We start from the raw sequence: 144179 nt of genomic DNA, 5'->3' as shown, positions 1-144179 counted from the left end.
TAATAGAGTTCTAAATTGCATGTCTCTTTCATTTCCGCGTCGTTCAGTGATATATTTCAAATATATCACTTCAAAGCTTTTTATGGTTTTAATTTTAGTTAATGGTTATGTGGTTCAGTTTTATAGAATTGAATATAATGGGAATTGGCAAAATATTTCAAACTTCGATATGTTCTTATATATAAAAGATTGACGCTTATTGGAGTGCAATGTAACAACTTCCTGCAACTATGCTATTCTGACCTGTGGCTGTCTATAGAAACTGTCTCTAGGGCAAATGTTTATGTTCAGTGGACTCGTCAGTTACTCCCACTTCTTCTCTGTCCATGAGACAGCTCTGTCTCGTGGTAAAAACCCCATACAGAAAAAGATACAGTTTCCGTATCTCCATTCTCCAAGAGACAGCTCGACTCCCTGTCTCAACTCATCTATTGCTTCCTTGTAGTAACTGTCCAAGAGACAGCTTGACTCTATCTCCAGATAAAATACAACCTGCTGCTCCCTCTTCTACACTGACCATGTTACAGTTCGACTCCCTGTCTCAAGGGAAGAGCCCATCTACCATCTACTGCTCCCGCGCGTCATCGGTTGAAAAAAATCGTAAAATATGGAAAGGTCTGCAGGGAGTCAAGGAAAATGGGGAGAAAACGTTTATAGAATGGTATTTGGATGATCAGAGTGAAGAAGGGTGGTAAATTGGATAGGTGAGAGAGAGAAAATAGTGTTGAGGGGAAAGACGAGTTGAAGGTTCTGGGGGAGAAAATAATAGGGAAGACAGCTTGGGGAAGAAAAAGCCTGAGGGCAGACAGCTTGAAGAGGGTAAAATAGCATTAAGAAACATACAACGTTTAAATTTCTGCCTGCCAAACAAGATTAGAGGAAGGGAATGGTGTTAATTTCTGTACATACCAGAAGCTAAATTATAAATCGTACATATAAGTATATCGACGCTTCGAAACAGCTGTCGTCAGAGGGGGGAAACAAATCTACAAAGACACTAGTCGAAACCAATGTAGGTGGTTTCTTGAGAGGTTCCTTGAGGTGGTTTCTTGAGAGGTTCCTTGAGGTGGTTTCTCAAGGACCACCCACCTTTCGTTCCACCTCCGACGTAGTCGAGGGCCGAGTAAGCCTCAAACATGTGCAGTAGAGACGAATAAAACACCTGCTTAGTGACTTGAAAGAGCGGAAACACGTTGAACAGATGAACACAGAAGGGACGAAAATAGTACCAAAGTAAGGAATCAAGCCCAGTGTTCCGGTTCTGAGAATTAGGAGCAAGAGAAAGCGATTGGGAAAAAGGGGGAAGGGGAGGGGGAAGAGTAGGAGTGGGGGGGAGAGGGGGATGTTTAGAGGTTAAGGGAGAGAAGGGGGAGGGGGGATTATGGAATTATTGAGGTGGAACGAAGGGAATAGAGAGGCAGGGACGAGGGGTGAAGGGAAAGTAGGCATCATAGAATAGAGTTCTGAAGGTTGCAATTTCCTGCCCCACACCTGGAAGCCTCAGCTGATGGGCGCTGTCATGCGGTTGATGAATGATCGCAGAGATAACACAGCGGAGCCTCATCATTGCCTGAAAGGAAGGAAATAATAACCAAAATAGAAGAATGAACTGAAGAAATGAATGAAAAACGAACACAAATGGTCGCTGAGGCACGGGAGTCCCAACTAAGGCGTCGATATGAAAACAGGGCTGAAAAAAACTGCAAAAATGGCCTTCGAGTGACAGAAGGAAATGAAACTCAGCCTGCAACGATGTTTCTAAATTGGCCCGAGGGTGATTTGGGGCAGCAATTACTGCTTAATGTTCCAATAACACGGCTGCTGGTCTTTACCTGAGTTTCTCAGGGAAGGGAGAGAGAGAGGGAGGGAAGGAGGGGTGAGAGTGAGAGAGAGAGAGAGAGAGAGAGAGAGAGAGAGAGAGAGAGAGAGAGAGAGAGAGAGAGAGAGAGAGGGAGGGAGGGAGGGGGTGAGAGACAAATAGGGAGGTAAGGAGAAGGTAGAAAGCAAGAGAAGTGAAGGAAAGAAATGGGTAAGAAGGAGGAGGTAGGGTAAAAGTGCACGAAGAATAGTGGGAGAGGAAGGATGGAAAAGGTGGGAGAGAGAGGAAGAGTGAAGTAGCAGGAGGAGGCAAAAGGTAGGGTGAACGTGCGTGAAGGACAGAAGAAGAGGAATGTGATAGGAGGAATGAAGGTAGCAAGGAATAGAGAGGAAGATGGGTAAAAGAGGCAAATAGGGAATAGGGAAAAACAGATATAGAGACAAGAGAAAGATAAGTAATGACAGAGTATTAAGGATTTCGAGATATGGCAGTAACTGCAGTCCCACAGAAAACATAAAAAGTACTTGTCAATCCCCCTCTTTTCCCACCCAACCCATCCCTGCCTATCCCTCACCTCCACCACCCCAGCTAACCCACACCCAGGAGCTACCAATCCCCAACCACCAGAATCCTCCCTCTCCTTGGCTACCCTTTATTTCCACAAATTTGTGTTAAACTCTTTTTTTTTAAATCCACACATGTTTTAATGCACCTCATGATCATATACCTCCCTCCTGCAGGTGTTTGGGTGAGGCAGGGTGAGACTTGCTGTAGTGAGGTGGGGTTAAACTAACAACAAAAGACCAACTGGAATCTAACTTTTAATGGATTTGCATAAACAAAACAATAATATTCCTTCGCAAGTGACCCTGATTCTTTCTCTTTCATTAAGTGGTCAGCGTGAGGAGGAAACCTTCACATGTTTAACCTCATACATGACACAGCAATGACCTAACTTTTATATCTTTCTGGAAAAGGGTTACCTGTCGTAAAAAGTGTATCCAAGCACTCTTAAAAACCACTTGCCCAAGTGGTATGAGAGAGGAAGAGATGAGGGGAAGAGATGAGGGGAAGGGAAGGAGAGTGAAGGAAGGGGAGGGAGCATAGCACCATGATCAGATAGAGGAGAGAGTGAAAGTGAGAGAGTATAGAATGGGATGGGAAGGTACCTATTATATGGAAGTGTAAACGCAATGATTACTTTTCTGTTTGGATATAGGACCTAATGGGTCCCTAGGACTGTTGCAGGCTTATGTACTCACTTATGTGTGGCATGAAGTCTACCTTCTGGTCCCTCCAGAAAGCCATGTTCTCTTGTAGGGAATTTTATTTACTGTCACCACCCTAAGTGACCTCTGCTAGAGCTCTGTGGCTTATTTGGATATAAATGTTTCATATGTAAACTTTTTCCTCGGGTCCCACCCCTTGTGTGACCCCTGGCCCCACCCCTTGTGACCCTTCGTTCTGGTCCCACTCCTTTGAGGACAGGTTGTCAACCTTGCTAATGCCCCCGACGTATCTTGCGTCTTGATCATATATCCCTTTTGGGTCGTTTTCACCCTGTAATGTGTGGTTAATCTTCCCATTTTCTCACTTTCCATTTTCTTTCGATCCAGAGACCATCCAAGTGTCTGTTCGCGTCACCTATTTGTACTCACTGATATGTGCTTGCATGGTCGTCATTGCACTCTTGGGCCAGTTGCCTTTGCATTATATGCTGTTTAATGCAATGATTCCCATCATATCTATGACATTTATATTTACTTCCGGGAGACACCTCCCGACATATGTTTTTGATCATTCACGAATCCATAAATCCTTATGAGACGCCGGATATGTCTGAGAACGCTAATGGCTCCGAAATGTCTCTGAACGTTCGTGAGATGCCCTGTTTGTGAACGATCCGGATGTTAAACTTTTAGCCGGTTCTTGAGCTTGAAAGTAAGGCAGACGACACAACCTGCTTGAGATACGTTCAGAGGACGTCACAGCTGTCCATGAATGTTCCAAATTGTAAACACAGCTGTTTTGAAACGTACTGGAGTTTGTCAAAGCGTCTAAGGAACGCTTCGAAAAAGGCCCAAATGATGGAGTAATTCTCCAAAAAAGCCATAACTTTTTGGGTACGTTCCAAGAGAGCGACAGCTGTTTTCGGACGTTTCAGGAAGGTTACAGCTGTCTGAATGCTTTCCAGAAAGGCCACAGCTGTTTGGGTACGTTCCAAGAAATCCACAGCCCTTTGGATGTGTAGCAAAAAAAAAAAAGCCACAGCTGCTTGGGTACTTTCCATGAACGTCAAAACATTCAGGGGCAGCCACAACTGTTTGAGAACGGCGAAAGGGCAGTAGGATGTTTGGCAGACGTCCCAGGAGGAGGAGGAGGAAGGAGAAGCAAGAGTGCCAGGAATGTGGCGTGAAATAGCTTACGGATCCGCGAGATGGGAACTCTCTCCCTCAGGACACTGGAGAGAACTTTTATAGTGGTGGCTGGTTGAGCAGAGCCTGGGAGACGGGGAGGGAGCGTGGGAGAGAGGGAGGGAGCGTGGGAGAGAGGGAGGGAGCGTGGGAGAGAGGGAGGTAGCGTGGGAGAGAGGGAGGGAGCGTGAGAAAGAGAGGGAGGGGTCGTAGGAAAAAAAGAGAGTGTGAAATAGGGAGAGGGATCGTGGAAGAGAGGAAAGGGTTTGGGAGAGAGGGACGGGGAGCGTGGGAGAGGAGGGATCGTGGGAGAGACAGAGATGACGGGCGTCAGATAGACGAAGGGAGTGTGGGAGAAATGGAAGAGAGCGTAGGAGTGAGGGAGGGGCCTGTGGGAAAAGGTAGGGAGAGTGGGAGAGAGGGAGGAGGAGTGTAGATCAGAAAGAGGGAACGTGGGAGAGAAAGCTAGACCGTGGAAGAGAAAGCCAGAGAATAGGTGAGTACTGCTGTTAGCGAGCCCATCGTGAGAGACAGTTGCTATAGCTTTGTGATGTAATATGAGTAAAGGAGAATGAGGCAGGGCTGTAATGGTCAGGAAATTAAAGAGATGAGTAAAGGAACATGACGGGAAGAGAACAAGGAAATGAGCAGAGGAGGTAGAGGAGAAAGAATGTCTCGCAGAAGGTACCTCCCCATTGCCTTGCCCATCTCCCCATCGTCTTACCCACCTTACCCATCGTCCTGTCCAACGCCCAGGGCAGACTTTAGCGGGATGTACCTGAGGTTCACACTCAATATACACTTCATGAATAGCAATTTATTTCCTTAGGTGGTCAGCGAAAATAAAATTGGCGAGTTTACTAGGATCTTTTCGAGGAAGGAAGTGGCTATGTTGGTCTCTGGTCGGCCAGTGGCTGGCCCGTGACTGGTTTCTGGTTGGCCAGTGACTGGCCCGTGACTGGTTTCTGGTTAGCCTGTGGCTAGCTCGTGACTGGTTCCTGGTTGCTATATCAGTGGTTTCTCGTTGCTGTATAGCTGGGATGTGACTGGTTTCTGATTACTGACTGATTGGTTTCTAGTTTATATATAGCTGTAGCTTGAATTTGACTGCTATATAGCTGGTTTCTACTTCCTATATTGCTAGTCTGTGTAAGGTTTCTGATTGCCATATGCTGGTCTATGTCTGGTTTGTAGTTGACATATAGCTGTACTATGATTGGCTCCTCACATGGCCGACATGTGGTTGGTTCATGATTGCAATACGGCTGATGTTGATATATTACGAGTAATTCGGTAGGAGTCAGGGGGGAGGAGAGTCGAAAATTCCAGTTTGGCAGCAGGGCGGTGCTTCTCGAAACTTTCCATATTAACAATACTTAATAGCTCGGTCAATAGGGCTTCGGTCTCACACGCGTGGGGTTCACGGTTCGAGTCTCCTAGAACCCAGATGGATGGAATATACAGCGAGTGTTTAGCTGGTGAGTTTAAAGCAGCCGCAACGGGACCACCATAGTCTCGTCTTTCGTAGGTCAAAGGTCAGAGCAATATTGAATGAAAAGGGAAGGGGAAGGGTACTATTAGTAGAAAGCGCCAAGCCATTTCGACAATGTAGCATTGGGAAGGGGTTAGGATAAGGATTTGAGATGGGACGGTGGTAAAAAAATGGTGCCCAACCACTTAGATGGTCGGGTATTGAACGCCGATTTGCATGAAGCGAGACCTTTGCTCTACAGCACAGTCCAAGTGGTTGGGCACCATTCCTTCTTCCCTTCCCCCCCCCCCTCTGTCCCAGCATAGATCAAATATGTTCAGCTCAACGGAAATGTTCAAATCTGCAGGCCTCAGGCTGCAAGGGTAATTCTGCATCCTGGAATGGTAAACAGATTGTCTGGGAATACATGATTGCATCCACACTACCTGGTGTATCCTGGTGTATCCTGCTGTATGAGGTAGTGGGAGTGACTAACAGTGTATGGGAAAGTGGTGGGGCGCCGCAGTTCTCACGATGGAAGTCAGTACACTGGACAACCGAAAGGCGGGGCCCAAGAGCTAATAGCTCGATCCTGCAAGCACAAATAATAAAATACAAATAGTAAATACAAACAGTAAATCCAAATACTAAATAAAATTAGTAAATACATATATACAAATTCTACTGAATATTGTTAAGAGGATGCAGTGTATAAATAAACAAGATATACATACTATGCAGATGATGAGTCACAATAACGTGGCTGAAGTATGTTGACCAGACCACAGACTAGAAAGTGAAGGGACGACGACGTTTCGGTCCATCCTGGACCATTCTCAAGTCGATTGTGAGAATGGTCCACAATCGACTTGAGAATGGTCCAGGACGGACCGAAACGTCGTCGTCCCTTCACTTTCTAGTGTGTGATCTGGTTTACAGACTGTGGTGTAACAGGAAATACACAGCACCAAGGGGTAAGAGATCAACATTGTAGAAGGGAAGTCATGATATTTACCGCCTCTCCCATACAATGTGTATTATAAAGAGAGCATTCACCTGAGCTCCAGACAAGTTAAGCACCAGGCTCAAATACGTCACAATCACCCGGTAACAATTACAGCAACAACAATCGAAGCTGGAAGGAAAAATCCCTGGAAGCCGAGGAGAGGTTTATTTTATAGGCCTCAGTACCAGTAACATTTATAACAGATACACTGTGAGGATTACAGTGCTATCCGACACCTCCTTCCCCCAACACATACACACACTATCTCTCTTCTCTCTCTCTTCTCTCTCTCTCTCTCTCTCTCTCTCTCTCTCTCTCTCTCTCTCTCTCTCTCTCTCTCTCTCTCTCTCTCTCTCTCTCTCTCTCTCTCTCTCTCTCTCTCTTTCTCTCTCTCCCTCTCTCTCTCTCTCGAGTCAAAACTGACGAAGTCCGAACATTTTTCGAACGGTGCTTCCCAGACGACCTCTGATCGAATCACAACCTGTAATTCTTCACCCACATACTTCAAACCCATTAATCGTCCAACAGAACTCAAACACCTAACCTAACATACGCCTAACTATACATAGAACTTTAATATATAATAATATTAATATATAAATGAGAACAATCCTATTTTCAATACACTATATCTTAAAATGGATCAATGCGTCTTGGGTGATGGCCGCTGCTTTAACGAGCTTGGCCGGGTTGTACGTAAAGTGCTTTTTATTCATAAACATGGAGTTTAGTGCCTGGATTAACGACCATTTGGCCATTGTTCATGAGGACGGGCTGCTGAAATTATCCCTTTTCGCTCTCAATGATTCATTATTAAAATATGGTAATATATTACAAAACACATTCAAAAATATATATATCCAATAACCTTTGATCATTACATTCGTGTAATTCACAGACAACAAACTAAAGTTTGTTAGAACCAATTTTCAATATAAAAATGACTGAACTTTTATTCCTATACCAATTCAACATAGTAACAACAATTTAAACGGCAATTAAAAAAAACTGTATAATTTATTAGAGAACAGGAGTGGCCAGTGTTATACATAAATGTCTCGTGGTTTACACAACTGGCTCCTGGTGTATAAGGTATACGTGGTATACGTATATAGCTCGAAGTCTATATAAATGGCTCAAATACACGAATTGTTCGAAAAATATATAAATGGCTCAAGGTAGACAAGAATAAGTTGAGGTATACATAATTGGCTCGAGATATACATGAACGCCTCGTGGTACATATGTATATCTCTGCGTATACATGAATAGCTCAAGCTATACATGAACAGCACATGTTAAACATATAAGCTATAATTTGAGACAGCATATTTGTATTTGTATATATTTATTATGAAACAAAAAATAGTTCCTACAGTCGTCGCTAGGTGGCGAGTGCGATATTTGTTTACACTTTCTAACGTTTGGAAGCGAAACAGTTTTAGAATTTTTGTTTTTTTGCTATATTTAGAATGTGTCCCTGGAAATTTAGCTTGTTATCGATGAGAACACCTAGACAAGTTTACATATTTTTGTTAAACCCGTCTAAAGTTTACATATTTTTGTTAAACCCGTCTAAAGTTTACATATTTTTGTTAAACTCGTCGGCCGTCAACTCCTGTCACAGCCCCGTCGCTGATACATTATAAAACTACCTTTTCTTCCTTGGTAGTATTATTTTCTGATTGTTTATGTTTACAAAGTATAGAAAATGGCAGTTATTTCCATCAAACTTTGTTTTGACCTTTGGCTTAGACACTGCAGACACCGTCCCTTCAGCTCAGGGAAAGACAGCCGTCTTGAAGGTATCTTAATTCTGCTGAACTATGGAACAAGTGTCACAGCTCTGGATAAGGAGTAGGCAACCTTCGGGCACCTTTAAGACGTCTTCCCTATGCTATCAGAGAAAGGAGGAGAAAAGCAAAGCTTGAGAAAAATAATAGCCATTTCTGTACTTTGGAGGCATAACTATGAGTTGCTGGCTGGATGAAACTGCTAGCGTATTTATTTGCTAGTTAAATTGTTACGTTTATTAATATAATTCATGAGAACAGGTCATATGTTGTTCAAACAGTCTGCATATATAAATATATAAAATAAAACACAATATTTAGGTTAAGGAATCGTTATGGCATTATTTAAACAATACGATCTATTATCTTAGTATTACTTTGATAAGACTGTCGTGTTTATCACAATATTAGTGACAACGTAAATTCTTTTGTCTCGTCCGTATTTCCACTACTCGTTCAAAACAAAATTAAGATGGAAATGCAACTCTGCAAATGTTCGCTTGCAACAATCCCAGCACAAAACCTTGCTATTCATCTTCAATTAGATAACCACTAGCCCAGGATATCAGCGAGACATTAAACTAACGAACAGCAACGATCAGGGAACGCAAAAAATAATACAGAGTAACTTTATTAAATCGAAAGTTGCCAAATGGTTGTAGGATAAGAAACTTGATGAGTATTGGGAAAAGATAAAGGGCATCAGAGGCTCATTTTGGGAGAGTTAGTGTTATAACAGGTAAGGTCGCTGCAGGTGATGCTGGTCCCAATTGGTTTTCATTGCGGCCTTTCGAGTCGCTTTGTACTGCTTGCGACAGGACGAGGACATATAAAAGTGGGTGCAATGATAATGGGTTCCCGCTACTCGGTTTCCAACTGGGGGAAAAAAACTTGTAAATATCTATTAAGCTCTTTCTCTAGACTGTTGTTTACATTAATTATATAGCCAAGTACTTCCGAAATTCTATTTTTTTTTTTAACAAGGGTGGAAAATTTGCCAGAAGATTTTGCGGAAAGTTTTGCACAGCAAAATCTTATCAGAGAAAGGAGTTTGTATCAGGAATGCGAGCGATAAGCGCCGGGGTACGCCTTTTGGGTTGAGATAACACACTAGAATATATGTTATTGAGAACATTAGTGGGCTGCGGGCTGGCGTGGGACCAGAGTGGGGGAGGTGTTTCGGAGTGGGGTGTTGGCTGAGAGAGGGAGGAATAGACTTGAGGGGTGAAAAGGTTATGTGGAGGAATAGGAATGGAGAGGGTGAAGAGGTGCGGGGAGGGATAGGACTAGAGGACAGATTCAATTTTGGTTAATTTCTTTGGTGACGCAAATACTCGGTCATTGACGCCTGGAGGTGATAGAGAAGGATGATTGGTGATGACTGGGCTGATGAGGTTTGGCGGTGTTGATGAGTTAATAAGGGAGGGAGAAATGAGGGAGCGGATGAGAGGTGGTACTTTGGGTGAAGAACTGAGGAAGGGACTGAACGTGTTCTGGGGTTACTAAGTAAGGGACTGAACGTGTTCTGAGGTTAATGAATAAGGGACTGAACGTGTGCAGGAGTTACTGTATAAGGGACTGAACGTGTGCTGGGGTTAATGAATAAGGGACTGAACGTGTGCAGGAAATACTGTATAAGGGACTGAACGTATGCTGGAGTTACTGAGGAAGGGACTGAACGTGTGCTGGGGTTACTGAGGAGGGACTGAACGTGTGCTGGAGTTACTGTATAAGGGACTGAACGTATGCTGGAGTTACTGTATGAGGGACTGAACGTGTGCTGGGGTTACTGAGGAGGGACTGAACGTGTGCTGGAGTTACTGAGGAGGGACTGAACGTGTGCTGGAGTTACTGAGGAGGGACTGAACGTGTGCTGGAGTTACTGTATAAGGGACTGAACGTGTGCTGGGGTTACTGAGGAAGGGACTGAACGTGTGCTGGGGTTACTGTATAAGGGACTGAACGTGTGCTGGAGTTACTGTATAAGGGACTGAACGTGTGCTGGAGTTACTGTATAAGGGACTGAACGTGTGCTGGAGTTACTGTATTAGGGACTGAACGTGTTCTGAGGTTACTGAATAAGGGACTGAACGTGTGCTAGGGGTGATGACGGAGAGCGAAGCAGAGGCCCCCAGCATCAATATCCAACACACTGTAAACATCAATTATTTCTAACACACAACTTACCCTAATTTCTAACATGACAAAATCCTGCCGGTAAAACTAATTACGCAAGAAAATCACGCCAAAAAATTTCGCATCCCAAATGAGTTAGAGAAGGAAGAGAGGAGGAATAATAGCAGCATAAAGAGAGGGAGAAAAGGCATTAAGACAACCAGAGTGAAAACTAAAAAATAAGACACATTCCGATAAAGAGGTGATGGCGTGTGTCGACTGAGCCTCCCAAGCGCCGGTCTACCGATGAAAGCCCTGCCAGAACCAATATATTGATGCCCGCCTCTCTTCTTTCTGCCGAGTGGATGGCGGTGGTGGATGGTGGGACGGGTCGGAACCATACCCCGTGGCTTGAGGTGCATATTGATGCTAGACTATCAGCTTTTCAGTACCGGGGGGGGCATCCATATGCTGGCCAACATCAATGACGGGTGAGCTTGTGGGGCATATTGATGCCCCCATTGATCTTGTCCTTGATGCTGTGGTGTTGTTCTTGATGCTGTGGTGTTGTCCTTGATGCTGTGGTGTTGTCCTTGATGCTGTGATCTCTTCCCTCGTGCATATGACAGAAACAAGTATGCTAAAATGAAGTAAAAGAGGAAAAAACAAAGAAAGGAAAAAAGAGAGAGAATTGGAACAAGAACGAAAAAGAAGTAAAATAAAATTCTTTGACAAATTTTCAGGTTGTTCACTTCATCCCTTGACAAATGGAAATTGATCACATTACGGAAGACGAATGGCGTAACTGGCAATTTTACACTCGTTATGGGGCGTTTGACAATTGCAAAACGTTTGACAGAAATATTGGCAATCTGTCATTGACCAATAGCAGTGATCATAAATGCATTCAAACGACTACTGATGATTGGAATTACAGACATCAATATTGGCTAATAGGGGGTGTTGGTTTTATTTGAACCTTAATATTTTTTGGCACTTTTGATTTTCGATGTAAGGTCTGTCTGTATATATATATATATATATATATATATATATATATATATATATATATATATATATATATATATATATATATATATATATATATACATATATATATATATATATATATATATATATATATATATATATATATATATATATATATATATATATATATAAAAGGGGTACCACCTCTGGTGCAAGTGTAGGGACCCATAGCCTACGAGAAGAAAATAAAGAGTACTCAGAGAAGACCTTGTGGTTCCTCACTGAATACTTTGATATTTTTTTCTCCTACCACCCCTATCCTTTATATATAATATACTTTACACTGTCTTAGAGAAGCAAAAGCTCTTCATTATTTTATTTTCATTTCTTCAGAAACAGTTGAGCAATTTCCTTGTCGAATTATAACAAACAAGAAAATGACCGGACTCTGGGAAGCAGAGATAAGATGCGGCGGCATTCCAAGCTGGATCTTGGAACTTTGAGAAAGATCATTTGGGAACACTTGTAAAAAAGTTTGTATCAAAGCAATCAATCGCGCACAAACGGGATTCAGGGAAGACTCTGGAATTCAGGGAGTTTCAAGTGGCTATTTTTTGTCTAAGGTTCTTCGTATTCACCTCTTCGGTTTCCATCTTGGGCATGATGCATCTGTCTGTTGTTGTTTTAGATTCAGCTGCTTGGAACAAAAAGTTCCAAGCAGCACGGGCTATGGTGAGCCCGTAGTTGTATCTGTCTATCTGTGTGATTGTCTAGCGTTGCAACGGAAGTGTCTAAATGCAGTCTCCCTGCATATGTACAGGTAAGCTTTTATATCATAATTGCTTAAAGCTTAAAAGTGGAATGAGTCTGACAACTATGTATGTTCCTTAATCTAAACGGTATTTTTTCGTAATCTAAACGTTTTCTACATTTTTTAATCTAAACGTTTTCTACATGTCTTAATCTGAATGTTTTTCGCTTTGTGTTTCTTGATCTAAAAGTTTTATGTGTTTCTTAATCTTAACATTTGTAATGTTAAGATTAAGAAATCTAAACGTCGCTTTGTTAGTGATTGCCAGAAAATTTCTGATATATTTCAGTGTATACAAATATTCATTGAAATTAAAAATTATCAAAATGGAATGTACGATGACTCGTCTTTAAGTATTTAAGATTTTTTTATTCTGTAACTCTATGTAACCAAAGCTACGAATAATCCTGTAACTATGTAACCAAACCCACGAACAATCCTGTAACTATGTAACCAAACCCACGAACAATCCTGTAACTATGTAACCAAACCCACGAACAATCCTGTAACTATGTAACCAAACCCAAGAACAATCCTGTAACTATGCAACCAAAGCCACGAACAATCCTGTAACTAACCAAAGCGTGTGCAGAAACAGACTTTAAAAATGCCGAAGAAAGACAATTAGATAAATATAGAACGGAAAGAGAGTTTGGTAAGGGTGTCGGAAGAGAAGGTAACGTACGGTCGGTCCTCCCAGCCTCACTCTCGGTAATTAGACCTTAAATGGTGGTCGTTCACAGCCAGCGTTCCAGAGAAAACAAGGATCTTCGAGGTGTTATTGCAGGAGTAACTAGGGAAAACAGGATATATACTTTATATATATATATATATATATATATATATATATATATATATATATATATATATATATATATATATATAAGTGCTTGTTTGTCTGCTTGAGGTTTGAGGTTAGCCACATAAGGCTATCTTCACCAATGCGGTTGGGATTGGCATAAAAGAACAGAATGCCACATGCACCGTACCAATGCGACCCCCACGATACCATTATGATTTGACTCTGAATCATTATTATTAGTATTGTTATTTTGCCATATCAGTTAAAGTTAGACACTGATCACGCCAAAACTGAAACAAAAGTCTCATCATAATTACCTTTCCTTGAATTAATTAAACTCTAAATAGACTTCGTTTTTTCGTCCTTAGACTTGTGTTGTAGGAAGGAGAGAGATAACGAAGGTAGAAACAACAACGAGGAGGAGAGAGGTTGGGGGAGAGTGACGACCAGAGCACTACCGAGTACTCCATATATAGTATAAGACATATATAGGAAAATATATAAAAGAAGCGAACCCCGGAGATATTTCTTCCGGATATTTGCTAGGTCAGCATACGAGTGGAGAGCAGCTCTAGGTCAGCTAAGAAGTAGAAGGCACCACTAGGTCAGCCAGCAAGTAGAGAGCAACAGGATATTGAGAACGCCTCAATATCAACTGCTCAATTACTCTACATTGTATACCTGAATGTTTTATGTCGACTCTTGAATGTTCCCAATTGAAACCCGCAAACCTAATTATTTCTGGAGCGATTTTTTTGTACCTGGGACAAATTGATTTTATGGCTTCTATGACGCATGTCTTTTTTTTACTGTTTTATTTAAAATTATTAGCAAGTGAGACGTCAATTAAACTTTTTTTTTATTTAGTGATCCCCAAAATTCTTTATCTGATCGCTAAAGGATGTTTCATATGCTCGCACACTTACATACACGTACATACACAAATACATACATATAAATTTGCTTAACGAGAAGACATTGTTGAAGTTATTTTTATACGTCGCCTTAAGAAACTTGAGGAATAGTTGTATAGGTGACCAGTAGCTGGACAGATGGGGCTTGGGAGCTGTAGTACTTGACCCTGCAGCTTTATCTGCGCGACACTATACTCACACACACACACATACACACACACACACACACACACACACACAACTGATCCACAGCAAAGCCTTTATAAAAATTAACATTTGCTGTTAAACGAAAATCCTATTCATCAGCTGTCCACAATATTTATAAAACGCATTACATATTTCAGTCATTCCGTCATTGTAATATTGTTTTTATTCACGGTGAAATTAATCCTCATGCTTTGATACGTGACCAGGAATGCACGGCCGTATACCCCCACTGACAATATTACTCGGTGACAGTAATTTTACCCCAAATTACCAGTATGACTGTTTATCAGACCAATATAACAGGCGATCAGCGCTTCATGAGCACATCATCAAAGGCTATGTAGTTACTGGGGAAATTATCTGTGGAGTATACAGGCTTTGATTGGTGATTTGTATGCTACTGTTTGAGTGTGTGTGTGTTTGGGTGTGGGTGTGTACTCACCTAGATGAACTCCCCAAGATGTGCTTGTAGGGTCGAGTTAGGCTCCAAGTTCCGCCTTCCGGACGTTCTTTGATTAGTGCAATGACTCATTTCTCACTCTTATTTACATTTGAAACTTCGAATCGAATTAGCTTCAGTGACTACTACGTCTAACCTGTTCGGCTTATGGACAACTTTGAAACCGAAAGAGATCTTTCTGATGTCTCTGTAACTCATTTGCGTTTCGAGTTTCCATATATGAACCCTCGTTCTGCTTTCCTCAGCTTTGAACAATGGTACGTTGTCTACTTTAGCAATTTATCTAAAAATTTTATATGTTGTTATCATATTCACCTCTCTCTTTATCCTTTTCTTCAGTGTAGTAAGATCCATTTCCCGCAGTCTATTCTCATAGCTTAAGCCTTTCAAGTCAGGAACGAATCTTGTTGGATATCTCTGGACTTTTTCTAGTTTCTCTTTGTTCTTTTTCAAGTAAGGGTTCCATGCTGAGGATGCATATTCAAGAGTGGGGTCTCACCTTTCGCTCTGTGTGTGTGTGTGTGTGTGTGTGTGTGTGTGTGTGTGTGTGTGTGTGTGTGTGTGTGTGTGTGTAGTTTGGCTTCACAAGACAGCTGCTTGAAGCTTCACAAGACACAGCTGCTTATGGCCTCAGAAGTTCTTAAAGAATTGATAAAGAATTGAGACCATAGCCATAGGGAATGTCTTAGTGACCTACAGAACCACCCAATTGAGGTTGCTTTCTTCTTCTGTAATAAAGATGTTAAGAAGGAAAGCCAATATCTCTAAAGCTTGTTTAAGATATTGTAAATCTCAGGCTGCCTGTTTTTTTGTTTTGTTTTTTAAATGAAGACTCGATGCCTCCTCGTATACTATGAATATTTTAAAGGCTGTATGCCAATATCGGTAATTCAAGCTCTTTCAATATTGCAAATAAATCGCTGAGTGATTGATGTATAATTCATTCATTTAATTTTGTTCTGATATAACGCAATAATGACGTTGGATAATAGCGTTCGCTATTTTGTGTGAGGGAGGAATGAGAGTGTGTGAGTTGTGTGTGTGAGTGTGTGTGTGTGTGTTTTTGTTTGTGTGCAGTGGGTGTGCGGTTGTGTTTATGTATGTATGGAGAGAGGGGGGAATTCTGTTTTTTTAAGTGGGTATTTTTGATTGTGTATTTGCGTATGCATTTCCGTGTGTGTGTGTGTGTGTGTGTGTGTGTGTGTGTGTGTGTGTGTGTGTGTTTGTGTTTGTGTGTGTGTGTGTGTGTGTGTGTGTGTGTGTGTGTGCAGCCCTCATGACAGACTCACACATCATTCATCGGTTTTATTGCGCAAATTGCTACAAAATGCCTACCATTGAAAGGTTCGCAGTTCAAAAGTGACATTTGCCACTATAAATTAACAATCTAATAATATGCCCATTTTCCATCAACAAATATCGTAGCAATAAATTGGGTACTTTATTAAGCAAATTGAGTACTTTTGTTTTAATTCCTATTTACCGAGAGTGAAGCGATTCGGGTTTTTTTATGGAACATCGACAGCTCCATACTTCATTCCTTCTATAACTGAGTGAAAGCTAAGTAAAAATTATAGGTGCTGAAAGAAAACTGTGATTCAAGACGAATGTGTATGAGAGCGCTTGAGACAGGAAGCTGTTTGGTCCTCTTTGGCTTTTCTAACTTGATTTAAATTTGTGGTAATGTTGGTGGGACGCGGCGAGAAGGAGGAGGCCGGGTTCTCTTACTACAGAGAGGCCCTTGTTTGAGGTCTCTTCCAGCCCTTGGGGGATGTGTGAGGGCCTTGGGGAAAAGGGTTGTCAGGGAGCGTCAACTGCCCCTTGGGGAAAAGTGTGAAATCCCCGTCACCCCCTTGAGAGACCTGTAAGAGCCTCGCTACTACTTGACAAACATCAGGAGTCGAGATTAATAAGTAAAGAGAATGTATTATTATTCGTTACTTCCAATTTTAGGGCCAATTTCGTTAATTATATCATAATTATATAAAATTATAATGAAGTTAACACTAGTCCAATTACACTGCAGATGGAATTCCAGAAACATGCAAAAATCATTATAAAATGCGAAGAAATCTCATAGATACACGTTCTGCCGCTCTCAAAGCAGAAAACAGGTCATGTGAAAGTCTTGCTCTTTTTACATAAAAAATGCCTTCTTTGTATACATACCAAAAACGCAAGTTTATTCCGCTTCCAATCCTCTAGCAGGTTCCGTTGTTGCTGTGGCTCTGGCTACAGACATCCGGCACATTTCCATGTAAATTACAGCAGGAAATTCTTGCCGGAGCCATCTAGCCTGGCTTGACCGTGGGAGACATGTCACTGGTGGGACCGTGGGAGCCAGGTCACTGGTGGGACCGTGGGAGACAGGTCACTGGTGGGACCGTGGGAGACAGGTCACTGGTGGGACCGTGGGAGCCAGGTCACTGGTGGGACCGTGTGAGACAGGTCACTGGTGGGACCGTGGGAGACAGGTCACTGGTGGGACCGTGGGAGACAGGTCACTGGTGGGACCGTGGGAGACAGGTCACTGGTGCGACCGTGGGAGATCCTCTGTATACCTGCCACTTGTCTCCAGCATCAGTTTGACGAGAGAATAGAGCTGTGGGGCTCACTCTGATGGGCTGTTGGTAGATAGGTGTTGTGTGGGGGAAGCCTGGACACATGTGTGTGTGTGAAAGGTGAAGGCATATGTGTGTGTTGGGGTCATTGGTCACGTGTTGGGTGAGCGGTTGGTCGAGAGGAGTCTTCTCCTGTTTTTCTCTTGCCTCTCACTCATTACTCTGGCGACGTGGGAAGTCAAAGTACATATATGTGTGTGTGTGGTTTATAAGCCAGGTATTATGTGGGAGCCAGACCACATGTTTGTGTGTGGAGTGATGGGGTGGACGGGCCGTAGTAAAGTTAAATAAGAATACTATTTATTTAGAAAATATTATACGTAATCGTCCTGATTGTCTTGTTGATTTTTGTTTACTTCTGTTTGATATTTTTATTGTTTACACAATATATTTCACATTTTATAGGCTCGTACCTGTGACAGAACTTTTGGTATTTTTTTTCTTGTTATTGTCAAGCTTTACGCACCAAATTTACATCTGACATTTAAGATCTAAACGTATTTACAAACAACAGTGAATTTGTTACACCAAACTTTTACAAAAGAAATATGAAGTTGAAGAATTTTACGAGTTTTACAACCAACGTTTTCGGAACGATGTGACGTTGTTTCCATGCTAGAGTGAAGATTGGTTTTAGGGCGGACTGGTAGAGGACGTCAGGGCTGTCCTTGAACGCTGGAGACAGGGGAGAAAGGATTGACTCCCGTTGAACACAAGAGGCGGACGAACGGGGTGAGGCTGAGGACGACTTTCGTTGAACGTGGGTGCTTGGGCAGAAGGAGGGAGGAAGGGAACAACTCGCGTTAAACATGGGAGCTGGGGGAACAGGCGATACCGGCTCCGCGCAGATACGCCGAGAGACATACCAGCATTGACGGGCATGTGAACCAAAAAAAAACAACGTTAAATCTCTGAAGTTGAACAAGCATTCGAGACTTTGAAACATAGTCCGCTGCGTTCGAGGCGGCGAACCTTAGCAATAACACCGGCGACCACGACTAATTGTCCCTTCTCTCTCTCTCCGATACAATGGTCCCAACACCGAGTTTCCTAACAAGGCTGCAGCCGAATGACCAGGAGATTAGCATAATGATCTAACTTCCATCTGAAATAATCCAGACCTACGCTTAAATATTTCAGGACGTATTTCTACATGTCCAGAATGTCTGAATCATTCGAAATATATTTTAGTTTATTCTCGATGAATACTAGATCGTGCAAAATGTATTTCTATCATAGTATATGGAGAATTAAGCAAGATGGTAGTCGAATACAGTAAGTTTTATTAAATATCCAGATAGTATCATTATTATTATGACAGAAATAGTATACAGGATGTTCCTGCTATGCGTGATAATTGTAAGGAAATGATGGTATAACTGGAGAATATATATATATATATATATATATATATATATATATATATATATATATATATATATATATATATATATTAAATATATATATATATATATATATATATATATATATATATATATATATTAAATATATATATATATATATATATATATATATATATATATATATATATATATATATATATATATATATATATATATATATATTTAATAGTTTTTTTATGGAGGATATAAATTGTACACATTGGACAGCCTACAAATTTGATCATATGACACGTGATCATTAGATTGAGAAGTTTCCACAGGCCGTTTTCGCACACGAATGATATAGAGTGTGCACGCAATTTCTTTATGGGTGAGTTGTTTGCGTTGAGTCACTGATATGGATAAAAAGATTTGTTAACTGACCTCTTATGCCAAATAATCAAAACTGACTTACGTGTTATGTTCAAATATATGGGTACGTATACATGTGTTATGCTTGATATATGGGTGAATATGTACGTGCACTTGGATGAGAGTATGTGCACACGTGTGTGAGTATACATGCACGTATATGCGAGAGTTCTTTAGCGTTCATTCTGACCTAATGCGAGTGAACGCAAGAAGGAAAACATTTTGTTTTATATTACAGTGTACGTAAACACACACACGAGCGGGAGCAAACATCTGTGATTGCGTGCGATCACATCTGCATGCTCTCCTGTTTGCAGGAGACCATGGAAGACAGTGCTTGCTCTGTTTTCTCAAGCAGAACAGAGCACCGACAGCCAGCAAGATTAATTCCAAGCTGTCTGCGGATGAACCTGTTCCAAGGATAGAATAAAAACCTTACTCTCTACTGAACGGGCTCTGCATTGTCTGCAGTTAAACGAAATTCCATTTTGGCCCCGCGGGTCCACCAAGGTTCAGGTCTTGAAAGGAGGAATGACCAAAAAGAAGGGGAAAGAGAAGGGGGAAAATTGTCTCGGATTGTATTGAGTTTGAGATAGTGGGTTTGTGTCTCCCCTTTGGGGGAACCGGTATCAAAGGAAATTTAGAGCAAAAGAAGAAACAGAGAAGAAGGTAAAGAGGGGGGGGGTAAGGAGGGTAATGTTGGGGGAATTACAGAGGTAGGTCTGGAAAGATTGGACTGAAGAACAAAAAATTAGACAATGGCTTTGGAAGCTTTCCCTCACGGGCTTTGTGTGTGTGTGTGTGTGTGTGTGTGTGTGTGTGTGTGTGTGTGTGTGTGTGTGTGTGTGTGTTTGTGTGTGTGTGTGTGTGTGTGTGTGTGTGTGTGTGTGTGTGTGTGTGTGTGTGTGTGTGTGTGTGTTTGTGTGTGTGTGTGTGTTTTGATACTCTGCATTGTATTCTCCCAGTGAGGAAGAATTCTAAACCTTTTGCAAGATTAGTAAGGCTCTTCAGTTGGCATGTGAAAGTTAATGCAAGAGAAAGGGTAACCGGCACACACGGGGTCGATGTCCAAGGCAGTCCTTGTCAGGATTCATCAAGCATTTATAAATACGAAACCTGTACATCTTCCTCAATTATGGCGGGTGTGGTTTAAATTTAGTTTATGAGTTTATGAGCTCCGAAGGACTACGAATATGTTTATAACAACAATAATATTTTCTTGTGAAGTTTCCCAGCTGGTAAACAGTTATTCAAAAGACGGACTGATTTACGACAAGAAGAGAGCCATTAACCACTTTTCACTCAGCTGGAGGCCAGATTCACGAAGCAGTTACTCAAGTACTTACGAACGTGTACATCTTTCCTCAATCTTTGACGGCTTTGGATTACAATTATTAAACAGTTTACGAGCGTGAAAACTTCCCAATCAACTGTTGTTATTGTTATAAACAGCCTCCTGGTGCTTCGGAGCTCATTAACTGTTTAATAATTGTAAACAAAGCCGCAAAATATTGAGAAACGATGAACAGGGTTGTAAGTGCTTGCGTAACTGCTCCGTGAATCTGGCTCCTGGTCTTCATCACACCGTAAAAAAACGCGACGTTTTGCCTTACCAGAAATGTCTGACCCCAAACAGTCACACCTGATCTATCGATTTCGATCTATCGTGAAAACTTCCCAATCAACTGTTGTTATTGTTATAAACAGCCTCCTGGTGCTTCGGAGCTCTTTAACTGTTTAATAATTGTAAACAAAGCCGCAAAAGATTGAGAAACGATGTACAGGGTTGTAAATGCTTGCCTAACTGCTTCGTGAAGCTGGCCCCCTAGTCTTCATCACACCATAAAACACGCAACATTTTGCCTTACCAGAAGTGTCTGAACCCAAACAGTCACACCTAACCTATCAATTTCGTGGTACAGAAATCGTCAACATTACAGTGCTGTAATTTTTACCAATACGACGCAATGTTGTTGACCAGACCACACACTAGAAGGTGAAGGGACAATCGACATGAGAATGGTCCAGGACGGACCGAAACGTCGTCGTCCCTTCACCTTCTAGTGTGTGGTCTGGTCAACATACTTTAGCCACGTTATTGTGACTCATCGCCTGCACGACGAAATGTTTTTTTTACGCATTTGGGCAATTTCGTAAAATATATCGAGGGTTGAGGCAAACTCTCATTAAAGCTAAGACCGTAAGAGCAGCGTCTTCAGAACAAGGCAGTTTGGAATTCACGTCTTGTCTGCCGTGATTTAACCTATTAAGAAGACCTGAGGTAACTTCTCCAATGGGGTAGTTTAACCGTGATATTAATCAACGCTTAAAAGCTCGAGAGTATATATATATATTTAACACATTATGTTAACGCAATGTTAAAATTTCCTTTTACCTCAAATAAACATTAATAACATTACCCATTATAGTTACAAAAATCCCAGACATTATCTCAATTACGAACAAAAAATGCAATTCAAAGCGATTTAAAAATACAACCAATTTTTTCGAAAATAGGATATATAATTTACTGAATATTTCTACAGTGGAACTAAGCATGTACGTGATACTTTATTAACAATGAATATCGAAATAAAGGCAACTGCAGAAGACCAATTGGGCCACGTGAGCCAACTCTTATTTATACCCACTCAACCTCTTATACATGTCTAACCTAAGCTTGAAACAATCCATTGATCCCCACGACCATTATGCCACCCAGCAATTTGTTCCATAAATCAAGAACCCTCTTTATAAACCAGTATTTACCCAGGTCTTTCCTAAACTAAACTTTTAAAATTTATATACAATTTACGCAAATAAAGAACTGTAAAATAAGAGGAAAATATAAAAAAAGGATCACGGCAGAAAACGAAAAGAGGTATTGAAAGGAAATCTAAAACTGGAAATCTAATTTTATTTTTTTAAATATACATATATATATATATATATATATATATATATATATTAGTATATTTTGGTAGCAGTCTTTCCTGTAGACATATTTTATTAAATATGACCGAAAAAGTAAGATTAATAATTCTAACACGAATTTTCTCAATCTTTCGTACATTATGCTTCACTGTTGGAGGTAAATCAAAAATCACTTCTCCAAAATTCATTTTTATTTCTAGTCTGACGCGACACGGGCGCGTTTCGTAAAACTTATTACATTTTCAAAGACTTCACAAATACACAACTGATTAGAACTTGCGTTTCCCTGATTTTATATCTACATTTGAGTGAGGTGGGAAGGGTGATGTGGCATTACATTTGAGTGAGGTGGGAAGGATGATGTGGCATTAACACAAGACAGAACACTAGAGGATATTAATAGGGTATTAAAAGTATCAACACAAGACAGAACACGAAACAATGGATATTGAATAGAAGTGTTTGTAGAAAGCCTATTGGTCCATATTTCTTGATGCTTCTATATTGGAGCGGAGTCTTGAGGTGGGTAGAATATAGTTGTGCAATAATTGGCTGTTGATTGCTGGTGTTGACTTCTTGATGTGTAGTGCCTCGCAAACGTCAAGCCGCCTGCTATCGCTGTATCTATCGATGATTTCTGTGTTGTTTACTAGGATTTCTCTGGCGATGGTTTGGTTATGGGAAGAGATTATATGTTCCTTAATGGAGCCCTGTTGTTTATGCATCGTTAAACGCCTAGAAAAGAATATAGGCGTTAAACGCCTATATATATATATATATATATATATATATATATATATATATATATATATATATATATATATATATATATATATAATACTTACATTTACGTGTATTACATCTTGGCTCCGGAAACTTACACTCGCTCCAGTCACCCTGGCAGTATGGCACCCTGTTGTATGACACCTAGTGTGACACACAGAGCATAGTACATTAGGGTGTACCATGCAACCCTAGCAAGTGTGTAAGTATGTGTGTGTGTAAAGCAAAATGGAGACCAAACACAAGGCCAGTTGACAACCTGCCACACCCTTCAGAAACACCGTCCTGGGCAGGGCTGTAGGAAGGTCACCAGACCATCAATCTCGCTCAAATCAATCACTACAGAACGGAAGGCAATAAACAAAATTTAATGATCCTTTCAGAGTCAATTCGTCGGTTTGAAGGATTAATATACATCGCCGTGGGGCTCCTATGTACCCTAGGGGGTTTCTGGATGTACTCATCTATTTGTGCTTGTCGGAGTTGAGCTTTGGCCCTTTGGTCCCGCCTCTCAACCGTGAATCAACTGTTGTACAGATTCCTGAGCCTACTGGATTCTATCATATCTGCATTTAATGCTGTGTATATAGTCAGCTTCCACCACATCATTGCCTAATGCATTCCACCTGTTAACTACTCTGATGTGTACGTGTGCGTGTGCGTGTGTGTTGTCTCTTTGATTATTGACAGTTTTACGGCACATTTGAGTTAACAAGATACTTAAGAACCCGTTTATATTACTTAACTGGTAGCCACTGTATATGTGAATGGAAATATTAAGCAACAGATTTAGAAATGCAAATTTCGATCACCCATTATATATTTAACCAACAGATACTTATTAGTAATAAAAATAATGCTCAAAAGAAATGGTAAATACCTCGCGAAGTGTGTTTATATTAGCCTAATCAGCCATCTGATCTTTAACCAAAACAACACCAACCATCATCCAAGCCAATATAACCACAACTACCACCTCCACCACCACCCAAGCCACAACAACTACCACCTCCACCACCACCCAAGCCACAACAACTACCACCTCCACCACCACCCAAGCAACAACAACTACCACCTCAAGTCTTAACAAGCGGAGAAGTTTCCCAAATCGCTGTGACAGTTTTAAGTAATTCATCTTCCCATTTTTGCCACCGGCTTTGTCGTTAAGATGCAAAATGTTACTTTTTGTGCCAGGTGAGGCAAAATGAATAGGGGAGTGTAAGATGGATAGCCCAGACGTGGCAGAGGGGGGGCGAGGGGTGGGGGGTATGGGGTGATGGAGATGCTGGGAGTGGGTAGGCGAGATGAAGGGGTAATTTCATGCTTAGCATTCTTTTATTTTTCAATGTGGTTTTCCGCATTTGTTGCAAATATATATATAATGCAAGTGATTTCCTATTAGCAACCCCAATGTCAGCAACAGGCACACGTTTCACACCGCAGATTCACCAAATTGCGAATTTCTGTGGCCCCTCCGCCTTGTTGCCCCAATCCACATCAAATATAAGTATTTTTGCTGTCAGGTGGTGGCTATTAGGTCAGCATAACCTGCTCTGTCAATAGGAGCCTCACCATAGCTGAATGTTCAGTTGCCAACCCGTCCTTAGACCAAGTCCATTCCATCTAGCGGTCGACTCCAAAGACACATTCATCGATTTTAACATGTTGTTACTTCAAAATAGGAATTGTCTCAAGTATAAATTAATATTGTTATATATTAGCATATTGTGCATATTTATTCATTGGTTAGGTTCGGTGTTTAGGCTCTGTTGGGGATTATTTGTATTTATAGTATGTGGGTGAAGCGTTTATAGCGTTGTGGTTCGAACAAAATTCGTCAGTGAAGCACTTGTTCGGGAATTGTTCGGACGTCATCAGTTGTGAGTCGCGTGTAAACAGATTTTCGTTCATAAACAGTTGGTTTGGCGGGTGCATGGAATGGAATTTGGTCTTTGTTTACAAGGACAGGCTGCAACCCGTCCTCGACTCAAGTCCATTACATCCAGCAGTCGACCTCACAGACGCATTCATAAATTTGAACATGCTGTTCATTCAAAACGGGAATTTTCTCAAGTATTAATTAATATTATAATATATTAGCATATTGTGTATATATAGGCATAGGTTAGGCTAGGTTAGGTGTTTAGGTTCTGTTGGGGATTATTTGTATTTGTAGTACGTGGGTGAAGCATTTATAGCGTTGTGATTCGAACAAAATTTGTCAGTGAAGCACTTGTTCCGGATATGTTCGAACGTCAGTAGTTGTGAGTCGTGTGTAAATCACTTTTCATTCATAAACAGGGGGTTTGGCGGGTGCGTGGAATCACTTTTGAATCTTTGGAAGACGGGCTGTTACACACGACTCACAAATGATGACGTTCGAACAGTTTCGGAACAAGTGCTTCACTGACGAATTTTGTTCGAACCACAACGCTGTAAATGCTTCACCCACGTACTACAAATACAAATAATCCCCAACAGAACCTAAACACCTAACCTAACCAATGCCTAAATATGCACAAAATGCTAATTTATTTATTTTTATTTTATTTATTTTATTTATTTATATATATATATATACAAGAAGGTACATTGGGTTTGTGAGAATACATTGGATAGTACAGTATTTACATTCTTGTAAAGCCACTAGTACGCGCAGCGTTTCGGGCAGGTCCTTAATCTAGCAGATAATTTTAATAATATATTATAATATTTATAATATTACTTTATATTTGAGAAAAATTTCTGTTTTGAGTGAACAGCATGTTAAAATTTATGAATGCGTCTGTGGGGTCGACAGCTGGATGGAATGAACTTGGTCTGAGGAAGGGTTGCATGTTCCACAACCCGGCCGCAGCAACATAGGCCAAATGCTCGTTAACGCAGCCGCCAAACTCCCCTTGTTTATGAGCAAATATGGGTTTACACACGACTTACAACTGAGGACATCTAAGTTCACCTAGAACAATAATATATAATAATATTATTTTATGAGTACCAACCTATTTTTAATACATAGTGCGTTAAAATTTATGAATATGTCTTGGCGAGACGGTCATGGCTTTAACGAGCAATGTTAGCAACTTAGGGTGAGGTTAACTTTCCAAGATGTTGAGTTCCAGTCGTGACGAACTAGACAACAGAGCAACGAAATCGTTGTAAGTGAAAGGGTGGCCCATTTCCTCGCAGTGACCTCGAATATCAGAGGATGAAGCTTGCCTAAAAGGGCAAACCAGTGAGGTAAGTTACCCATGTGTTCACAAATACGGCGTTTGAGGTTTCGTGAGGTATTTCCCCACGTATTGAACATTTAAAAACATAAAAACATCAGGAATGAGGCCAAAGGGTAAACGATCTCTTGCGTTTCAACTAGCTTCCAGTCGTGTAGTTGTTGGTAAACACGAACTGAAAACTAATTTGTAGATTAGTTTGAGACAATCGTTTAGAACATGTTTCAAAGTACGTCCCTAAGGACACATCTCGAGGGAATACTAAGATGACACGTTATACAGTGTGTAGAAAACGGCAGCAAAGGAACAGCATAGTCTGCCATATCAGTGACAGGACGCTTGTGGTGGCGTGATCCAGGTCCCACTAACCACGAAAAACGAGTAGGGTCTAGGACCTGAGAAAGTATGCACCGTCTCTACGTCATCGCTGCTATGTAAACAAACCTAACTTAACCTGACTTAAAGGAAATAATGTTTGTTTTAATACGGTGTGCCCACGAGGTGTGTGACGTCACTTTGACGTCATAATGCTCATGCCGGTACAGATATTAGATCCTACTGAGGAGGAGGATTAACCACTCCAATACCCATCCAGTTACTGGCTTGATCGAGGGGTGGTTGACCTGCTGAACGACTGATGTTCATATCATCAACTCCTCCTCTCGTCCATATATAATATATACAACCTCACACAACCAACTACAGCTTCACAAAACGGGCCTACTGTAATCAAGGTAATTAGAATTAACAACAAAAAATCCCCTTATAAATGACTTGCTAAACGCGTAAATATTTTCAGTGCAGTTTAGCTTGAGAAAGATTGGTGGTGGAAGATGATGAGGGATAATCCAGCCCAGGAGCTGTACCTCACGCTAATGCTGGCCTGGTAATCCCCTCTGATATATCGTCATGTCTCTCGCGCCAACAATAACCAGGAGCTGTAATTTGTTCAGCGATGATTTGTCTAGAAAATTATTATTTTTTGTTCCGCTCTTCCACACTACATGGAAATATTTCGATTCAAGTAAAGTCTGGGGAATTTTTTTTTTTCACACGTGTGTCTGTGTGTTTTGATATATTTTATACTGGAGGAAGGGGGTCTCCGGCGGTGCCCGGGTCTGTCTGTCTGTCTCCCCCCATCTTACTTTTCTATTTCCCCCCTATTCGCCTCTCCACTCGTCTTTCATCTTCTTCCCCTCTTTCCTTTATTTTCCCATCATTCCCACCCTCTTTGTGGGAGCCGAGCAGACAGCACCCTGGACTTGTGATCCTGGGTTCGATCCCGGGCGCCGGCGAGAAACAATAGGCAGAGTTTTTTTTTCACCCTATGCCCCTGTTACCTAGCAGTAAGATAGGTACCTGGGTGTTAGTCAGCTGTCACGGGCTGCTTCCTGGGGGTACCTCCCCACTTTTCCCCTCTTTACCCTCTCCCTCTCTTCCTCCCCCAGTATATGTGATGTTATTGTTGTTGTTATTGCTGTATATATCATGTTGTTGCACTATATATCATACTGATGTTGTTGCTGTAGGATATGTGTTTTACGCACACATAAACAAGAGCGAAACTCTCCAACAAAGGAGAAAATCGCAAGAATTCCTCGAACACTCAAGTATTAGAGGCAATAAAAGAAGCAATCAAAAGTATTGAAACTTTTCGTTCATCTCTGACGGGCTCGGATTTTCCCCCACAAGTGTGTATTCTAAGAGACAACTTTTGTGGATTTTCTCATGCCCTCACGCTCAAGGTTCATCTAAGGGGCCTGACGGCTGAGTGGACAGCGCTCGGGATTCGTAGTCCTAAGGTTCCGGATCGGAGTCGGAGGCGAAAACAAATGGGCAGAGTTTCTTTTTCCCTAATGGCCCTGTTCACCTAGCAGTAAATAGGTAGTTGGGAGTTGGACAGCTGTTACGGATTGCTTCCTGGGGATGTGAAACAAAAAATATGGAAGCCTGGTCGAGGACTGGGCCGTGGGGGCGCTAAGCCCCGAAATCATCTCAAGATACAAGAGGTTCGAGGCTTGTGCAGTATACTGGAGTGTCAGTGTGTGTGTGTGTGTGAAACACGCACATACACACACACACACACTAAGAGGAAAAGACACTACTGTAACTAAATCTTACGTGACTGAAATAAAAATTTGGGGAGACATGACATGACATACAAGATTTTCAGAGGAATTGATAGGGTAGATAAAGATAATCTATTTAACACAGGGGACACACTCGCAAGGGGGACACAGGTGTAAACTGTGTACCCAGATGAGTCATAGAGTTATATTAAAAATAATTTTTCATTGTCAGAGTAGTTAACAAATGGAATGCATTAGGAAGTGATGTGGTGGAGGCTGACTCCATACACAGTTTCAAATGTAGATATGATAGAGCCCAGTAGGCTCAAGAATATGTACACCGGTTGATTGACAGTTGAAAGACGGGACCTTCTCAACCTCCGTAAGCACAACTAGGTGAGTTCACTATCCAATCACAAGATCAAACACACGCAAGCTCACACAAGCACCCAACGTGTAAACACACTCTCTGGAAAGCACCCCCACACGCACACACGCGCGTGAGGAAGGGAAGAACATTATGTCACTGTGTACTCAAAAGTCTTAACCAATCTCCGTCGCCCCTCGAGTGAGCTTGAGTGCTCACATAAGAATAGACAGAGATTTCCTTTCCATCCAGCGTATATCATACTCTATTCCAGTCTTCTCCAACTGTATTTATCTTCTGCTTTCGGGTATATGTACCTATTTCAGCCTTACCTATTTCGTTTTTTAATAGACATACCAATTCCAGCATTCCACTAGTCTTACGTGTTTCAGCTTTCCATTAGTCTTGCCTATTATAGTCTGACAATAGACGAGCCGAATAGCCTTTATCTACCGAGATTTGAAAAGCCCTAGACGATCGTGATATATTTTTACAGGCAATGGACAAATGTAACATTTAATTATGTGTGATTAATCAGGAAATATGTTTATTTTTGTATATCGACGTAACCTGAACCCTGAAGTGCATTGGGATACAGTAAGACACAATACAAATTTAAGTAACAATTGATTTGTTAACATTTTACCATCTATGAAACAATAGATGAGGAATTGTAAGAGTGTTCCAAGAGAAGGTTAGGTTAGGTATATCTAGGAGTGAGTTCAGCTGGGTATAAATAGGAGCTGCCTGACTTCAGCTTAAAGGTCATTTAACAGCTTCCTATAAACTTATGTCTCTGTTATAATCCCATGGTTAGTGCTAAGAATCTCTGTCATGGAAGAAAAACCCTTGATATATATATACACTGTTAGATTACCTTAATAAATATCATAATTATATATGTGCCGATGTGAACCTACAGACTTCTATAATTAATATTGTTTGACACCCCCCATCATATTTATTTACAAAAATGCACTCTAAAATTGTAAGTTGTGCTGGAATTTGAACCACTGTCCATAGGGCAGGAAGTAGTCACACTGCCCACTAGACCATCGACTCTGTAAAATAAGGTAAACGCTTTCATGACAGCTTTGCTTACTGCTGTCATTATGGAGGACTATTCAGATAATGCATAAATGATTTTTATATTGAATTGAATATTATCGAGTTATATCGATAGTTACTCAGACTATCTCTTTGTATAGTCCTCTCATTTCCTCTGAATTACTCTCTCCGTCCTTTTTCTATCTTTCTATCTCTATCTCTCTCAAATATTTATGACTTGTAGTAAAGAACGACGACTCGGAGGGCAGTTGAATGTGACTTGTTCAGCTCCTCTTAAAGCTGAAGGATAGAAGACAAACTAAGTGCGTTCCTCATGGAATATGTCGTGTTGGAGCCCCAAGCCACCTATTCTGTCCAGTTTAACTGTGTCTACAGGGAGGGGATACAACCGAGACTATAACCCAAAGATTACATGAATATTGAATTTACACATTGATAATGTCCTCGTTGTTAAGTTGCCTGATATATTATTTATTGCTCAATTAATCCAGTCAAAAAGGCGATGACAAAAGCCCTCGAAATGCGTTTGGGTCGATCGCAATTTGGACGTGTTGGCGTAGGTTCAACTACTCCCCTCCCACACTCCAGTCTCTCATCCCCCCCTCCACCACTTACGCAGCAATGCGGAGTTTCCGCAAACATGACATGATAAACGGCAAATTTTGGTCCCTGTTTCCCCGGGTTCTGTAGTTATACACATCTGCTGGTGCTCTTTGGTCGAGCCGGGGAACAACAGAAGGAACTGGTGAGTAACGGAGAGGAGGAAGAAGCGAAGTCAGATGTGTGGTGTGTATCTCTCTCGGCTTTGTTTGTGAATACGTAGGTTGTCTATTGACACGACTCTGTGTATTCATACATTCTTTGACTGTCTCTCTCTCTCTCTCTCTCTCTCTCTCTCTCTCTCTCTCTCTCTCTCTCTCTCTCTCTCTCTCTCTCTCTCTCTCTCTCTCTCTCTCTCTCTCTCTACATCCTGCCCTCCTTATTGTTGGACGTGCGACACATGCTACACATTTATTGCTTGGTTGCCCTAACACCTCGGAGCATCTTTAGCACTTATTGATATTACCTACAAATAATCATTTGCGAAAGCAAAGACTTTGAGCTGGAGAGAGTGTGTGTCAGGACTACAGTGTTTGTATATGTGATCAGTATTTATTCTGGAGTAACAAGGGGGTTGTAGACGTCGCATTATTATAATCGTCTCGCCTTCGAGTTATTGTCTCGAATTTCACAAATAGGAATAGTTCAACCAGAAGGGATAGGGCTCTGTGGGGCCAACAGAACCGCAAAACCTAAGCCTGTTGGATTGAAGCCTCTTAGTCTGTCTCAAATCCTTTTCACAGAGACGATAAGTCTCAATAACGTGGCTAAAGTAAGTTGACCAGACCGCACACTAGAAGGTGAAGGGACGACGACATTTCGGTCCGTCCTGGACCATTCACAATCGACTTGAGAATGGTCCAGGACGGACCGAAACGTCGTCGTCCCTTCACCTTCTAGTGTGTGGTCTGGTCAACCTTTTCACAGAGGTTTCACAAGCTACACTGAACTGCTGTACGGGTCGTCAGAGGAAACAATCCCTCCTGCTAAGTAGTTGTTTGGTGTTAGGTTTATAACCTTGGGAAGGACTATTCAGGCCACGATAATAGCATACTGATCAACAAGCAAGTTGGTCTCGTAGTACAGTTGGCTTCGTTCTTAACTCACACTCGGGAATCACGGATTCAATTCCCCAGCCGGACAGATATTGGTTGAGCATGTTACCTTTCACCTAATGCAGCTGTTCACCTAGCGATAAATAGGTACCCGGGAGTTAGGAACTGTCGTGGGGGGGTGCATACTGGGGACGGTCAATAATTAGACATTAAGGGAACCTCGATACAAGCGTAAAGTATATATACACAGGCTTCCTGTCCCGACGAAACTAATTCAAATTAGTATTATTATTCTAAGTGTCTGTACACTTAGAATTTTCTTTGTCTTTTCTCACGATTTGGCTTAAGCTGAGCCACGAGTCATCAAAGATTTACACATCCGAAACCTGTATATCTTTCAACAATCATGGCGGCCTTGTTTACATTTATTAAACAGGTTTACGAGCTTTGAAGCTTCACACTCCAAGGTTGTTATATAACGTATATAAACAACCTCGTAGTGCTTTGCACATTATAAACTGTTAAAAGTAAAACAAACCCAAGCAACCCACCTTTCCTTTCGAACCTGTTGCATAAAAAAAGTCAATATTTAGATACCTTCAGTGCCTAAACACTAAGAACCCAAGACACACACACACACACACACACACACACACACACACACACACACACACACACACACGTAAACATACACGCCAGGGTAGTCGCATACACACTAGCCACTTCGTGTCAGTAATACGTCAAACACATCACCGCCAAGACGCAGCTTCCGGCCATGGGAATACATGCATTCAGAGCGTCAGAGACAATTACCCGGAGCTCTCGAGATAAGTGCAGAGGGCTTTATGGGCTCAGGTGTGATCAGGTGGTGGAGCCCAGGTAAGTGCTCCCTGGGCTGAACTGACACTCTCCCTGTCTCTCTCTCTCTCTGTCTCTCTTTTTCTGTCTCTCTGTCTCTTCCTGTCTCCCTCATTCTCTATATATATATCTCTCTCTCTCTCTCTCTCACTTTCTGTCTGTCTATCTCTCTGTCAATCTGTCTCTTTCTCTCTCTGTCTATCTCATTGTCTGCTTTTCTTTCTATGGTCTCTCTCTCTCTCTCTCTCCCCTCTCTCTCTCTCTCCCCTCTCTCTCTCTCTCTCTCTCTCTCTCTCTCTCTCTCTCTCTCTCTCTCTCTCTCTCTCTCTCTCTCTCCCCCCCCTCTCTCTCTCTCTCTCTCTCTCTCTCTCTCTCTCTCTCTCTCTCTCTCTCTCTCTCTCTCTCTCTCTCTCTCTCTCTCTCGTCTCTCTTTTGGCTTGGCAATGTATCACGTGAAAGCCCTCTTAAAAAAACAGCAGTGATAAATGAGACTGTGTATCTTACATGGCATGGCACTGTCTTCATGACAACATTTTTCTGCAGTGTGTAAGCCTTACATGGAGTGTGTGTGTGTGTGTGTGAGCCTTACATGGAGTGTGTGTGTGTGTGAGCCTTACATGGAGTGTGTGTGGGGGAGCCTTACATGGAGTGTGTGTGGGGGAGCCTTACATGGAGTGTGTGTGGGGAGCCTTACATGGAGTGTGTGTGGGGGAGCCTTACATGGAGTGTGTGTGGGGGAGCCTTACATGGAGTGTGTGTGGGGGAGTCTTACATGGAGTGTGTGTGGGGGAGTCTTACATGGAGTGTGTGTGGGGGAGCCTTACATGGCAACTCTGCTTTTGTGTTTGTATGCAAATATATCTTGTATGACAACGCTGAAATACCAGTGACTTACATGGCAACACTGCAACATGTGCGTATGCCATGCACGGCAAATTTGTAACGATTTGCACGTCAACGTTCTTCTGAATGCAAAAGAGTGTTTAGCATAAATTGGTTTTAAGAACGCTCCCTTCTAACCTCACTGGCAGCTGTGGTATTGAGGGTTGAAAATGGTTCACAAAGGCGTTATACAAAGGTTCCAAGTACCTGCACTCACGCGTGTTACTGTAGGCGGGCGTCACTCTTATTGTTGTGTCTTAAAATGTGGTTCTGACTCCAGTTGGACACCTGATGTCCACATTAGGTGTCCCGCCAACCAACACCAACCAAAATAGGTGTTTCATTACCCACATCAGATGTCGTTTCCACAGAACTAAATACTTGCCCAAATGCATAAAATCTTTGGTAAACCAGATTAGCCTCTAATTGGCCCGGTCTTAAAGAAAGTTTACCTAGGAAGATGCTCGGTAAATCTAAGAAGTTTACCAAGCATCTTATGGGTTGTTCGTGCCACGTTTCAGGGAATTTCAGGTATAGGCCCATCGACTAAAACTGGCCCGGAAGAGCGATCTCGCTTCTGTCATGCTCAGCGTTCGATCCTCAAGGGCCCAAATGGCTGGAGACTTGTTCCTTCATATTCAGTTATTAGTCTGTCTCTTGTCCCTTCTATAATTACCTCACCTTATCTCTAGTCCGATGTTCGTTACAATGAAGTCAGGACATGTGGTTTAGCTATGGTTAAATTATGAGCCAAATAACACTGCATCATCAGCAGCACTTCTTAACATTTAGAACATTTCTTAATATAAACACACACACACACACACACACACACACACACACACACACACACACACACACACACACACACACACACACACACACTTTTCGCAATTTTACCGAGATCTGACGAGAAAATATTCATGAACTATTATGAACAAAATATTATATGATAAAACACACACCCCAACAGGAGATCAGAAGTACACGTTAATCTCTCTTATATTCCCAGATCTCAGAGATTAAACGCCATTTTCGAGGGTATAATTTCCGAGAGCAAATCTCCTTGCCATGGCTGCAATTTCCGAAAATGATCATCACTTCTGAAGATTTCATTACCCACATCAGATGTCATTTCCAAAGGAACGACTCACAATTTCCTTGGCGAGGTATCATCTCCTTGGACAGAATTTTCTAAACGAGCAATTACTAGTTTATTCTTTGAGCAATAAGACAGAATTAGGCACAGATGTAGTGGCTAAGTAGGCTGTTGTGTGCTGTAGTGGGTAACGAGGTTGGTGTGTGATGTATGTCATCAGATTAGTCTCAGAACTTAGAGAATTGAGCTGCAAGAAAAGATTAAAGAACCTAAACATTACGTCACTAGAAGAGAGGAGAAATAGGGGGAGATACGATCACCACATACAAAATACTCAGGGGAGGGATAAACACGGCAGACAGGGTTAGGCTTTTTAACATGGGGAGTAAACGAACATGGGGGACACAAATAACTCTAAAATAGAGAAGAAATTGAATGCACAAAGAAGCGAGGTGATGGAGGAAGTGCAAATATAACAGAGCCCAATAGGCTCTGGAACCTATATAATCCAGTAGCTCAAGGGTTGAGAGACAGGATCCAAGAGCTGTAGCTCATTTCCATAACAAACACAACTAGACGAGTGCTCAACTAGGCAAGCACTCGACTCAGCCCAGCGTCACTTAACTGATGTCCTAAATTGCCCGAACCTAACGGAAACGAGGATCCACGAATAGAAAACGGAACATCTCGTCAATTTTGCGAACCGCTGTGATTATTAATACCTTTGTTTTTGGCCCTACGGGGGGGTGGGGGTGATTTATATGTCATAATGGGAAGTACTATTCAGGAGGACGGATTGCTGAAGGGTTAACCTTTAACTAAGGATTAATTATCATTCTCGCAGCCCCTAGTCTACGACACACCTATGATAAATAGAGCCCAATATGGTATGTTTCTTGTAGGTAAACCCACCTTGCATTCTCGAGGCTTTTGACTCCTCCAATACATATTCTTTTTAGTTTGGAAAATGGTCGAGCAGTGGATCCAAAGGCCACTCTGTCTGTGGGTTAAAAGGCTCTCGCTCTCTCTCTCTCTCCCCTCCATTTGAAGGCTCAAGTTAGGAACTTTTCACCTTGTGCATGACTCAATTAGTCAGCAATTTGCTTGCGGGCAGCCTTCCTCCACGCCAGAGCAACGCGGTAGGGGGTATATGGAAATATGTCATGGGAATATACGTCGTATATTCCCGTCAGCTGCTGTGGGACGGCTGACGAGTAGCAAAACAATTGCATACACACTCACACACTCACACACGCATATGGACACACTCACCCAATCCCAATATATATATATATCCACATGAAATTCCACCTTTACTATAGCACCTCTCTCTTCTCTTTGGTATCAAAAGCAAACACCATCAAAAACCACTCTCTATAAACACCACTCTCATCTTTCTCATCATTAAAAAGCAATAATTTTGACGAGACTTTCTGCCCGAGAAGATTTCATCCCGACACAAGCGCCGGAGGGAAGGTTTGAGCCGAGTTATATTGCAGTAAAATACCCATCAATATGTAGATTGCATATATCGAGGAAGCATAACAAATTTGCGCACCTGAACGGGAGCGAGCATTGAGGACCTCTGTGGTGTACTGTGAGATTCCTTTGATGGTATTTTGCCTGGTATGCGATGGGGTTTCTTTCAGGGACCCTTCATAAGTGTGAGTGTGTGTGTATTCACTTAGTTGTATTCATCTAGTTGTGTTTTGGGGGGTTGAGCTTTGCTCTTTCGGCCCGCCTCTCAACTGTCAATCAACTGTTTACTAACTACTTTTTTTCACCACACACACACACACACACACACACACACACACACACACACACACACACACACACACACACACACACACACACACACACACACACACACCCCAGGTAGCAGCCCGTGACAGCTGACTAACTCCCAGGTACCTATTTACTGTTAGGTAACAGGGGCATTCAGAGTGAAAGAAACTTTGTCCATTTGTTTCTGCCTGGTGCGGGAATCGAACCCGCGCCACAGAATTACGAGTCCTGCCCCCAACTACCAGGCTACTAGGTGTGTGTGTGTGTACTCATCTAGTTGTATTCACCTAGTTGTGCTTGCGGGGGTTGAGCTCTGGCTCTTTGGTCCCGCCTCTCAACTGTCAATCAACAGGTGTACAGGTTCCTGAGCCTATTGGGCTCTATCATATCAACACTGTGTGTGTGTGTGTGTGTGTGTGTGTGTGTGTGTGTCAGGAGAACAGAGTGACATAAACCGAGCGGATAAAATAGACAGAACACCCCCCCCCCCCCAGATAAAATGCCCAGGAGAATACCCCCAGATAAAATACCCAGATAAAATACCCAGAACCCCCCCACGGTCGCCCGCACCGCCATCTTGATGCAGGGGGGAGCAGGTTCCCCGTAAATCACGTTACTCCCTTAAGTGAGCCGCCTTACGCCTTAATGACTAATGAAGAAAAACCATAGAGGAAGGGAAGTTTGCTTGGAATGAAGATGAAGCTTTTGGAAGTTAAATATTTTAAAATTAGAGACGCAGAACTTTGTACTCTCTCTTTCCCTGTCCTCTCTCTCTCTCTCTCTCTCTCTCTCTCTCTCTCTCTCTCTCTCTCTCTCTCTCTCTCTCTCTCTCTCTCTCTCTCTCTCCCTTTTTCTATGTCAATGACTTTCATTCATCGTCTATCCCCCTATCTTCCATTATATCCTATTTATACTTCTCATTCCTCCCTTCCTCTCTCCTTCCTTTCCCCTCGTCCCTTCTTCGCTACCAATACCCTAACCTCTCTCTCTACCTCTCCTCTCTCCCGTTCTACCAGTACCTAGCTCCTTCCTATCAACCCCATACCACCTTCCCAACCTCATTCCTCTCTCTCTCTCTCTCTCCCTCCTTCCTTACCAATACCCCTCTACCCTCCATCCCTACCCATCCCACACAGCTCCCTCTCATCATCTCTATTCCCTTCAGCCCTATCCCCCCATCCTCTCTCTCTTTCCTACTCTCCCTGGCGTAAAGCGCCCACACAATAACACAAAGTCTCGCAGGATGCACACGCACAATGGTCATTTTCCACAACTTTGCCTCCTCGTGACTTGTGGACACACCAACAGCACCACAAAATGGAATAATCGCTGCTAAATGGCCAACATTGTTAGTCTAACTTAGTGAATGTGGCGCCATATGGCTCCCCCCACCCTTGGTGCCCTCTCTCTCTAGTGTGTATATGTTCTAAGGTTGCTCTAGTGTGTATATGTTCCAAGGTTGCTCAAGTGTGTTTAAGTTCCAGGGTTGTTATAGTGTGTATATGTTCCAAGGTTGCTCTAGTGTGTATATGTTCCAAGGTTGCTCTTGTGTGTATATGTTCCAAGGTTGCTCTAGTGTGTATATGTTCCAAGGTTGCTCTAGTGTGTTTATGTTCCAGGGTTGTTCTAGTGTGTATATGTTCCAAGGTTGCTCTAGTGTGTTTATGTTCCAGGGTTGTTCTAGTGTGTTTATGTTCCAGGGTTGTTCTAGTGTGTATATGTTCCAAGGTTACTATAGTGTGTTTAGTGACCTAGAGTAATCTCATGGTGCATTCACACTTGAGGGACTTGGTACGTATTCACACTAGAGCAACCTTGACACATATTCACTCAAGACCAACTTAGCACATTTTCACTCAAGAGGAACCTTGACACATGTGTTGAGTATTACCTGAGCAACAGTTTGTAGTGATACACAGTCGTCTCACAAACTTAATATTTAAATGAAATTACATCTTCCGTGAAAATCGGCAAGATGACGTCTGCCTTTCTGTGTGTTTGAGAGAGAGAGAGAGAGAGAGAGAGAGAGAGAGAGAGAGAGAGAGAGAGAGAGAGAGAGAGAGAGAGAGAGAGAGAGAGAGAGAGAACCGTTTTTCATATGGGCGAGTGAGTAAAGATTTAATTTCATGTCATTTGTTTTCAAATGACATGAACTTTCACACTAGAACAAATATTAGATAATATTTATGATATAAATAATACGTTCGAAAAATTCAATATTTCTCAGAGCTAAATCTTGCCACATCGAACACACTATTTAAAGCTTTATAATATACAAGACGCCCATCTCGTGTTCCAATTTGCGTTCTATGTTGCTCGCAGATTTTCATAATCAACAAAGATTTTTCATTTAATTAGTTTTCAAAATTATACCTGGCGGAGATTACACGTGATCAGCGCCACTTCACAGTCAGAGAAAAGTGCCAATAATAATAATTTTAAAGTGAACCATTGGGTCAGCTTCGAATCTCCTGAGTTAGTCGAGTTATAAACAAACTTTCACACTTTCACTCTCAAACAGTTACACGTTGTTAAACTAAGGTTAGAGGTCATTGGGGGCGTCAGTGAGGTTCCTAGTGAAGCTGTAAGCAAGAGCTGTTATTTTACTTTAGGTCATCTGAAGCCTGCCCCTCCTAGAGACTCATTTATTTTACAACATTATTATTGGTTTCCATTCGGAATAAACTAGCTTTAATGTTCAGTAACTGTCATGTCAGGAACAGGATGAGCCAGGAGCCAACTGTGTACCAGAGCCTTCATGTAGTTGACACACACGCAAAAACACACGCAAAAACGCACACACACACACCCTCTATTGTACTGGTAATTGGCTTTGAGAGAGAAGGAGGGAACACCTGTGCTGTAGAGGGTTAATAACGAGACAACAGGTGCATTTCTGCGTCTTTCTTATAACTCAAAAATTAGCCTCACCATCAATGCCCCCTCGTTACCCCTCTGGTGAAGAGGGGCGTGTCGGTCTGTCTAACTCAAACTAAGAATATGTGTACAATAATGTGTCGAAATATACGAATAAATCAATGTGTCTAAATATGTATGTATATGCATAGATAAGTTATACTATGTGTTATGTTTTGATAAATAAGGTTATATATATATATATATATATATATATATATATATATATATATATAAATATATATATATATATATATATATATATATATATATATAGTATATGAATACATTATTATGTCAAAATATCCACATCTATCAGGAACTATCAGAAGTGCCAAGCCAGTACGGATATATAGCAATGGGAATGGATCAGGATAAGAATTTGGGAAGGGACGGGGTGGAAGGAATGGTGCCAAACCACTTAGACAGTCGGGGATTGAACGTCGACCTGCATGAAGCGAGACCGTCGCTCTACCAACCAGCACCGCCAATTTTGAGAACTCGCTTTAATGATCCTGCTGTGATCTGCGGTCAGTATTCACACAGGACTTGCGCGCCCGCTTAAGAGATCTGTTTCTCTTATCTCGATAAATGTAAACAAAGCCAACATGCCTGAGTAAAGATGTACAGGTTTCGCAGGTGGATGCGAGCATGCTTGAATCCTTACCCCGTTTCGTAAATAACGACTAAGTCACCATGAACAGGTTAAGAATAGATCTCGTATGTTGGCACCTAACTGCTTTTTTGAAGCAAAATAAGGTGGAAGTGTCTTTTTAGTTTTTGTTTTTGCAAGAAAATTCCTGCACGGACCCTAAGCCTCTAGCTGGCCCACTAAGTGTTGCTTGTTCCGGTTTTACTTAGGCTGAGTATGAGTATTTGTGACTCGTATGGTCGCTTCAGTAAGATTTTGCCCCCATGTGTTTAACAACTTCTTCAAGTGTCGTTAACGACGTTCGTAGGTCCTCGAGGTGGGCTGGGTCCCCAGGCCGTCGAGGAGCGAAGGGCTCGCTGTGTCTTGGATAACTAGGCCCTCGAAGTGGTTGTGTGGAGCGCGGAGATAGGAGATCTAGCGGGGAAGTTCTTGGTCCTGACAGAGCGGGGGCTGGGCGCTGGGAAGTCTTTGGTGTGGATATACGATGCAAGTTTAGCGAGGAGGGTGAGCCTTCCTGATGGATCTCCAGGGATGTGTGTGTGTGTGTGTGTGTGTGTGTGTGTGTGTGTGTGTGTGTGTGTGTGTGTGTGTGTGTGTCGGGGGAAGAGGTAAAATATACGACTACTACAGCTTCAGTCCCTTGATGGATCTTCAGATTATGCATAGTAAGTCGTTAATCATAGCAGGAGGCTGCGACATCGCCAGTGTGAAAGGAGGGAGGGAAGGGGTGTCCTTGGGGTTACCCGGGGGGACCGCTTTCTGTAGATCAACAACAATTCCGAAAAAAAAACAGAGAGAAAGTTGCATTTAAATGAAAAATTCAATATAACATTCCTTTTGCAGCGCCTCAATGTGGCGATACAGAGAGGAAACTTAAATTGCATTCTTTGTACCTCCTATGTCATAAATACTGGAACCAATTATGTATTTTATATGCATGATTGATAACATACATATTTGCACAGAGAATTTATCCCTTGCTCAACTGCTCGCTTGTAAATCCTGAGAGTTTACAGTAAGTTTACAGTGTATGTGTAATGCTTTAGAGTTTCTGTCATGAGCACCTGGCCTCCCCCCGTCTGCGTAGCACATGAAGGGCCTTGAGTTTACTTCCACACGCCTTTGATACGCAGCCTTTGAAGTCAGTTGTGCGAACTGGTTAATAGTCTGTGCTACATCAAGGGATTATAATTCCCTCTAAGCGAAAGGGCATTACTCTGCATTATGATGCACTTGTAGAGTAACATACTTATTGTTGCATGGTAAAATGCGTGTGTATATATATATATATATATATATATATATATATATATATATATATATATATATATATATATATATATATATATATATATATATATATATATATATTATATATATATATATTATATATTATATATATATTATATATATATATATTATATATTATATATATATTATATATATATATATTATATATATATATATTATATATATATATTATATATATATATATATATAAGATATATATATAATATATATATAATATGTAATATACAGGCAAAGAAATACTATAAATCATATTAGCTCACAAACATTTACGTTTTCTTTGCAGATTTGATAGGTTAGAATAGGTTAGGGTAGATTAAGTTAGATTTGGCTAGGTTAGGTTAGGTTCGAGCGATTTATTACTACATTTTCTGTCCGTTTTTAATATTATTTGCAAAAAAACTAGTTAAAACAGAGTAAGGAAAGGATAATATGCATGGGAGAGAGAGGATATGGAGTGGGGAAACAGATGAAAGAGTACTGTAAGGAAGAAAATGGGGAAAAGAAAATGGAAGAGGAGGAGGACACGCTCAGGTGTTAATTGTTTTTTATCCCTCACAAGAGATCGTGCCCGCGATTTACCTGTCCAACTTACACAAACTCTGGAGAACTTTGAATTACATGCGACAGAGGAGAGTGTTTCAGGCCAGGGGGGGGGGAGAGTTTCAAGGCAGAGGAGAGAGTTCCATGGCAGTAAGAAGAGTTCCTGGACTTCATCTTTTTTTCAATACGGTTCTGCCCAGTGATTTTGATTGATTGTTGCCGCCGAAGGCGGCTAGTTTATTGTGCACCCCATACTCATCCTGTGAGCAGTAGCGCAAAAGCATTACAGAGGGCACAAAAGGTCTTTATCAGACCTCATCTTAGATTATTACATAAACAATTTCTTCAATCCTTCACACCTTATAAATACAATGTCAGCTAGCTACAGAGAAAGTGCTATTACAAGAGCTACATATTTACAGTAAGTTATCATACATTAATGGTAGGTCTTGTCGTTAATACATAATAAGAGTGATTTTCGATGCTTTATTATCCATTTGAGTAGTTTTTTCAGTAGCTTCAACCTCGTTTTCCTTTGCGTATATTACCTGTCAAAGGCTTTTTAGGCAGTTAAGAAATAGTCAACCTTTTCTTCCCTTTATATCTGTTATTCGTTATCCGGGTGCTCGGGATGGCTGTCCGTCGCTCAACACAAATCAATTACTCACTGGAGGTAATTGTGTTAGTCCCAAACGACCACACGACGGAAAAACAAACTACATTCAGGACAATCTATCCGCAGTTAACTTCCTTCAGTAGGATTGCTATTATAGGGAACACAGTTAAGATATACGGCATTTAATCCAGACAGTAAAAGACATCATTGGGTGATGACATGAATCATCAATGAATCCTTGGCCTTAGGAAAATTCAAGCTGAAGTCAGAGAATTTAGTTAAAGATTTTGGATTTAGAAACACGCAGATGTCTTGGGTAAGACAGTGGGTAGGCTTCTATAATTGAAGATGATGGTATAATCTTCAACACGTAGATCATACTTCCTCAAATTATACTACATTCACAAATACAGTCTAATTGTCAGCTATTCTTCAACTCCTCACTCTTCTTCAGTCTCCCTTTCTGCTTTCTTCACTCTCTCTCTTTCTCTCTTCTTCAATCTCCTTTCCGCCTCCCCACCCCCTCCCCGCCTCGACATGTAAACAAATGGGCTGGAGCCTTTTTGTCGTAATGGTTACGAGGAATCCCATCTCTTGTAGAAAGGTTTAAACCCTACGTGGAGCCGTAAGTCTGAGTTTGGCCCCATCCCAATTTTGTTCCAGCGCCCTAAAGCTGTGTTTTTCTCCCGCCAGCCCAGTGCTACTTCTCAGCCCGAAGCCAGAGTCACACTCTCCCATTTCTCACTAATCCTATATTGTACACACGACGGCAAGACTGATGAGCCGTGCTTGGCTGGTTTCGTGTAGATCTTCTCACTCATTCACTCACATATCTCCTGTTATTGTCTTCTTTTTGAGGGGGGAAGGGGAAATTTGTACTATAAGAGTTGAATAATATTTATGAAATTATGTTTTGGCTGTATCTGCTAGTGATACTGTTTCATTCCATAAGTGATACTGTAGCTCTTTGAACATATTACATAAAAGCAAATAGTGATTGACGGAAGTCCCTCCAGTCAGTCACAATAAATGTATTTTGGTCTTTTGTGTTATACTAATGATATACTAATTCTTGCGAACTTTCCCAAAGTTCGCTTGCTTTAGTTGAAATCTCATCTATCTCTCCCATTAAAGAGTACATTGCTTTGAAGCTCTCGTTCTTCTCACTTACTCTCACCCTTGATAATAATAATAATAATGTTTATTCAGGAAAAAGTACATACATTCAAAATGAGTTACAAACAGAATGTTGGATTTCTAGATAGATCTTGTACATGCTATACCTAAAACCCACTAATACGCACAGCGTTTCGGGCAAGGACGTTCATTCCATTGGTGTAGGAAGTTGTGAGCGCGGGGCTATTTGGATGTGGCTGTTGCTCTGTGAGGTAGTTAACAGGGGATTTGGAGGGTGGTGGAATGTGGGATACATGGAGCACTCGGGTCTTGCCGAAGCTTATATGGGATGGGGAGGATAGCAAAGGGATAGGTGTGTGTGTGTGTAATTACCTAAGTGTAGTTACAGGATGAGAGCTACGCTCGTGGTGTCCCGTCTTCCCTGCACTCTTTGTCATATAATGCTTTGAAATTACTGACGGTTTTGGCCTGGTGTGTGCGTGTGTGTGTGCGGGTGTGACACAACAACAAACTGTGTCAACAAAATTATTTGCACACCCTCCGTTACTATACTGATACCTGATCAATCAGGCTGTGATTCAAACGTCAGGTTGCGAGCAGCCGCGTCCAACAGCCTGGTTGACCAGTCCAACAACCAGGAGGCCTGGTCGACGACCAGGCCGCGGGGACGCTAAGCCCCGGAAGCACCTCAAGGTAACCTCAAGGTGTGTGATGGAGTGCGAAAAGATACGTGAATTCAGAGACATTTCTATAACAAATGTTTCAGAGATGTGTAAATATTTCATTCAAAATGATCTGCTACCAGAAATCTTAGCCAAATATCCCCAATTTGCTAATTGTAGGTAGTAACTAAGTGATTGTAACCTATCCACCGCTGCCCATTGGATGGGGGGCGGAGTACAGGACAAACATATCAATTGTGACACTGTGACCTTCAGTTAGCAAACTGGGGATATTTGGCTAAGATTTCTGGTAGCAGATCATTTTGGATGAAATATTTACACATCTCTGGAACATTTGTTATAGAATTGTCTCTGAATTCACATATCTTTTCGCACTCCGTCACATAGTGACGGAGGGTGAGCGAATAATTTGGTTGACTCAGTTTACATTTGGTCAGGTCTACATCGGCAGATAATGAGACTTCCTAGAGATACTTATAGTCGAGTCTAAGCCGAGCAGTAGTAACATCTAGAAGTCTGCTGATTTTATTGGATGATCCATAGATGTGTGGCTCCTCTTGCATGACAGTATGATGGTATATGGAATTACTATTGTCGATTTCACTTTGCCTCAGAGCTACAAGATTTTGTTGAAATTCTTGGTGTACTATTGCTCTCAGACTGCTTATTGACAATCCAAAGTTATACTCAATTTCACCTTTAAAGGCAGATTCTTTGGTTTAGGTGAAAAGGAAATATCTTGTATATTAAAATTGTCTTATTTAATTGAAAAAATTGTTCCACTAAATATAAATAATATGAAATATATCCCGACCTAACCTAATCACATTTTTCTTTCTGCTGAAAGCTGGAAGAGAGGCAAGGCCCCGGAGCTGAAGCTCAAGGCTCCAGTTCAAGGTTGTGGAGCTGGAGCTCAACCCTACAATCTTGACTAGCTGACAGCGCACGTGCAAATGCACGTGTACACCCCTCGAATCAACCCCTCTGTTGAAGGTCGAAGACCCTGGGGATATCATCTGATAACACTGTTCCTCCCCCGCTGCTGTTATCTTCCATATATTAATATCTCCCACGCTAACACACCCACATGCAGGGCTCAGTGGTTATTTCTGTGCACTGAGGGTGACTCTCAGGCAGAAAATAGTCAAGAAACTCCAAGAAAAGAAAGCGCTTAGAGGCTTTCCTCTCTGGGTTAATAGTTGTAGTCTGCAACGATTTGGTGACATCCTACAGTGTTAGGGAACGACAGTTAGTTAGTTTACAACCTACAGTGTAAGAGAACGACAGGAAGCAACAATCTCAAACGACGGAGCACCCCTCAACGACAGATGGAGATGAAGGTATCGTTGGCCATCACAGTAGCCGTCTCGGTCACCTTGATGCTGGCTATCATCGTCATCACTTTCGTGGGTAGGTTCTTAAGGTGTTAAGATGCTATCCTATAGCTAAATACTCATGGAAGTGGAAATATAACCGATTAGTTCTGTCCCTGACACTGGAAAACCCAAAGTATCTTACACTTATTCCGGTTTCTTCCTGGCTAACGACTGGCTATTCTGAGAATGGTCAGTAGTTAGCAAAGGGGGACATAGATCAACCTATTTAATGAATGTTTTTCCTTCAATGCAGTGACGCTGAGTCCCACTGACGGTGGCAAAGACTACAAACAGTACATTATCAACAATGTAAACACAAATAATATTCATGAATTTTTGAGGTAAGGAGAGTGTATTGAAACCATTTATTCATCTTAAATTGAATTATTGAATTCGAATTGTTTCTATTATTGACTCTAAATAACATAGATAGTCATTGAATACATTTTCTGTAATTTAGAAAACTATGTTAGAAAATGAAAATTTAAGGTAAACATATGTATATATCATTTACATATAATCTTTTTTTTTCACATAATTTTAGAATGTAACTGCAAAATCCCGTTTTTCTTGGAGTATTGCAAAATTTCTAATCCCTCTAGCACTATGTATATATGCTTATTATGTGACCAGAGTAACTCAGCCAGTCAGTCTGCGTGTGACTGATTATAAAAAATTGAGTGAAACTACCTAGTCTCTTGTTCTGATTTACTATTCACCCAGAAATAAAATAGGTATCATATGGACTTCTGGAGTACGCTATATGTACACCATCTCACCTTCCCAGCTTCCTGACCAGAGAAACACACCCTGCGGGTTCGGAAAGAGAAAAGGTTCTAGCCAACGAAATTGCGACTCGATGGAGAGCTCACGGTCTTCATCCGGTCAAGGTGCTGGAGTACAAGGTCCTCCTAGCTTCTCCTGACCCAGAGAAGCCCAATAAGGTGAGTTAAGTGTTTATATTTTAAGAAGCGAGGGCATGTTATGTTTATTACGGGCTCACTATAGACCGTGCTACATGGACATTTCGTTCTGAGTAGCTAAAGTTGATTCCTCTAAGACACGTTTCATACACTCAACAGTTCTACATCTTAGATTCTGAAAACTACGAAATCTTCGAATCGTCAAACACCCAGCCGTCCCTTGAAGACCCTCCTCCAGCAGGACAAGACCAAATCCTCTCCTTCAGCGCCTTCTCTGGGGTGGGCACAGCCGAAGTGAGTCCCGAGTCTACTCTTATTTGTTCATTTCCAGAGTGATAAGACGAATATTTTGACACATGCAGAAGAGGAGTTACCTTGACTCCTCTTCTGCATGACGTGGCTGAAATATGCTGACCAAACCACACACCAGAAAGTGAAGGGACGACGACATGTCGGTCCGTCCTGGACCATTCTGGACCACAATCGACTTGAGAATGGTCCAGGATGGAGTGAAACGTCGTCGTCCCTTCACTTTCTAGTGTGTGGTTTGGTCAACATTTTGACACATACTTCCTTATATTTGTTAAATATGCTGTCTGTTCATAGGAGGAATCATACATGAGCTGTATGATTCTTAGCAGGAATAAATAGGTGTGTTAAATTTCGCTCTCTTTGGTAAACCCTAAAATCCCAAATGATATATTCAATAGCCAACGAAGATATCTGATATAGTTTCTTGACAAATATTGCTAAAAATGCTCGACTCTCAAACTGAAAGTGACTGGACATACATCCCTGAGTAACAGAGCAAGAGTGTGGTCTACGCCAACTACGGCTCCAGCGATGACTTCCAGTACCTAGAGGACCAAAACATTGTCGTTAAGGACTCCATTGTCATCGTCCGCTACGGCCAGGTCCTACCAGGAGACAAGGTATGAGCTTTCTCTGTGATGATATATTATTGTGTTGGTACAATCTAAAAGATAACATCAAAGTTGTTTTCCCTGGTGTTGACCAATCCACACACTGGAAAATGAAGGGACGACGACATTTCGGTCCGTCCTGGACCATTCTCAAGTCGATTGTGATCGACTTGACTTGAGAATGGTCCAGGACGGACCGAAACGTCGTCGTTCCTTCATTTTCTAGTGTGTGGATTGGTCAACATACTTCAGCCACGTTATTGTGACTCTTCGCTTGTTTTCCTGGTAGTCATTTATATAGCTTTATACCAACATTCATACACTCATTCACCCGTCCATACATCCTAACTTCCATACACAATCATGACCACTCTCTTCCATACACAGCCATGACCCTTCCTCCTGCTCCTGAAGGTAATGCTTGCTGAAGCTCGCGGGGCAAAAGGAGTCATATTGTACAGCGATCCCGCGGACGTAGCGCCCTTAGGAGCCAACCTTACCTTCCCTTCCACGGTGTTTGCTCCTCCGGGTGCTACTCGGCTGGACTCCCTCAGGTTGCAAGGAGATCTCCTCACACCTGGTTACCCTGCCACAGGTAAGGTCCAGAGTACCTCGCCACAGCTAAGATGTAGAATTCCACACGCTCCCACACTGAGATATATTTATAAGTCTATACGAAAATCATTAACAATTTATTATGTAATGTTCTATCTCTTTGTAGAATGTCCTGATTTTCCGAGTGTTCGTCGCTCTCGCTTCCCTTTTGTGTCCGATTCTTTTGATATCGATCGCCTCAATGTTCTTTTGTTGGGCATTAACGCCTTCAGAATGTCCAGTGATACAGATGGTGCTGCATAATCTCCCCGGCTTGGAGCCGTCTTTTGAAAATCACACTACAACAAAAACACGCTTTTGTGTGCATAAAAGCCGAGGTGATAACTGCTAATTGTGTGTATCTGGGTTTATTTCGTCCATGTTCTGAATAGCTTTGTTTCTATTCATGTACTCAGAGGCTGCCCATCGCATACCCTTGGACAAAGCCGACCTGCCCAAGATACCCGTCCAGCCGGTAGGGTACGGAGACGCCTCAAACCTCCTCAGGTAAATCTTCCGGCTTTCATAGTCGCTAATAACAAGATTTTTGTCATTTTACTTTTGAGTATCGACTGTTTTCTGCTGCCTTGACCAGGATTGATTGATGAAGATTAAGCCACCCAAGAGGTGACATGGACATGACTAGCCCCGTAACTTGACCAGGAATTATAGTGTTATTTAGACCGATTACGTTGTTGTTTTCATATCTTAGCATAATGATTAGATGTTGGCGAGGGGGGGTTACTGATCGGTCCTACCACCCCCCCCCCCTCCTTCTTAGCTCCAACCAGTAGGACAGACTCCGAACAACCTATATTGTCCCGTATCCCAGACCATTCACCCTGCGAAGTTGGGTGAGGCTTGACCCAAGTGTCTAGCCTACAACCTCGTACAGGTAAACAAACATGTTATATATATCACTAATGATATATATAAATCATCTGACCAGGATTCGAACCCAAGGCATTCAGAATCACCCCAAAACGAACACAGTACTATGACCACCACACCAATCGATTGTGTATGGCTTGCGTGTTTGCGTGTAATGTCTTTCTCATTAAAATTCTCATTCTCATTCTTATTCTCTCTCATATAGCGAGAGAAAGAGAGATATATTAGCGTCGAAGTTAGTGGCAGATGTCTAAATAGTAGTAGGGAGCAGTTGTAGCAGCCGGAGCATAATTAAAAGTATTTAATCTAACAGACTTATGAGCGGACCAGAGGCCCCTGAGGAGTGGCAGGGAGGTCTGGATTTCCCCTACAGGCTGGGACCTGGTCTGGACAACGGGGCGAGGGTGAAGCTGGAAGTGAACAACAAGTTCACCACCAAGACTGTGCAGGATGTGGTGGGCGTCTTGAAGGGGTCCTTGGAGCCTGGTAAGTCTTCATCTTTGCTATCCTGTAATACTGCCTGAGAACTTTGCATAGCCAATTAATATATTACAGATAAATAGGTTGTGAGGCAATAGTTCTTGTTGATGGTCTCACCCATGTAATATATTTAATACAGAAGATATATAAAGGGTTAGACGATTACTGATTCATGTAAACAAGCTTAAGAGCTTTAAACCTTAACCCACCAGATATCTCTCGTATAATATTAAACAATTCTTCTGTTGCTCCTTCAGCGTCGTTCATTAACTAATACAACTATGGAAACAATTCTCTTTTGCCGCTAAAAAACACATTCCTTCATTCATCACAGACAGGTTTGTTTTGCTAGGCAACCACTACGATGCTTGGACCTACGGGGGTGTCGACCCCTCCTCGGCGACGGCCACACTCACCGAGCTCACGAGAATCTTTGGCCAGATGTACAAGGACCAGTGGAGGCCGAGGAGGTCAGGTAGAGGGGTTAGGGGGTGGACGGCAGTGGTGTAAAGAGAGGAAGGGGGAAAAGGCATGGTAATAGAAAGGTGGGAGGCGTGTGAATGGTGCTTCTGGAGAGAGAGAGAGAGAGAGAGAGAGAGAGAGAGAGAGAGAGAGAGAGAGAGAGAGAGAGAAACAAGGGGGGTTGTATACTTCTTTTTAATTATAGTAACTCATATAAATATATCTAAAGAGTTTGTAAGTGAGCCTTCTGCAAAAATATTTTCAGTGAGTTAGATCAAATCGAGAGCAATCTGCTTTGTATATGATATAATTGATCACTTAACAACAAATTTTCATGTTTTATGTTTCACTTTTTTTACACTAGCAGCCCTTGGAGCTTTTTAGATATATCAGGTGCTACGACTGTTCCTTCAACCACGATATAATCGCCCTAGGGCTATTACTATTAGGCCTAGAATGAAATAGCTGCAATGGAGAGGACCGAAGATTGGATATAGTAAATAATTTTATATATAAATAACTTAATTTACATATTTACATCACAGGCATTTTAGCTCCTAGTAAAAGGAAAACTAAACCAGAGAGATAATAATTAACATAGACAAACTAGAAGTTATAAACAAACACAGTTGCAAGAATTAGCGTAAGACCAGCTGTTGTGCCGACCTACTAACTTAAATTAAATCAAGCACTGATATTTTGAAGCAAGCAATTCAATATCTTATCCAACGCATAAGAGTTCGTACAGCAACTAGTATATCAACACTCTTTGGTACCACGAAACAATAACTACATAACAAGACGAATTAAATTCCCTTCCCCAAGCAGTAATTTAAACCGCATTGTGATAGAAACCCCTAAAAGGGGCATTTTGGAAGCCAAACATATGTTGGGTAAGCTGAGAGAGCATTATCAGCCGGTGTATATGGCTGCCTATAGGCCCAGATGCTCTGCCCATCTACGTCCCCCATGTTACACCGTGAGAATCATCACATCCCCCTCTCCGGGAATCAAACATTGACGAGCCGGTGTCCTTGGCCAACAGGACCCTGGTGTTCTGCAGCTGGGCGGCCGGCCACCCTGGAGTGATCGGCTCCACGGAGTATGCTGAGCAGTTCAGCTCTACCCTCAGAGACCGAGCGGTGGTTTATCTCAACGTTGAGACTGTGATGACAGGTGAGAGAGAGAGAGAGAGAGAGAGAGAGAGAGAGAGAGAGAGAGAGAGAGAGAGAGAGAGGGAGGGAGGGAGGGAGGGAGGGAGGGAGGGAGGGAGGGAGGGAGGGAGGGAGGGAGGGAGGGAGGGAGGGAGGGAGGGAGAGTTTTTGGGCAAGGAGGGAGAGTCTGGGGGCGAGGAGGGAGAGTTTGGGGGCGAGGAGGGAAAGTTTGGGGCCGAAGAAATTCAGAAATGTAAACAAAAATGAGGGAGAGTTAGAGAGAGGGATGAAAGTGGTGAGATTGAGTGAGGAGAAACAGATAGAGGGAGAGGTGAGAAAGAAGGGCAGAGGGAAAATAGAGAGAACGGAGAAAGTAAGAGATAGAGGACAATAAAGATGAGAGATGGTAGTAGAGTTTTGAACGTGAAGACTAGAAAGATTCTAGTCATATTCTAGAAGGTTACAGCACTACCAAATATTATCTTGATGAAAAGGAGATGTTTTTCCAGGTAATTTAACCAGTGGGATCTAAAGTCTTTGACGATCACCCCCAAGCTCTTACTTTTTCCTATGAAAACATAACATAAGTTTTAGCAAAGCACCTAAAGAGAACGCTCACTCACTGAACAAATATATAAGTACGAAAGAATTACAAAGATAAAATCTCCAAAGTCATGTCTTCAAACATGACGTGCACTAACTGTCCTAATTTGATAAAAAAAATAGGGCTAACCCCGTATTTTATCTTATCCAATTCAACTTGTACTCATTTTAATGTGTCCAGGTAACTACTCGTTCATGGCCAAGGGAGTGCCGATGCTCCACGACATCATCATGGAGCTGGCTCCTATGGTGCCTAACCCGGACCAAGAAGAAGTAGAAAAAGGTCATTCAAGCCTCTACGACACCTGGCTTGACCGCTTCCCAGACAACACCACCGGCGTCGTTCGTCCCAAGGTGGAGCCCATCGGCTCAGGCAGCGACTACCGGGCCTTCATGTTTACTCTGGGGATCTCCAGCATGGATATGTGCTTCACGGTTGCCCCGGTGAGTTAATGAATTGATTATGAGCAGAAAGCGCTAAGCCAGGAGGATTATATATAGGAATTGGGAGGAATAGGATTACAAGAAGCTGGGATATGACGACAGGCTGAAGGAACGATGCCAATACACACAGGCGAAGAAATTTGAAACCCCGACTGGGCTTCGGAGAAGCTACGGGATCCTAGTGAGAGTAGTAGCACTCTAGGTTGCAATTCTTTTAACCGTGTCGTGGCGCAGTTGACTAAGGCACAACTGGGAACATCCTGCTTGTAGATGATTAATTGATTAAGATTAAGCCACCCAAAAGGTGGCACGGGCATTAATAGCCCGTACGTTGTGGCCCTTTGGAGCCATTACCAGTATCATTAGCTGGTAATCTGTGGAGGTGCAACTGCACCCTACGGAGAGGTCGTGACCTCTGCCTGTTCGTAGGTTCGAACCCTCATCACGGCCCTTGTGGATTTATTCAACGGTCCCCCCCCCCCCCACACCTTTGTCGTCAAGACAAATTACAAATGGTAAACAGCGACAGCTCAATAAAGTGCTATCGCCACAACTCTGAAATTTATGGAATGAACAGATTCTGGCTTTTGTTGCGTGCTTTGTGATTTTATTTTTCTGACTGATCTTCGCGAAGCGAATTAACCTCCCCCTCCCCACCTTCACGGGGGGGCAACGCTGATCTAATGACGTTGATGTAACGATGAATTAACATGTAGGGAAGAAGGGAGGGGAGTGTGTACTTGTTCACGTGAATTTATTCATGTTTACACCACAGGGAGAACAAGGTCTTCCCCTCCGGCATACAGCCTACGAAACCTACACATTGAACACTCGCCTCATGGACCGTGGACTTCTCTATCATCAAGCCTCCGCTAGGTGAGTTCCCCCTCTCCAGCTGGTCGAGTGAGTCTCCATGCTGGTCGAGTGAGTCTCCCCGCTGGTCGAGTGAGTCTCCCCGCTGGTCGAGTGAGTCCCAACTTATTATAAATACCTCAGCTTAGATCTGTCCGGAACGCTACGTGTGCTAGTGACTTTGCAAGAATGTAAAACTCACACCAATATTATTTTATGGAATATTGTTTTAACAGCATTTCGTACGTGTCTTCTACAGACTGTGGGGCCTGCTAGCGCTGGAGTTCTCCACGCGTCCCCTCCTGCCGCTCGGGGTACTACCCTACGCTACCTTCATCAGCGCCTCCTGGAAAGAGTTCCTTCACTCATATGAAACTCAGTTGACCTCACTTAACATCACGACAGGTGACGGACAGAGGGGAAGGAGACGGGGGTGAGGGAGGGGAAGACATATAGGGATGAGGGAGAGCGGGAAGACACACACAGGGGAGTGGGAAACACACGAGAAAATGAGACACGGAGGAAGGTAGGTTGGGGCAGAAGAAATAGATTCGGTTATTCGTTCCAGCCGAAATGTAATAACTTTTTTTCTGCTGACTCGCCTTCAGCATTCTTGCCTTCTGTGTCAACAGCGTCAACACTGCTGGTCAGCTAACACACTTCCAAACACAGAATAGATCTGAGGATTGCAAGCCTCCACACTCGGGGACTTCAGGAGGATAAGACCCTACCTACAGAAAGTTCAACTGCAGAATGAATTACAAGGGGAAGACAATAAATGAAACGATGGCAATTCGTAATCCGGAACTATACAGAGGCCACAGAGCATTTTATCCCACGCAGGAAGTTGACGAGAAGAGTTTAGTTCAATTATTATGCACCCCATACCCATGCTGTGGGCGGTAGTAGAAAGGGCTAGAGAGATACATATAATGGTGCTGAGGGACTGAACCCTAAATTTCATTTAACTAAGCAAGTTACAATCTTGATGAGCTAGTTACAAAATTTAATGTATATTGTTACATCAACAATGGGTTCGAGACCGACCACAACTACTATCTCTAAATCAAGCAACTGACATATGTAATGAGGTAGTGTCATAATTGATATCTTTATCCTGCCCTCCCTCCCCCCCCCCTCCAATCAGTAGGTAGCGGTGGAAAGGTTACAACCACCCACATACACTATCTACAGGTAGCAGACTGAATATTTAGCTAAAATTTCTGGCAGCAGATCATTTTGAATTAAATATTTACAGATTTCTTGCACGTTTATTATAGAATTGTCTCTGAATTCACGTATCTTTTCGCACTCCATCACATAGTGACGGAGGGTGTGCCAATAATTTTGCTGACACAGTTTACATTTGGTCAGGTCTACATCATCAGGTAATACAAATTCCCAGAGATACTTATAGCCGAGTCTAAGCTGAGCAGCAGTAACATCTAGAAAGCTGCAAGCAAATCCCTGATTCAAAAGAGATGGACAAGGTCATAAAGGTACGTGAAAAGTACAAGTCACTCACAACAGAGGTCTGAGTGATCTGTACTTTTAATAGTATAGATCATATGAAAACACTGCCCGAAACGCTATGCATGTTAGTGGCTTTACAAGACTGTAAAAATACCAATATTATGTACTCTCAGAAACCCATTGTACCTTCTTGTAAATAAATAAATATAGAAGGAATCAGAGCAAATAGAAATAGAGATCAGAGGAAATGGGAGGCGCTATTTCCAGAAATTAGTATACTGGAGTCAGGAGGGAAATAGTCATTTAACATTGAAGGCCGTCAATCACCTGGAATTTTGGAAAAAGGCAAATATTTGTCCATCATTCAAGATGGAGAGCAGCACAGAGTAAGTTATAAACAATACCATTGTCACTAGCATCCATCCCTTCCAAAATTATATAAACAAAAATGATTGTCAGGAAGTGAATAATGGAACACCACTCTCTTCCCACTCCCACAACATCTGCACTCTCTCCCACACTATTATCTCCCCCACACTACTCTCTCCCACACTATTCTCTCCCACACTACTCTCTCCCCACACTACTCTCTCCCACACCACTCTCCACTTAATTATCCCATCTGTGTTTTGTTCGACTCTAAATCTTAGTTATCTGTGTTTATCTGTATTCTCTGTTATTACTGTTAAGCCACTTAACATGGCCACTTTTCCTTTTCCTAATTAATGTTGTTATGTAGATCTCTTGCGCCATCTAACTTATATCCACACGCTAAATTGCTGATCATTAATGTGTGACCTGTCACCTGCGTCACCTTGTGGACACAAATGATAGAACATTAAATATCTTAATAATTATAACTTTATATTTATAAATTAATAATTATAACTATATATAACTTTATATATAAGTTATATATAACTCCACAAACAGGACCAAAACTTGCTCAAAGTGGAATCACTGTTTCGGGCCATCCAGCGGCAACGCGGAAAAGTGTATACTCTTTTCACTGTGCTGACCTTAATTTTCGATGTACATATTTTATTTTTTACCAATGTGTTCGCAATAGAATGTTCTAGAAGAATATATGTATAAAATGTCACACAAGGATGCGTTAGACCGGCACCAAGTAAAGTAACTTCGTCGATTACACTCGTCGTGTCAACAATACAATAGTTTTACCACGAAGATACAAGACAATGCCGTTCTCTGAAATAGGCTATGTGGCCATTAAAGAAAACGTAAATGTTATGGCAAACATGTTCATACTATCCCCATGTCTCTCAGAGAAGAATTGAATTTTATACTAATATTTGTTCGTCAGACATAAAAATAGGTCACCTGCAGATTTTCAAGTGACCCCCGGCGGACACAATTTTGTGTCCGCCGGGGAGGAAAGTGTTTGGCAGATGTTCAGAATTCCTTTTATGTCAACAGAATATCTGAACGAAAGTGTTGATGCCTTGCAAGACGCTGCAGAGGAGTTTACCAACAACCTGGATTCTGAGGACCTAAGTGAGTAAGTAATTTTAGAACTCGTTCTATTCAAGAAATTTGCTCAGTATCAAAACATAGGCCAAATGCTTATTAATCCGGCCGGCAACTTCCTGTTTATGAATGAAAGAGACTTTACACGATCTTACAAGAGACGTTGGCGATCAATCTTCTTTCTGTTCGAATCGCACCTCTACAAATGTTAAAATGCTCAACCCGACCTCGTAAGCAAGTATAGTTAAAGCTTGGTTAGGCGTTAGGTTCTGTTTGCAAATTATTTGTATTTGAAGCATTAATGGAAGTGCATTTCGAACATAGGAAGTGAGCTAAAGCATTTCAATTGTTCTTGGTATCTGACTCGTTGCCCTGACCTCTCATTGTTGCTCACACTCGCTCACTCTGTATGGTAAGGTCTCTCTCTATATCTCACACTCGGGCCTTGGTCTTCGACAGCGAGCTGACCCTCCGGCGGTACAACGACGCCATGATGCTGTTGGATCGTTCTCTCTTGGCTCCTCGAGGCCTTCCCGGCAGGCCAACCCTCAAGTAAGAGCTGGTCATGTGTAGTCTGTATAACTTTAGCTTGCATACTATCAAACATATATATATATACGTATACATAATATACGTATACATCTTCCCTGCAGTCACGTGTTCCTGGCACCAAGTTCTATCAACGGATACCTGTGGGACACCTTCCCTAGCCTACGAGACCTCTTGAGAGTGGCCGAGCCCGATGTTACCCAGCTGAACGAGCAGGTCTCCGTCCTTACCCATCACTTTCAGATGGCCACCAGTGCCCTCACTCTCACCCTGTGGTAGACTAAATCGAGCCCATCACTGTCATCATCTTCACACTGTGGTAGACCAAACAAGAATATCACTGTCCTCACCCCTCACACTGCAACCTGTCCTCGGGATACCATAGTACTTGTGTCGCATAGTTTAGTTTAGTTCATTTATTATGCACCCCATACCCATCTTGTGGGAGGTAGTGGAAAGGGTTACAGAGGCACATAATGGGCTCAGGGACATAATGATCATAGTTCCTATGCTGCTAATGTTCACAGTTTCCCTGTGGTAGATTTATAGTTATTACCTATCACCAGGCACCAACCCTTCCTCGCGTACCATAGTACCTGTCCCATAGTACCCTTTCCATCGCCGTAGACACCAGAATAGTCTGTTTGATCAAATTTGAACGATAATTGTAATTTTCCATTCTCACTTCTGGTGTACTCACCTAGTTGTGTTTATGGGGGTTGCGATTTGACTGTTTGGTCCCGCCTCTCAGCTGTCAGTCAACTGGTATACGGATTCTTGAGTCTATTGGGCTCTATCATATCTACATTTGCAACTGTGTATAGTCTGCCTCCTCCACACCATTGCCTAATGCATTCGATCTATTAACTACTCTGAAACCTGTGTCCCCTTGTTTGTGTCCCACCCATGCTAAACAGTTTATCTTTATCGACCCTGTCAATTCCTCTGATAATTGTATAGAAAGTGATGACGTCTCCCCTAACTCTTATGTCTTCCAGTGTCGTGAGGTTCAGTTCCAGTAATCTTTCCTCATAGCTCATATCTCTCAGCTCGTGGACTAGCCTGTTGGCATACCTGGTTGATGGGGTTCTGGGAGTTCTTCTACTCCCCAAGCCCGGCCCGAGGCCAGACTTGACTTGTGAGAGTTTGGTCCACCAAGCTGTTGCTTGGAGCGGCCCGCAGGCCAACATACCCACCACAGCCCGGTTGGTCCGGCACTCCTTGAAGGAAACAATCTAGTTTCCTCTTAAAGATGTCCACGGTTGTTCCTGTAATATTTCTGATGCTCGCTGGTAGGACGTTGAACAACCGTGGGCCTCTGATGTTTTTTTTTTTTTTTTTTTTTGAGATATATACAAGAGTTGTTACATTCTTGTACAGCCACTAGTACGTGTAGCGTTTCGGGCAGGTCCCTGGAATACGATCCCCTGCCGCGAAGAATCGTTTTTTCATCCAAGTACACATTTTACTGTTGCGTTAAACAGAGGCTACAGTTAAGGAATTGCGCCCAGTAAATCCTCCCCGGCCAGGATACGAACCCATTACATAGCGCTCGCGGAACGCCAGGCGAGTGTCTTACCACTACACCACGGAGACTGTAAATACAGTGTATTCACTGTATGAACACCGTTCATACAGTGTTCTCTGATTGTGCCCATGGCACCTCTGCTCTTCACTGGTTCTATTCTGCATTTTCTTCCATGTCGTTCACTCCAGTACGTTGTTATTTTACTGTGTAGATTTGGGACCTGTCCCTCCAGTATTTTCTTCCTCTGAACCTATTCTAAATTTGTTTTGTGTTTGACTAGATGTGGATTCCAGGCTGGAGCCACATATTCCATTAGTATTGGTCTCACATATGAGGTGTATAAGGTTCTGAATGATTCATTACACAAGTTTCCGAAGATATTTGCGTAATATTTTCCATCCTATTCGCATATCATGGATCAGCTACATCCTATTGTAGACTCGTAGTTTACTTTTGAGAAATTTTGGTAGTTCTTAGTAAATTATAATAATTATTATATGACTTACAATCTGGAAATATTTCAATTGGCGCCAAATTATAATATGCATATATTCGAACCTCAGTAGGAAACAGACCCAACGATAGGATGGGTTAACCCAAGTATCGCGCTTCCAATAGGGTATTATTATTGCTGAAAACATCTTGATGACATATTAAACCATAATTATTTATTAGTCAGAAGAAAGACAGAGACACGATCTATATATAAAACCTCTACCAGACAAATATTTTAAGTAAAACCGAAGATATTTGTAGTTGTATAAAAGTGGCAGTTTTCATAGCTCGTCGAGCTCGAAACCCGCTGTATTCATCTCAGAACTATGCCTATTTCACGCAGAGTCCTTAATAAACGTAATAGTTTTATATGTCTCAAGAAAGGCACACATATAAGCTTCACTTTAAACACTTTACCATAGACATATTTAAAGTTCTAATGAAGATACATGTATTTTAAAAATTACGGAGCTCCGACCCCGTACAGACTGAACGACAGAGCAACGCTCTCTCAGATCAATGTTTATTTCACGTAAATTCGTTAATAAACATAAATGGTTTATATGTCTTAAGCAAGATAAAAATATGAGCTTCATTTTAAATACATTACAATAGACATATTTATAGCTCAAGTGAAGATACATATGTTTTTATAGTGGCGTTCAGTAGCTTGTCGGGCATGGAGAGTAGACGCCTACGCACTTGCCGATATATTGTGTAATTAACAAAGATACGCTAATAAAGCCTTATATGCCTCCAGAAAGACCGAGATATGAACATTATTATGATTGCACCAAATGAAATATATCATGTTGGAGGACAAAGATATATCAATTTTAAATTAAGTTTTGACTCTTGCTTGGGCCAGAGATGGGGCGACTCTCGCCCCATCTATTGGAGATTCTACCCACTAAAGACCCAAAGCTACTCAAACCCTCCTAGCATTATTTAGGTAATGAAGTAATATGGTATATTTACTCACTATAATGTGGGTGCTGAATGCAGAACATGAGAAAACATATATTTACTCCAAACTAATATAATTTCATTATGAAATAAGTGGCATCAAAGGAAGTCGACGGTCCAAGCGTCAATGTTGTGGAGCTAGCCAATAAATTGTATAATTAGTTTCCATATATTTTAATTAACCTTAAAAATCTATATGTCAGAAGAAAGGAAGATGTAGCCGTTAATGTGACAACATTTAAAAATATATATCTCTTAAGTTAAATAAATAATACCACCCTATCGCCGGTGTCCGGACTCACGAAAACTACCTAGGTATCAGTATCCAGCCAATTGATAACTTATTAAACCAAAATTATTTATTAGTCAGAAACTACAAGACTATATCTTGTATAGTCTTTTTCGTGTTGTACATTCATCATCAACATTATAATGAGTAAATATATCACATTTATTCATTACTAACGTATTGCCAGGAAGCTTTATAAAGCTTGTGTAGCTTGTGGTAATTAGACGGACCGGTCTGGGGGGGGGGGGTCGGAGCTCGGCGATCCTTAAAACACATGAATCTTCATTAGAACTTTAATTATGTCTATGGTAAAGTGTTTAAAATGAGCCTTATATTCCTATCTTTCTTGAGGCATATAAAACATATATGTTTATTAACGAATTCACGTGAATTAAACATTGTTCTGAGAGTGAGAGCTGCTCCGTCGATCGATCTGTCCGGGGTCGAAGCTCGGCTATTATAAAAGTACACTTATCTTTGCTTTAAATTTAAATATGCACATGGTAAGGTATTTAAAATGAAGTTTATATTTCTATCTTTATTGCGACATATAAAACTCTTACGTTTATTAAAGAATCTGCGTGAAATAGGCATAGTTCTGAGATGAATACAGCGGGTTTCGAGCTCGACGAGCGACGAAAACTGCCACTTTATACAACTACAAATATCTTCGGTTTTACTTAAAATATTTGTCTGGTAGAGGTTTTATATATAAGAATAAATAAATAAATAAATGTTTATTTAGGTAAGGTACATACATAAAGAGATTTTACAAAGTTTGTTGGGTTAATAGATAGAGCTAGTACATACAATGCCTAAAGCCACTATTACGCAAAGCGTTTCGGGCAGGAAAAACATTAATGACTAAAGCTTAAAACTAATGGGTAAAAAGAATAAAATGTGTTGAGAACAAATAAAAATAGAGGTAAAAGAGGGGAGAACATGGTTGAAAAAGCAGCACAGATATAGATCGCGTCTCTGTCTTTCTTTTGACTAATAACAAATTTTGGTTTAATAAGTTATCAAGATGTTTTCAACAATATTCTTTCGGCGTTCGTCTTTTCTAACATGGGTGACCCTTTTGAAAACGCGATACTTGGGTTAACCCATCCCATAGTTGGGTCAGTTTCCATTAGGTTATATTACACTACACTACCGCCCACAGGATGGGTATGGGGACCAATACCGTTCACATGATGTGTATGGGATCCACAACCCCCCCATAGAATGGAAAGAGGGACCATATAACACTCACAGAATGGGTATTGGGTTTACCACTTACGGGCTATTCATGCCCGTGCCACCTCTTGGGTGGCTTAATCTTAATCATCATCGGTATTGGGTCCAATACTACCAGCACATGGTCTCTGTACCACCACACGCACCCTGTACTTCCATATTCCATATTTTTGCCAGAAAGGCTGTACGTATTAATAGTTGCTTCAGGCATTGTATGTACTAGCTCTATCTAGAAATCCAACATTATGTTGGTAACTCATTTTCAATGTATGTACCATTACTTTATCGACTTGAGAATGATCCAGAACGGACCGAAACGTCGTCGTCCCTTCACCTTCTAGTGTGTGGTCTGGTCAAACTTTCTTTACTAAAATAGTTAAAAAAAACGTTATAATTAATCTCCATTCTGCGTCACCTAATGTTTCAACCCATGATTTAAACCACTATTCTACAGTGCATCCTGTTAAAGGTTAGCACTAATGAGAAATCTTGATGCTTCTCAGTAAATTATTATAAGCACTCATAAATTATTACATATAATAATGGTTCGTGCACCAAACATTATATACAATAGTTTAGGCTTTGAAAAACGAAGAGAATGGATTATAGAAACGTCAAAAGGATGTGACGTTGAATGTCTATGGGGTACACTGCAGCAAACAGGATGGATATTGGGTCCACTACACCTGTTGGATGGGTATGGGGTCCACTACCATCCACTGGATGGGTATGGGGCTCACTACCACCCACTGGATGGGTATGGGGTCCACTACCATCCACTGGATGGGTTTGGGGCTCACTACTACTCTCTGGATAGGTATGGGTCCACTACCGTCCACTGGGTAGGTATGGGGTCCATTACCCTCTACAGGATGGGTAAAGGGGTCCAATACCAAGTGTATGATAGGTATGGGGCCTACAACCGCCCATAGGATGAGTATGGGGTCCACTACCATCCAAAGAATTGGTATGGGGTTCACTACCGCACACAAGTGGGTGGTAGTGGACACCATACCCATCCTATGGGCGGTAATGGACTCCATACTTATCCAACAGTTGATAGTGTACACCATAAACATCCTACGGTTGTTAGTGGACCCCATACACATCGAGTGACTATAGTTGTGGACCCTATATTCATCCTGAGGATATATTGGAAGTGTTAAAGGTAGCAATTTTGAGTGTACAGGTTCCCAAGTAGGAAGATATGACAGGCAAGACCGACGAGAGGCATCAACATCAGAGGCTGGTGTCACGTGACAGACTTGACGTAGTGAGAGTCAATGTCGTGCTATGTTATCCTGTCGCTGTAGATTATCTTTAGTACCCCGAGATAGTCTTCGTTGCTTTCCTTACTGTCTGGCTGTGGTCGTTTGAGGTGGAGGTTACGATAAGACAGTTATATATAAGCTTATAAATCTCAAGGTAAACGTACAGCTCTAACAGGCAGAACTGAAGAGGTTGGAGCTGTAGATGGTGTGTAAGAAGGAGCTGGGAACCGCCTGACATCCTGACAGACTCGTCTTGAGACTTATACTCCAGGAGCTCGAGGAGTACGTTGGGGAGAAGGAGACAAGAAGAGCGAGGAAGGTGATGGGAAATCTTGTGTCAAAGACGAGAGGAGCGTCGACGACCCATCCGGCGTCACATGGTGATGGTTGAGGACGCCACTTGTGCAGAATAATATTCTGATCAATGTCATCCTGGAGGTTAATAGTTATTATAAAGCATAAATGTCGACACTTCGATAAGTTAAAATCACGCAGTTTGTCATTAACGAGCAATATCTTAAGTCAATTAAAAGCAAATATTTAACATCATCTAGTGTTGTGTCAGGAGCTTTGGGTTGTTGGGTTTCCTAGTTTGTTATTACATATACTGTATATTGTAGTTGTCGACCGGCCAATAACAGTTCTTGACTGATGAACGAGTCTATTGCAAATGTTGCTCTGTTGTGCCTGTTGTTCTGTTGCAAAATTTACAATAGAATGTTGTATTTGGATGTGAATTTGATTTAAAATTAACAACTTCAAACATTCAAGCTGGTGATCATTATTAGTTCATTAGAGATTCATTCTTATTTGGGGAAGTGCAGGAGTGGTTATAAAAGGGACGATGAGACAAAAAGCACGGCACGGGAGACATCTCCCATCACTCAGGGTGCGGTCGCACCTCCACAGACCTTCAGTATCAGCTAATGATACTGATAATGGCTCCAAAAAGCCACCACATACGAGCTATTCATGCCAGGGCCACCGTTTGGGTGGCTTAACTGGATGTACCCCCTCATGGGCCCGGCGTTTTCGGGTGACCGAGCGGCAACACTGAAAAGTGCATACTCTTTTCGCTGTCCTGACCTTAATTTTCGATGTACTGATCTCATTTTTATACCAAAGTGTTTGCAATAGAATGATCTATAAGAATATATAAGAACATATGTATATGTCACCAAAGCATGAGTTATATCTCACAAAAAGCTAAAGAATTACATCGATCTCTGAGCTCCAAACAGCGACGAAATGTTTCCACTCTTTTCAGGGTTGTCAACTCCACACTTGTCCTACAGCGTTAAATTTGGTATCACTGTAATTATAAAAAAATTCTCTACACGAACATATGCATATAAATATAGAATCATGATCGCGGCTCACACCAAGAGTGTGTGAAGTGGGCGATTACCCTCGCCGTGTCAACAATACAATAGTCTTTCCACCAAGTTACAATACAGTGCCGTTCTCTTAAATAGGCCATATGCCTATTAGAGAAAACGGAAATTTAATGGCAAACATTTTCATACTAACCCCATGTCGATCGAATTAGAATTGGATTTTATACACATTTTTTTAATCGCGCGTAAATTTACGACGCTCTGGCGCCTACTGGAGAAAATACGACTATTTATGCGTCGTTTATTTACGACCCGGGAGCGCTAAAGTGTTTCTTTATCAATCAAAAAGCACGCACAAGAGACATCTCCCATCACGCAGGGTGCAGTCGCACCTCCACAGACCTTCAGTATCAGCTAATGTTACTGGTAATGACTCCAAAAGGCCACCACATACGGGTTATTCATGCCAGTGCCACCTTTTGGGTGGCTTAATCTTCATCAATCAATCAATCAATCGAGGGAGAGGAGAGAGGTCACGACCTCTCCGTTGGGTGCATGCAGTCGCACATCCACAGATCTCCAGTATCAGCTAATGATACTGGTAATGGCTCTATTCGAACCCCAGTTGGAAACAGACCTGTAACGGTTCTATTGTTACGTAAAGTATGGTGACAAATAAACACAGATATTAAGATACTATATAATAATAATAATAATTTTATTTAGGTAAGATACATACATAAAGAGATTTTACAAAGTTTGTTGGCTTTATAGATAGAGCTAGTACATACAATGCCTAAAGCCACTATTACGCAAAGCGTTTCGGGCAGGATATATATATATATATATATATATATATATATATATATATATATATATATATATATATATATATATATATATATATATATATATATATATATATATATATATATATATATATATATATATATATATATATATATATATATATATATATATCCTATATATATATTTGGTCGAATATACAGAAGTACACAGGTGATACTTTGGTGTGAGTTGAGCGCACTGAGCGTCGGTACAGTATCTCGCAAGTGTCTGCTCTAGACCACACTTGAAAGTAGACTAGCCAATGTTCGCTACTCCGCTGCTTATATGCTCGGGCAACACCTCACCGTGTTGCCCGGGCAACGCCTCACCTTCATTCATCTCCAAAAGTTGACAGGAATATTAACAATGCATTTGGAGCGAGTATATTATTGGGATAATCTACTCGCTACAATTGATAAAGATTAAGCCACATAAGAGGTGGCACGGACATGAATAGCCCGTGTAACAGTTCTATTGTTACGTAAAGTATGGTGACAATAAATACAAACACTAAGATAATATATATATATATATTTGGTTGAATATACAGAAGTACGCAGGTGATACTTTGGTGTGAGTTGAGAGCACTGAGCGTCGGTACAGTATCTCGCAAGTGTCTGTTCTAGACCACACTTGAAAGTAGACTAGTTATTATTCGATTGATTGATGAAGATTAAGCCACCCAAAAGGTGGCACGAGCATGAATAGCCCGTAAGTGGTGGCCCTTTTGAGCCATTACCAGTATCAAGAGCTGATACTGGAGATCTGTGGAGGTGCGAATGCACCCTGCATGACGGGAGATGTCTCCTTTGTGAATGTGTTAAGATGAAGATGAAGCCACCCAAGAGGTGGCACGGGCATGAATAGCCTGTAAGTGGTGGCCCTTTTGAGCCATTACCAGTATCAAGAGCTGATACTGGAGATCTGTGGAGGTGCGACTGCACCCTGCGTGACGGGAGATGTCTCCCGTGAGTTATTATTCGCCACTCTGCTGCTTTTATGCTTGGGCAACACCTCACCGTTCTCCAAAGATTAACAGGAATAGTATGTGGAAGTTGGGAAAGGTTTGAGTTGCATAATTAGTACCAAGAAGAGCTTTGCTTCTCTCATGAGGCTAATGCCTTTGGAGTGAGTATATTATTGGGATAATCTACTTGCTACACCCATATAGGAAAGAGGTGCATGAGGAAGAGGAAGTGGGAGAGGGACTGAGGGATTGGTGGGGAAAAAAGTTGGAGAGGGAGGGGGAAGAGATACTTTGGTGGAGCCACATACTTCCCCTTTCCTAGTATTATAAATTAAGCAAATAGAAAGTCAAATAAAACACTTATTTACAATCCATTTAATAATACAGGTTTCCATAAGACTGTAATGATAGGAACAACTACAGCTGAAACTTTTAAGTTCTTTCCGGCAGTTCATTTAGGTTATCTACGTTAAACGATCTTTGAGTGAGTGGCCGATTTGTCACCAATCATATAACATGATAACAGCAGTCATCTGTTACTTTATTAATTTCAACCTCAGTATATATATGGCCAACTGCGTTTCAGTTAAGAGCAATTAAGGTAACTCAATCTGTCATCTCGCATTAAAGAACGCAGGTAGAGCTTTGTGAATTTGAATCTACTTCTGCAACTGTGCTGTTGATGAGAATAATCTGAACAATGTTATATTCTGTCAAAAGGTTAGGATAAATGGAACAAATATATGAATTATAAAGAAATTGTGTTAATGTAATAAATATACAAGTTATCCAGATAAATTTGAAATTCCATCTTCTATGATGAGGTATTTTCTCTTTTCTTTTGTTTTATTTCAGTAAGTTTCGCTCACGAAAATCAATTGAATCTGAATGGAATAATGACTTAAAAAATTACCAGCTGCTGTTGCTGGTGTCAAAATACTTCCTATTTTGTAATGACAAAACGTTGTGTTATCAACTCAGAAGGAGACAATATATCAGATAATCATAATCAAATATTGGCCTTAATGTTCATTTTGAAAATGTTCGTTTCAAGCGTCCCTTAGCATCAGGGTTCAGCATTCAGCGACGAACGCATATCAACGTGTGAACACCACTAACGACCAAAAATATAATATCTGCCTATATAAGGCGTATCTTTTCCTTTCTTTCTTTCTTTATTATGCACCCCATACCCATCCCGTGGGCAGTGGTGTAAAGGATTACAGAGGCACATAATCGGTTCAGGAACTGAACCCTATAGTTCGTTTAGCTAAGCAAATAACAATCTTTTGACGCTAGTTACAAAATTTTAATGTTTAAGGCGTATCCATGAAAGATTTTGTTTACGGTCAATTTTTTTGTAAGGTTTAATTTATTCTCTTTTAATTTACTAAGGTTCTTTACTCAAGTAAAGATATTTACTTGAATTTACCTGAAGACCACTATCTTTCTAGTAGCCTCAATGAGGACAGGAGGCTGGCGGATTGTTAAAGGTCCTCCCCACTTTGTCTTGATGATTTTATCGAGCTGGCTTTTGTGATTCAGCAGTGTTTTGGCCTTTACGTCTTCGGCGGCTAGGCGGTTCCATAGATGTATAACCATGTTCATTTTATAACCCTAACACTGCGGGGGAAAAAGCATATCCTGTTTTCTGTCCCTTCACATGATCATAGCGACAGTATGGCTAGTTGGGCTGTTAACCGTTGCTAATTGTTTTTGTTACAATTTGACTTTTTGAAGAAGTTGTCTCGACCAACATCCTCCAAACTGTTCAGTATTCTAAAAATTTCGATGAGATCAGCCCTGTCATGCTTGGCTTGCAGTGTTGTTAGCCATGTGGTCTTAAACTGTTAATGGTATGAGAGTCGACTTAGTTTTGGAATTATTTTTTTGGGACTAGTATTGAACTTTCTCCAAAGCAGATATGTCTTTCTGAAGATGATGCCTCCATGCTTGGATTCAATAATCCAAGTTGTTGGATTATTGTACCAGAGATTTATGCAGTTGAATAACTACCTTCTTTTCGTTGAAGTCAAATGGTTGCTTGACTATTCCTAGGGTTTGATTAGCATTCTTCACTGCAGCTTCCTCGACTTCAAGCTCAACAAGTTAGTAATTATCAAAAGAAGGCACCATGACGGGGAGACTTATGTATTTACAATCTTGTATTTACAAGATTGTAGCAATCAAGTTCAACAAGCCACGTGCACACTGTAGGACAGAAAACAGGATACGCATTTTCACCCATAGGTTGAAAAAATCCACATGGCACCGCCTATTCGTTGAAGCCCCAAATACCAATACATTACTGCATATCGAATTTTAGATAATAGGCCTATGACTCACTAGCGAATTTTTGCTCTGGAAGCGTTCGCTGCCGCCCACTGGGCCAATCGTTCGCTGGCTGGCGACCGATTCCCTTTGTATGTAAACATATCGCGCGGGAGGGACGCTTTTGAGAACTTCTTCATGGGAATTTCAGCCTCTTACACGTGAAGTTAATGCTTGTAATATGTCGACATACCAGGTAAGGTCGCTAGAGGAGGCAGATCAGATCATACGGGAGCACGAGAGGAAGACTAAGACCACATACGCTCTCCTCAGGTCCACCAAGAATTTCGGCTGTGTTGATGTCCCAGGTAGGACCATTTAAATGTCCTAGTGTCGTATTTCTTTTTTTTTGTAAATGTCATTGCATTCGCGATTCGGCGTTCTTAGAGCATATTTGTTTCATATGATTATTGTTTTGTAGGGTGTGAATTTGTAGCTATTTTCATTTTATTGTCCAAAATGCTGTGCTTCCTAGTGGCTGTACAAGAATGTAAGAACTCTTGTATATATCAATAAATAAATAAATCAAAATTTATATTATTCTCTCATGATTGTTATGATTTACGATTTTTCTTTGCTCTTCACTCTTGATTGCTACTGTTCACTCTTACTTACAGCTATTCCCCCTTGATTACTACTATTCACTTCTATCTACAACTATTCCCTCTTGATTACTACTATTCAATCCTACTTTCAACTGTTTACTCTTGATTGCAACTTTTCACTCTTGATTACTACTGTTCACTCCTGATTGCTAATGTTCACTCCTCATTTTAACTACAGTATTCACTTGTAGTTGTAACAATTAATGCTTAGTATTCATTTCAGCCTGTGCAAATGACGAAAACGAAGTCAGATTTGAAACGGTGGGAGTTCCTTATTGTGGCGTGCCGTTTTTTGTGGCGGGACTCAAGATTCTCCAGTGCCAGTCGTACAGAGGTCGAGGAGGAAGAAAGAAGAAGGAGATCAAAATTGAGGTGTGTTAATAGGATTACAAGAGCTGTTGTAGAGGACAAGCTGTTATTAGGAGAATATATCCTGGAGCATACGACGAGATGGGTTCTGGGAGTTCTTCTACTCCTTGACGACTTGTGATAACTTGGTCCAACTTGTCCACGTTACTGTAATTATCTTTTAATCTACAGGTGGACACGTATAGGCCTATAGTGTGTGTCTGCATGAGGGAGATATACACAGTGGAAGGGAGAAAGGAGATCACTACAACTGGATTAATTTGAGGGCCACAATCCATAGTGACGTAGCTTGGGACAGGGAGCTGGCAGCTTGTCAGAGGTCTCTCCATTATTTCCAAGGTTCTTTTTGAGAAGGATTTTAAATTTGGATTTATAGCTTTGGTGGGTATGCAGTTCTATGTTCATTGTCCAATGGGTAAAAAACACCTGATTTTGTCTGTCATACACTGTGGCTTGTTGAGCTGGAGTCTATTACTTTTTATGAATGTTATGTAACGAATGGTCTGGATGAATATTGTTAAATTTGTAAATGTATTTTATTATTTTTAAAGTCTTGCTGAGATTACCTTAGTCATTTCTAATCTGTAGTGTTGTTAATATGAGCTCCTCAGTATTTCCTGGTATGTGAGTAGACTTAATTCTGGGAGAATTTTTGTCATACAGCAAAACTATAGAGATAAGTTTTCCATATACTTCTGTCTAGTACACTGTAATGTAACATTAAGAAGCAACTTGATTCTCAGAATTGTTAGTGAATGATGCTGTCTAGTACACTGTAGTGTAACATTAAGAAGCAACTTGATATTCAGAATTGTTAGTGAATGATGCTGTTATTGATTTGCAATTATATTTTAATGTAAGTTAACTAATTGTTTAAGATAGATTTTACAAAATGTACAAAGTTAGCAATAAAAAGTTAACCTAGGTGGTAGGAGAGCTGTCTTCTACTAACTATATATGAGATTTATAAACAAAATATGATTATAGTTGTATATTAAATCTCTTAAATTCCTCCATTTTATTTTGTTCCACCATAACTTCCATCAAAATTTCCATTAGGTCTTAGTCAACATATGATCTGCTTATGAAAGAATGAAAAGTATACAGTATTCCAACATAATATTTTTAATATTTCTTAGAAATACATGCTAGTTTAATACACATCTTTCAGTAACATGGGTGTTATTTTGTAGGAAACAGTGTATTGAATCTGCAGCTATCAAACATTGCAAGACCATCAAACAAAATGAAGGAAAATTCAACATATCTACCTTTTGCTAAATATATCCTTCATAAATATATTTACTGTATCTTAATACATAATGTCAACCTTTCCTTATTGACTTCATGTTACCCTTTTCTCATTTTGCCTTTTGATAAGCAATAGTAATATTGCTATGTTGGGCTTGATTAAGATGTTACAGGCTAAATTTCATGTGATAATTTATTCAATTCTCATCATCGTGGTGTATTACTGTAGGATGGCTGTGGTGGGTATGTGGGCCTGCGGGCTGCTCCAAGCAACGGCCTGGTGGATCAAGCACTCACAAGTCCAGCCTTGCCTTGGGCTAGGCTTGGGGAGTAGAACAACTCCCAAAAGCCCATCAAGCAGGTATCAAGCAGATATGGCTTACTCTAAATTGCTGTTTCAGCTGACTGGGTCTGGAGCAGGTGTGATCGGTGAGGCAGGTGTCGGGGATGCTGGGGGGGATGATGAGGATCCCATGCACATGAAGCCAATGATCAAGAAGAAAAAGAAGGCTGGTCGAACCCATAAGGTTGGCTGTACTGCCACCATCATCATGAAGGAAGTCATATATTATCCTGAGTTCCAGGTTAGTTTAGTAGTTTTATTGCCCAGCATGAAAAAAATATACAGTATTATTTATTTAAAGCTTTTACTATGTATTTTGTTTTGGTTAGTTATATTTAACTTTTTATGGAGCATTTTGAATATTACTATTAATATTAATTAGTTTTTCTGAGCTGCATCTCCTAAAGCTCATTGTACAGTATAGGTAATAAGAGTAAAAATTTATATAACATGAATACTCTCCAAGGGTCCAGGTGTTTCCTTATACAACCTTGGAATGATGTTTAGGTTAGGTTAGCTAACACTGTTGGAGTGACCTTTCACCTCAGGTACAAAATGACCTTCTAACCAATTGTGAAACATGACTGGACATTCATGCAGTAGACTGAGCTATATTTCTATTTATACATCTCAGCTGCAATGGCACAGCAAAACAATGAATTTCCTTCTTTGCCTTGAACCCAGGAGTATCATCACAGTCACCCTCATGGCACCAATATAAACTTGTTCCTTTAGCATCATTAATTTCATTGGGATATAAAGAATCATCCTGTATTATTTCCTCAAATTTTGAAATGTATTCTTCACTATCTTCTGCAGAAGCTAACTGCTTTTCCTTGCATCTTTTCACACACTTGATACCTTGTTGAATCTTACAGCCTTGTAGCCACCAATCACTATACACATAATCCTCACATTGTGTCAGTGCTTCAAGGACTATGTACAGCTCCCCTTGTTTGGACCATGTAGTGGTACAGTACTTGGAAATCACCAGTGATAAAATGAAACTGGAATGAATAACAAATATTCAGAAGAATCTGTTCTCAAGGAAAAAATAATGAAGTCCCATGAACTGCTAAAGGGAACTCAAACTACTGTACCAGTCAAAATAAATGACCACCTGATATCTCCCCCCCCCTCCCACCAATTGGTGGCCAGCTGGGTTGGCTAAGCAAGCAATGAGCAGTAAGCTAGGCCCCCCTCCTCATTGGCAGTCACTCGTAATGCCAAGTATATGTTTGGTAGGGCCATTAGGTCTATAAATGTATAGCTGGTGGTCATACTGAACTCCATTTAGCCTCCATTCCATCCAGTGCCTCTCTAGCACATTAGTGACTTTGCAGGTACACTTTAAAAGATTTTTGTGTCTTTGGTGGCAATGCTGTTCTGCCTATATAAGTGTGAATCTGATTTTCAATAACAGTAGATTACACAATTAAATGATTCTTCTCAGAAAGCTGCTCTTTATGGTGACTTGAACCATCATTATTTTCATAAAATCCACAGATGTGGTATAGTGGGATTTCTGATTTGTATAGCTAATTCAATACATCTGATAGTAACTGGATCAGAATTCTTCCATTGCTTCCAGTCTTTCCATTGATCAAATTCCATCGGAGCAAAATCCACTATGTGGTCTTTTTATTCACATTATTTTACATAATTGAAGCATTTCTTGGGCTAAGGTGTAACTTTTAATGAAGACAACCTTGTATTAAAATACTATTTGTGATAGTTTGTAAATAATGTCATAAATGATTACTATTACAGTGTTACTATTATTCAACAGCTTTTTGAGCACTCAAAAAACAATCGCATTGCTGTCGCACGTCAACTTAAAGATGCATTGAAGTCCAAGGCTCCTGTACAGAAAGATCGAATAATCTACGTCACAGTACCTGCAATGTCTGACCATTTTGGTCACTCGGTTGGACTGGTAAGCTGAAGAATCATTAAATATCTTAATGATTGTCTTGATAATGTTGCAAATAAATTAGTGTTATATATGGAATCAATGATTTTCCAATAAATTCCTATTGTTTGTTATATATGTGAAGTTGAATGTATCAATATTGCACAATAAATTGTGAGCATATATTAAAATGTTTGACGTTTGTTGCTAATTTTGTTATTTAATTTGTTTGTATCTGGCAACAGGGCACCACAAAGGTTAGTAGCTCCCTCCTGTTTACTCAGAACTATAACTATTAACATAGTGAGAATGATTGGGGTGTAAAAATACAGCCAAATTATGCATTAAGGTTTAATCAGTATCACTCATCACTTGCTGCTTAAGCTTGTCAGTGTGCTCATACCAGTCATGCTTAAATCTTTTATGTAAAGTGTCTTAGATTCATCGTAAATATAGTGCAGCAGTAATTTATTGTGCTCGTTCTTTTTTTTTAATATTTCATCTCATTAAATACATTAAATTTGGTTACTGTATAGAAAATTCAAATAAAATACTGAAAACATTTTAACAGCTCAATATCTAAATCATTAAAGAATTTTTTTATATATATTTATGAACTACTGTGTCATGATTATTTTGTTTAATTTTTTGTGATGTTTTGAAATTATGAAAATCATTCAACATGACATAGGCATTTATTAGCTAGATTTCCTAAGTGTAGGCTAACACTGGGGTTTTCATGCACTTTATAATTTTTAAGGATTCACATATCATGATGCCTCCCAAATGTTCTGCAGTGGCAGTTTATCTGAGACTCTAGAGTGGTGATTATTCTCATCTCCGTCTGTGGATACTTTCATTTTCCTTTCGATGATTCTGAGGATCAACATCCCTGCGGCTCGGTCTCTGACCAGGCCTCCTGGTTGGTGGTCTAGTCAACCAGGCTGTTAATAATATTTGCAGCTGAGAGGTAGCAGGAGTTCTTAATTGTAATGTTCTGGTAGGTTTCGTTAGAGGGGAGTTGAGAAAAGTAGAGTTTCAAAGATCTCTGCACTGCACCTTCTTATTTCTTATACAGTATAATCTTAAATTATTGTATGTGAATTTGCTTGTGCCAAGACTTTTCTGGAATGCATCCCTCATGGAAAAAAAGGACTCACTGTTTCCACAACAAAGTACAAAGTACAAATATTGTAGAATGTGACATTAAAAATATTTGATGTATTTCCTTCCAATTTTATTTTATAAAAGATCAGTATACTCTACTGTTTTTTTAAGTACATTGTATTTGTATTGTATTTTGGACACATTGTATTTGCAATGAAATCCTTCATAATAATAAGTTTAAATCCTTTGTAATAATGTGAGGGGGTTTTGCATTTTTCAGCAAGGAGCAAAACGTCTATTTGTGAAGAATGACTTTTATGGTCACAATGAACCAGGCTCCAGCAAGCGAGTATATTATCCCGTTAAGCAAGAGAAATTAAATGTCGCACAGTTAACAAAGCGTATGAAGGTGGAAGAAGATGACACAGAAGCCAGAGCCAAGGAAGTGCGTGAAATCTTGCAAGGTATCATGGGGCTTACATACAAGGTCAGTTTTCAAATTAATTTTTTCTTTGCATTACATGAAATGCCAAAAAAAAAGTCTCCCTGGCTTGGTGCTTTCTTTTGATAATTGCTTACTAAATATTTTATGCATTTTTCACATTTCTCATGTCTCTTGTGTTAAGCATTTTAATCAAGCAAAATCTATACCATATTAATAAAGACTTTTTAATAAGAAAAAGTATTTAAGAACACAGTCCAGTTTAGTACTGTAGAGTGGCTTGTACTGACGACTGGCTCTGCTGTTGGTGGGAAATACACACACACTCCCTTCAGTACTTCATATACTGAAGGAGTACTTGCTCACATCCCTTTAACTCATGTGTATTTTGCTAATTATTTTTTGTTTTACTTCCTGTAAAATATTACTTTATTCCCACTATTTCTTTCCTACCATCCATTCCTAAGCTTGTGTAGTTAAGTAGGTTTACAATGTGATGTATGAATAGCATAGGAGTCACAATGTTATCGGTTCCCTCATGTGCAGAGATAATAATAGACACAGTGTTAACTTTGAATTACAGTATAACTTAAACAACTTACTGTTTTCTTGCTGATGTGTTAACCTTTCTGCAGCAACCTGGAACAACCGAAGCATATCGTGAACTATATAAAGACTTGATGCATGCCAAGCTCAAGTATCAGCAGACGATGGACACACTACTTGGAGGAACCCACGTTGCACAGATCCACGTGGTAGATGGCATAGTAGGACAAAACGGAGATAATCAAGGTAAGGCAAACATTTTCAGAAGCCTTCTATATTTGAACATATTTCCTAAAAAGAGATAATTTTAGTTTTCGTAGATTTTTTGTCTTCTGAATTATACCTCCTTGGTTTCTCTCAGAGCCAGTAGGATCCATCAGGACTATTTTGTCACTAGGCTTTAAACAAGTTGTTATCCTACATTGACATAGTCACTGCTTGCTATCAGACTGGCCTGGCTGGTTGCAACGTGATAATCACTTGAGTACCTTTCCCAAGTATACACCACAGCTTAGGTGAAAGTTATCCTGTTCTATTCGAGTGTGACTGTGTGGGGTAAAATGAAAAAAAATTAAGAATACAGAACTTATTAAATGGAAATTATAATAATTAATGAAGGTATAATTACTCCATTGTGTGTATTGAATAAAGTTTCAAAAAAGGATGAAAGGAATAGGGGAATTGTAGGAGCAGTTTCTTTATTTATTCTTAGTTGAAATCTTGACTGTATAAATGAAGGCATAACACTTCCAGTGCCTCCTTTCACTAAGCATTTTGCAACACCCAGCTTGACATAAGTGTACTAATGCAATACAGGTATTATTATGTATTATTGTCCCAGACATTGAGCTTCATAACTTGTACAAAAATTAATTATGCTCTGGTGTGGCTATTACAGATCCTGTTTGGTTGGTCAGTTGATGGTTGAGGTTGATAAGCATTCCAATTTGAGGATTTTATACCCATTGATTCGGTTTAGTAATTAGGTCCTTAACCTTACCTATCTGAACTCTTTTGAGGGATCTAGAAGATATGAAAGACTATTCACTTTATCTTACCATGAACTGACAGGGAATAAATTTAAATGTATTGATGTAATGTTTTTTATTATCCATAATAATTATTTATCAGAAGTTATACATGTAACAGATACACATGTAAATAAACAAAATTATATGCAAACCTATGATGAAATTCATATAAGATCTCCTACATAAATCTATAGAGCCACTTGCGCAATTTATGCCCTGTTTTTCCCAGGGTTTAAAAGGCATTCAAATATTTATATATATATTTGACCAGACTCTTAATGATGTTTCTCAAAAGCCACATAATTTTTTAGTTAATCAAAGTCTCTTGTCATGTAATAATAATAAATTAGTTTTTTTTCTTTGTCTCTATTAAAAATCTCGGCCAAGGTGATGGAAATGAGAACGCTTGGCCAGTACCAAGAACAGCTGTGGTTGTGACTACTTCTGCAGGACCCACTGCAACTCTGCCACCTGTCTCGTCTGTTACCACTACCACAACCATTGCTGCCCCTCAGGTTCAACAGAACCCTACAGTAGCTACAACAGCTACAACAGTGGCAGATGGCAATAATCAGGAAACCAGTATCTTTATTGAGGCTATGGAAGCTATTCTAAACTCACAGATATAAAGAATTTTTTTATTTGTATTTTATAAGCTAAGGGCAAAATCACTATAGGCCTTTGTCATCTATTACAAATTTGGTGTTTATCTGAGAACATTATGGATCATCATCATCATCATCATTAGTAGCAGTCATCACCACTGGGGCATCCATCATCATCAGTAGTCATCATCACCACCATTATACACTGGTACTTGGCCTTGGCCCTGTGCCTAAATATCAACATTACCTTATCTCCATCATTATCATTAGCCACAGTAGCTTCTCTGTTTTCATTTGGTGAGGAGGCATTAACCCAGAATCTATATGGAAGTGCTGTCAGACCACTGACAGCGCAGCTTGTTCTCTCAATTTGTCATTCCATAAAATATTCAAATGTTTTGCCTAACCAGGAATGTACGCCCTTACACAACCCACCTAACCTGTAGACTCCAAGGCCTAGAAAATGTCATTATTACAGTACTGTAAGTTTCACTATTATGTCCTATTTTAATGTATAAATTGTAATATGTTAGGTGAGAGGACAGGTTGGATGGAAACAGAGTGATGCATATAGTAGTTGAGCATGTCACCAGCTTCGGAATGTAACATGCCCGAGAGCACTACTCCTCACTGTTCATAGGATCTTTCCCCATGTTGACACATCTTAACTGAAATATACCTCCACCACATGATAAAGGTGATGATGATATTTAATCAGTCATTTAAAAAACTAGGGTAAAGTGTTCCATTTCCATTGTTCCATTATCTTGTCTTAATTGTTAGTTATTCCTTCTCTCATCTAAAAAATTTACCCGAATCAACCTCATTATCTTTTTACCTCTCAAATTCATTCATATACACTGCATAAAATGTTAAATATACATTCTTTTCGAATAACATTATTTTCATATCAAACTAATTTTTATTTTAAACTCCACTTCTTTTCATAATCTCGAAGGTCTGGTAATCAGTCCTTCCTACTCAATACATTTCTTTCAGCTTGTCCATCACTGTTGCTCTTTTTTGTTTTTGGTTTACTCGTCTTCCAACTTGCACAAATTCCTAATTTAGCCTATCACATTTCAAGTCTCTCAGTTAATTTGGAGATGAATATTTCTTGTCATATCTCAAACATATATTTTACGTCTCTCAATTGCTATTAATTTACTGTTAAACTATTTTTTACCACAAATCAATATAACTTTCAACTATCCAAGAGTTGCCTCTTGGATAGGTAATAGATGAATTGAATGGACCCGAGTTAGATTCTCAGGCAGGATGAGACGTTTGGGTATGTTTATATGCACTTGATGGCTCTTGTTCACCTAATAGCAAATACTTACCCGAGACTTATGTTTGTAGTTTGTAGTTTGCATCCTGTGGGAAGGTAACATAGATAAGCCCAACAGTCTTTCTGTCTCGGTGTATAATCATTCCATTCACCTGGGCTCTCGAAACTCGAACTGCGGACCCCACATGTGTGAGGCCGAAACTCAATCGACTGAGCTATTGAGTAGTCTTAATAAGGAAATGAACAAATCCACATGGGCTGTGACAAGGATTCGAACCTACGTCCAAGAGCATCCCAGACGCTGCCTTAATCGACTGAGCTACGACATGGTAAAAGAATTGCAACCAAAAGTTCTACTGAACTTACTTGAATCATGCTATTGTGATATGTGTGTGTTAGTAAGGAAAGTTATTATTGGGACCTTGAACTGTGGACCATGTGTGGTCTGCGGTTCGAGTCTCCTAGAGCCCAGGTAAATGGAGTGTTTATTTCCATGGAAGTATGGATGACATTTTATAGAGTAAAATCATAACTCTCTCATCTGGTATTTCTGGTAAGGATTTCTTTTTCACACTTTAAAAGGTATAGGAGCAGAAATATCCTGCTGGGTTCTTGGGTTTTGGATCGCCTGAGAGTGGGTGCCCTTAGTTTGTTATTGGCGCCTCACTTTCTCCTTTGATTGCCAGTCCGGTCGTGGGATTGCTACTAGAATCGGGTTTGGATTCAAATTTACAATGCTTTCACTGTAGTTTTGAATGGTTACTTTAAACTTTTCTTTATCATCTTACTCATCCTCCTGCCTCAGTCTGTCTTCACCCTAAGGCATCGCAATTTTGATGCCAATCAACCACACGGTAAAAAATCCAGTGTTCTAGTACAATTAAAAGCACTCTAGTATTAATATTCCCTTGGATTAATGAGCATTGGCCTTGATAAGTTAAGTGGATTGCCTAGATTAAAAAACTCACTAGGTTAGATAAAAACCACTTTGAATTTGATGCTGGGGCAAATTGTTTGAATGGGCTGCCTGATCAGCATATATTTATTATAATTTATCACTGATCTATTTTGGCCTCACGTTTGGGCAATATCAGTGCCTGAATACTAAACCACACACCAGAAGATGAGGAGACGACGACGTTTCGCTCCGTCCTGGCCCATTATCAAGTCGATTGTGCCCATTTTCATTTCCTGGGACTATATCCCCAATATATGCATGAAAATCTTTTTCATAATTTCTTTTTCTCACTAATTCTTTTTGCTACAAAACCTTCAAAATCTGCTAGATTGTCTTCATCAGCAAACATGCCAGATGACAACCAACATTTATCCAGTGTATTCTGAAAGGTGAATATTACTTAATTATTTTGTAATAGAATCCTGATCATCACCGAGCTGTTTGGCATTTTTGTTTTGTTTTTCTTTCAATGTTGGATCAAGGAAATCTTATTAGGAGACAGCTGTTTCTGTTGCTTATTAGCTCTTACCTGCTATTCAGAAATAAAACCACTTTGCTATCACTTGGCAGGTCAGCTGTTCCCAAGGGTTTTCATTTGTGGGACAAAATGCTGAGGAAGCTAGTTCTTGAAAATAGCTCTAGTCATCCATGCACTTTCTGGGCCATATAGATGACAGGTAGGAAAGCAAGTAGACCATGTATTTTTACTTACAAAGTTAATGATGGGAATCGGTGCTTTGGGTTTCATCATCTTTTTAGTAGAGACAAATATATGATGCAGATTCATCTCAGGAAATCAGGTATATGAGAATTTAAAGAAACAGTTTTATAAACATTTTTGATAAACTGAACAAATTTTTGATAAAGTGAGGAAGGCACCGTCACATTGATGCAAAGCTGCGTATAGAGATATTGCTCAAGCTTTTAATGTATATTGTATATATTACCATCTTATTTTAAGTATTTCACATTGTTTGCAAATCAATAATTTAAAGTCTAAAGCTTCAGGATGTGTGTGTGTGTGTGTGTGTGTTTTCCACATTCTCATGTGGGTTTATGAGGTACAGTACTGTAATAGAGGCTGCTAGAGAGCTGGGGGAATAGAAGATAATACAGTGCATTTGTAATTTTAGACATGATTGGGAAATTGCTATGTTGTCAGTCTTAAGAAAAAAAAAGGATCGTAAATCTATCTGGGTCTATCCTGTTTTTTTTAAAGTTAAATTTCAGTACAGTTCATAATTAAAAGGAACTATATTCCATTTTATAGGGTGTTAAAGAAATGTATCATGATGTTCAGTGGTCTGTGTATCAGTCACCATTCACCATTTTTTTCCCTATTTCATGAAGTCTTACAATTTTTGTTTGGCCTCAAAAAGTGCGTGCAGACGTAGAACATTTTATTTATAAAGCCAATGCAAATAAATTGTAAAAACTGTAGTGAAGTATATTACTTGGATAAATGTAAAATCTCTTATACTTCACTTGCATTAAGCATAATAAGATGCATCACAAGACTTGTATGAATGTTGTTTGCCCTATAAGTCATGCATATATGAAGTCTTATCTGCAATGTATAAGTATAGAATACTGTAGTATCTTCCCATATGTGCACATTTGTAATTTGAAGGGCAACATTGGAAATCCATGACTGTTTCTTCAGTACCATGGCTTGATGGTGACATCTTGAGTAATATTTATGGCTTTGCATTTGCAATTGACTTAAATGGTATTATTCTCCATTACAAAAATATTGAAGCCATATGAGGGGATCAAGCCCACTTTCCTGAACTCCCTAGACACACACACACACACAGGGTTGCGGGTTCGATACAATCATAAGGCTTCAATGTTTGATCATAGATATATCATTTTGTGCAAGTTGTGCATACTTCATTATTACCATATGTGGCTTAGGACATTCTTTGGGCAATTACTAGCATTTCAGATTGGGATTAAGTGCTAAGTACAATGGAATATGACCACCTAAAGATATAATTATCCTAAAAAAGAAAGAAGACTCAAGCCATGGTCCTGAGGATATAATGATTTAAAAGGCCACCTTCAAACTGTGGTCTTGGTGAAATATCATTTATCATTATTGTTGTTACTCCAATTTTTTTTTTATATACTGTAATCACCATTTGTTTTACATTAAATATATTCTGGATCCTCACATGTGAGAGAAAGGTGACACACCGAGAAATAATCAGTGGCAAGGAAACGTTTTTCGCTTATGTGGTAATCAAATATGTTGTTAGTACTGTGGTAGCTAGCATGCAAGTGGTTGGTAGGCAATACAAATTAATTCTTAAAAAAAAAAAGGTTGCCAGTCCTAGGTCACAAGCATTTTTTTCCTCTTATTGGTATAAAATCAAATTTTAAATAAATTTTAGAACAATAGACAGTATTAACTTGAGAGGTTTAGCCATCATTTGATACTACAATTAAATCAGTGGATATATATCTTTAATATACAAAATATATTGGAGGCTGAATTTTTGGCCCAATCCAAGAGATTATTGGACAGGGTGTTAAAGCTTTATTATAAAGGGATCAAGTGTCACTATAAACATGTTTATTATATTTATATTATACACACCATCCTCAATTCCTCTGTAATATCTTAAAATGTGTAACAGTGTTCATCAACATTACAACCTAATGTTATGGTCACCTGGGATAAAGGGTCAGAGGTTTTCTGGATTATAAACAGTGTCAGGTAAGAGTTACCTGAAACTATATACATACTATAAATACAGGGTATTTATGGTAACTAAAATCCTTGTAAAGATAGCCTGCTTAAAGCTCAGGAACATTATACTCCTCATAAATCACTGAAGTCAATTAATGTAATGACTGGGAACTGTTCCTCTTCTGTGCTTAAGGTTCCTTCATCTCAACATATCAGGTCCTGCCTTAATTTCTCATCATCAGCTTTATGACTGCTCATAATTTAAATCATTTTAAATTATGACATTTAAAAATTGACAGTTTTCTCTTCACTGACACTGTCAGCATGGTTGAACCAATCAATTCTTTTTTATATATCTTGCATATATGCACATACCGATGTAATTTATTTTTAATCCTAAATTATTTTTAGTTTTTATGCTACATTTTAAGCGATTGTGTTTTGTCTGGCCACAAGTGGGCGATTACATGCACTGTCAACTTGACCCTGCACCAACATGTATTAATACATAGTATCAGAAAAGCGAAGGCATCACTGTTCAAATACTCATTGCATTTTTTAATTAGCAAATTTCTGGAAATAATAAAGTTCAAAGAAAAATACATGTAATGTTTGAATTTGAATATTTTGTTTCTGAAGATGATGATAATCAACAACAGCAACGAAGACCTGCTTGTAAGTTATTGTTAAGCACTGATACACTGCATTAATTATATGTTGGACCATCACAGTTATAGACTGCATTGTAATTAAGTGTACTTCTAGATTAAGACCATTTAGGGAATATAAATACAGTGTTTAGCTATGCATTAAAATGATGGATAAGTAATGTGAAGGCAACTTGTGGGTCATGGATTGTTGCAGTGCTGTGTTAGGACGGTCACCCAGTAAACTCACTGGAGTAGACTGATGGGTTTACTGGGCTCTGAATAGGCACTGGCACTGCTGCTGTATAGTAACAAAAGCTATAGTGGATATATAAATATATATAAATTATATTATTATGAAAGGTATAATTTTTGGTGTGAAAAAGTTTTCTTTAGGCATTTACTATACCAAAATAATAAACTGCAATTTGTGTGTTTAGCATATAATTATATTTCTTCATTGAATTATTATTTTATTGGATTTTGGGGTATAGACAGGCAGGCAATGAGGGATTTTCCACATTGAATTTTTCTCATCTTATTTGGCTGGGTTATAAAATATATATTTTTTCAGTATTCAGTCTCAAACAATAATGTTAAAAAAAAAAATGAGATTTTCTAGTTAAAATATGCCTACGAAGAACAGAATTAAGCAAATGATGAATTTGTAAATATTCAGTATTTTTGCTATTGCTAGAGAAGGGGAGTCAATTTCCTCTGAAGGCCAAATGCAAGGTGAAGGGAGGCACTGGAAATTTTGACATACCGGTGTGAGCTCCCAAGTAAGTCTTGGGAGCAGAGATTTGTGTGAATTTGAGTCAATGTGTTTTCGAAGCGTGCATTTCTATGTAACGAAGAGCCAAATCGAGTGTTTATAGTAATGCATATTGCATTTAAATGTTAAAATGTGATGTTGCCCATATTATTCCTAGCATTTTATCAACCTTTAGTGTTTTTTTAAGCATGACCACTGAGCAGTGTCCCTAATTAAAAGTAGAACGATCTGTAAAAAAAATTACACATTTTGAAGTGTTTATGAAAGTACAGTTAGGGGTTGAACAGTTGTAATTTTATTTTGAAAGTTTATTACAATAACATGTAATTTTTTCTTCCTACATTGGTTACTGTACTTACTAATTGGCTAATTACTCACTTACCATTGGCTAATAGCCAGTTTTCTTATTAATAACACAAAATATTAGCTATTTGTAAATCTAGGTAACCCTATTTTCAATAAAGTTTCATTTTCTTGGGTAAGTAGTAATACTGTAGTCCATTTTTTTAATTTAAATGTACTGTATTGAAGTACAGTACTGTAAGACAAAATTGAGTTTGTAAGATATATAAAATGTCCTTATTTACTAAGCTCCACTACTCCAAATGGATCCACGACTGTCGTCAGGGGTTGATCAGTCGTGGAGCTTAGATACTAAGCACCAGGACTGATCAATCCTTATAGACGATCATTGGTGCGGTGGTTACGGTACTGTGTATGTTTAGGGGTGGTCCTGGATGGCATGGGTTCGAATAATGGCCGGGTCAAATAGAATTCTTAATGATATATATAGATAGATACACACACACATTCACTCACTCCCTTGGTACTTTAGGGGAGGAAGCAGTTCTTCCTCCTCTTCCCCAAGGTTGAACTACTGACCTGGATGCAACCTCAAAACATTGTCCTAACTCCCAGGTACCTATCTACTTCTAGGAACAGATTCATTAGGTGAAAGGAAACATGCTCAACTATTTGTCCTATCTGGAATTCAAATCCGGGATTCCTGATTGTGAGTAGAGAATGAACCTAACTACTACTGAAACCCAATATAACTCATCATTCATTCGCAGACGATGAGTCACAATAATGTGGCTGAAGAAATGATCTAACCCCAACTCAGAAGATGGAGGAGATAACATTTCGATCCATGATGGAGCAGTGTCAAGTCGATCATATGACTTGATAATGGTTCAGGATGGACCAAAACGTCATCGCTTCTCCATCTTCTGATCTGTGGTTTGGTCATCCTCCCTTCATTCATTCAAAAAGTGATACGTCACGTACTCTTCAGAATACAGATGTAAGCGCTTTGAGGTTAAGCATTTAGTCACATTACTCCATCGCAGACAGTATTTCAACACACTGTTGCCATTCCTCCTTTCACCTGCAGCCAATAGCTTAAGAAATTATATTTTATTTGTAGTCGTACAAACACAATCTGTTATTTTACGATGCATTAATGTTTATGGAAGTGAAATACCCCTCTTGAAATTTGCTTGGCTTGTGTTTTAAATGTTATGCAATATTTAATCTATATATACATAATTTTTCCTCCATGATGCAATGCCATACAAGTAAGGTTACAGAACCCAGCTTGGCCATATAGTATTGTATATACAACTCATTTTATATATATATTTTTTAATTGGTAGATATATATCTATGTATATTCAGAATCATTGTGTAAAAAGAGTACTTGCTCTCCATTTGGAGGGAAAATACCAAAATATTATGGGTTTAGTCAGTTTCTATACAAAAGAAGTTTAAGGCTTTTCACTATATTTTGGTGGGCAGTGGTTATGGAAGAGACACTAATCGTCTTGACAAATTAAGTATTCTGTGAACCCATGCATAATTAGAATAGAGAAGATTGAATGATTTAAATTTATTATATATTTTATGTTCTTAAAAGTTGTGAGAACAAAAAATATAAGCCTGACAGTATAGATTTTGAGTTTTATTTACAAAATCCTTTAAGTACACCTGGTTATAGTGGTATTCATTGGCTATAAGAAAAAGAAAACGGCGTGAATCAAATGGTGGATATTTACGTGGTACTGTATTATTTTATGTAAAAAAGCATCTGCCTACACATTAAAACAGAAAACTAATGTTGCTGTATGCTAGAGTCAAAGTACAGCTAAATTGTAGAATATGTGGACGATTATGACTTCCTCACATTGTGACTGATTATAATGTTGTTATATATGATTGATGAAGATTAAGCCACCCAAAAGATGGCACGGGCATGAATAGCCCGTAAGTGGTGGCCCTTTTGAGCCATTACCAGTATCAATAGATGATACTGGAGAAATGTGGAGGTGCGGTTGCACCCTGCGTGACGAGAGGTCTCCCGTTCTCTGTTATATATAATGACAGACTCATTAAATGCTGTTCTGTTAGCATTACAGCAATCATGGGAGATAACGAGGCCTTCAACACGTATCTGGGATCCAATAGTTAGTCTTAACGATCACATTTTAAGTCGAGTCCAGAAGCTGCATCTCTGAAAAAATACTTAAACCATAGCTTATCTACCTCACCCTGTCCCCACCCACAGAGGGACAGGGTGAGATATAAGCCATATCCCTATTTACAGGTAACGGTTTTTCCACCCTCCTATCTTACTCCTATCTTACTTACTCCTACTTACTGTAACCGTATATAAGCCAGCAATTTTAGAATAGCAAACCAGTACAGTCTCCAGTCAAGAATGTAGTACTCGGTGTAGGCAGTTCTAATCGACCCAAGACGCTACAGCTTCGACACAGAGCAGGCAGCAGACTACGACCTCATCCAGCTACAACGCTCTCCCACATAGAGCTCCGCGACTATGGCCACACTCAGCTCTGCTCCAGGATTCGTCTCAACGTCCAAGACACTGCTGTATCCAGGACTACTAAATAAATATGAAAACTCACTAAACAATGTGTATCTAATCTACCCAACAACGTAACATAATCGTACGTTACAACCTTAATTGCTCTATAATATCCTATAATTCTACTATCCATGTTGGTCACTCTATACGGGATTACACTATGTTCCTGGTGGAAAAAATTAACTGATGTGGAATACCTGCATGTTCGCCTTGGTCGACTGCCGCATTATCCGTTCTACTAATCAATCAGGTGACACTGAAATAGTAAAACAATAAAACAGATTAGTCCAATAATTACAGTACATGGATGTAAATCACTGGTACAACTTTGTCCCAAACGGATCAGAGACCCATCAAGAAGACAGGTTAATTGAATCCTGCATTCTCGACTGGAGTGGTGGGTGAAATGTTGAATCGTCAACCAAAATAATAACGTCACAAGTTAGGTAGCCAGCCCATTTTTATATAACATCTGTGTTATATCCTGCAGTATTTAATTATCACTATATTAATACTTTTAAATACTTAACATTTCACTTTTTAGATAGATTAAAGTTGAAGCAGAACGTCATAAGCAAGGATGGTGTGCTGAGTAAAGATGATTTATTAAGTGGATGGAGCCTTTAGCTGATCCCTTCCTGTGATTTGCTGTTGTGTGAATGTCAACAAAGAGTTTCTACCAATGATATGCCATCATTTTTTTTTATTATGCACCTCAAACCATCGTGTAGGCGGAGCTTGGAACCTCCTACCCGAGCACAACAACCCGCCTTATGGGTTGCTGTTTGGCTATTTATAGTGCGTTGGAAAAAAAACAGATGGCGTTAGTTGTAATTTGTAGGATGATTTGTGATAAGTGTAATTTGATGTCAACAGATGGCGTAAGCTGTATCTTATGGCTACTGTTGACCAGCTAGTTGATAGTGTTCTCTTCTGCCGACAGATGGCATCAGCTGTATTATTATTATTTTAATAAAATTATTACATTAATAATAATGTATTATTATTATTTTAAACACTGATCTATACGTCTGGTAGCTTATAATAAGGTTTTATACCATGCTGGTATTAGGTAACTAGAATTCTGCAATTACTTTTTTTTATCTACTGTTATGATATGTAAGACAAATGTAAGGTTTTGAGGCTAAGTAACGAAGATAGTTACAATAACGAGCCAGATGATGCTGAGATTGCAAAAGGGATTATGATTAGAACTTAAGCCAAAAAATCGATGCGTAAATTTATTTATTTATTTATTTATTTATTTATATATATACAAGAAGGTACATTGGGTTTGTGAGAATACATTGGATAGTACAGTATTTACAATCTTGTAAAGCCACTAGTAAGCGCAGCGTTTCGGGCAGGTCCTTAATCTAACAGATAATATTAAGTGGGTAATTTCTATCAGAATTGATAAATGATAACAAATACATTGTAAGAGAAAAATGAGATGAGAGAATTAAGTAAGTTTATTAAAGCACATTGTTATATTAAAGCTCTGATTGATTACATTGACAGCTTGATTGGTAATTTAAACAATAGACACCATACAGCAGATTGACAGCACATATAAGACAGCAATGATCACAATGGTAAAGAAGCTCAGATTGGGTACATAAAGATTGGGAGACTGGGTAGCAATAGATACAGATAAACAAGATTAATTAACACCATACAGCAGATTGGCAGCACATATAAGAAGACAGCAATGATCACAATGGTGAAGATAATCAAATTGGGAACATAAAGGTTGGGAGATTGGGTAGCAATAGATACAGTGCAATTTTAAGGCAAAAGGTGAAAAACTATGAAGATGAAATTAGGTACATTTTAGTATTGGTTTTGAATGATGTAAAAGTTGGACAGCTTTTCTATTCAATAGGGAGTGAGTTCCATAAACTGGGTCCCTTTATTTGCATAGAGTGTTTACACAGATTAAGTTTAACTCTGGGGATATCAAAAAGATATTTATTTCTGGTGTGGTGATAATGGGTCCTATTACATCTGTCCAGGAAGAGTTTCAGAGCAGGATTTGCATTTAAGAACAGGGTTTTGTAAATGTAGTTGACACAAGAGAATTTATGGAGTGAGATTATGTTTAGCATGTTTAGGGAGTTAAACAAGGGGGCTGAGTGTTGCCTGAAAGCAGAATTTGATATTATTCTGATAGCAGAGTTTTGTTGGGTGATGATGGACTTGAGGTGGTTTGCAGTGGTTGAACCCCATGCACAGATACCATAGTTCGCAATGTTGACAATGTTAAATGTTCCCAAATATGAGACTGGGATTTATTTCTCGAAAAGTTAGAGATAAAATACGCTTTTTAGTTCTTTATTTTTAAAATTAAGATCAGGGATTCTGTCTAACGAAGCTGCAAGCTAAAACACCGTTATCATATAATGTTGTTCTGTAGCTTGACCCTAAATACTCGTTTATTAAACGAATTTATTGTTAGAGTTCATTAGGAATCAACTTTGTTGAAGGCAGAGCTTCCAGAAATACCTTCCTGTGATTGGCTGTTGCGGGGAATACCAACACTCTTTTATGAATAAGATTTAAACTAAGAAATAGGTCCTTGTGCACAACAACAAGGTTGTTGTGAAAACGAACAACAATTTCTGTTTTGCACCTGACAGAAATCTCCACCTAACTGAATAATTTACTCGAATAAGAGGGCAGATCAGTGTATCATTATTTGTATCATGGCAACCAAAATAATAACGTCACAAGTTAGGTAGCCAGCCCATTTTTATATAACATCTGTGTTACATCCTGCAGTATTTAATTATCACTATATTAATACTTTTAAATTTTTAACATTTCACTTTTTAGATAGATTAAAGTTGAAGCAGAATGTCATAAGCAAGGATGGTGTGCTGAATAAAGATGATTTATTAAGTGGATGAAGCCTTTAGCTGATCCCTTCCTGTGATTTGCTGTTGTGTGAATGTCAACAAAGAGTTTCTACCAATGATATGCCATCATTTTTTTTATTATGCAACTCAAACCATCTTGTGGGCGGAGCTTGGAATCTCCTACCCGAGCACAACAACCCGCCTTATGGGTTGCTGTTTGGCTATTTATAGTGCGTTGGAAAAAAAACAGATGGCGTTAGTTGTATTTTGTTGGATGATTTGTGATAAGTGTAATTTGATGTCAACAGATGGCGTAAGCTGTATCTTATGGCTACTGTTGACTAGCTAGTTGATAGTGTTCTCTTCTGCCGACAGATGGCATCAGCTGTATTATTATTATTATAATAATATTATTACATTAATAATAATGCATTATTATTACTTTAAACACTGATCTATACGTCTGGTAGCTTATAATAAGGTTTTATACCATGCTGGTATTAGGTATCTAGAATTCTGCAATTCCTTTTTTTATCTACTGTTGAGGATATGTAACACAAATGTAAGGTTTTGAGGCTAAGTAACGAAGATAGTTACAAGATACAAGCCAGATGGTGTTGAGATTGCAAAACGGATTATGATTAGAACTTAAGCCAAAAAAATCAATGCGTAAATGTTTGCAAATATGAGACTGGGATTTTTTTCTCGAAAAGTTAGCAATAAAATACGCTTTTTAGTCTTTATTTTTTAAATTAAGACCAGGGATTCCGTCTAACGAAGCTGCAAGCTAAAACACCGTTATCATATAATGTTCGTCTGTAGCTTGACCCTAAATACACGTTTATCAAACGAATTTATTGTTAGAGTTCATTAGGAATCAGCTTTGTTGAAGGCCGAGTTTCCAACAAATACCTTCCTGTGATTGGCTGTTGCGGGGAATGCCAACGCTTATATGAATAAAATGCAAAATAAGAAATACGTCCTTTTGCTCAATAACCTTGTTGTTGTACAAAAGAACAACAATTTCTGTTTTATACAAGACAGAAATTTCCATCTAACTGAATAATGTAGACGAATAAGAGGGCGAAGGCATTGTATCGCCAATATTATTTGTGTGAGGTAACCCCCCCTAATGAAGTCACAAGTTAGGTAGCCAGCCCATGTTTCTGTAACACCCGTTACATCCTGCAGTATTTAATTATCACTATATTAATACTTTTAAATACTTAACATTTCACTTTTTAGGTAGATTAAAGTTGAAGCAGAATGTCATTAGCAAGGATGGTGTGCTGAATAAAGATGATTTATAAGTGGATGGAGCCTTTAGCTGATCCCTTCCGGTGATTGGCTGTTGTGTGAATGTCAACAAAGAATATCTACCAATGATATGCCATTGATTATGCACCCCATACCATCTTGTGGGCAGAGCTTGGAACCTCCTACCCGAGTACAACAACCTGCCTTATGGGTTGCTGTTTGACTATTTATAGTGCGTTGGAAAATAACTAGATGGCGTTAGTTGTATTTTGTATGCTTATTTGTGATAAGTGTAATTTGATGTCAACAGATGGCGTAAGCTGTATCTTATGGCCACTGTTGACCAGCCAGTTGATAGTGTTCTCTGCTGCCGACAGATGGCATCAGCTGTGTTATTATTACTTCTGAATTCCCTTTAAATACTGATCTACAAATCCCTTGGCTTATGACGAGGTTTTATACCATTTATGATAAGTATTAAATAACTGGAGTTCCGCAATTACTTTTATTTATAAACTGTTCAGGATATCATCATATAACGTCTGGTTAGGACGTACTGCTCTCGATTGATGAAGATTAAGCCACCCAAGAGGTGGCACGGGCATGAATAGCCCGTAAATACTGCTCTCGTATGCAGGCGATGAGTGACAATAACGTTGCTAAAGTATGATGATCAGACCACACACTAGAATGTGAAGGGACGACGACGTTTCGGTCCGTCCTGGACCATGAGGTGTAGGAGGTGGAATTCCTAGACTACAAGCCAGAGTGCACGAGGATATTGTGTGACACCCTAGGTGTCACCAGTGGAAGCCTAAGGAATCTTAGAGGATTCACTTGAATCCCAGGGTGCAATGCTTTTATTCCATGTGGTGTAGTGGTCTAAGGTGTTGCTTGGGAGTATCCACAGCATAGGTTCGAATCTTCTCCATGGCTCATGTTTTTCTCTGTCCCATGTCAATTATGTACTTCAAGACACTTTACTGCACTTTGCAAGCCACGGAATAGTAAAAAAAATGGTAGAGCTTTTGCCTCACGTTCGTTGGGTCGCGAGTTCCAGCCTTCTAGTTCCCAAGTGGATGAAATGAAACAATGCACAGAAGCTCCTGCAGAAGTGTTTTATAGTTGGGGCAGGTTCTGTTGTGTTGATATTGTGGTATAGCAGTAATTTTGAGTACCTCTTAAACATATCTGCTACAGTATCCATTGTTGACAACCGGCCAATTATATTACATATCGCTATAGCTTCATCCCATTAGACTCAGATTCTTGGCTCATGGGGCAAATATGCACTCGAGTTCCCGAAAGAGCTTGACTGAAAACTAAGTGAGGTAGATATGCAAGGCCTTCGAGTTTAGTATATATACACCCCTATACTCATCCTGTGTGTGGTAGTTTAAGAGATTTTGAGCGCACAAATAATCGGTTTAGGAGCTGAACCCAAATAGTCTTTGCACTAAGCCAGGCAGCTTTGTGTTACAGCATTGATTCCTTTGATGAAATGCACTCTTGTTACCATAATTAATAATTTTTTATATTTTTGTCTAGCTTCAGACATGGGCATGCTACAGTTCGGTTTAAGGAGTCGAGCACAAATAAGGATGATAAAGAATCTTTTACAATTAATGGGTCAAGTTTGGAGACATGTACGCATTTGAGTGAAAGGATATATTATTGTAAATGGTTCGGGCTGAAGGGTAAAACCCAGTCATTTATACGGACTTCCAACTCAAAATATAAGCTATCACCCATTGTCAGGACGACTGGACTTTCAACTGCCCCAGCGAGGTGGCGGAGAAAACCCTCCGTGTATGTGATTTGAGCGAGGGAATATGGAAAATAATTGTAAACATAAGTATATATGTATAAACATACATATATATATGTGGATGAACACGCAGGACACGTACGACCCTTGTTCTTATGCCCCCCAGTTGTGTGTCCCATGACTTTGACTTGAGAGAGAGCAAGGAGTGGAGCGGAAAACACTTTATCAGTCTCCAGCGTCATATCCGATCCATACAGAGAGCTAACTCAGTGACCGTCGGTCTGTCTGTCAGTCAGTTTGACGTTCGCCTCAGTCTCTTGAGCATTACGTCGGCCTCGCGGTCTTACGTCGGCCGACGTCCATCTACGATGCGGTAAGTCAAGAATGTGAAAAACTAGTTTCGTGGGAATTTTGATTTGCCCTTGAACAAGGGAGGAGGGGCTGCGTCTACAGGCAAGTTATTGGTTCGTGTTTGTAAAGAAGACACGTCGATGCTGCGAGACTGGTCGAATTTTGTAGAATATATATTTTTTGTTCTGTTGTATAGCATTAATTGTCGATTGTTCTTTGTCTTAAGCTTGGCGAATGGGTCAATTTCATCACCAAATTTAACCATACTTAATTAAGCTTGGCGAACCTTGGTCCTTCCCTTATACCTGCCTGTCTGGTGAACAACTATTAAAACCCCCCAAAAGACCCAGCGGCCCATGGGAGGGAGACTCGGGCAATCTCCTACATCACCAAACATGTTCCTGTATGTAATAATAATTCAATATAATTCTCTGTGTCGGAGGGACATAAAGCCAGAGTGTTGACCAGACCACACACTAGAAGGTGAAGGGACGACGACGTTTCGGTCCGTCCTGGACCATTCTCAAGTCGATTGTCTAGTGTGTGGTCTGGTCAACATATTTTAGCCACGTTATTGTGACTCATCGCCTGCATAAGGAAAGCCAGAGTGTGTTCATACGCGGTAGGTTTTTTTATCGAGGCCCTACCTCCTCCCTCCCAGGGTGGAATTACTGACCCCGCCCAGGATGTAACCCCACAACAAGCTGACTAACTCCTGAGTACCTACTTACTGCTAGGTGAACAAAGGCATTAGGTGAAAGGAAATGAGCCCAACTATTTCTGTCCCGCCCCCGAGACTCGAATCCGGATTTCTCCGGATTGTGCGTCGAGAACGAACCCGACTGGACTACCGGGATCCTACCGGTACAGTAGTCCCTGTACTATCGAGACCCGGGTATGTGTATCGCCTTCGCTTGAAACAACCCAGCGATCACACGTGTATTATGTTACCCATCAATTTGTTCCTTAAATCTGGAACTTTTTCCTCAAGGCCATTTACCGAGGTCATTTCTGAATCTAATGTTATCCAACTTGCGTCCATTTCTGTCTATTCCGTTTATTGTGTTTCCATATAATAGTATCCCCTTTGTTAGACTTTCATCAGTTGATATATTTGTCTTGTCACTAATTCTTCGCCTTTTCAGAAAACGCAAGTTAGATTTTTTCTTTAGTCTGTTAATGCTGGAGGTTTCTTATATCTAAACAGGTTAAGTATTCATAACGAGAATCATTTTTAAAAACATTAAAGGTGACTGCAGAAGGTCTATTGGCCCATACGAGGCAGATCCTAATTATAACCACCCAATCCCACTCACGTACATGTCCAACCCACAAACAATTTGCAATTTTTGTTAAACAATTTACACTCATTCACACCACTATGTTTCAGGCTAGTTGGAAGCACTGCAACATTGCATACCTTGACTTTAAGAAAGCTTTTGATTTTGTGCCTCATATAAGACTTACCACAACGTTACAAGCACATGGTATTGGGGAAAGGGTTATTGTAAATTGCTTTAGGAAGGGGTTATTTGAAAGGAAACAGACGGTTAGAATAAACCAGAGATATGGATTTTTTCTTCAGCTTTAACTTTAAATTTGTTGGCGTCATTTAGATAATGATGTTCAGTTTTGGCCACAGTACAGTAAAATGAATATCTGTTATTCTAAGACGTAAAGAGACCGGCTTTTGGAGTTATCGATTCACGGTTTGGATTCACGGTGCAGGCAATATCTTGGGGTCCTGTTACTACTGACCAGAACTACCCCAAATACCTGCCTGTTTCACCAGTGTAAGCCTCTATAAAACACACCGATAGCCAATTCAGCTGGACTTCACATTGTATATTGATAAACTATTCCAGTTATTGTTATTATTACTGTTATAGTTTATATTGGCGGTGTTATTAAAGTAGCCACAGTGTTCAATATCGACGTAAAGATTTAAGCTATATATTATAGCATACGCTATTGAACTATAGCATAAACTATTGGGGTATAGCATACACATTGGGGTATAACACACACTATTGGGGTGTAACATACACTATTGGATTATAACATCCACTGTTTGATTATAGCATCCACTGTTGGATTATAGCATCCACTGTTTGATTATAGCATCCACTGTTGGATTATAGCATCCACTGTTGGATTATAGCATCCACTGTTTGATTATAGCATCCACTGTTTGATTATAGCATCCACTGTTGGATTATAGCATCCACTGTTGGATTATAGCATCCACTGTTGGATTATAGCATCCACTGTTGGATTATAGCATCCAGTATTGGATTATAACATACACAAGAGTCCGGCGCTGTGGGCTCCTGACACGTCTGGTCCCAGAGGTTGAAGACATTCTGTTTAGTTATACACAAGTTAATACAGTGATGAACTGTATTCATAGAAACAGTATAAAAGCGTCAAGAAATGTCGATACGGGCTCACCATAGCCCGTGCTACTTAGAACTTTTCTTCCGATTAGCTGAATCTTAAATAACAACAGCGAAATAGTTAAGCCGGGAGGATGTGTTACTCAAAATCTACAATAATATCCCAAAGCCTACTGTATGTTGTTGTTGTTGTTGTTTTAGATTTGGCTACTCGGAACCAAAAGTTGCAAGTAGCACGGGCTATGGCGAGCCCGTAGTGGACTAACTGTACGGTACATAATTTATGTACTGCTTATATACAAGTTGTGAGTATATGTATGTCGATGGTAACTTGTATAATGACTACAAGGGTACGAGCATGTTCATGGCAACTTGTATAATGATTACAAGGGTACGAGCATGTCCATGGCAACTTGTATAATGACTACAAGGGTACGAGCATGATCATGGCAACTTGTATAATGACTACAAGGGTACGAGCGTGATCATAGCAACTTGTATAATGACTACAAGGGTACGAGCATGATCAGGGCAACTTGTATAATAACTACAAGGGTACGAGCGTGTTCATGGCAACTTGTATAATGACTACAATGGTACGAGCGTGATCATGGCAACTTGTATAACGACCACAAGGATACAAGCGTGTTCATGGCAACCCATCCTCCAAAATTTATTAGCCCATACATCAACCACACATAATGTGACCTGCTATACAAGAGAACCTACACGTTCCCTACTACTGCATTTAAAAGGACACGGGGAAAATGGTACCGACTTAACCAATAAATTCATAATGTATGCAAACTTAGAACACAAGTACTACAGTAGCCCCTATCTCAATAAAACAACATTTATTCTCTTGCTAAAGCAACAGTTTATATTTTGTATGCATTATATATATATATAATATTATATATATATTTTTAGTTATTTTACAGTCGCTACACGGGCTTTTATTTTTGTCGCCGCCCCAAAATATGCTCGAATAACGATAAATCAACAACGGATAACCGTTATCAACGTCGTTTGCCCAGGGGAGCGCCGTTGTTATTCAGGAGGAGGGGGGGGGGTTCGTACACTCTCGTTCGTACTGCATCAAACGGATGCCGATAACCCAATAGGAAAACTAGCTCGAAGTAACGAGCAAGTAACGGGGAGCCAACATTAGTAGTTGAATTATTAGCAAAACGTTACTTCAATACCATTTCATTTAGCCTTCTGGAAAGGCCCTAATTAAGTTGCGTCAGCATAACTTTGCAAAGCTTAATTGCATCATGCTTTTAAAGTGACTAATAAAAACAGGAACCAAATTCTCAATCAGTCTGTGTTAGGTCAGGTTTCGACATGCTTAGCTTATTTGCAGAAAGAAGCGAAACATTTATGTCTTGCTTATCTGACACAGGTCACTGCTGATGGATGATGACAGACTACAGAGGTTGTCAGCATATGGAGGAATCTTGTTGAAGATTCAACAAGATTCCATGAATCTGGAATGATTCATGGAATGATTCATGGATGATCCCATGGATTCATTCCATAAACCATGAATCTGGTTTAACTAATTGTTAAATTAGTTAAAAATGAGGCAAGAGCCTTGTCCCATGTCATAAACCTTGCTAGAGGGGAGAAAAAGGCTGGTGAAAAGCTGAGGAGAGTTTTAGTAATGGTGTTAGATACTATGTCGAATTAGGAAGATTTTGGAGGGGTTTCAAATCTCCAGTTTTGTATTAATCATTCTCACCTATTGGCAGGCTGAAGAGGTTGTGGGTGGTGATGGTGACCTTGGAGGCGGTGGTCGTGTGGGAGGCCGCAGCACAGGGAATCTGCAATCATGTAAACATCCAGAGGCGCCCTGATCCCTGCGCGTGGGCTGCGAATCCGGAAGAAAACAGGAACGGCTTCCTCAACTGGCTCATATTGGGCTGCAACGTTAACAGCGATAGGTAAGTTCACAGACAACAAGCACCACCACAACACTCAGACATCACACAGAACAAGCACAACCATAACTCTAGAAGCCATCTAGTGCGGCACCTCACCGCTTTATAAGATTAGGTATACAGTGGTGCTGGTGCCTGGTCATATACTTACAAAACACACTTACTGCTGCCACCTAATCTCGTTTCTCACAGCATCCCGCGTCCTGTTTATACTCTAGCCGCTCTCTCTCTCTCTCTCTATGCCTCTCTCTCACAATCATTATGTTCGGTCATCATCTTAACCTGCCTCTGCTACACTCAAATTCGCTCCAGAATAATATTTCTCTTCGCTAGTCATTATCCTTTCAGTCAACGTGACCGAGCAATCTCCGAACATGCTTCAATCTTGTTTTTTTTTCACCTTTACATATATTTCATTATATATAATGCATTATATTTCTTTTACCAACTATATCTTCAAAGTCTTAACATGTTCTAATTGTTAATTTTTGGGGGGTTAGATTTTTTATTTGCTTATAGAGGGCTTATATCACTCAGTATTTAAACTGGTGAACCCCTTCTAGCACTCTTCACACTGAAAATTCTAGCACTCTTCACACTGAAAATTTCACACACTAAATTTTCTTTTTTTTTCGCAACAACTTCTTTTTTTTGTAAGTCGATTGTGGTGTGTCCCGACTGATTGTCCCTTCACCTTCTAGTGTGTGGTCTGGTCAACATAATTTAGCCACGTTATTGTGACTCATCGCCTGCATTTCACATGACAGTTTTGGCATGCAACAATTACTCATCATACAGCCTGTCCTTCTGGAGTTTTCCAACGTCAAGAAAACGGTCAATGTTAAAGTGGTGTTACCTAACCTACCAGGGGACCCAAAACAGAAAACTGGACAGTACGTCACTTTCGCGAGCCGCTTCCATTTTCAAGTACGATAATTTTTGGATTTATGGAACGCATACGATCGAAATGCGACGTTCTTTGTAAGAGGACAGGTTGCTTCATAAACTAAGGTGACACTTCCCCCCCCCCTCTCTCTGTCTCTGTCTCTGTCTCTCTCTCTCTCTCTCTCTCTCTCTCTCTCTCTCTCTCTCTCTCTCTCTCTCTCTCTCTCTCTCTCTCTCTCTCTCTCTCTCTCTCTCTCTCTCTAATATTCTTATCACAATCTTCCTCATAATCACACCACACTCCAGCTTTAGCACTAATATGCTGGTCACTCCCATAGGAACATATACAGGTGTTCTTTCATGTTCTTCTCATACCAGCGACACCAATCACATTCCTTGTTCTCATATCCCTTCCACCCATCACATTCTTAAACGTGTTCTTTTCATCTACTTCCGATTTCATTTTGACTATAGTGTAGCAATCTATAACTTTTCATTCAACTTTCCTACTATTTTTCTTGCTGCACTTCTTATCAAAAAGCGCCTTCTGTTTTCATAATTTTTTTGTTCAAGTTTTCTATCGAACTCATTTAATCTTGTGTTTTTCTGCTTAATCCATTTTTATGCGCCTTTCACTCTCATCATTCTAGCTGTTTCCTCACCACTCTTTCATTCACTTGGTATTCACCAAATCCATCCCTCGTAATTCTGGGACGAGGCTCGTTGCAAACTTCTGAACGTTTACAAGTTTTCTTGCGTGTCTTTTGAGGTGTAAACTTCAAGGCAAAGATGCATACTCTAAGAGTGATCTCACGTAGGTGGTGACTTGTGTTCTGAATGCCTCATTGCAAAAGGTTTTTGAAGGCTGCTTTGATGTTCGTCACCTTCAGGTTTGCAAGTGTGTGTGCGCGTGTTTATACGTGTGTATTCACACGAATGCACGTGTTTTTAGTTCGCGTGTGTGTGTTTACGTTTTCCTAAATAACATCCGGATAATCTCGTCTTAGCATGTAAAGACTCACGAAGGTCTGTAGCAACAGTTTTCTCTCTATTTCTTTCCTCTCAGTGAGCTCCTACAGCGAATAGCTACGTTCCTATTTACCTAGTTTATCTGGAGTGGATTCTGGGAGATCTCCTGCGCACCAAGCCCGGCATGGGACCAAGCTTGACCTGTGGCTAGTCCATTCACTTGTTAAACAAGTCCTGTTGTCTAACGCAAAATTTAAACACATTCCACTGGATGTTAGTTACGTTATACTCTAATCTATTAGGTTATATTAATTTCCATTCCTGTAGCATCGGCTACTATATTTTGAGGCTTGGAAGGGGAGTATCAGGGGAATGCGCCAAGCCATTACGACTATATATAGCACTTGGAAAGGGGACAGGATAAGGATTTGTGATGGGACGGGGTGGAAGGAATGGTGCCCAACTACTTGAACGGTCGGGGATTGAACGCCGACCTGCATGAAGCGAGACCATTGCTCTACCGTCCAGTCCAAGTGGCTGGGATTGGAGGCTTGGAGTGGAATGATGTTAACGATCTTCAATTGTTTTCAGAGGGACTCCTACAGGATGCTTGGCAAACCCTTAGGATAAGTGTAAAGGTTCTTGCGATAAATAAATGTCAGCTACTGCTTATACCGGAAACACGTCTCGCTATACTACAGGAAGGTGAGAGATTGGACTGGCAGCTGTCGGGATGTGGTTGTTGGGGTCTGGCTGGGGTTTGCGAAATGTTTGTGGGTTGTGAAATTGCCTGTTGAATATGGGATTAGCCGAGAGTCGAGTACCATATTGTAGAATATGTTTTGTGATGAACTGTGATAAGAGTTATGAGAAAGGAATGGCGAGATTGGAATGCAATAGAGTATGGGCTTGAGGTATAGTACGAATTGTGGAACACATAATTTATTCGTGCTTTGGTTGTAAGTTTTTCGACCAACTGTGGATTGGGTTGTGGAATGACCAGTGGGTTGGGCAGTAAGTTGGGTTGTTGAATATGGTAATTGCTTTGGGTTGTTAGTCAAGATATGGGATTAGACTGAGGCAGTGGACTCTAATTACACTGGCAAAAAGGAGTAAGACGTGACATGATACAGATACACAAAATACCGAGGTATTGATGAAATAAAGACAAGTGTATAGTCAGAAAGCAAATGGAGCGAATAACAAGAGTGAAATAAAACTACTGATGTAGGTAGAATCCATTAACACAACATATTACAAGAAACTAAAGGAGCAGAAGCTATTGCACTAGAAGAGCAACAGTTGGAAAGGTGGGGTCCTGGAGCTGAATCCCTGTTATACAAAGACTGTTAGGCAAGGACGCACCTCTTGAGCCTCGCCTCACCTGACACTGGTGGCCAGACCCCTTCCCCCTCACTGCCCATTGATCTATATGATGCGTGTAGTTATGGTTCCCCATGGACAGCCCCGCTCCTGTGCCAGGTAAGTCCACTACGGGCTCACCATAGCCCGTGCTACTTGGAACTTTTGTTCCGAGTAGCTGAATTTAAAACAGCAACAACATGTAGTTCCCCTCATCCTGATCTACTGTTACTACCTCCTCTTCATCAAGACCCACCCGGAACCCCTCACTCATTTCCCCTCTACACCACACTCTACATTCGCCCTAAAAACATGCTGCTTACACCTTACAAATAGCTTTATGTATCCACATGCTCCCAGCCTACTCTCAACTCTCATGTGTTCTATCTGATGTTACATCTTTTCCCTTTCCTATGCCACATTCCACTCGTTAAATTTTCCCTCAACCAAGACCCGGATATCTCAGTCTCTCTGCTCCTTTATACCACAATACACATGCCTTCTCTCAACTCCCTGGATCTCTCCACCAACTCTTATTTCTAGCTTCAATTCTGCTATACTTTCCATCCTCGTATCTGCCACACCATCTACCCCCCCCATTCATATTTTGCACTCCCCTTTCTGCTCTAATGCCCTGTCAATCCTATCCCTATGCTCCCCCCTCAAATAATCCCATCCTTTCCCCTAATATATACCATTACCATCCTTTTCCCAAGGCATATAACCTCTTTCTAAATACTCTTAAAACCCTAAATCCCTGCCTACTCCAAAACCTACCCATACCTCGTTTTTTCCAATATTGAATACAATCCCTGCACTCTCAATAGAAATACTGAAACTCGAGCTGTATCCTGTGCCCGATAACAGCCAAGACTTCAGGCCTAAGACCGTTCTAAAGGGAGGCAGAGACTAGGTGAAAAGCCTAAAAGTCTGGTATACCAATAGAATACCAACAGGCAATAAATTGAGAAAAGAAAAGAACCTAAAATAATAGCAACAGTGTTAAACAAATCTAACCGAAATGATAAAAAATGTAATATTTGATAAGAGAGAACCACACAAAGAGAATGAACGTGGAGCGAACTATTGTCTTTCAAAACAAAAGTAACATTGGACTTCGATATACGTTTAAATCATGATGCATATGGACACAGTTTATCTGAAAATGAACCTTACCAAATTATGAGATTTTGTTAGAGTTAGAACCTTTCCTCTCCAGAGAACAAGAGACACAAGCAGGAGAATGATTAAATAACAAGACTGGTGTAAATGTTATATAGGGGTGGCAGAAACACTCAATTGACGAGTGCAAAATTGCTAACCATTGGGAACTTCAACCAAGAAGTAATAAACTTGCAAGAGAAAATCATGGATCAACAGGAAGAGGAAGAAGAGACATGGAGGCCAAACTTGGTGGGTGTAGCAATGAGGAAATCCTTGATGTAGCATATCAAACAGGAAAGAAGAATGTTAATGATTTAATTGTAACACTACAAATGTTTATAGAACAATGCATATAAAGTTATATTACATAACCATTATATACTGGGAGGGGGGGGGGTACCACTTATGGTTGTAGGAACCCTCGTCCTCGAAGAAGAGGATATGTAGCATCAAAAGGAGCCTGTGGGGCTTCCACGTAAGCTCACATACTGTCTTCTACCATCCACTATATATATATTTTGTATACACATTTTATATAAATCACACTACGCAAGCCATTACTGTGAACTAGTCTTTGGAAAGTTTAACAATGATACAAGCCACTAAGAATAGAAAATGGGGAAAACATTAGAGTGCTGGAAAGCTAGTACTAGGAATTCTAGAGTATCTCTAGAGTGTCAAACCCAGAGATGGGGAACAAGATACTTCAGCAGACAATATGACTGCCTACAAACGCACAAATTGCAAGGAAGCTGATAGAAGGTTCATACTGCCTCAAATAAATCAAGGATGAAAGCACTGTTTGGAAGAAAAGAAAAAATGCTTTGGAAAAATGCAGCTACGACCAAGCAAGGAGACTCACATTTACAAGAGAACAAGAAGTGAATATATAGAGCCCGGGACATAGAATAATATAAGATAATCCAACAAAGTTGACAAAGAATCATTGTTCAACAGGGGAAAAAAAATGGATCGAGGGGAACATTGATGGCAAGTGAAGAATCAAATGAATCACAGATAAAGTCTTTATATCTTTCACAACGTTCGAGTTTTTTAAACAGATAGAACAGGCTGAAAGGATATGTTGTCGAAGCAAATTCCATACAGAATTTCAAAAGCAAATACCATAATATAATGGACGTATTGAATCATTCACTTGGCCAATTAATTGCAAGAAAGGCGGGGCTTAGAAGCTACATGTTAACCCTGAAAGGACATCTAAGGTAGGATACACATACACATGTCCTCTTCTAAGGAAATTTCTGCATCATTATCGTTGGGTAAGAAAAAATAGGACACGTGGGAGGTGGAGAGAAGAGATCAGAGAAAAAGACTGGAAGAAGAGGCAGACTGGAGAAAAGGAGGGCGGTAGGTAAGGCAGACTAGATAAGGATATGGAAGGGTGGAAGGATGGGGCAAGGCAGACTGGAGGAGGGAAAGGTAGAATGAATAAGGCAGTGGAGGAGGGGCGGGGTATCTATCTTAAGGCTATCTTTAGATGATTTCGGGGCTTAGCGTCCCCGCGGCCAGGTCTTCGACCAGGCCTCCTTTTTGTTACACACCTCTAGGAAGCAGCCTGTAGCAGCTATCTAACTCCCAGGAACCTATTTACTGCTAGGTGAACAGGGGGTATCAGGGTGAAAGAAACATTTTGCCCATTTATCTCCGCCTCCACCGGGGATCGAACCCGGAACCTCAAGACTACAAATCCGAAGCGCTGTCCACTCAGCTGTCAGGCTCTACCTGAGGGGTGAGAGAGGACAGACTAAACAAGACCGGGGGAAGAGGGGGTGCTGGGGAGAGCATTTCACTCTCATAATGCACCTTATCACTACTCTACATTGGCATTTCCTGACAATTTATTAATTTTATACGCTTAAGGCAACGAGTTTTACATCGGTGTATTGAAACATTACATACACATGCATGTATAGATATGTCACGAATCTATATATAAACTATTCCCATAATCATATAATTAATACTAATTATTATATAAGAATATCAATTAGAGTATTGCAGTGGATTCGAACCCTCGACCAGGGTGGTTGGACCCCAGCCGTGCACCTTACTTCTGGACCACGATATGATATAAATTATACAACCTGGGATTCCACAGGACGTCTGGAGGCTCTTACAGTCCAAAGTGTACTTTTAACCCCCCATACACTCTGGTGTAGGTAGTGATGTTCTGGAGGCCACTAGGGGCCTCCAGGTGTACTGTGGCTTCAGTGACCCCAGGATCTTTAACCTATACCATGTCATGGTCCAGAACAAGGTGTGCGGCTTGGAAGTACTCAGGATGAGGGTTCGAATCCTTCGCATGCCTCCACCCTGATTTTAGCATTGATATACCACGTTAGTGTGCTAACGTGTGTGTAATTGGGTGCTAATTTCTAATGTGCCAATTTGTGTGTACATGTCATCAATTTGTTTTACCAATATTGAAAAGTTTAGATATTTATTTTTAAAAGGTTGTATATATATGTGTTGTATTGTATCGTGTTACTGTGTGTCTTCAGGTGCGGCCGTAGAGAGTCGAACCCTCACGTGGAGTATGAGGGTTACGACGGGTGGTACAACAACTTCGCCAGACCCAGCCAGGGAGCCGTGGGTGAGTTCAGCGTTGTAGTACACAATTTTCTGGCCGTTATAACGACTCTAGAGGACGGACTGGTGTAGTCACTCCTGCCTCAGACGTGTAGCCACACACACTGTCAGATACACGCGCATATTCACCCTTGTTGTCGTTTTAGATTCCGCTACTTGGAACAAAATGTTCCAAGTAGCACGGGCTATGGTGAGCCCGTAGAGGACTTATCTGACACAGGAGCGGGGCTGTAACGCTGTGGTGTTTAACCGCACGTACACCCTGCCTAGCTGGTAGTCACTTAGTTGAATCGAAATCCTCAGAATAGGCAAAATTGTAATTAATTTTGTCAATAAAGATGTTAATAATAATAACTTAGTTGTCAAGTATACGAGCATTCGCCCCCAAGTTGTCAAGTCCATAGGGACGACCGTCAAAGCTGGCAAATACAGTGACACTCACTGTTGCAGGCCTAGATTCAGCAGGCATTTAAACGACCACCTACGAAACAAGTACATCTTTCCGCAATCATGACGAGTTTGTTTACTTTTATTAAACAGTTTACGAGCTTCGAAACTTTACCATGCAAGGATATTATGGTTATAAACAACATTGTTGTGCTTCGGAGCTGAAAACACGTTCAATAAATGTAAAAACAAAGCCGCCGTGACTGAGGAAAGACGTGCAGGTCTCGCAAGTGGGTGTGTTTGACGACTCCTGATCCACGACATCCGTCCTGTGCATAGTTTCATGGAGTGTTCGTCCGCCAGGAAATGTGTTCATGTCAGGACGTCAAATATGCTTCAGGGCGTCGAGGGAAATCTCCCGGAAAGACAAACATTCAGCGTAAAAAAATAAACAATGATAAATAACATAAGCCTTGTCTAGTGAAAAAGAAATAACGTTCTTTTTTATAGTTTGAACATCAAACTTTAATTAAAACAAATAGCAAAATGTGGTATTCCTAAGTCACTTTATCCGTTAACTCATTGTTAAAAGATATAAGTTAAAATCTTCATATGATGAATAGTGACTTTGGCTCCTCTTTTAAATACTAAAAGTACTAAAGCAGTAAGTAAATGGCTTAACTAGTAAGAATAACGTCACCTTAGTCCAGGGGTGACCTTAGTCACCATCGTCCTCGTTTCGGTCCAGGACGGACCGAAAGGTCGTCGTCCCTTCACCTTCTAGTGTGTGGTCTGGTCAACATACTTCAGCCACGTTATTGTGACTCATCGCCTGCAACGTCACCTTACCTTGAGATGGTTTCGAGGCTTAGCGTCCCCGCGGCCCGGTCCTCGACCATGCCTCCCAAGTCACAGGTCCAAGTAAGGCGTCCCTCACCAGGACTAGCGGCGTCGCCGTTGCCTCTAGTGAGGTCTTCACTACAGAGCGTCCAGCCCCACTACTCCACCTCTCGTTTGTTTTGGTAGGGCGACAGACGACGTTGGGTGAGATGGTGGTTCCACTAACGATCGTTAACCCCCCAATTGCTTTAGTTATATTTAGTTAACCGCCAGGAATTTATGTAGGTTTGTTAAATATTCATACAATCTTAGTATATATAATAATATGTGTACATATCAATATAGAACAATCTTTGTCCATATAACAAGAAACTCGTAGCACTCATAGATCTCTAAGAAATAAGCATCTTACCCTAACTGTTAAGTATATATATATATATATATATATATATATATATATATATATATATATATATATATATATATATATATATATATATATATATATGTATGTATAACCTACCCTAGCCTCATGAACAAATCCACAACGACCGTAATGAGGGTTCGAACTCCTGTTTGTCCATCAATGTTCCGTTCAATTCAATTCAATCAGCCTCAGTTTGTCCATCAATGTTGTTCTTTGAGATACATGACTGCTGCCTTCCACGGCTCCTCGTACTACCGCCATCTGTGTAAATGCACTATAGTCAATAGTCCAACTCTAACAAGCCCTTTCCTCCTGCCGATGGTACAACTAAATAATCGCTATCGCCTCCGTAGACACTCCCCTTCTGCGTCTACTGCCGCCTGCCTACAAGGACGGGGTCTACGAGCCGGCCAACAGGACCACCAATCCACTTTACATCAGCAGAATGCTTATGTCTGGAAACAATGGAATGTTATCCAGAGGCGGTAGAACAGCTTTCCTCGTCTTCTTCGGTGAGATAACTTGTCGTTTCTTCGTTTTTCTTCGATACAAGATAAGAGACCGAGTAAATAAATTCGATTGGTAACATGTTCAACTGGAAGGTTTATAATTACAGAGCCGATGATAAAAAACAACGAGGTTTACATAATGACGCAATTCACAGCATGGTTGACAAGAAGGTTTATGGTTGACAGGTCAGCAGGTAGTGGAGGAGATACTGGACGCTCAAGGAGCAGGATGCCCTCCCGAATATTTCAACATTCCAGTGGAAGAAAATCACGAATATTTTACAGACAACCCCAAGCTGAAGGAACTACCTCTCCTGCGTACGCGCTACGACATGACGACCGGCTTCTCTCCGAACAACCCACGCCAGCAGGTACAAAATGGCTTTATACGTGTAGCAGAAGTTGTAATACTCCCCAAGCCCACATAGCAAGTGGGCTTGCTATGTGGCATGCTACATAGGCATGCCATATACCTACTGAGGCATGCTACTTGCCCCAGTAAGTTTGAGGCAGGTAGCATCACTTCGTCAGGAAATGAGGGCAATTCTTAAAATTAAGATTTTGCTGTAAACTCTAGCATATATATATAAAATAAAATAATAGATTAGAACCTAAAATTAGAAGCTTAGATCTCTCACTGAGTATGACAGATAGATATGATAAAGTCCCTCGATCATTCTATCATTATTAAACATTGTTATTATTATTAACACTGAAGTTATTAGAATCAACATTTCTGTATTGTTGTTACTGATAATGGTATTATTACGTTTTTAATTGTGCTTGCTCTCATTATTTGTTGTTGGCTATTGCAGCTGAACGAGATCACACCCTACATGGATGGGGGTCTGGTGTATGGCACCGCTAAAGGCTGGGCTGATGTGCTTAGAACCTTTTCCAATGGCTCCTTGGCACCCGATGGCCTCCTGGCCTGGCATGATGAGGTGAGTGAGCGGGCCGGCCTCTCAAGTTTTCAACAACGCCACAAAAATGATGTATTAAATTACCCGAACTTAAACGAAGATTTACGAATAGAAAACGTGACAGCCTGTCAATTTTGAGAGCCACTGTTATTTACACACATCATATTTTGGCCGTTGTGAATTTATACGTCAAAATGTGATTTACTATTCGAGAGGGCAGGCTGGAAGGGAAGTGATATGTGTAGATAGAGAAGATGGGAAGAGGAAGTGGAAGTGACGCATTTCCTATCACCCAATGCCCCTGTTCACCTAATAGTATGTAGGTACTTAGGAGTTAGTCAGCTTGTTGTGGGATTGCATCGTTAGCGGGGTCAGTAATTCGGCTTTGAGTGGAGGACCTTGATATAAGCCTAACGTGAATGAACACGCTGGCTGCCTGTCACCCCGACACAATTATTTATTATTTTTATATTATTTCATCCATCTAGGGTCCTGAGGCTAGATTCACGAAGCAGTTACGCAAGCACTTACGAATCTGCACATTTGTTCTCAATCTTCGGCGGTTTTGTTTACAATTATTAAAGAGTTAATGAGCTCTGAAGCACCAGGAGGCTGTTTATAGAAATAACAACAGTTGATTGACAAGTTTTCACGCTTGTAAACTGTTTAATAAATGTAACCAAAGCCGTCATAGATTGAGGACAGATGTACACATTCATAAGTCCTTGCATAACTGCTTCGTGAATCCGGGTCCTGGCCCTTGATCCTCGGAGAATCAAACCTCCATGCATACAGTGGCATACGTACAGGGGTTTAATTCTCAAACCCCTACGCGTATTTGACACGTATTAGTACACGAAGCCAAACTCGCAACCGGAAGGAGGCCGGTGACAGAACCACTCACCAAACCTGTCTCTTAAACGTGCAGAGTACCACCATAGCTGCCAAAAGCATTCCATCTCCATATCATAAAAAATAAACCTTCAAATCACGCTATCGCGGAAATAAGAAATTCATCCACTTGGACTGTCAGGGGAATCGAACCTAGAATGGGGCTTTGAATGTGTAAGAGAAGATTGAAATGTGTTAAGAAGTTGGTTGGAATGTATCTGAAGGGTGTAGGGGATTTATAGTGGGGGTTGTCTGTAGTGGTGGTGGGGGGGGGGGGGGGCCAGTGGCACAGAGGCGTCTGTAGTGGTAGGGGTGTTGGGGTAGGAGGGGTCTATGATAGTGAGGTGTCCGTTAAGGGGAGGTGTTTGTGGTGATGGAGGATGAAGGGAGGGAGGGTATCTGTTAATGTGGAATGGGGTTTATTGTGGTGAGGTGTCTGAGGGGGTGGGGGTGTCTGTGGTAATGGTTGTCTCAGTTGAGATGGATGGGGTGTGTCTAATGATAGTTGTGGCTGGATGTGTGTGTGTCTATGTCTGTGGCAGTCAGTCGAGTACAAGGTATAGCGAGTGTTTAAAGACCAGTTGACCAGACCACACACTAGAAGATGAAGGGACAACGACGTTTCGGTCCGTCCTGGACCATTCTCAAGTCAATTCCTGGTTTCAAGACCAGTATTATCATTTTCCAGCTGGGGGAAGGTTTTCCCGCCCAAAACACCCAGCGCCTGCCTATGGCCAACCCGCCCCCGCCTACCAACCACTCGGAGTTCGTCGAAAGAAGCTCAACAGCTCCAGTCGACCGGTTCTTTAGTGAGTTTCTGTTTAACATTACAGTTACAATCTGCAAGAAAGGTAGAATCAATATACATTCTATATATATATATATATATATATATATATATATATATATATATATATATATATATATATATATATATATATATATATATATATTTATCTCTCGGCCTATTAGGCAAATCGGGCCTTGCATAGTAGGCCAACAAGCGTGTTCTGGCTACTAGGTACGACATATATATATATATATATATATATATATATATATATATATATATATATATATATATATATATATATATATATATATATATATGTGTGTGTGTGTTAATATGACATAAAGGGTTAGATAAACAATTCTTATTTGGAAAGGAAGTTGAATAATGAACTCTCCAATATTCAGTTTAGCACTGCAACAGAGTTAAAAACAACTAAACAAAATGAGAGCTGGATTATTGAACTATCTGTTCATCAGGATTCTTGACTTCCTCTCACAGAGCTGGGGAATCCAAGAGGGAATGAGAACCCGTTTCTGCTAACCTTCGGAATCTTCTGGTTCCGTTGGCACAATGTGATAGCGAGGTTCCTGAGGAGAAATCATATCGACTGGTCAGGTAAGCTGAGGTCTCTACCACCTCGTTAATAACAGACCAGGTAAGCTGAGGTCTCTACCACCTCGTTAATAACATACCAGGTAAGCTGAGATCTCTATCATCTCGTTAATAACAGACCAGGTAAGCTGAGATCTCTACCATCTCGTTAATAACAGACCAGGTAAGTTGAGATCTCTACCATCTCGTTAATAACAGACCAGGTAAGCTGAGATCTCTACCATCTCGTTAATAACAGACCAGGTAAGCTGAGATCTCTACCATCTCGTTAATAACAGACCAGGTAAGCTGAGATCTCTACCATCTTGTTAATAACAGACCAGGTAAGTTGAGATCTCTACCATCTCGTTAATAACAGACCAGGTAAGCTGAGATCTCTACCATCTCGTTAATAACAGACCAGGTAAGCTGAGGTCTCTACCATCTCGTTAATAACAGACCAGGTAAGCTGAGATCTCTACTAGTTATTGGAACCTTTGTTTCACTTACGAATAGAAAAGAACATTGTATTTAAAGGATCATGGGCTGCTTACAGCTAATGCATGTGAGAGAAATACATTTACAGGTAATGTGTAACAACTTATATAAGATCAATTAAATTATTTATATTATAACCAACAATTTAACGAGGATAAGTTATTATTGCTATTATCTGAATTTTATAATTGCCCCTAATACTAAAGATATTAAAAATATACTAGAAACAGTTTACCATCATTTGGGTTTCCATAGTCCGGATCAAAAGTTTGTTAGGCGTATCGAGGTCTCCAGAGAGCAGTAACCTTTCCTGCAACCCATAACAGTTGCCTAAATCACAAGAATCTATCTACTGCTAGGAATAAAGAGGCATCAGGCTTATGGAAGCGTGCAGAAACGTCTCGCATTGGCCGGAATCTGACTTGGGGTCCAGTAGCCTGCAAACCGACTGAGCTACCTTTAAACAAGTAGTTGTACGATGCAGAATAGATTTTGCTTTGTAACCTGGGGGCCAGATTCACGAAACAATTACGCAAGCACTTACGAACCTGTACATCTTTTCTCAATCTTTGGCGGCTTTGTTTGTAATTATTAAACAGTTAATGAGTTTCGAAGCACCAGGAGGCTGTTTATAATAATAACAACAGTTGATTGGGAAGTTTTCATGCTTGTAAACTGTTTAATAAATGTAATAAAAGCCGTCAAAGATTGGGGAAAGATGTACAGGTTCGTAAGTACTTGTGTAACTACTTCGTGAATCTGGCCCCTGTACTATATGTTCTATTTTTATACGGAAAACGACGATTCTCTCTTTCAGACGAACGAGTGTTCAACGAAGCGAGGAAGTGGGTGATAGCAACGTACCAGGCTGTCGTTTTCTATGACTGGCTCCCCAAATACATGAGGGAGCCTCTTGAACGGTATCCAGGTAAGTATCTATTTGTTTTACCTGAATTTATCTAAAGATCACTATCTCTCTAATAGCCTCGACGGGGACAGGAGGACATCGGCTTTTCGAATATCCCCCCCCTCACCCTATTATTCCTGAGGATTTTTTCCCTACTGGATGTAAATCAGAAGTAATATGTTATTTAGGGCTTCGACTGGTAGGCGGTTCCATAGGTTTATAACACTAATGGCACTCGCCTATTTGTTCCAATCTATTTGAGTTTTCAGGGTCAAATTTCTGCTCATGATCATCGATTTTTCAGTGTTGATCGTATGTTGAAATGACTCCCGTCCTTTCCAGGTTATGTTATATCTGCTTTTAGAACTTTGAACGGAGTTTCAGTTATCTTAATCTTGAATATCACGTCCTTTTAACATTCTCTAACAGTTCTTTCCTCTTTAGTGAACATCTGTATCTTCTCCAGCTTTTCTCTACGTATTTCTATACAAAGTCTCTGGCCATGGGGCCGCTTGCAGTATCCGGAACACCTTTCTCTCCAGGGGGCCAGATTCACGAAGCAGTTACACAAGCACTTACGAATCTGTACATCTTTCCTCAATCTTTGACGGCCTTGGTTGCTTTTATTAAACAGTTTACATGCATGAAAACTTGCCAATCAACTGTTGTTATTGTTATAAACAGCCTCCTGGTGCTTCCGAGCTCATTAACTGTTTAATAATTGTAATCAAAGCCGTCAAAGATTGAGAAAAGATGTACAGGTTCGTAAGAGCTTGCGTAACTGCTTCGTGAATCTAGCCCCAGACTGATAAAGGTTATTCTAGTGTTTGCAGAAATTATCCTACTTACTTGCTTTTCTAGTGAAAGCTTAGGTGTTATATTATCTCTTAAGTTCCTTTTCTGTGTCGTCACTTGGAGCTACTTATGTTGCATTGACCTTCTCGTCAACCTGCTTAGATTTGTTAGCCTGGTCGAGGACCGGGCCGCGGGGACGCTAAACCCCGAAATCATCTCAAGATACCCCTCAAGATAGGTCTCAAGATGATAACATTTGAGGGAGTTAAACAGGAGTAACCATTTTTCAGACCAAATCTGCATTTTGTCAAGGTCCTCTTGTATGAATTCCCTTACTTGTTATCACCATAACTTTACCAATATAACCAATTTATCTCGTTATATTGTAACACGAGAAACCCTTCCATGCAACGCAACGTAACCCCTGGGAGGACAGAAATAGCCAAAGCTACTCTATCCCTTTGAGATGTATACTTTTATCTTCTCTCAATAAACATACTTGAACGTAACTCTTCCACAGGTTACAAGCCAACGACGGACCCTCAAGTAAGCCATGTCTTCCAGTCGGCGGCCATGAGGTTCGGGCACACCTTGGTGACCTCTGGAGTTCACCTGAGGAAGCGGAGTGACGATGACTGTACCACTGAAGGCTACACGCTGGTTCCCGGTCAAGGGCACCACGGAGGAGTCAGGACTTGTAACTCCTTCTGGCGGTCTCCGGTATGTACGTGGGTTCAGGAGAGGGAAGTGGCTTGGTTAGTGGGAGGGAAGTGGCTTGGTTAGTGGGAGGGAAGTGGTGGGAGGGAAGTGTCTTGGATAAAATGTTGAAAACCTTATTCATAGATGAAATGAAAGTCCGTTCTTATCTGAACAATATTCACTTTGTCATCACATGGTTATGAATCTCAATCTCTTAATGACACAAGCAAAAAATATGCATAAAATATTTGGCCTCACATACATTATTAAATATTAATTAGTTCAAAAAGTTACCATGACAAAACATCACTTACATCATTTGTATTTTGTACCCTTTTGGCTAATAAAAGAAAGAGAACACTAAACTGGATTTTTTGTCAAATTTCCACAGGAAATCTTCACCCAGGACAAGGGAAACTTTGAAAATTTTCTGATGGGATTGAGCAGCCAGAGCACTGAGAGAGAGGACAATATCATTGTTGAAGACCTACGGGGTAGGTGGTACACCACACTGGTGCCTCTGGGGGAGAGAGATGGGGAGTGGTGGTGGTGGGGTTTACGGTACAATCGGAATCCCATGTAAACGGTGGTACCTGGGTGCTGGTGTACCTGTGGGATGATGATAGTTTTTCTGGACGGTACTAATGTACTTGACGATACTGATATACAAGGACGATACCACTGTAACAGGACGATACTAATATATCTAGACGAAATAATAAACTTGGACGATAGTAGGATACCTGACGATACCAATATACTTGGACGACACTGGTATACATGTGTATTAACAAAGATGCATCTATTTTCCCTTCATAAATGTATAGAAAATGCAACTTTTTTGAGAGTCAATACGTGGAATTAAACACTTCCGTGTGAGACTAAAATGTATATGATTACAGTTGCTAGGTTGAACTCACGGTGAAAATAACCTGAACTACATTTTCGTTTGACAGTGAACTTTATTGTTACACCCAATAAAATATTGAATTTATATTTATTTCATTATTGAACGTAATTAACGAAGAAGGAGTAGCATCTTTGCAACAGTTTGCAAGGTATTTACATTATGTGCCGTATATTAGACTTTGCAAAGTAACCTTTTTTTCAACCCCCTCAGAACTAAAGTAACCTCAAAGTGTATACGCATTGAGGAATATAATTCCCTTCAAAGCATGTCTATTTATATGTACATGTATATGCATATGTATGTATAAGCTATCCCTCCTCACCCTCATTTTTCGTTCAATCACTATGAATGCTCTGGGATGCTTGTAGGTCGGGTGTTCGGGCCCCTGGAATTCTCGCGGCGGGACCTGATGGCAGTCAACATCCAGAGGGCTCGCGACCATGGTCTCCCAGATTACAATACCGCCAGGAAGCACTTTGGTTTCGAGACACTCAATTCACTTAATGTGGATGAGTTCAAACAGAAAACGTCAACTCATGTTCCAGATGAAGTAAGAATTGTTTCTGTATGGTTAATGTAATACTTATTTTTCCAATAAATAATTTTTGTTTCTCTTTTACGATGTAAGGACTTGTTCATAATTTGATAAAAAAATAATATATATTAATCATTAATATAAATGGAAATGTCTGTCTGTTCGAGGTTGGAGGCCAGAAGCTTGGGGCTAGGTTTACTATATTTTTCCCGGTAATTACTGTTGGGTATGTACCCATCATGGGCGGAACGGGAATAGCATACAATAAAAAAGTACCATGTGACACTGCCAAACTGATCCCCACAAAAAAATCGAGCAATATAATAATTCCTCGACTCTGAATTATCAGCATTATTATTGTCTTTTCACCAGAGTGAAACTTCGTCTAATATTCATCTACTATTAAAGTCAGCTTATATCTTGATGTTTCTCAACAATGTTAACACCTTGCGCTCTTAACCTCTCTCTCTCTCTCTCTCTCTCTCTCTCTCTCTCTCTCTCTCTCTCTCTCTCTCTCTCTCTCTCTCTCTCTCTCTCTCTCTCTCTCTCTGTCTCTCTCTCTCTCGCTCTCTCACTGTCTCTCTCTCTCTCTCTCTCTCTCTCTCTCTCTCTCTCTCTGTCTCTCTCTCTCTCTCTCTCTCTCTCTCTCTCTCTCTCTCTCTCTACATTTTTTTCGTAATACATAACTCTGAGAAAATATTTTGTATATTAATTGATTTTTTAGTTAAAAGGGATGAAGGCAACATTAGAAGTTCCGAAACATTTTATTTAGCTTTTATATAATAATTGGATGGTTATTCATAATTAACAAAACACGCACACACATACAGATACACACACAGGCACACACATACAGATACACACACAGGCACACAAACGCCCGCAGGCACACACAGGTATTGGGAGCAGGTGGCCAAACACATATTACAAGCTGGGAGAGGAAATCCTTTAGGAGTCAGTACGTGAGAAAGATCTGGTAGTTGATATCACACCGAATCTGTCCCCTGAAGCCCAAATCAAGAGGATAACATCAGCGGCGTATGCAAGGCTGGCGAACATTAGAACTGCCTTCAGAAACTTGCGTAAGGTATCATTCAGAACCTTGTATACCTCATATGTCACACCATTACTGGAGTATGCGGCTCCAGCGTGGAGTCCACATCTAGTCAAACACAAAACGAAGATAGAAAAGGTTCAGAGGTATGCCACCAGACTAGTACCCGAGCTGAGAGGAATGAGCTATGATGAAAAATTAATGGAACTGAACCTCGCGACACTGGAAGACAGAAGAATTAGGGGAGACATGATCACTCCCTACAAAATTCTCAGAGGAATTGACAGTGTATGCTAAAGTGTATAGAGCTCTGATACTCAATTTCATCAGACGCATGCTAGGTTCTTACCTACATTTTCACAACCAATGCAACAAGCCACATCTTCATCAAACTCTCCATAGACATAAATGGAGCATCATTTTAATGTTAAACTCTTGCTTTGCAGGTAATTGAAAGACTCGCAGAAGTTTACGACAACGATCCGAACAAGGTAGATATTTGGGCAGGAGGGCTGCTTGAGACGAGGAATGGTCCAGGACAGCTGTTTTCAAGGTAATCTCTTGAAGTGTGTGTGTGTGTGTGTGTGTGTGTGTGTGTGTGTGTGTGTGTGTGTGTGTGTGTGTGTGTGTGTGTGTGTGTGTGTGTGTGTGTGTGTGTTTGCATGTCTAGATGTGATTGATATGATATTGATAGATGTGTGTTAACATGCTATTTCAACGGAAACATCAGCTTTATTCCTAATAGACTATAATTTTAGCTGTTTAAAGTAAGGAGAGAGAGAGAGAGAGAGAGAGAGAGAGAGAGAGAGAGAGAGAGAGAGAGAGAGAGAGAGAGAGAGAGAGAGAGAGAGAGAGAGAGAGAGAGAGAGAGAGAGAGAGAGAAAGTCTTTGTTGTTTTCCATGTATTTTAATGTACGTATTCATCATTCCCTTAGAGTGATCTTGGACCAGTTTCGCCGTATACGGGAGGGTGATCGCTTCTGGTTTGAGAACCTCAACAATAAGTCAGTATCCATTACATATTCACATTTTCGGAGTTCACTTCTGCTTTGAATTAGTTCCATATTAATGAAATAACTTTATTCTCTACCTTCGATATTGTATTAAGTTAATACTCATATATGTAATCAATTATGTAATTTTTATGCATATAATTATATATTTACATATTTTCCTTTCTTATGCAATAATGTTTATTGTTTGTCGTTTCATATCTGTATTTTCTCTTTTCATTTCAACCAATTACAAAATGAAAGTGTTCAATTTATTAAAGTATCGAATATCCCCTAACTACTCAACTGCCTGCAGCTTGTTCACGGACGAGGAGAGGAAGCGTATAAAACAGGTGAACGTGATTGATGTGTTGTTGTCCGTGACGAACCTGGTGTCAGGGAAGGACATTCAGTTAGACCCGTTCACAGCTGTCCACCTCCCTGATAACAGTAAGTAGCACTCGTGTCACTCTAAAAGGTTTGTGGTGCGTGTCGCAGCTCCCCAGCCTCCAGCCTTAGTGAATAGTCTCTGTCTCTGTCTCTTTGTCTCTCTCTCTCTCTCTCTCTCTCTCTCTCTCTCTCTCTCTCTCTCTCTCTCTCTCTCTCTCTCTCTCTCTCTCTCTCTCTCTCTCTCTCTCTCTCTCTCGACTAAGGTCGCGGAGAGGTTAGATTGTGGTTCAGAGTCCTGCAATATTTTAGGCTTTAGGAGATGTGAGTAAGTCAGATGGACGTTGTTGCAATGTTGTATGCAGATGTTAAGGTTTGGTGGTTGTAATGGTTTAGGTCTAGGAGATGATAGGTTATATTTTTGCAATATTTTAGGCCTACGAGATGTTAAGTTAGGTTGTTGTAATTTTTTATTATTCTTTAGTATTCCAGTTGTACAAAATGTGGAGTTTTGTGAAGTTTTGCAGTGTCTGTTTTAGACATATTGCCTCAATCCTTTACAAACTAGTGGTTTATCCTACAAAGAGGAGTTCTTTATCCTACACAGAGTAGTTTCTCTTGTTCACAAAGTAGTTTTCAATTGCAGGCGATGAGTCACAATAACGTGGCTGAAGTATGTTGATTAGACCACACACTAGAAGGAAGAAAGGACGACGACGTTTCGGTCCGTCCTGGATAATTCTCAAGTCGATTGTGAGAATGACACAATCGACTTGAGAATGGTCCAGGACGGACCGAAACGTCGTCGTCTCTTCACCTTCTAATGTGTGGTCTGGTCAACATAGTTTTCAATTATACACAAAGCAGTTTTCTATCTTTTGTTACTATATCCTCTATCCTATTCTATCCTCTATTATCTTAAAAAATAAGTAGTTCTCTTCCTCCACAAAATGTTCACCGCATCACTTAACGACTTATATAAACCCACGTTTCCCCAGCTGTGAGCGGAGAGTGCTTAAACGTGCTCAGTGTACAGCAGCCTTGCCAGTTACTTCCCCGCAACACCACCTGTCGGTACTTGCCACAGGTTTCCAATGACAACACGGAGGCGTGTACCCCGCCTGGGACCTACGATTACTTCAGTGGATCTGAGGCCTCGTACGTTCTGTCCTTCACGCTGGTGTTGGCTGCCTGTGTGGGTGAGTATATTTGGCTTGTGGTGGACATTACGGGCCCACGGGAGACATCTCCTGTCCCACAGGGTGCAGTCGCACCTCCACAGATCTCCAGAATCATCTATTGATACTGGTAATGGCTCAAAAGGGCCACCACTTACGGGCTATTCATGCCCGTGCCACCTCTTGGGTGGCTTAATCCTTATCATCATCATCAGGACGAAGCTTCAGACAATCTTAACACTTGGTCCGATAGATTGGTTTTGTTTTTTAAATGGTTTTGGTTTCTAATGTTTTTTTAAGATGCATGTAAGGTGATGGAAATAACCACAGGTTATGGGAGAACAGCTTGGATGGTTCACAATGAAAAATAAGTACTACCTTGAAACGACTATAAATAACATAATAGAAATAACAAAACCAAGACTTAGAACAGAAATGCATAAAAATGGGATAGCATTATTAGCATATTATAAACATGCAAACATTAGAACAACATTCAGGAACCTGATTTTTTAGGCATTCAGATCAAATCACTACCTATGTGAGACCAATCCATGGGCATGCAGCCCTAATTTGGAGCCCTAACTTTAAAATACATATTAAGGAAACTTCAAAAGGGTACAGAGGCTTACCACGACGTTCGATCGAGAATCATGTTGAATTCAGTACGAAGAAAGAATGATAAAGCTTGACTTGTCGTCGCTAGGAGAGAGAGAGAGAGAGAGAGAGAGAGAGAGAGAGAGAGAGAGAGAGAGAGAGAGAGAGAGAGAGAGAGAGAGAGAGAGAGAGAGAGAGAGAGAGAGACATAATTTACTTTGGAGAGTAATAGGGTATAAAATTAAGAAATGTTCACAATGCATACTAATAGTACAAGCGGGCATAGTTGGAAGCTTGAAACATAGATGAGCCATAGAGATATGAAGGGAAGGGGAACTATCAGGGGGAAAGCGCGAAGCCATTACGACTATATAGCACTTGGAAGAGGTTAGGATAAGGATTTTGAATTGGATGTGGGAAAGGAATGGTACCCAACCACTTGGATGGTCGGGGATTGAACGCCGACCTGCATGAAGCGAGACTGGTACTCTACCGTGCAGCCCAAGTGGTTGGGTTTCATAGAGATTTGAGAAGAGATTAGTTTAGCATTAAATGAGTAAAAAGTGGAAAGAGTTGATCAGGACTTTTCGCTCGTATGCGCGCTATGGCCAAAAATGGACGTAAATTGAAATAAAATCGGCTCACGAAAGTGACATACTGTTTTCTGTTTGAGTCCTCCGGCTTACTTGGTTAGGTTAGGAGAGGAAACTTTCAATTAACGTTTTTCATGATGTTTTAAAAACCTTAGGAGAACTTCCTACCCTCCTAACCTACCAGAGGATCCTTAACTTGCTGTTTTGAAAAAAAATATGTCCATAATTTATTTTCAATTATTTTTAGTTTTTATATTACGTCCATTTTCGGCCATACGGGAAAACGGCCAAATTCAGACGTAATTTGTAAGAGGAAAGGTTAGTGCCAGTTCTACTCGTATTCTAAATCGTAGATCATATAACAAGTAGATTCATATAACAGATTCATAAAAGTAAGGAAGCATTGCCTAACTAGTAGCTCGAAAGGCGAGGGTTCCAAGAGCTGGAGCTCGAGCAAACAGCCACAAATAGGCGAGAAAACACTCGCACGAAGTTAACAAAGATCTCTCCTCTCTGCGAGACTCTTATCTACGCTCGAACGAGAGACAACACAACAGCCCAAGTTCTCTTATCTCTCAACAATACTTGCGTCTGGTAAACTTGCAGGTTCCTCTGTTCCAGTCTGTTTGTTGCATGCATTAGATAAATCACAGTCGGAGATCCCGGGTTCGATTCTCGGGAGGGAAAGGGGGGATGGGGAGGACAGAAATGGTTGGGCAACGTTTCCTTTCACTAATGTTTCTGTTCATCTAGTGGTAAATAGTAAGTGGCCCTGTAGTAGCGGTAAATTGCCCTGGATTTAGTCACCAGTTTTGGGAATGCATCCTTGGGAAAGGTCAGTAGTTCGCCCTAAGCGGATCTCCATACACGCCTAAAGAAAATATATACATACACAGGCTTTCTGTCCCCCGACAACGGGAATTATCCCCAGCAACTTCTGTCTCCCCGACAACGGGAATTATCCCCAGCAACTTCTGTCTCCCCGACAACGGGAATTATCCCCAGCAACAGAAGGTGTTTACATCGCCACACGGGATTGTGATCCTCCTAAGCTGATTGTTGCCATCCACAGCGCTGCTCATCCTGGTGATAGTAAAGGACCAGACTAAAGTCAAGGAGGAGACGAGGAGAGTGTTCAGCACCATTGCTGTGACAGGCAACGTCCACAAGGCTAAAGGTATTGTAAAACAGATAGATATATAGATAGATAGATAAATAGATAGATAATCAGACTGAGAAAATGATGTCAACACCGAGTGTACACAGATTAACTTAGATTAGTTTAGGTTTGGTTTTTAAGGCTATAGATTTCCAGATTTATTAGGTTCTGAAAGTATTCTGTAATCCCAGGCAGCGTGCAATATAGAAGTAAACTCTCGGAATAAATTCACTGAAAAACACATCTGCCTATACCACATACCCTACGGGGGTATACCCATTAATGTTCCACTATTCCATACCCGCCACAGAGAGAGTGGCGTCGATGGAGAGTCGCTACGTGAAGGTGGTCCTGGCCCCTACCTCAAGACACATCAAGGTTCAGGGCATGAGGGACCAGCTCCTCAGGACCATTGACCTGAGAAATGTTCATGATCTGCTCGTTAGGCATCTCCAGGACTACACCCAGATTGTGGTCACGGTGTCGCATCATTACGACCTGGTGAGTATAGGATGTCCTGTTGAGAGTGTAATGTCCAATTCAGAGAGGGTATGGAGGCCCGTATTGAGAGATCTGTAGACTATTGGGAGTTGTGGCCTATTGACAGCGAGTGATAAGTGCTTTGTAGGGTGAGTGTGGTGTCCTATGAAGGGCGAGCGTTGCGACCTCTTCATGGAGAGTCAGATTGCCGCGTCTTTGTAGGTAAACTGAATTCCTCTTCATGGTGATCTGTTGATGGTAAATGTAATGACCTTTTGACGGTGAGCATTAATAGCTTCTTGATTGTAACTGTTGTGGCTTATTGATGATTAACTCAACAGCCAGACTGGTTTATCCAATAGTGCTATTTCGCCTTCAAAACACCATCAGAAGGTAACCTTTACACAGAAATCGAATCGTTCACTTACGTTTGTCTCTCGAATATCTCATTATCATTCCTCGTTCTTCTAGATTTCAATATGTATATATCTCTCTCTCTTTTCAGTTCTTGAAGTTTGAAGACGGCTTCCATGGCGAAAGACTGTACCAGGACCTAGATAAGTTTTGTCAGGAAATTAGTGTGACGCTCAATTCCAAGCCGGAGACGAAGTCATCCATCTTGCGAGGAATTATGACAGTTTACCAGAGGGAGAAGCAGCTAGCTGAATTCTCCATGGTGGTGATGAAAAATGTAAGAGTTATGTGCACTGACAGATCTTTATCCCTCCGTGTGCATGTGATATAGGCTCACCAGTGTCTTCTGTGAGCTCGAACATCGCGGCGAGCGTTACTTGGTTGTCCAGGTCAGCGTCAACGCTATCTATTATATCCTACCAGACGGTAAAGGCAGACTAAGCTTTGAACATCAAAATGCATCACTATGGAAGGTTAACGCGGCGACATCTCGGTCTCTCTTGGATTATGATAACGGGCCAACAAGGACCGGTACATCGTGTTCTGTCCTACTCGAATATGTGTATATATAGATATATAGCGTGTGTATAGTGTGTGTGTATATGTAGCGTGTGTATAGTGTGGTGACTGTGTGGCTGCAGTGTTCTTATGCCAACTTCGATGTTGTGACCTAAATTCATTAAGTTAGTCTGCGTGCTCACTTTAAAATGTGGAGTTCGAGTCACGAATTTCCAAAAATATACTCTCAAATCCACCCCTCCTTGCACGCACAACCCACCCAGCACACACACACACACACACACACACACACACACACACACACACACACACACACACACACACACACACACACACACACACACACACACAGTATGTGAAATATATGTAGTAGGCATAATAGAGGAAAAAATAAATTGATTAGAAAGCCGGCATCCAAGAGTTAATAGCTCGATTCTGCAGATACAAATAGTAAATACAAACACATACGTACACATACACGGACGATCTCGGACATAGGTTCGAATCCTCGTCACGGCCCTTGTGGATTTGTTCACGTATACATACACATTTGTCTTTCCCAACCATCAGCATCAATTATAAAGACAGACCACAGCTGGATTATATTAACACAGCACAAATGGCAAAAAAAGATTGAATTTAGTATGCAAAACACTCAGCTGATGACCAAGTCCATTAAAATTATTAATAAACCAGAATGCAATGACCGCTGCTAAATACCTCTTGACGCAATTCACTGTTTCCATCCTCTCATTTTTTCTCGTTGAATTAATGATTATTATTTTTTACTGGCTTATTTACAAATAAATTACTAAATTAAACAAATATTAATATATGTTAAAAAACTGAAATGATTAAAGAACTAAAATTCCGACAAAAATCATTTACCAAAATAAAAAATTATTGATAAAAATATTTTACTGAAAAGAAAATAGTAATGACCATATATAAGGGAGGAGTGAGAAAGGGTGAAGGGATGGATATAGGTGATAACGGATGGATGAAAACTCTAATATACAATATCACTAATTTATATATATGAGAATGAACCTACTTTTATTTCTGCACTATTGGTTATTTTTAATGAATGCGTCTTAAGGGGGAGAGGGAGGAGGGAAAATGGCCGCCGCTTTAACGAGCCTGGCCCGAGGACAGATTGGTTTGCGGTAATGTCGGTGTTTACATTAAAATAGATTGACGGCAAACGGTTGCTAGATTAACGAGAATTTAGCTAATGTTTTGAGGATCGCTGTATAATGATCTACTACATGACTTAATCGAATTAAAATCCAAATGTTTTTGTTTAATGCCACTGGTAACGCAGATCTTTCAGTTCATTGCGATGAATTGAATTTATTCAATTGCATTGCAATTCATTGAAGAATGAATTGCATTCATTCTTCCAATCAAATTTCCAAATTATCATTCACTGAACTGCCGCTTATATATTCCTTAAATTCATAATATACAATATGCTTAATATCTCACAGCATATGATATTCATTTATTAAGATGAAATATAATAATGTAAACATCTAGTCATTACAATTGACGTCACTAGGGTCTGTCACCCTGAAACAAAGTGATTTGAAGGCTTATTAAAATCCACATTTTAATAAGTTCACGTTAATCTGCAAAGCTAACCTATTTATTTAACCTATTGTCCTATTCAGACATAGGATTCTCCGACTAAAAGTCTATTCAAATAGTGCAATTCTCCACGGACTGATATCGTACACACTCTGTTAATTAACGCACCATCAACCTAATTTTATAACCCAACAGCTTAGAAAGTCAGTTTGGAGCTTCTGTGGAACATTCAATAAACGCAAAGTTGAGCGGCCAAGCGTAGGACGGTATTTGGGTTTTTATCCCCCTCCTGTCTATTCAACAGGCGTTTGGAGACAGAAAGAAGGCAAAGGCGACGGAGAACCTGCTGTCATTGACCTCGGGCAAGATGTCCGATTACCTGACCATGGAGATTACTCAGCACGAGTTGGCCAACCAGCTGGGGATGCTGCCAGACTCAATCTTCGTCACTCAGGTGAGGCGTAAGATAAGCCGTGAGTATTGTTTCATTCTCTCATCTTCTGAAGGTGAGGGAAGCTGTGATATGAGAAGGCTTTATTGTATCTCTATTCTTTTCACCTCCCACAGGTAGGGCAAGCTGTTGCATAAGTAGGCCTACTGTTCCACCATGCTTTGAACTTTCCACAGGTGAAGAAAGTTGTGGCATGAATAGGCCTATTGTTCTTTCCTCATTCTCATTTCCCACAGATGTAATTTGTGAAGCAAATTTACCTGGTGTTTCTCCATCCCTTTCCTGTCCAGAGATTGTTTCTGGCTAATTATTTCAAATGTTGTTTGTTTTTTTGTTCATTTCTCAGGTATTTTCTTTATTCTATATCTTACAGCTGCTTTCTTGTTTACTTCTAAAAGCTGTCTGATTTGTTTATCCGAAGCAGCTATTTTCTTGTTTACTCACCAGAGATTATTTCCTGTTTACCACTTACTGGTCTCCGTTTTGTTTGGCTCTCGCAGCTGTTTCGTCTGATGGACACGGACCAGAGCGGATTCATCACCATCAAAGAGTTCTGGGATGTTATGGTGGTGTTCGCACAGGGCAAACCCGAGGAGAAGGCCTGGCTTATTTTCAGCATCTATGACATCTCCAACAATGGCTACATCTCCGCTGACGACCTGATGAGCATCGTAAAGTAATGAGGGAGTGGGAGAGAGAGAGAGAGAGAGAGAGAAAGAGAGAGAGAGAGAGAGAGAGAGTGAGAGAGATACAGAGTGCGTGTGTGTGTGCATTAGTCAAAGCCACAGTCATAGTCCGGTGAAAATTTAACAAGTATCAATAAAATTGCAGCTCACAGCATTACTGACAAAATTAATAACTTATAAATAAATATGGTATAACACTGAATTGAATGACAATCAGAGTGGACCATATATACCTGTTGGAAATCATTGTTGTACATTCAGTCAATATTCCCAATAATGTTTCTTTTGAAGCAAACTTCCTGTACAAGCCATTCACCTGGTCTATATGGACCTCGTACCGTGGACCCGACACGTGTGAGGCCAACACTCTATCGGCCCTTTTATTTTCCTGTAGATGAATAATTATTTTGATTGTTCCATTTTGAAAATAAATCTTTAATTTATTGTTGAAGTTAAATTTGTGTTCTGCACAGCTATCTGAATAAGAAACCCCAAAATGCAATACTAAAGAAAGCTTCCAACCTTCCAGATCAACACTTGGGAGCGAGGGCAAGAACAGAGATCTGGACCAAGTGGTCAAGACCATGCTGGAGTCGGTGGGTCTCCAGAACGGCCAATTCATCGACTTCGAGCAGTTCCAGCGGATCTTTGACCTTCAGGGAGACATCTTTAAAAACGTAAACATCGACATGCAGGAGCAATCCGGCGGGAACAAGGATTCGAGGTTTAGTCTTTACGGAAGCATCCCCGTCGGAGGCTTCGTTGCCGAGGCCGCTAGGAAGGAATACGAAGAGGCGAGGAAAGAGGTCCTGGCTGAAGAGGAGGATCGCGAACCTCCAGTTCTGAGCACTCTCCACCAGTACTACAAGCAGTTGGTCAATAAGTTCAAAGTGAACATCGTTTATATCTACTGGAAAGCCCTCTATACTTTAGTTATGCTGATGATCTTCGTCGAGAGGGCCTACTATTATTCGTGAGTGTTGTATTTACGCTCCTACATGTATTCGTGGCGATGTTTGTTGGCATATTTACGCTTCTTTAAGTATTAATGGCAACGTTTGTTGGCACATTTACGCTTCTTTAAGTATTAATGGCAACGCTTGTTGACACATTTATGCTTCTTCAAGTATTGATGGCAACGCTTGTTGACACATTTATGCTTCTTCAAGTATTGATAGCAATATTTGTTAGTTTGGTAATGGGCTTAAGACCTACCAACATCGTTAGGATATTTCAGGCCAGCAGAAGAGCTTACTGACCATCCAGCACGTATGGTTTCAGTGTATATATACACAAGGAAGTGGAGTGACCCTCTCTATGTATATACACCTGTGTATCTGTTTTATTATGGCTTGCCACCTGTGTTTACTATGTTAATTCAGATATAAACTGCATTGTGTTTTTATGTGAAATAAGATTACACAAATAAATGTTGTATTTGATGACCACAGAACACTTTGGTTCACAATTTTTGATTGGCGAGTGTAAAATAAACATTTCCTTACGCTAATAGAAAGAATAATACAACACACACACATACACACACTCTGTTCCCAGTTCCCTTTAACAAACTATACACCGTCGGTAGCGACCACCTCCCCCTTCCACCTACCACCACTCCCAGACGCCCACCTAATGCTCTCCTCCGTACATGTGTGGGTCTCAGTGTTGAACGAGAGCACGCTGGCCTCCGTCGCATCGCTGGCTACGGCGTCACTATCACCAGGGGAGCCGCCTCGGCTATGATGTTCACCTACTCCACCCTCCTCATCACCATGTGCCGCAACCTCTTCTCTGTCCTCAGGTGAGCGTTCGTGTCCATCTTTATCCCTTCAGGTGTGCTCTTGAGGTAAGATCTGAGACCCTCCAGTACCAGTACCAGTTGTACTGGTCGGTAGGGCGACGATCTCGCATCTTGCAGGGGTCAGAGGTCGATCCCCCAATGTGCCAAGTGGTTCGGATTTCTCCCGATAATTATTTTACCTTGAGGAAGATCTCATCAAGGCCTTACGGGTGTATAGAGGGTCTCGGTGCACAGTTGGAGTCCTTCTCGACTCACAATCAGGTATCCAGGGTTCGAATTAGGTACCTAAGAGTTTGTTATCTGGAGTGTACTTCCTTGGGAGGGTCAGTAGTTCAATCATTGGGGGGGGGAGACCTTGATATAAGCCTAACATGCATAGATACACTGGCTACCTGTCCCACGACAAAACGAATTACCTAAAATAATAATAGGAGTGTGTTCTTTTTTCTGCATCGCAGAGAAAGGTAATTAAATTTTGTGACGTGGATGATATAAAAACTAATGATATAATATGTGAGTTTTTTCACCTTGATCTTGATTGTTGTATGTTAATTCACACCATCTAAATTATGATTCACTTTGTCATGGAGAGTGAGAAAGAAAGAGAGAGAGAGAGAGAGAGAGAGAGAGAGAGAGAGAGAGAGAGAGAGAGAGAGAGAGAGAGAGAGAGAGAGAGAGAGAGAGAGAGAGAGAGAGAATCATGAGAATAAGATGCTGTTGAAGGTATAAATTCGGATCAAGCCACAGATGGGAGTTCAATCCCATTTAGTAGCCTCGGCATTTTCACATAGAAATATCAATTGTTTATAATTTCATCATGAGCACATTTTAAGCTTTTTCTGGCTTACTAGAAGGCGTAGAGTTTTTCCTTTCACACATCTCATTTTAAGCCTTACCTCTGCAAGTTTACCCTGGAACATGACAAGCAGATTGATTTATAACCAGGTCTCAATTATTGCCGGGTCAACAAGGGGCCAACAGGTAAAAATTTATTGCCCAGTCAATCTTCCCTGCCTAGGAAATGAAACTAGCAGAGGAAATTCGCCAAGCCATACCGACTATATAACACTTGGAAGGGGTCAGGATAAGGGTTTAGGATGGGACGCAGAAACCCTGCCTAGGGAATGGGAACGAACCCAGCCAAAATCGCTCCCCAGACGTGAGGAGAGCGTGTTGCTACTGAGCCACGAGGACCCATGTGTGATCTAGGGTATCAATAAATCTCTTCCCTACCTCAGCCATACGTTTAATTGTGCACCAGTCGCAGAGTCACTTTATCTAATGGTCTCTCTCTCGTCTCCCCTCTGTACGGAAAACATGAACCCAGCCATTAGTTGTAGTCTGTCACACTCAGCCTCCGAAATACTGTGAGTCCATAATACTGTGAGTCCATATTACTGTGAGTCCATAATACTGCGACTCCATTATATTGTGAGTCCATGATACTGTGAGTCCATGATACTGTGAGTCCATGATACTGTGAGTCCATAATTACTGTTAGTCCATGATACTGTGAGTCCATGATACTGTGAGTCCATGATACTGTGAGTCCATGATACTGTGAGTCCATAATACTATGAGTCCATAATACTGTGAGTCCATAATACTGTGTGTGAGTTCGTAATAAAGTGCGAGTCCATATTAGTAAAGATTTAAAACGTTAACTACGATGCTTAATACTCTTTCATGGAGGCTTTTCCGTTTGTAATTTAAATAAATGTATTGATTTCTATCCTCTTCCCCCCCCTCTCATCTCTCTCTCCCGCTCACTGTCTCTGCCTCTCTCTCTCTTTTTCTATATTCTCTCTCTCCTCCCAAAAGATCCACCGCTCTCCACCGCCTCTTCCCCTTCGACTATATGATCGACTTCCACCGCTACATCGGGGAATGGGCGCTCATTTGGACGGTGGTACACGTCATTGGCCACGCTATCAATTTCTACCATATCTCCACCCAGACGCCCTCCGACCTCACCTGTCTCTTCAGGGATTATTTCAGGAGGTGAGTGTTGTTGAGGGGAGTTTTCCTACTTTCTTTTGGCTTGAGTTTCTTATGTTACTTAAGCTTAAGTTTCTCTGCTCGAGGAGCATTTAAGAATGCTCCTCGAGGTAGGTGGGGTCCAAGCATGCGTCTTCGACCCAACCCCTAAGGTTTTTATTCCTTAGAATTGGTATAAATTTCATTTATTTAATTTTAGATTAAGTTAAATTGCGGGATATTGTTAATTTTTCTGATTATCTGTTGTATTTGTGTGTTGGCCGGATCCTAGTATGGCCATAGCCACTCTGTGGACGTTTTTGATAAATAGTCACGAGTTTACTGTGTGAAATTTTACGGTTGACAATGTTTTGTTAGACCAGGACATGTGGTATTAAACCCTCCCTACAAGTAGTATTAAACCCCCTACACGTAGTATTAAACCCTACACGTAGTAATAAACCCCTACACGTAGTATTAGACCCCCAACACGTAGTATTAAACCCCCTAGACGTAGTATTAAACCCCCTACTCGCAGTATTAACATCCCCTTCACGTAGTATTACCCCCCTATACGTAGTATTACCCCCCCTACACGTAGTATTACCCCCCTACACGTAGTATTAAACCCCCCTACACGTAATACAAAGCCCCTTACCTCAACAGAACGCACGTGCTGCCCAAGTTTCACTACTGGTGTTGGGAGACGATCACGGGTCTGACGGGTGTGTTCCTCACCTTCCACACCGCCGTCATCTACATCTTCGCCCACTTCGGCAGGAAGCACTACTTCCCTTACTTCTGGCACACGCACAACTCCTACCCGCTGTTCTACTTCCTCTTTGTCCTGCATGGCTCCGGCAGGCTGGTGCAGGTCCGTCCTCTACCTGTTGACAGTACGGGTATCTTGGTATTAGAGGCACTTGATCATTATTATAAATCCATCTAAATCATAAATAATAATTTTGATGATTAGTAGTAGGAATCCATCAGTCTCAGGAGACTTGGAGTTGCGCTCTGGTTGTCGGTCTGGAGTGGCGTCTCCAAGGCGCCAAGCCAGGGTTGGTTGATACGAGGGAGAAGCTCCTACCCATGCAGCTTTCGGCGCCCTCTCCACGGCGCCGAAAGTCTCCAATGGAAAGGCAAATGCCAATACGATTGGCGTTTGATGATTATACTATTAATATTAATACCAATTAAGATAGCTTGAAAAATAATAATAATAGAAATAATTATGATTTCAAATAAGAATTATAGATAACTGAATCATTTTATAATGGTCGTAGAGAATGATTAAACGAATAAAGTGATGAAGTGGTGATGATATGTAGTGTATGATGGGATGAATGGACGCGTGTGTGGATGGTAGGGTGAATGGACGCGTGTGGATGGTAGGGTGAATGGACGCGTGTGGATGGTAGGGTGAATGGACGCGTGTGGATGGCAGGGTGAATGGACGCGTGTGTATGGTAGGGTGAATGGACGCGTGTGTATGGTAGGGTGAATGGACGCGTGTGTATGGTAGGGTGAATGGACGCGTGTGTATGGTAGGGTGAATGGACGCGTGTGTATGGTAGGGTGAATGGACGCGTGTGTATGGTAGGGTGAATGGACGCGTGTGTATGGTAGGGTGAATGGACGCGTGTGTATGGTAGGGTGAATGGACGCGTGTGGATGGTAGGGTGAATGGACGCGTGTGGATGGTAGGGTGAATGGACGCGTGTGTATGGTAGGGTGAATGGACGCGTGTGGATGGTAGGGTGAATGGACGCATGTGTGTGCAAAATGGGATAAACAGACGCGGGTGTAAGGTAAGATGAACTACCGCATGTGTCACTTTGAAAACATTTAAAAATTTCCTCCACTCCTTTCCTAGGCGAGGCTTCCCAAGACCAAGAAAGTGGGTAATAAACTTCGCATAATTATACAGGAGACATACAGGAGAACACATTTCGCATTAATTAAACCATTCAAACTTTTTTTTGTTATTTTGGAGGCGATGTTGCTAAGTTATTTTTGGCCCAGAACCGAAATGAAAATTAGTTTACGTAGGTATTATCCGCGACCCCCTCCCTCCAAGTTAAATGGATGGATAAGGAAAATTAAGATAGTTGCAAGGAAAAATTCCTAAACCAATATTACTACATAGTACTTGAAATGGATGTGACGATAAAAGATGGGAATAGGAGGACGCAGCTTCACTGGGAACGGTTACTAGCCACCTGTACCGTCGGGGCTCGAGCAACGATCCGCAAGAAGTGAAGCCGTCACTGTACCGATTCATCCAAGTGAACGGATATTATAACTGGAGATATAATTTCAGCGTTTAATTTATTAATCGTGGATATATATATAAATCTATCCATACCAGATATGCGATATATGTTGCAGATAAAGGTGTCTAAAAATGTACATATCTGTAGGTGGTTGCAGATCTTAGACGCCAAGTGGTGATGAATTCACCAAACTCGCAAATTGGATCATGTAGTACTTGCCATTAATTTGGAACTCGTTTCCGCTCTTATCTAAACTTGTTCAACAAAGTTTAAAACATGGTCTCACATCTAGGGAGAAGGGAACTTAAAGCACCTGTCGTAGATCCAAACTTACTCTCATCTCTGATCAGTGTGAACTTTGCAAAGTTCATTGAATTATCATTATCTTAATCTTCTCTGCAACTCCCTTCAATAAAATTATACCTGTTTCCTGCGCACGAACAGACCAATTTATCGATCATATCATCTAAAATTCGCAAAATGATGTAACTCGTTTTTGCAACCGAATTGCAGCCCAAACATAGTTACTTCAGTTATTTAAACATCATGTAAATTAATTTCCTTTAATGCAATATGGTATTCAAAAAAGCATGCCAGCATTACCACATATAATTACACATAAAAGTGCATTTCTAGTTTGAATCAACAGAGTAATAAGCGACGTGTTCTAAAAAATATATATATGTTTTTTATTTGTTTTATATTTAAATTTATATATATTTTTTATTTGCGTTGTCAAGATTATTTATTATTTATTTATTTACTCCCGCTTGCAGCCTCCTTTCTTCCATTTCTTTTTCCTTGGCCCGTGTGTCCTCTTCGTCTTGGACAAGCTCGTCTCCATCTCAAGAAACAAGATCAAGATAGACGTCATTAGCGCCCAACACCTGCCCTCCAGTATGTATTAGACCGATCATATTACGCTTTAAACACCACACGAGTGATTGTGGCTATCCAGGCAAATATTTGTATACAGTACTTCAAATTAGGGTTCCTACCCTCTACGTCATTGTGCCTTTCAAGTAATAAAGTTTATGCCCTTCAAGTAAATTTTTGTTTCTACATTCACATTGTATCTTCAAAGGTTTCTACTCTCTAAATAATCGCTAAAATCCCCAACATGAGCTTTCATGTGTTTTATGTTAAGGTTGGTGCCCTTATTCAGATGTTTGAGGCCACGAACATGAGCTTCCTTGTAAGCGTTGACGTCTGAACTAAGTGTTGGTATATTTTATTAAGCGTTGGTTACTTACAGTATGCGATGCTGTCCATCAGAAAGTGTTCGTACCCCTTCAGTGGGTATTACTGCCCTGTACTAATTATGTTCCAAATTAAGTGTTGGGGACACTTCCAGGAAATACTAGTGACTTTTCAAATAAAATATTTTTTTTAGCAACATAGCACGTAAACATTGTCATTATGAGAACCAGAAATTCCGTTCGTAGCAACTTATACAAATCATAACAATTCTGGCTGTACTAAACAGGTGTATAACAATATAAACCAAACTAACATTTTAGACATAAAATGAGTGACATTTCGTTTACAAGTCGGATGGTAATATATTGTGAAAACAAAGTGAAGGTTTACCCTTAGATAAGTAAGACACTTATGTGCACAATTTATATCACAACATTAGGATAAGACAATTAGAAGTTGAACTAATATAAACTAATCATATCATGACGTTATAAACATTTTCTTACTCTCGTCATTCTACATAAATGCTCAAAATCAGACCAAACACATAGCTCATAAAACGTCAATCCGACTTCTGCTGGACTCAAAATGCCTGTTAGTAATCCATCTCTCTGTGACAATATTTACCTCATGATTCAAAATATCCTCCTGAGGGAGAGGGTTATCAAGCATTCTCTACTGGCTTGTAAGTACTGATATCCCTTAGCAAGTATTGGGATATTCTAGCACGAATTAGGACGCTATAATAAGATTTAACGTCTAGTATCTGGTTCATCCACGCTAAGAGCTATATTGTTGTCTAGTAGACGTCTTAAAACCCACCAGTAAATGTTTTTTTTCAGTAAGCATTGTTTTATTTCCGTCAAGTAAATTCAGTAAGAAGCATAATATATACCCCCCTTGTCATCAATACAACAATCAATTAGTACCAATAGAACATCAATGAGTACCACCACCACATCAATTAATATCACTGCCCTGCAGTTAGAACCATTACTCTTAAAAGAAGCCTCGAAACTCATACAAGGAAACCTATCCGTTCAGAAAGCACCTTTAATTCTACCCCTTCATGAAGCCCCTTCCATACCACTATACCAAGTACCTTCATTATTCAGGAAGGTATCAACACCCCCTCTATCACTCTTCCAGATCTAACAAACATTCATTTTTATTCTGCCAGTACCACTACTTCCCATGGCAATTTGTCTTATAATCGCCACTCTCCTTGGGCCGGTATTAAGTGTTCAGTTTACAATTTCCGGATAAAATGTAACGCTTTGTATTTGTGTCTATTTACAGGCGTGATTCGGCTTGAGATCCGACGACCACCAAATTTTAGTTTCCAATCCGGTCAATGGGTAAAGATAGCTTCCACTGGGATTGGTGAACAGGTATGACAATCTGGATTAGAAAGAGAGAGAGAGAGAGAGAGAGAGAGAGAGAGAGAGAGAGAGAGAGAGAGAGAGAGAGAGAGAGAGAGAGAGAGAGAGAGAGAGAGAGAGAGAGGGGTGAGGAGAGTGTGTGTGTATTCACCTAATTGTTCTTGGGGTTTGAGCCTCGGCTCTTTGATCCAATCTCTCAACTGTCAATCAACTGTACAGATTCCTGAGATGTTGGGCTCTATCATAGCTACATTTGATTTTTTTTATTTAGTCTGCCTCCACCACATCATTGCCTACCTTGTGCATTTCATTTAACTAGTCTGACACTAAAAAAGTTCTTTCTAATGTCTCTATGATTTATGTGTGTGTATAAGGGGGTGTGTGTTTGTTTGTTTTGTCAGTGTTTCAAAGCACCAGTGTGCGCATCTGTCATCCACTCTGCTTACGACACTATCAATTTGTCAGCATGCCAGTCAGTAAATCATCGTAGCCCTGTCTGCCAACATATCAGTCTCTCGGCACGACACCAGCTTGACAGTATCCCGTCATGCCACCATGTAGACTTTCATTGCGACTCTCAGTTATGTAATTCTCTTAGCACGAACATAAACAAAATTCCCAGGGCACGTTAGCTTCCGTATAACCCTCCTCCCGCACCTGCAGGAGTACCATCCCTTCACCCTGTCGTCTGCTCCCCACGAGGAGAACCTGACGCTTCACATCCGTGCCGTAGGCCCTTGGACCAAGAAGTTGATTCAGGTGTATCAAGACCAAGGTCCTCGCACTAAATACCCGCAGGTATGACACTACAAAACCTTTTCCAGTTTTAATAACTACTAATATTCTGAGTATTATTCTAATGTTGTTAGAGCTTCAGAAATTGGTAGAACCTTGGTAAGTACTAAAATGCCTTTAACAGCATGGGATTTGTTGATTTTGAGCGTTAAGAGAAAGCCTTAACGTTAGGGGAAAAGCCTTAGGAAGAAGTGGAATATGAATTTACAAATACAATGAAAAATAGAGTAGTCCTGCTACTAGGAAGTGTTCCCATTTGATATTTCATTTTTTTCTATTTACATCAACTGGTATATTTCGTCAGCACTCACCCAGGTGTTCTTGTGTGAGTTGAGTTCTTGGGCCTGGACACTCAATCGTCAATCGACTGGAATATGTTTTTGCCATATCTGCATTGGAACTAGAAAATTAAATCTCTCTCCACCACCTTCCTCGATAGTTCTTTCAAGTTCCCTCGTGTAACGATGAATTAACGTCGAATTAATGTACTCTTTGATATTGTGCCTACTGGGTCTTGACTACTTGACTACTCAGATACTAAAAATACTTTAACACTTCTTTGGCTCATCCAACCAATTGGGCTGGACGGTAGAGCGACGGTCTCGCTTCGACCGGGCCAGCGTTTAATCCCCAACCGTCCAAGTGGTTGGACACCATTCCTTTCCTCCCTGTCCCGTCACAAATTCTTATCCTGATCCCTTTCAAGTGCTATATAGTCGTAATGGCTTGGCTATTTCCCCCCCTTCCCTTCTTTGGCTCATTTGGGTACAAGGTTTACAATGGTGTCCCCTACGTTCGAGCCCCTATCATGATAATTATCCCCTATAATTGTTTATTTTCTGTCATAACCACATATCATATTTCTTTTCGGTTCCAGTAACCGACAGATTTAGGCCCTTTAACCGCAACCACCCCTTACGGAGATTGAGTGATTACTAATTAATCAATAACTAATCACTCATCTCTGGGTTTAGTCTAGCGAGACATCGCTGATGTCTCTTAGTCTTCGTTTTGACTTTGATTACATGTGGACTCCAGAATGTTTTTTTTTTTAATAATATCAAAGGACTGGTTAAACTAGTTAAAATTAAGAGCAACTTTTAACACCAAGATCTACATGGACGGACCGTTTGGCGAGGGTCACCAGACGTGGTGGGACTACGAGGTGGTGGTCCTTGTAGCTGGAGGCATCGGCGTCACTCCCTTCGCCTCCATCCTGAAGGACATTGCTCACAAGCTGCAGAACTCCAGGACGCTTCTCAAAACCAAGAAGGTAGGTGGGTTCTGGATCTGAGGTACTCTCAGGAGAAAGGTCTACAAAAGCTACGGGTCTATATGGAGCTTAACCTTGTCTTACAGCTCCTTATTTAACCTCCCATATATGTAAATGCACGTGCACACACACACATACACATACACATAAACACACACACACACCCACACCCACCCACACACACAGTTCCTCCAAGCTTCCCCAGTATAAAACTGTGTTAAAGGAAGAGCCAAATCGAAACAGGAAAATCCGTGAACCAATTTGTCACAAAGCGTTCTCCTACCTTACATACTCCCCCAATCCCTAATAAAACCCTCCATATACCCGTATAAAACCACGTATCCTCCCTTGGTCGCAGGTAATTTTCCTGTGGACGACGAGGAGCCAGAAGCAGTACGAGTGGATGACCGACATATTGAGGGAGGTGGAGACGCTGGACAGACACAACGTGATCAGGAACCATGTCTTTATCACCCAGTTCAAGAGCAAGTTTGACCTGCGCACCATAATGCTGGTTAGTGGGGAGGGGATGGAGGGAGGTGAAAGGAGAGAGGGGAAAAAAGGGGTAGGTGAAAGGAGAGAGAAGGGGGCGGTATGGGTGAGATAATTCTTGCTTATTCAGCACACACACATGTGGTGGGCTATAGACCTAATACGATCTTTCTCGCTTTGTTTACAGTACCTGGCAGAGAGACACTTCCAGAGGGTATCGGGAACTTCACTCTTCACGGGGCTTCGAGCCATCACTCACTTCAGCAGACCCAACTTCACTTCCATTTTCAAGTCCATCAAGAGCAAGTACAATGACGTGAGTGGGTGGGCAGGAGTGGGTTTGTGTGGGTGGTGGGGGGTAAGTGGGTTTGGGTGAGGGGGGGGGGGGAATGAACGGTGTGTGGAAAGAAACAGCAATTTGCCTGAGGAATTACCGTCTCCCTAGTCGCCTCGATGAGGACAGGAAGCCAGCGTCTTGTCATACTATTGTCCTTCTTCCCCATTGTTTCTGAGAACTTTTTTCTATCTGAATTTTGAAACTGAAGTAATGACTTGAAATTTTTATCTTCGGCGGGTAGGTGGTTCCATGTCGTTTATAACCTCCTATGGGTGAAAACGTCTAGTGTATTCTGTCCTACATTGTGACTTGTTGAGCTTAAAGCCTGTTACAGACCGCACACATACTCTGGCTGTATTTATAGTTTGGCCGGATTCAAAGTCTGGCCGGATTCAAAGTCTGGCCACATTCAGAGTCTGGCCACATTCAGAGTCTGGCCACATTCAGAGTCTGACCACATTCAGAGTCTGACCACATTCAGAGTCTGGCCACATTCAGAGTCTGGCCACATTCAGAGTCTGACCACATTCAGAGTCTGGCCACATTCAGAGTCTGGCCACATTCAGAGTCTGGCCACATTCAGAGTCTGGCCACATTCAGAGTCTGGCCACATTCAGAGTCCGGCCACATTCAGAGTCTGACCACATTCAGAGTCTGGCCATATTCAGAGTACTGGCTGTAACCTGGAATATCCAAAAGATGTACAGCTATAGCAGCATGAGAACTGGCCCCTCCTTCTCGTGCAAAACAGTAAATTGCTCTCAAAACTATGCGCTGCAGAAAAAAATGGTGAGTAACAACTGAGACATATGCAAGCCTGTGAGACACATAAGTCAGTGAGGAATATACAAGCAATTGAGCAACATGCAAGCTAGTGAGATACATACGAGCCAGTGAGGCATGCAAGCCAATGAGACACATACAAACCAACGAGGAACATACAAGCCAGTGATGTACATAAGCCTGTGAGACATATAAAATCCAATAAGCAACATACAAACCATTGAGACATATAAGCCAGTGACACACTTACAAGCCAGTGGACAGCATTCAAACCAGTGAGACACATACAAGCCTTTGAAACACATACATATCTATGAGATACACACAAGCCTATGAGACATATATAAACCAGTGTGACACATTCAAGCCTGTGAGATACACACAAGCCAATGAGACATATATAAACCAGTCTGACACATACAAGCCACTAGGGAACTGACAAACAAGTGAGGCATACATATGAAAGACCAAAGTTACGCAAGACAGAAAGTTCCTCTCAAAACAACAAGTTGCCACCCAAAACGCAATGTTGCACGCAATAAAGACACTTTCAAAGCCAAACAACTCACGTCACAGGTCAAGTAGCAGGATGTATCTCTCTCTCTCTAACCTCCTCTCCCAACCCTTTCTCTTCCTCCCCGTCCCCCTTACAGAGGAGATCTCGCTTCTACCCCACTCATTATCCACTCCAATAACTTCAAAACACTTCAACGTACCGTTACAAAAAAACACACACAAAAACACTCTCCTATCTCACTCCTTCTGTCCAATGTCTTCACTAAATGCTTCACCGCGAAATATCTACACCCTCTTCGTATTGTGTCGCAGCAGCAATATTTCCCCATCCAGAGCCCCCTTCCTGTCGTTGGCATTCACGGTGAAGAGGGTGTCCTGGGGCGGAATGGGCTGGAATACCAGAAAACACCGTAAAAATAGAGTATGAAAGTGTGGTGAATGAAAGGAGAGGTAGAGTGAAAGAGGAAGAACGGGTTCACACACACACACACACACACAGAGAAAGAGCTATTTTTAACACGGAGATGAAATAAGCAAAAATGCGAGTGGCGATGGTTGAGATGTCAAATAGAAGGGAGGGAAGAGAAGACTCAAGAGGTTGATAAAGTAGAAGAAAAGGAGGAGAATGGGAGAAGTAGAAGATAGAAAAAAAATTGAGGGAGTAAATTTTACCATAAATAACTCTCAAATTGAGATATGCTGTTATGAATAAAGTTAATGACTTATTTATATGCCAAGAACATAATTTATTATATAATGTCAATATCTCACGGTACTTTTTTGTTTTTTTGTATATATCCTTCCAGGCATCAGTTGTGGGTGTGTTCACATGCGGGAGTCCAAACTTGAGTCAGTCAGTTGAACACGGCTGCCAAGAGATCAACAAGGAAGAAGGCCCCGTCTTCAGACACTATTATGAAAACTTTTAAATGTAGTCTTTACGCACTACTTACATTCGCAGCTGCGACTACTGCGACTGCTACCTTCCTCTTTTATAACTACTGCCATTGTTTGCAATACCTTCCATCCCTACATTCAACATTAGAGAGAGAGAGAGAGAGAGAGAGAGAGAGAGAGAGAGAGAGAGAGAGAGAGAGAGAGAGAGAGAGAGAGAGAGAGAGAGAGATCATGTAGGAAAGGGCACGTCAACACGAAAACTTTGTTGGATTCTGTCAACAGAAAGTCTGATTTACAACGAGTTTGGATTTCTCAACTGGAGTTACCATCAACTTTCACTGACGCGATGTTCTCATGTCGAACCGTCTATTTTGCTCTCCTAGATTTATTTTTCCTGTCTCTCTCTTGTCTATGTTATCTCTTTGTCTCTCTTGTCTATGTTTTGTCTCCTTCTCTCTTGTCTTTATTAAATGTCTCTCTGTTTCTGTCAAACTGTCTCTGTTTATTTGTGTCCTCGTCTGTAGCTCTGTTTTTCTGTATTTTCCGCTACCGATTTCTGTTTTTCTTCCCGCTAATGATGTCTCTGCACCCGTAAAGAAGTGGAATAAAACTATTAATATTGTCCATAATGTTTGAATGTTTATTTTGTTAGATATATTGTTACTCCCGATTTTGTTTTTCGTCATCAATTCCTTATATTTAGTTGACCAGACCACACACTAGAAGTTGAAGGGACGACGACGTTTCGGTCCTTCCTGGACCATTCTCAAGTCGATAACTTGAGAATGGTCCAGGACGGACCGAAACGTCGTCGTCCCTTCAACTACTAGTGTGTGGTCTGGTCAACATACTTCAGCCACGTTATTGTGACTCATCGCCTGCTTATATTTAGTTTATCTATTTCGTTCCGCCAGAAGCAGTTTAGGTTATATTTTAAAAGCATCTTTGCTCATTTTAATATAGGTTAATTTTAATTGTATATTTAAGGTATATTGTACGAGAACTAAGCTTATTACATTCATTTTTTTTGTCCTATGAAATATACGAAGAAGAGCTAACTCTTATTTTGTGACGCAAGCTTGATATTGATGACGCATTTATGACGTCAATTTCATGTTTAGAAATTACACATGACGTCACATTTCACCTTTTGGACGCATTTGTGACGTACCATTTCACCTTCATGACGTGTTTATAACGTCAGTCAGTACGGGTTAAAACAATTGACATTTATCAGTCCTCGACGCTGGTTAGTCCATCACTTTGTTCCACGTATTCACTTGCTTTGTTTTAATTAAACATTCTGCTGAATTTGCTATTTGGTGTATTTGTCTTATGCTCAATAAATCCTTCTTGAAAACTGTAATTTTTTTGTGCTTAAAATGCTTTGGTGTATTATATGTTGTGGTATAGAAATATAATAATTTCTATGAGAACAGTGCAGGTAGGTATATATATCTCTCTGCACCAAAGTTGGAGGAAAAAAGTCATTGGAGCCCAACAAATAATTTACAAACTGCAAAATAGTAATTAATGTTTATTTCGGAAATGAAGCTTCATAGCAGTATATACTTTTCTGTTCGTTATATTCAGTCTGTGTACTGTGTGTGTGTGTGTGTGTGTGTGTGTGTGTGTGTGTGTGTGTGTGTGTGTGTGTGTGTGTGTGTGTGTGTGTGTCTGTGTGTGTGTGTGTCTGTGTGTGTGTGTGTGTCTGTGTGTGTGTGTGTCTGTGTGTGTGTGTGTGTGTGTGTGTGTGTGTGTGTGTGTGTGTGTGTGTGTGTGTGTGTGTGTGTGTGTGTCTGTGTGTGTGTGTGTGTGTGTGTGTGTGTGTGTGTGTGTTTGTGAGTATGACTGTATGTAGATTTATCCTCGAAATTTGGGTTCTGAATGGACCCCGGAAATCAGGGCAGGAGTAAACATGATAGCTTGTCCACAATATTAGATTTTTTCTCTATCATAAAGAAAGAAATAGAAAGACCAGAAGACTGGAGAACAAGACTTCAATGAAGAAACTCATGGAATCACAGGACAACGTTATCAACGTTTAATTATCGTTGATGCAACGTTGAATTGATGTTGATTTAACGTTGAATTAACGTTGATGCAACGATGAAATAACGTTGAATTTAACGTTGAAATAACATTGTTTTTTAATATAGTGGGCACTATAGGAACCTAATCAGTTTCCGAGTGTTGAACTGAAATACAGAAGCATATATTATCCAAGATTAATTGGATAATATATTTGTTTTGTCTGTGAATAGCAGGATAATGCAGCACAATGACATACAATACAACAAATAATAAAAACAAACAAAACAGCAAAATAAATTGCTACCTGATTCAATTATATAAACGCAATACAGCACATCGAAGCATAATAGTAAACGTAGCTCAGCTCCATAATATACAATAAAATACAATACAATGAAATACAGTGTAAGTTGGATTTCAGACCGCTAGTCAAGAGTGGTCATTTTACCGCACATTGATCATGTCAGCAACGCCCTAAAGAATTTCGTACATTCATTTTGGCATTATTTATATATATATATATATATATATATATATATATATATATATATATATATATATATATATATATATATATATATATATATATATATATAGAAGGGGTACCACCTCTGGTGCAAGTGTAGGGACCCATAGCCTTGGAGAAGAAAATAAATAAATATATATATGTCGTACCTAGTAGCCAGAACGCACTTCTCAGCCTAGTATGCAAGGCCCGATTTGCCTAATAAGCCAAGTTTTCATGAATTAATTGTTTTTCGACTACCTAACCTAACCAAACCTAACTTTTTCGGCTACCTAACCAAACCTAACCTATAAAGATAGGTTAGGTTAGGTTAGGTAGGGTTGGTTAGGTTCGGTCATATATCTACGTTAATTTTAACTCCAATAAAAAAAAATTGACCTCATACATAATGAAATGGGTAGCTTTATCATTTCATGAGAAAAAAATTAGAATAAATATATTAATTCAGGAAAACTTGGCTTATTAGGCAAATCGGGCCTTGAATAGTAGGCTGAGAAGTGAGTTCTGGCTACTAGGTACGACATATATATATATATATATATATGTCGTACCTAGTAGCCAGAACTCACTTCTCAGCCTACTATTCAAGGCCCGATTTGCCTAATAAGCCAAGTTTTCCTGAATTAATATATTTACTATAATTTTTTTCTTATGAAATGATAAAGCTACCCTTTTCTCTATGTATGAGGTCAATTTTTTTTTATTGGAGTTAAAATTAACGTAGATATATGACCGAACCTAACCAACCCTACCTAACCTAACCTAACCTATATTTATAGGTAAGGTTAGGTTAGGTAGCCAAAAAAAGCTAGGATAGGTTAGGTTAGGTAGGTTAGGTAGACGAAAAAACATTAATTCATGAAAACTTGGCTTATTAGGCAAATCGGGCCTTGAATAGAAGGCTGAGAAGTGCGTTCTGGCTATTAGGTACGACTTATATATATATATATATATATATATATATATATATATATATATATATATATATATATATATTATATATATATATATATAAGTCGTACCTAATAGCCAGAACGCACTTCTCAGCCTTCTATTCAAGGCCCGATTTGCCTAATAAGCCAAGTTTTCATGAATTAATGTTTTTTCGTCTACCTAACCTACCTAACCTAACCTATCCTAGCTTTTTTTGGCTACCTAACCTAACCTTACCTATAAATATAGGTTAGGTTAGGTTAGGTAGGGTTGGTTAGGTTCGGTCATATATCTACGTTAATTTTAACTCCAATAAAAAAAAATTGACCTCATACATAGAGAAAAGGGTAGCTTTATCATTTCATAAGAAAAAAATTATAGTAAATATATTAATTCAGGAAAACTTGGCTTATTAGGCAAATCGGGCCTTGAATAGTAGGCTGAGAAGTGAGTTCTGGCTACTAGGTACGACATATATATATATATATATATATGTCGTACCTAGTAGCCAGAACTCACTTCTCAGCCTACTATTCAAGGCCCGATTTGCCTAATAAGCCAAGTTTTCCTGAATTAATATATTTACTATAATTTTTTTCTTATGAAATGATAAAGCTACCCTTTTCACTATGTATGAGGTCAATTTTTTTTTATTGGAGTTAAAATTAACGTAGATATATGACCGAACCTAACCAACCCTACCTAACCTAACCTAACCTATATATATAGGTAAGGTTAGGTTAGGTAGCCAAAAAAAGCTAGGTTAGGTTAGGTTAGGTAGGTTAGGTAGACGAAAAAACATTAATTCATGAAAACTTGGCTTATTAGGCAAATCGGGCCTTGCATAGTAGGCTGAGAAGTGAGTTCTGGCTACTAGGTACGACATATATATATATATATATATATATATATATATATATATATATATATATATATATATATATATATATATATATACACAGCTTCTAAAAAAATATATAGGTGGTACCACCTTTGGTTGCGTTTGTAAGAACCCTCGGCCTTGAAGAAGAGGACATGTAGCATCAGGGGGAGGTTTGTGCGGCATCTACGTACACTTGCACATTGCCTTCTCCTACCACCCCATATATATTATATATTTTGTTATTTTATTAAATCTCTTTATACAAAATTGGTTATAACAATGATTACATGTAAAATATCCACATCACACTACCACACTGCCTCAACTCCACACCACCACACTGCCTCAACATCACACCACCACACTGCCTCAACACCACACCACCACACGGCCTCAACACCACACCACCACACGGCCTCAACACCACACCACCACACTGCCACTCCCACCTCACCACACCCATCAGCCAGTCACAGAGGCTGGGAGGAATTTATGCACAGGAAATCCTTCCAAAACACACGCAATCTGCTGTCTTCCCAGCTGGCTACAGGTGGCTAGTGGGCCCCAGGCGACTCCAGGGGGCCCCAGGGGGATTCCAGGTGGCTCCAGGTGGCTCCTGGAGTCCCCGGGGGGCTCCAGCGGGTTCCAGGAAACTTTCAAGGAGGATCAGGAAGAGCACCATAGTTTAAGATATTAACTTTAAGGTCCAAGTAAAAACTTCAGTTGATAAGAACTTTTGTTTACTGTGACTAAATTAAATATACTTTTGGCAGAACTGTATTAAGTTTTTTTCTTCTGGCTCTTATATTTTTATATAGGATGAAAAAACAATGTCAAGCTCAATATATGCTACATTGAGTGAAAATCGTGAAATTTACTGCCAAGAACATGTAATATTTTAGCGGCTTCATATTCGTTTTCTTTGAAATCCAAGATGGCCGTCCTCCCAGAGGTCGTTGCACCAAGGACAATTAATATCTTTTCTCCAGGACGTTGCATTCAAGACTTAGCATTTCGAGAAATAACAAAAAATATTTGCACGGTATAAATAAAACTTATTACAATGGATTAATGATGTTTTGTTTCTATTACGCAATACAAAAACCGGCAAAAATTTCCGTATTGGAATTCGCATGTAACTCACTTTTTTTGGCCCATACTAATGATAATAACCAAAATAATTAATATAATATATGTTATACAAACAATTCATGTGGATAAAAAATACAAAATTATACCTAATTAATTTGCGGAATTAAATTTTTTGTTGATTAACCATTTACTGATAATATGCTAAATCAAAAGTGTTAGAATTACGAAAAAGCTTCATAAGCTTTTAGAGTATAATGTTTGGACGTTGTGTGCGCGAACTCACAAAGCCTTAACTCAATGCTCATGTATTAATATAAATGAGGAGTTTACATTTGCATACGTTTCAACTTCTGAGAGTTGAAATGCTGGAACGGGAGGATGTCCGGTTCACTAGACACGGTTCCGTCTGCCAGGGCCTTTGGGCTCCGCAAATACTCAACCACCTTTTTTATTTCAAATACAAACATTCGTGCGAGTATAAATGTATATTTCTGTGCCTGTATAACTGCTGTATTTGGTCACGGCTGTATATCAAAGTTATTGTAGTTAAAACCTCATGCAAAGCTCTCTCTCTCTCTCTCTCTAGGTCACTCTCTCTACTCTCTATCTCTCACTCAGTGGTATTGGAGAGAGAGGAAAGGATATTTGAGGTTGGAGTATACCACAATGTGTGTGGGTTTGAGAAGAGGCAGCACCGTGGTGTGTTGGCAGTTGGTTTGTTACTTCTCTTTCTCGCCCCCATCCACATCCCTGTCTCTTACAGTTCAAGAACATGTTACAGCTAATTGCAGGCAAAGTATGATAGATTTTTTTAGCATTTTGTGGACATACGTTAATAAGGTTTAACAGAATACATACAAAACTACAAAACAGTATATCCCGGTCAATTTACTTTTAATGGCACATGATTCATTGGTGATGGGGGGTGGGAGGGGGGTAGCAATGGCAAAGTGTCATCTGGCACTCATTTCTTAGAAGGCTATCCCGACCCACCCATGGTAGGCACGTACACAACAGCAGTTACTGGGACAATTGAGTGAAGCCAACCCAAAGCTTCTTGGAGCTTCTGATCCTCTGATTCGTTGATCCTCGAACTGACAGATAGTTTGTCTCCTCATGCACTCCAATTTTCCCATTTTCTCTTCCCTTTCTCTCCCCAGATTCCAATCTTCCACCCACTATTCCTTCCTCCTTTCCTTCTAGTTCTATCTAGTTACAAAGAGCCATCGTAGTGGTAATTGTGTCATATACAAATTACCTTAAATATAAAAATAAAAGTGAAGAATTCATATTAGTGTTGCATTTTAAATACAGTTATGGTTGCTCACCGGTGTCTCCAGGATCTGAATCCGATCCAACTTGTGGGAAACAATTTCTAAATTTGGGTAATAACCACGGGCTGTGAATCAGTTAGAACATGAGAGAGAGAGAGAGAGAGAGAGAGAGAGAGAGAGAGAGAGAGAGAGAGAGAGAGAGAGAGAGAGAGAGAGAGAGAGAGAGAGAGAGAGAGGGAGAGTGAGAGAGTGCAAACACACTCACATACAAAGCTATACAGTCAATAGGGGTCCATGATGTGGTGTATGTTCCCAAACATACACCACATGAAGGTGTCTGAAAAAATACGAAAGTTCTCATTTGGGAACGGAGTTGTTGACGGTTGGAACAATTTAAACGAGCAGACGGTAGATGCCATACCATTCAGCAGTTTTAAAGCACCAAGTGACAGATTACAGGAAAGATTACAGGACAGATTACTCCCCTCCTGTAATTAGTCAATTACACGTACACGCAAAATCTTGTGTGTGTATACGCTCCTAGAAGTATTAAAAAATATATACTTGCATGATCGATCGTCACCTTCTCCCCAAATCCCAACCATTAGTAGTTGAATGGCATGTCTCTGATTTCCTATTTTCATTCACATTTTAATCATTAAACTTACGCACCAAAAAAATTTCCTTTTGTTGACCCTAAATTCATTTAAATCGATAGTTTACATTTATACCATCTCGTTCGTTTGGTATTTCTTTGAACATCCTTTTCTACCTGTACATCCTCGTAGAATAACATATATATATATATTCCTTATGTTATTTCTCGATGCAAACAAAATCAGAGGCCAGTGAAAGGCGTCCAAAAATACGAGACATTCGCGGACATATGAAGACGTGGTAAGAAAAATTATGCTAATAGCACCTGAAAGAGAAAGCATCAGATCGGGCAAAAAAAATATGAAAGAAAAAAACACAGGTATGTATTACTTCAGTGTAGCTTATATCTGGATCCAGGAATTGGAAATTAGTCCAGATAAATACATTTAAGTTACAAATATACAAGAATTTATAGGTAAGAATGCACAGACACGCGCACACATCTGGGTTGAGATGGCTTAGCCTGACATGTTTGGAAATGCAAGAATTTCTCTTCTCCGGAGTGGTGGCATTGTGCCTCTCTTCATATGACCTCCGAGCCTCTTTTGTCAGGCTGATGGAGGAGCACTGGCACTGAGGTGAGGTGAGATATTTGTGTGTGTGTGTGGGTGTCAGAGAGAGAGATAGATAGAGATAGAGATAGATATTGAGAGAGAGAGAGAGAGAGAGAGAGAGAGAGAGAGAGAGAGAGAGAGAGAGAGAGAGAGAGAGAGAGAGAGAGAGAGAGAGAGAGAGAGAGAGAGACATAACTAGTGATATGCGACTGTGTCGCCCTAGAATTATTAAATAGTGAAAGGGACTCAAACTCGTGACGGAAAAAAGGGATGCACCAGCTGACCACGAAACGCTAAGGCTGCTTTAGTAACCTGAAGTACTCATGAACCTCGTGGGTCTTGACAGGTCCAGGGGGGCGCCCACCACCATTATCGCTTCATACAACCCCCTCTCA

General features: G+C 40.5%; 3 protein-coding genes across 5 annotated transcripts; all 3 read left to right on the top strand.

Moving 5' to 3' along the window:
• Positions 1–44637: 44637 nt before the first annotated feature.
• On the top strand, positions 44638–59361 carry LOC123769093 (glutamate carboxypeptidase 2). Its single transcript, XM_045760044.2, has 16 exons — positions 44638–45196; positions 45416–45503; positions 45950–46106; positions 46245–46379; positions 46892–47017; positions 47423–47603; positions 48019–48109; positions 48807–48979; positions 49308–49443; positions 50481–50611; positions 51374–51636; positions 52412–52512; positions 52748–52893; positions 55399–55480; positions 55909–56001; positions 56103–59361. The coding sequence occupies exons 1-16, from the start codon at positions 45115–45117 to the stop codon at positions 56275–56277; spliced, it is 2160 nt and encodes a 719-aa protein (XP_045616000.2). The 5' UTR covers positions 44638–45114; the 3' UTR covers positions 56278–59361.
• Positions 59362–67317: 7956 nt separating this feature from the next.
• LOC123768989 (uncharacterized) lies at positions 67318–83796 on the top strand. 2 transcript variants are annotated; one of them, XM_045759913.2, is made up of 7 exons: positions 67318–67578; positions 68099–68247; positions 69897–70079; positions 71628–71774; positions 73138–73344; positions 73935–74091; positions 75264–83796. In XM_045759913.2, the coding sequence occupies exons 1-7, from the start codon at positions 67452–67454 to the stop codon at positions 75503–75505; spliced, it is 1212 nt and encodes a 403-aa protein (XP_045615869.1). In that variant the 5' UTR covers positions 67318–67451; the 3' UTR covers positions 75506–83796. The 2 variants fall into 2 exon arrangements, with proteins under 2 accessions (XP_045615869.1, XP_069165285.1); XM_069309184.1 differs by lacking the exon at positions 75264–83796 and adding an exon at positions 74744–74938.
• Positions 83797–90798: 7002 nt separating this feature from the next.
• Positions 90799–137191, top strand: LOC123768988 (dual oxidase 2). 2 transcript variants are annotated; one of them, XR_011223668.1, is made up of 33 exons: positions 90799–90987; positions 95116–95307; positions 102207–102298; positions 104302–104460; positions 104644–104828; positions 105273–105401; positions 106960–107080; positions 107563–107679; positions 108971–109081; positions 110376–110575; positions 110946–111048; positions 111833–112014; positions 113500–113606; positions 113989–114057; positions 114362–114495; positions 115431–115631; positions 117873–117977; positions 118270–118460; positions 118945–119130; positions 121267–121416; positions 121914–122089; positions 122629–123072; positions 123766–123903; positions 125725–125904; positions 126547–126754; positions 128933–129053; positions 130656–130747; positions 131402–131536; positions 132645–132806; positions 133165–133320; positions 133486–133614; positions 135741–136533; positions 136724–137191. XR_011223668.1 is itself a non-coding variant. In XM_045759911.2 (32 exons), the coding sequence occupies exons 1-32, from the start codon at positions 90983–90985 to the stop codon at positions 135861–135863; spliced, it is 4803 nt and encodes a 1600-aa protein (XP_045615867.2). In that variant the 5' UTR covers positions 90799–90982; the 3' UTR covers positions 135864–137191. The 2 variants fall into 2 exon arrangements, 1 of the variants encoding a protein (XP_045615867.2); XM_045759911.2 differs by having other exon boundaries at positions 135741–137191.
• Positions 137192–144179: the final 6988 nt, after the last annotated feature.

Source organism: Procambarus clarkii, chromosome 64 (genome assembly GCF_040958095.1).
Source record: "Procambarus clarkii isolate CNS0578487 chromosome 64, FALCON_Pclarkii_2.0, whole genome shotgun sequence".
In the NCBI taxonomy this organism is placed as follows: domain Eukaryota; kingdom Metazoa; phylum Arthropoda; class Malacostraca; order Decapoda; family Cambaridae; genus Procambarus; species Procambarus clarkii.
The sequence above is the reverse complement of the archived record's forward strand: the minus strand, read 5'-3'. Positions and strand labels throughout refer to the sequence as shown.

Excerpts from the sequence above, each read along its gene's own strand:
- LOC123769093 (XM_045760044.2), top strand. The coding sequence starts at position 45,115 with ATGGAGATGAAGGTATCGTTGGCCATCACAGTAGCCGTCTCGGTCACC. Across the intron at positions 48,110-48,806 it reads GACGCCTCAAACCTCCTCAG|ACTTATGAGCGGACCAGAGG; the intron begins GTAAATCTTCCG and ends TTAATCTAACAG. Across the intron at positions 49,444-50,480 it reads GACCAGTGGAGGCCGAGGAG|GACCCTGGTGTTCTGCAGCT; the intron begins GTCAGGTAGAGG and ends CTTGGCCAACAG.
- LOC123768989 (XM_045759913.2), top strand. The coding sequence starts at position 67,452 with ATGTCGACATACCAGGTAAGGTCGCTAGAGGAGGCAGATCAGATCATA. Across the intron at positions 68,248-69,896 it reads AGAAGGAGATCAAAATTGAG|CTGACTGGGTCTGGAGCAGG; the intron begins GTGTGTTAATAG and ends TTGCTGTTTCAG. Across the intron at positions 70,080-71,627 it reads TATATTATCCTGAGTTCCAG|CTTTTTGAGCACTCAAAAAA; the intron begins GTTAGTTTAGTA and ends ATTATTCAACAG.
- LOC123768988 (XM_045759911.2), top strand. Across the intron at positions 107,680-108,970 it reads AAATCATATCGACTGGTCAG|ACGAACGAGTGTTCAACGAA; the intron begins GTAAGCTGAGGT and ends TCTCTCTTTCAG. Across the intron at positions 125,905-126,546 it reads TTCAGGGATTATTTCAGGAG|AACGCACGTGCTGCCCAAGT; the intron begins GTGAGTGTTGTT and ends TTACCTCAACAG.